Source organism: Zalophus californianus, chromosome 16 (assembly GCF_009762305.2).
Source record: "Zalophus californianus isolate mZalCal1 chromosome 16, mZalCal1.pri.v2, whole genome shotgun sequence".
Lineage (NCBI taxonomy): Eukaryota > Metazoa > Chordata > Mammalia > Carnivora > Otariidae > Zalophus > Zalophus californianus.
In genome coordinates, this window is record NC_045610.1 from 33,669,315 (window position 1) to 33,813,493 (window position 144,179).

The following is a 144,179-nucleotide window of genomic DNA, read 5'->3' on the forward strand; positions in this document are numbered from 1 at the left end:
ATTAAAGAAGGGGCACCTGGGTGGCTCAGTGGGTTAAGTGTCTGCCTTTGGCTCAGGTTATGATCCCAGGGTCTTGGGATCCAGCCCTGCACAGGACTCCCTGCTCAGTAGGGAGTCTGTTTCTCTCTCTCCCTCTGCCCCCCCCCCACTTGTATGCAAGTACTCTCTCTCTCGCTCTCAAATAAATAAAATCTTCAAGGAATTAAAGAGCTAAATAAATGGAATAACATCCTATGTCACTGACTGGAAAACTTAATATTGTTAGGTTGGCAATACTCCCTAAATCATCTACAAATTCAACATAATGCCTATTAAAATACCAGCTGCCTTTCTTTCTTTTTTTCTTTCTTTTAGAAATTATCAAGCTGATCATACAAATTATTGTATGAAATATAAGGGACTCAGAATAGCCAAACAATGTTAAAAAATTATAATAAAGAAGGACCCACACATCCTGATTTCAAAAATTACTACAAAGCTACACTAATCAAGACAGTGTGGTTCTAACATAAAGAGAGATATATAGATCAATGAAATAAAAATTAAGGTCCAGAAATGAACCTTTACATTTATGGGCAATTAATTTTGACAAGGGTGTCAAAAAATTCACTGGAGAACAAATATCTAACCTGTAAAACTCTTCTAAGGAAACATAGGAATAAATAATCTTTGCTTCACATTTGGAAATGGTTAGGTAGATACGTTACCCAAAACACAAGAAACAAAGGTATACATAGATAGACTTCATTAAAATTAAAAAAAAAACTGTTCAGAAATAATAGCATCAGGACAGTGAAAATACCATCCATAGAATAAGAGAAAATACTTGCCAATCATATGCAATAAGGGAATTGTATCCATAATACATAAACCACTCTTACTATTCAATAATATAAAGACAAGTAACTGAATTTTAAATGAGCAAAGAATAGTATAGACATTTCTCAAAGGAAGATGTACAAAGACAACGAGCACATGAAGTAATGTTCAAGGTCATTAGTCATTTGGGAAATGTAAACAAAAATCATAGTAATTCACACCCACTAGGACAGCTGTAATAAAAAAAGCGCAATAATAAGTGTTGGTGAACATGTGGAGAAATTGGAACCTACATATATTGCTGGTGAGGAAGTATAATGGTGCAGCCAGTTTGGAACAGTTTGATACGTTCTTCAAAAGGTTTTTAACCTTTTTTTTTTTTTACGATTTTATTTATTTATTTGAGTGGGGTGAGGGATAGGGAGAAACAGACTCCCTGCTGAGCAGGGAGCCCAGTGCAGGCAGAAACAACTGACTGAGCCACCCAGGCACCCCTTAACCTTTTTTTTTTTTTTAACAGCATTGCCATACTATCCATTTTTACTCTTAATTGTACATCCAAGAAAAATGAGAATATCAGTCCACACAAAAATGCACTCATGAATATTCACAGCAGCATTATTTCTAATAGCCAAAAAATGAAAACAACCCAAATGTCCATCAAATGGTGAATGAATAAGCCAAATGTGATCTATCCATACAATGAGACATTATTTGATTTGTAAAAAAAAAAAAAAGGAAGTACGGATACTTGATAAACAGGGATGAGCCTTAAGAACATTATACTAAGTTAAAATAACACAAAGACAAAATATTATAATTCCTCTGGTATAAAATGTACAGAATAGATAAATCTATACTGAAAAATACTAGGTGAGTTTTTGCCTCTGGCTGGAGGGTAGAAGTAAAATGAGGAGTGACTAAATGTCTTAGGTTTCTTTTGGGAGTGATGGAAATGTTCTAAAATTATGGTGGTGATTCTAGAACAACTCAGCAAACACACTAAAAAGCACTGAATTGTACATTTTAAATTAGTGAATTTATGGTATTTGAATATATCTCAAAGTTGATTAAAAAAATCAAGTCACTAACTTATAGAAATACGTACATATAACAAAATGATATCTAAAATTTGAGTCAGATCTACAGATGGGTATGTAATTGGTTAAACAAGGTTAGCCATAGATTGATAATTGTTGAAGCTGGTCGAGAGTATCTGGGAGTTCATCATTCTGTTCTTTCTAGTTTTGTCTATATTCAAAATTTTTAATAAAACCAATTAAAAATACACTTTTTCCAACCATTATTTGAAGATCATGCCCCATGTGCTCAGAAACATTGATTGCACTGTAAGGATGATACTTATATCTTGTGAAATATACCATTGATTGTGTCAAATTAACAATCGGCAGAGATTAAGCACGTTGGATATATTAAATAAAAGTCCTAGAGAAATAAAATGGGACAATTTATTCCTTTGGTAGCAGAATGATCATTGGGTGGTCTCTCTGGAAATTGGTCACTTCTTATTAGAATGTAGTACTGAGATTTTAAATTCCAACTCTTTGTTGGAATTTTCATTTTTAGGGAATGAAGAACTCATTCTGACAAACTGTAAAATAAATTTTTTTTTTTAAATCTATGTTCCTCAAAATTAAAAACAAAAACCTATTATTTTCCTCCCTAAAGGATTCCTGCAGTCCCCTCTAGGAAAAAAACCCTTAGGAAGGAACTCAAGCCCCATCTCTTTATTATAATTAAGATAAAAGCAGGGAACTCTTCTTTTGTCCCTTAGGATCAGCCAGCCATGCAGATCTGGCCATCCTTCCTTCAGGGAGCTAAGGCCAGACCAGGGCAAGAGTTAGTATTACCAGGCATGGTAAATGCTTGGCATCCACATTGCAATTCCTGCCTCACAGATCAGGGCAGACATTACTAATAAATTTCAGAACTCTTTCCTCCTGAGCTTTGAAATTGTTCTCAATGAACTGACCCAGAGAACACACCAGCAGTCTGAATTTATGTGAGTTGAAACTTACTTCTTTTCTGGGTTTTGTGATGATGCTAGTATTAAGATAAAGTTAAGAGAAGGTTAAGATTTAGCTTTATCATGAGAGTAAATGTTAATCTAGTATGAGAGGCTTTAACGAGGCTTAGCATTAATATTAGGGTTTTAGATATGATTAGCACTAGCACTAAGGTTCCTTTTAGATGGTATAATTATAAATCTGAGACTAGAGTTGTCTTACAACTTTTTGCTTAATATTAGAAAGGATGAAGTTAGAATTGGGTATATTTTACTGTAAGAGCCAGAGTCAGATGAATATCTTGAAAATATTGTAAGACCTCTCAAAGCTGACCTATTTCTTCTCTTAGGATTTGTCTTCAGTCTGTTTTTTGAAAGAATAGTAATGAAAGAGCTAAAACAACTCTTAAATGATTCCAATAACTGAGCTCCTAAATTAGTAGGGTTTTATTTTATAGATTATCCTATACAACTCAGATTTTATGAGTTAATTTTAACATTTGCTTAATAACATTTGTTAGGCTACTTACAAAAGTCACTGCAAAATGTTTCAAATATCTTTTAATCACCATTTCAAAAGAAAACCCAAATCAAGGTGATCAAAAGCCACTAATAAAATGAGAAACATAAGAGAACTGATCAGCATATGCAGTGAAATACTAAGTCAAACTGAATAGCCACATCTGCATTAGAGTACATATGTTGGTTTCAACCACAATGTAAAATTTATACTCTGTGAACATGACAGCAACATATCACACATACATTGTTGCTCAGTTCCACCAACCTAACCCGATTTATCATTCTTGTTTTAAAACAGAAAGCGGGTGGTGCTTTATAAGTATTAGGAGCCATGCCGAACAGGACGAAATTTTAAATCCCTTTAAGAAATTTCTCCTTTTAAACTGTAAAAAAAGAAACTATCTCTTAAGGGGAACCCTCTTACACTGTTGGTGGGAATGCAAGCTGGTGCAGCCACTCTGGAAAACAGTATGGAGTTTTCTCAAAAAGTTGAAAATAGAGCTACCCTACAACCCAGCAATTGCACTACTGGGTATTTACCCCAAAGATACAAATGTAGGGATCCGAAGGGGTACATGCACCCCGATGTTTATAGCAGCAATGTCCACAATAGCCAAACTATGGAAAAAGCCCAGATGTCCACTGACAGATGAATGGATAAAGAAGATGTGGTGTATATATAAAATAGAATACTACTCAGCCATCAAAAAAAAATGAAATCTTGCTATTTGCAATGATGTGGATGGAACTAGAGGGTATTATGCTAAGCAAAATAAGTCATTCAGAGAAAGACAATTATCATATGATCTCATTCATATGTGGAACTTAAGAAACAAAACAGAGGATCATAGGGGAAGGGAGGAAAAAATAAAAGATGAAACCAGAGAGGAAGACAGACCATAAAAGATTCTTAATCATAGGAAACAAACTGAGGGTTGCTGGAGGGGAAGGGAGTGAAGTGATGGGGTGGCTAGGTGATGGGCATTAAGGAGGGCATGTGAGGTAATGAGCACTGGGTATTATTTAAGACTGATGAATCACTGACCTCTACCTCTGAAACTGATAATACATCATATGTTAACAATTGAATTTAAATAAAAAATAAAAATTAAAAGTCTCTTATTGAAATGATGCCATCGAGTAAGTGTAGCTTGCTTGCTTGCTAACTAGTTCTCTACCTGTAGCCCTCCTTTTTTTTTAAGGTTTTATTTATTTATTTGAGAGAGAGAATGAGATAGAGAGAGAGCATGGGGGGGAGGGTCAGAGGGAGAAGCAGACTCCCTGCTGAGCAGGTAGCCCGACGAGGGACTCGATCCCGGGACTCCAGGATCATGACCTGAGCCGAAGGCAGTCGCTTAACCAACGGAGCCACCCAGGCGCCCTATAGCCCTCCATTTTTTGAAAGGATTTGAAAAAAGGGAAATAAATGTAATTAATTTTAAAAAATAACAAAAATATTTTTTAAAACAGAGGATGAGAAAGTAAGGGTAAAATATGTAAGTCAAGACCAGAGGAACAAATAAGTAATAAAGAATGCAGGTCATTAGATTATTACATTTACCCAAGAAGACTGCAAATTAATCTCAGACTTTCCTAATTACAAACATAAAGAGAAAACAAGATGTTATGAGATTTGAGTTGTCCATAAGGCAAAATATTACCAGTTACTAAATGAATCAGTTCATTAAGAAACAATCATTTCAAATCTTTGTCCTCTTAAAACACTCTTTGCTCATATATGCTTCCATATGCTAAAAGATGGAAAGATAAAATAGCATTATCTTTTATTATCTATGTATCCCTTAAAAAAAATCTCCAGTCTCAAGAGCAAAGTTACAGTGTATTCATGCAGATTTCTTCAAGTAAGGTAAGGAGGTATGGCATGATAAATCTATTTCCAGTCTTGTAGGCTTTCACGAGAATCCAAAATAGCATCGTTTCATCAGGGGCCAAGTTTCATGTCAAATAGTGTGTAAAATCTAATAATACCCAACAGGTGATAGAAGGAATGCATGGGAAAAAATAAAAGCTACATAAAAACATTACCAGGGACATTACAGTTGTGACTGAAGATTCTTGAAGTTCTTTTGCTTAGATTATGTAACTATGTAGAGGGAAGAAAAAAAAAGGAGTCACAATCTTGGATACTTGAGGCAAGTGCAATTTTCTTATTTTCTTAATTTTTCCCCTTCTTATTTCTCTTCCATACTTGCCTACTTTCAGTTTTCCTAGGCATTTAACAGTGTCAAGGGAGACTGGGCTGGAAAGAACACTTGCTGGGAGTGAGAAAATCCAAGTTCTAGTTTTGGTTTTGCATTCAGCTCGCCTTTCCCTTCATCCCCTTCCAGCTCATTTTGCCCATCTTTAAAGAGAAGGCACTGCTCTGCTAGTTCACATCCCAAATCTACCTTCCAGTAATTATGTGACTTAAGGCAAATCACTTACCATCTCCTATGCCTTAACTCTTTGTTCGTAAATAAGACCCAACCCTAAATCTTACAGAAATTTGCGAGTATTGAATACACGAACATCTCTAGAAAGCTTACCAGAGTACCTAGGACACAGAATATGCTCAATAAATGTTATTTTCTTTCCCTTCATCTTTGCATTCTTCCCTTCAAAGTCTCCTCAAGCTCTAAAATGTGTTTATATTAAGAAACAATAGATGAAAATCACCAGTGAGGGATACAAAATAGGATCATGCTTTTTTTTAGTGTTCAGGTTAAATTACACTGTGACTCCATCAAGCTATTTATAGGAATACTGTTTTTCCCTCCTTCAGTTGCCCCAGTCCCAAGATAAGTCCATGAACCCTAGGGAGCTAACTTGGTCCTAGTTCCTCAAAGAAAAGAAAGAAAGGAATATAAAACTCCAAATTCACCAAATCCTGTGTTCTTTCTTGTATACGTGTAACTGCCATATGGTAACCGATACACTGCTTGTTAGACAGGGTTGCCCAAAGTGTTTCATTTCCTTCTCTGGCCTAGCAAAAGTTCCCTTGATATCTGTTACAGTTGTGTGTGTGTGTGTGTGTGTGTGTGTGTGTGTGTGTGTGTGTGTGGTGTGTGTGTGTGTGAGTGACAGCGAGGGAAGGTAAGGGGGCAGGAAAGACGTCCCTCTTCCTCAGTGTTGTGCTAAACAATGATTATACTATTCTACGTCTAGGTCTTGGATGTCTCCATCATAAGTGTCTTGAGTGAATCTACTTTTTAAGTACACTCATACACACATGCACAACATTTTTCCAAGATATGGCAGGGCTGCCAGAGTGGCTGAGTTAGAGAAAAATCTAGTAGTACGAATACACTGTGCCTGGAACTTACCTTTCTTTAAATCAAAGGGTCACTGTTTTTTCCCCTCACTGTTTGCTTGGTGGGACTGGGTCTCAGGCATATGCCTCTGAAGTTGGAGCCCCATGTGCCCTACCCATACCAGCAGTAATACAGGGGGGGTGATCATGTTCTTCTCCATCATCAGTTAGGAATCCTTCCTGACCCATCTGGTCCTTGAGGTCAGGCTATCTCTGGCCTCATCCATGCTACCCTAACATGGATAGCCATAGAAGATTCCTTTGCCCTGTCCCCATGGCTCCCAAAGGATAATCACAAAAGAAGATCAAGCTGACTTTGGTGTCTCTCTTCAAAGAGCTGGGCTATTAATTTATCATTTGGTTACACACATAGGAAGCAATCTCAGTATTTTCAAGTGACTATCTCTATCATAATGGTCAAAAACAAAACAAAACAAAACAAAAAACAACCTGGATCAAAATGGGGCTCTTTCATACCCAAAGACACAATCGAAACAAAACTCTTTTTCTTGCTTTCTCATCCCTCTGAACTCCCCCTGCTTTTCTGCTCTGTCAGATTCTACTTCAGTGTTCCCATTTCAGAAATCCCTTTGGAAAAGGGGGAACTCTTTTGGCTCTAATGAGTATACTGAAATTGTTTTTCCAAGAATGATTAAGGCAGTCAGACTTTATATGGGTAGTGGTAATTGCTCCCCTCACTGCCTTAGCAAGGAACAGAGCTGTTGGGAACAGCAAATACTGCAGTGTTATGTAAAGGACTCATTACTATCCTTTGCTTCTTGGTTTGCTGGCTCCCAAGGCAGTGATGGGCTACAGTAGGCAGCTATGAGAAAACCTTGATACCATTTAAGGATATGCCACAAGACAAGCTGCAGGAAAGAAAGAAAACATAGCTTAGCAGTGTAAAGACAGAAATAAAGCAAGAGATATCACGGGTGTGGGTCCATAGCAGTTGCCTCAGGTGCCAAAAATTACCCCCTTATCGTCAGCTGATTTATATTCCTAAATCATTTGATTTCTTTCATTAAAATTCTCTCTGCCACCCCATCTCCCTCAGCTCCTGCTTAGCAGGGTTCTTTTCTTTTTTCTTTCTTTCTTTCTTTCTCTTTCTTTCTTTCTTTCTTTCTTTCTTTCTTCATTTTTTCTTTCTTTCTTCTTTCTTTCTTTCTTTCTTTCTTTCTTTCTTTCTTTCTTTCTTCGTTCTTTCTTTCTTTCTTTTTTTTCTTTCTTTCTTTCTTTTCTTTCTTCTTTCTTTCTTTCTTTCTTTTCTTTCTTTCTTCTTTCTTTCTTTCTCTTCTTCTTCTCTTTCCTCTCTTTCCTCTCTTTCCTCTCTCCCCTCTCTCCCCTCTCTTTCCTCTCTTTCCTTCTTTCTTTCTTTCTTGATAGATGGGATTGAGAGCCAAGAACAAGAAGCCTTCTCTCTGAACTTTTGATATGATGGAGTAGAGGCATCTACTCCAACCACATGTACTGAAATAATGACTATGAAGTACAAGGCTCTATGATAGGATGTCAGTAGACTCATTAACATCAGTGGTAGGTGGCTTAAATGCTGGAGTATTACAAAGTCAAAAACATAGGGCATTTTTCTTAGAGAAATCCTGAATTTGGTTGAAAGATCAAACTGCTGTGGAGATTTAAGGGGATTTGAGAGGTTTAGAATCTTGCCAAAGCAATGCTTTATTCCTACCTTTATTATTTAAAACACTAGTAAGATTTTGGAGTCAGACAAAGCGTGACTGGCGGGGGAGTGGGGCATTTACTGAACATTTAGTATGTGCTGGGCACTTTTGAACAAACAATCTCATTGGCCCTCAGAACAATCACTTGGAATGTTTATGACTCTCATTATTGAGAGATGAGGAATTTAAGGCTTCACAGTCTAAAGAATTTGCCGAAGATGGCACAAGCATGAGCAAAGGCAGGATTGAAACCCTGTGCTGATTTCAGAGCCCACACAATTTGCATTACACCATGCTGCTGCTACCTTAGCAGGCCAGACTAGTGAAAGAAGGAAAGGCTTGCTTCCATGGGTAGCTTTTGATTTAAAGCCCATATCCTCAGTGCCACTCATTCGGCACCTAGAACTCACACTTCATATCCTTCCCTGTGCTTATAGGTGTCCGTCTTGGGTTGCCAGCTCAAGAATGGCTGAGTCCAATGTCCAGTGACCACTAAGTACCTTTATGATCTTCACCTCTTCATGGCTCAGTGTACTGCCCTTTAAAATAGGTAACAATAGCACCTACCTTGTGTGGCTATTAATGAGTTAATATCACAAACCACTTAGAACAACGTTTAGCATGGATTTAACTCTCCATAAATTTAGCTACCAATTTACACCTTTATCTTCTATCCTAGTCACATGGGGTACCTTCAAGTGGCAAATAATAATAATTATATTTATAACACTATCTAAGATAAGACTTCCTCTGTTACTAGAGGTGTGCCCTTGAAAAGTCACACAACTTTTTTGAAGTTTAGTTTTCAGATAAATAAATGGTCATAGTCACAGTCCTCATCTTGGATAGTTAATTATGAGTTCATATATGCGAGGAAACCAATGCATAGCAAGAAGCTTATACATGGTTGCAGCTCAAAATGATTTTGCTTGTTCTTTGGTTTGACTTTTTAAAGATACTTTATACTTTAGAAGCCATTCTGTTTGCTTTTCTGTGTTCTCATGGTACCTTGCAATGCAACTATTTTAACTATTTTACTGTACAAGATAGTTGTTTTTTGGTCTGTCTACCCTCATGAAACTTGGAGTTCCCTGAGTGTAAGGGCTAGAACTTCTTTATCTTTGACTTACTGGCGCTTAGCATAGTGATGGCATATAGTGTTGTGAGAAATAATTCAGTAAAAAAAAATGTATGAATGTTTTTCACATTTATAGAAAGAATAACAGAATGAGGGATATTAAAAAGGAAGAGAAGGGAAGTAAGGAAAGAAGAAAGAAGGAAGATGGGAGGAAGGAAAAAAATATGTGAGTGGGAAGAGAGAAAAACAATAAGAACAATAACAGAATCATGTTGATCTATGTAGTCTAGTGGCAGTTCTTTATGGTGGAAAACTTTTATGTCTTGTGATAAAGTTCCAAGCAGAGTAACTAATACTTAATTAGAATTTCAAAGGATTTTTAATGGGTAACCAAATTTGAAGTCTGCATAGCTATATTAACCCCTATTTGGAATTTCTCCTATTCTTTAAAAGTCTTTCCATTGCATATATAGAAATCTTGTAACTGAGGAGTGTCTCGTTAAAAGCAAGAGAATGTACTTGCCTTTGCCTTGTCTCTGTCCCCGACACAATGTTCATTTCAAGATACTTACCTTTGAAGTGAATGAAGAGAATGTGAGTAGGTTAAAAGCAAAAGAAAGGCCTTGGATTTTTTGCAATAGGTTCAATTTGTGCCACACGAAGAATGGAGAGTTTAGGTAGCAGGAGGCACCAATCTGTTGAATAGTGCCTTTTTATTTCTTTATAATAAAATTGGGGAGAAAAGGAATGGAGCACATTTCACATATATAGATCGAGTACCTACTATGTATGCACACATTCATGCATGGATACAGACAAAAGGACCTTCGTCTTCCTAACTTCAAGGGACTTACAACCTAGGATAGTTGCAGAACCAAATAAATTACATCAAAGGATATATATAACTCTAAAACTGCATAAGGTTTAAAGTTACTGAGGAGGGTGTGCCATAGGAAGCATCATGAAAAGCCTTCCATCAAGGGGACATCTGAAGTGTGATTTGATGGAATAAATATGAGAAACAAGAGGGTAGGAAGACAAAGAGTATTTTAGGTGGGGAAAGGCATGGAAGCATGACTTACAAGAATATAATTGGGAATCTACCAACAGTTCTGTATGCCTGGAATATAAATCAAATGGAGCAAGCTATCAGGTAGCGAGGCTGGAGAAATAATTTGAACTTGAACTTCATCCTCAGGGAAGAGCCAGGGATGTGGAGATACACAATTAGACGTATGGTTTGTTTAGAAAGATTGCTGTGTGCTAGCTACCATAAAAGGTATTTTCAAATTTGCCAGATAACTTACTCTACTACAGTGTTTCTCAAGCTTGATCATACACCAAAATCACCTGGGTGGCTTTTAAAAAATAGCAGGGCAAAATATAACATCGAATTAGAATCTCCAGGCATGGAGCCCAGTCACCAACATTTCTCATGTGCAGCCAGGTTTGAGAATCACTGTGCTAAAATAATAATGGCAGCTCTCCATGTCAGGACAAAGATGTGAAGTGCTGGGGCCCAGGTGATGGTTTGTTAGGACTGACCTGGTCCACTGATGTCTTTACTAAGAGTAAAGGCAATGGAAGAAACAGAAGCTGACTTGACAGTGCTTTCTCACCTTGGTAAACCCAGCCAGTTACTATGGGATTTTAAAACAGCAAAAGGACTCCACTTAATTGAGCAATAGTGGCTAATATTAAGAAAGATTATGAGAGGGATGCCTGGCTGGCTCAGTCAGAGGAGCTTGAGACTCTTGATCAAGTGGTCATGAGTTTGAGCCCCTCGTTGGGTATAGAGATTACTTAAATAAATAAAATATTAAAAAAAATACAAGACTAGGAACTGAATCCCAAAAGAGAAGGAATCTGCAGGGAGTATAGAAAGCCTTGGTGAAAATACACATAACTGGGAGATAATAGAGAGTTCCTGGATTAGGCAAAGATATTAACACCTGTGCTGAGCTTGATACTCTGCCTGTATCTCTCATTCCCTTTCTCCCTTCCCCTTTCCTTCCTGTGAACTGCCTTCAGTGGACTTTGAAAGCTGTTTACCCTGTAACTGGTTGACTCCTGCTAGCAGAACTATCCCCCATTAAAAAGTCTTTAAGTTTCTTCCACATAAACATTAACCCTTAATATAATTCGTTACATTTCTTCACCAACTTCTTCACTGTAGAACACAGCAAGACAAAAAAAAAAATTTTTTTTAAATTCAGAGTAAGATAAGGGCTTTGTTAAAGTGACCCCCAACATACTGTTTTCTGAAATTGTCTGTGTCGTTCCAACAAAGATTCAGATTTTTAAATGTTGATGTAATATTTTAAAGTGAAAGTAAAACAACATTTTTAGGAAACTATGCATTGTGAACAGCCATCCCCCACTGATTTTTTTTTAAGATTTTATTTATTTATTTATTACAGAGAGAGCGTGTGTGCGAGAGAGAGCATGAGCAGGGAGGAGAGGGAGAAGCAGGCTCCCCACTAAACAGGGAGCCCGATGTGGGGCTCAATCCCAGGATGCCAGGATCATGACCTGAGCCAAAGGCAGACTCTTAACCAAATGAGCCACCCAGGTGCCACTCCCCTACTGATTATTTTTATAAAATGATACAGCCTTTTCATTGTCCAACAGTGCTTACAAGAATATCTAATTGTTTAAAAAATGATCTATAATGATGACAACATAAAGCTAAAAGGAGCACCATAATATTGAACGAGTAGCTAAATGAGAAGTCAAGGTTATAAAAAAGAAAAACCTATAGGTTACAAAAAGACTGCAGCAGCAGTGAGTCCTAAGACGGACACCCAAATATCTTCTAGGAAAGTTAATACAGTTTAAAGACAAAGAGTATCACCTTTGACAAACATCTTAATTTTGTACAGCAACAGCCCCTTTGGAAGGCTTTCACATATTTCTGTTCTCTCTCCCTTTTCATTCCTAATATATACTGGTATTTTTAAAAGATTTTATTATATTAGAGTAGTTTTAGATTCACAGCAAATCTGAGAGGAAGGTACAGAGATTTCCCAGATGCCCCTTCCCCTCACACATGCACAGCCTCCCTCATTATCAATATCTTCATCAGCATGGAACATTCGTTACAACTGCTGAACCATCAGTGATTCATCATCAACACCCAACATCCACAGGTTACATTAAGCTTCACTCTTGGTGGTGTACATTCTGTGGGTCTAGACAAATGTAGGATGAAATATAGCTGCCCTTAGAGTATCATACAGCCTAGTTTTACTTCCCAAAAACTCCTTCATGCTTCACCTATTCATCCTTCCAACCCTCCAGTCGGCCACTAATCTTTTTGTCTCCATGGCTTTGCCAGTCATCTAGTTGTCACTACGAAACTTAGTAACATGCATTTAAGTGTCCACCATGTCTTTGCATGGCTCAATACCTTATTTCTTTTTAGTGCTGAATAAAATTCACATCTTCTAGATATAGCAGTTTATCCATTCACCTACTAAAGGATATCTTGGCTACTTCCCAGTTTTGGCAAGTATGAATAAAGCTATTATAAACATCGCAGATTTCTCTGTGGACATACATTTTCAATTCCCTCACAGAAATACCAAGGAACACTGTTGCTGGAGTATATGGTAAGAGTGTGTTTAGTTTTGTAAGAAACTGCCAAATTATCTTCCAAAGTGGCTGTACTATTTTACCTTCCCATCAGCAATAAGATTTCCTATTCCTCTACATTGAGTATTTTAAAATATTTTTTAGCACAATAAGTAGTAAGAAATACATTTTTTATCACAACAGATTTAAAATTCCTCTCTCTATATACTTGTGTGTGTGTGTGTGCACATGTCCCTACATGTGAGTATATGTGAATCCACTGTCACATAAAAAAATACTTCAAAACTAAATAGCTTAAAACAGTAATGAACATTCATTATCTCTCACAATTTCTGTGGGTCAGGTATTTGGGAAGAGCTTAGCTGGGTGGTTTTGGCATCAGGTTTCCCACCAGGTTTTAGTCAAGATCTAGGCTGGGGCTGTGGTCACTTGAAGGCTTGAATGCAGTTGGAGGATCTACTTCCAAGGTGGTCCATGAACATGGCTGGCAAGTTGGTGCCAGCTTTGGATGGGAATCTCCATTCAAACTCACAGGGGTTTCTCTATACAGCTGCCTGAGCATCCTCATGATATGGCAATGGTTTCACACAGAGAAAACAATCCAAATCCTTAGCAGACCCTGCAAGGTTCTTTATGACCTAGCCTCAGAAGTCATGCACGATTATTTTTGTAATATCCTATTGATGACACAAACCAGCCATGAGTGAGTATGGGAGGAAACTCTAACAGGGATATGAATACCAGGAAGCAGTGATAATGGGGGATCATTATGGAGACTAGCTACCCCTCCTTCCCATACCTACACAACACACACACACACACACACACCACACACACACACTCACACACACACAATTAAGACTAAACTCTCTCAAAGTAACATGTAGCCTTATATGTGCAACATACTCTAATATTCTCTATTCTACCTCACTTTTAAATGCTGCTTTTGAACCATTAAATAGATTTCACAATCCACTAATTGGCTGCCACCCTTATCTGAAAGATAATTATGTACATGCTGTTGAACACAAACTCATTAAGTTTCTATATCCTTGATACCATATGGGGGTATTTATTGGTTTTACACAGGTAATATGAAATCAAATAAAAGGAACTACTTTTGAGGTTTAGATTCTAAAGAAAAAGTAACTGTCCCACAACACAAACTGTTGGAAAAAAACCTTTCACCATCTCATTGCTCTGTATTACTCCTGAGGTCTGGTTAAGGTAGAAGATATTTGCCAAAGCAAAGAAGGTTTCTGGCAGGACAGAGTGGGCCTAGGAGGAAGCTACCTTTAGGTCCTCAAGAAGGTAGGGCATGGCAAACTGGAGAAAAATACAGATCCCATAAGCAGGGGATGACATAATTTATTGTTGAGACTGGAGAGTCAAAAGAAGAAGCATGACTAATTACACTGAAACAGTAAGTACAAGCTCAGGATCATCCCAAGCACTCCTTCTTGTAACTGTTGCATTAGAGAAGAATACTGAGAAATAGAAGTTGAAGACACTAAGTTCTTCTCAACAAACAGTAATCTGTCCCTTTTCCTTAGAAGGAAATATCTCCTAGTTGTTCACGTGTGATAATTGAATGAAGGGTGAATATAAAACACTTAGAAAGTGCCTGTATGTAGTGAGCACTATGTAAGGTCATGCTAACTGTGCTTGGAGATTGCCTTCTTAGAAAGAAGGGCTTGAAGATGTCCATCGACAGATGAATGGATAAAGAAGATGTGGTATATATACACAATGGAATATTATGCAGCCATCAAAAGGAATGAGATCTTGCCATTTGCAACGACATGGATGGAACTGGAGGGTGTTATGCTGAGTGAAATAAGTCAATCAGAGAAAGACATGTATCATATGACCTCACTGATATGAGGAATTCTTAATCTCAGGAAACAAACTGAGGGTTGCTGGAGTGGTGGGGGTGGGAGGGATGGGGTGGCTGGGTGATAGACATTGGGTAGGGTAAGTGCTATGGTGAGCGCTGTGAATTGTGCAAGACTGTCGAATCACAGATCTGTACTTCTGAAACAAATAATGCAACATATGTTAAGAAAAAAGAAAAAGAAGAAGATAGCAGGAGGGGAAGAATGAAGGGAGTAAGTCAGAGGGGGAGATGAACCATGAGAGACGATGGACTCTGAAAAACAAACTGAGGGTTCTAGAGGGGAGGAGGGTAGGGGGATGGGTTAGCCTGGTGATGGGTATTAAAGAGGGCACATTCTGCATGGAGCACTGGGTGTTATGCAGAAACAATGAATCATGGAACACTACATCAAAAACTAATGATGTAATATATGGTGATTAACATAACAATAAAAAATTAAAATAAAAAAGAAAGAATGGCCTGATTGTTACTTTCAGATTAGTGCCTAGAACCAAGCATGATGGACTCCTGTTTGAGTCCTAGTAGAGAACACTTATTATCATTTCCTCAAGGAAGATTTAGGAATCACCATTTGATTCCAATGTATACACAATAGGGTCAACCGTGTTTTTGTTTTATTGTTTGTTTGGTTTGAGAGAGAGTGGGGAAAAGAGAGAATCTTGGGCACGGAGCCTGATGTGAGACTACATCTCAGACCCCTGAGATCATGACCTGAGCAAAATCAAGAGTCAGACTCTTAACCAACTAGCCACCCGGGTACCCCTAGGGCCAACTGTTGAGTTTTCGTTACCAACTATGGGTTTAATTATTCCCAACAAAACATCTGTCTCCTCAAGCAAACATATACATATATACAGCCCTTGGCCATGTAGAACCCAACTGATGGCTACTACAAGACCATGCATTTCTATTGAGTAAATTCTGTTAAATAATATGCTTTACCTAGCTTGCTTTAACATATTCATGTTTTCTACATGGTGAACAATCTCAGCTTATCTTGATCCTTAAAATTTCAGGGTACTCAAATGAAAAATTAGTGGCCATTCTGACCAATCAGCATAATTACAGAGGTAAAATTAATGTGTGCCACTCTTCTAGGTGCAAAGCTGATCCCGAGAGATAGATAAATTCAAAGTGAATTTACTATTATTTATTGAGAATCGTCTTTGAGATAGGCACTATACTAGGCTGTTCATCTATCTTAAATCATTTACTTTTAGATTGAATAATCTCAATTTCAGTTCCTATAGAAAGATGGTAGAGATTATAAAAAAGGAAAATAATTTACTTAAGTTCAGTAATAAGTGATAATGGTGTGGTCTCCTGTCTATGTAAGGTGGGCTTTCTTCACTACTTTGTGTCTCAGGGAAATTCTTTCCAGTTTGTTTATTTCCACAAAACACAGTCCCTAGGATGTTGGGTGCCAGTAGTACTTACTGGCAATGTAATGAGTATGGGGAATTATCCTCCCTAGGATGTCAGGTTGCAATTCCTCTGGAGTAAATAATCTATAAGAGACATGCTTGCAGTCAATAGCCACCATACCTGAAGATCGTACTCAGTGCAAAACTGACACAAAAATTGTTGCTTTGTGGTATCTGCATATAAAAGTGCCCAAAGGAAGTATGTTCCTTTCTTTCCCCCCACCTTCTCTAGAGGTGAGCAAATATGGGACCCAAAGATAGAAAAGGACAATATAAGCATTCTTTAAGTTCACCAGGCACCTCTGTCAGTGCTATAATGGATGCAGATGCAAATATGAAATTTTACTCTGTTTTTCTTCCTTGGTGCATTCTAAATACTGTACTTGTAGATGGTTCCCAGTTAAGATTGTGCTCAGTATTCAGATTCTCCTTCTCCTCACTAATGCATATAATCTGTTGGCACATCGTTTTGGAGAAGCATAATAACCTCTAAATGCAAGGAGCTTTACAACAAAGTGGAAGGTGTTCATATAATGGGTACAGTAATTCTGGAGGAGAAAAAAAAACCTGTAGCTTACAATTTGGAGTCATTTGGCACATCCGGGTCTATTCTGGAAAAGATTGTTTAAATGAGACAATAAGAGGAAACCAATTTACAACTTGAAATAAGTGGAGTTCATGTTTCCATGTTGCTAAAAGGCAAGGTTAGACGAACACTCTACAGTTATCATAAAATTTTTATCAAGAAGCTGCAGTACTTTTAATAATTCATTATTTTACCTTCTTGCAAGAACTACTCTATGTGCTTTTGAAATGTTGTTTTTATTAGCCTGGAAGAATTGGTTTTGAAGAGGAATCTTTCTCTAACTACATGGAGACAAGTCTATTATCAAGGAGTCATGATTAGTATAAACTAATTCTGTCCCCCCTCTTTATACATCTTTCAATTGATTGTGTTAACAAAGGCATCCTCCTAACCTACATCAGCTTAATGGCATATTGTGGAAAATACAAAATTGTATATTCAAATCACCTTGAGAAGTTTAAAGAAATTATAATGCATGTGCTGATTTTTCCCATGAAGAGCTAACATTAACAAGGATGTATCTTGTTTTGCTAAATAGAGAATTCCATCTAACACCTTAATGAATGAAATTCTGTAGATTGCTAAATATATAATCTGTCAAGAACCTGACAATCCACCTTAGAAAGCATTTCATTAAAGAATGGTAAAAGTTACATGATATCACATTGATCAGGCTGAGCCAGTCATCCCAACTTCAGCAGAGATGAATGATCAAACATAATCATGGTTGTCCAATCATTCTTAGATGTAGAGAATCCACTGGTCCTTTGTTAGATATAGTTTAATTGCACAACACATCTACCTAACTGTCATCCTGATTTCAGTGCATCTTGTCAAGATAATTCTTGAAGGCATTATCCAGTGACTGAGTTAGCTGGTGTCAAAAATGAAAATATGGCTCACAGTGGGGAAGAACCCAAACCCAACAATTTATTAAATTAAAAAAAAAAAATACAAAGCAGGAAGCTTGAAGCCATAACAAAATGTGCTGGCCTGAGCTTAACTTTCCCAAATTAATCAAACGTGTATTTTAAAAATATGTTGGAGGATTCCAGCATCCATGCCATGGCTTGATAATTTCCAAATTATGGATTTTAAAACTGAATTAACCCAGGGAATAAGAAAAGACAAAATAACACAACAAAAACAGTTTCTGCAGCTTCCTCATTTGGCGATTCTCCTAATTAGCAAATGTTTATTAAAAATAAACATTTTTTCGGGCGCCTGGGTGGCTCAGTTGGTTAAGCGACTGCCTTCGGCTCAGGTCATGATCCTGGAGTCCCTGGATCGAGTCCCGCATTGGGCTCCCTGCTCAGCAGGGAGTCTGCTTCTCCCTCTGACCCTCCCCCCTCTCATGTGCGTGCTCTCTCTCTCTCTCTCTCTCATTCTCGCTCTCTCAAATGAATAAATAAAATCTTTAAAAAAATAAACATTTTTTCTTTCAAATGCTGTATTTATCAACTAAATTCTGAACGTTTTCACTTATGATAGATATGTTTTTAATTTTCATTGAAAAATCCTAAGAACCAAGTGTTTTAATTTTTCATATAAAATCCTGAATTCATCAATAGAGAAATATTTTGCAAGTATAGGCCCAAATCCTGCCCTCTTCAGCTCAGTCACACAGCACGCCACACATACTTTGATCATTTAATGAGCTAATCCCACACAGAACATCCAGCACACCAAAGAACATCCACTCGAAGGGCCTAAGGGAGAGGTAGGAAGTCACTTGACAAATCTCCAAATGGAACTTGTTGAAAATAAAGGGGATTTTTGCCTCCAGAGAAAAACAAAAGCCCATTTTTGTTTCCTCCCTCCATGTCCTTCTGTTGGCCACCCCCACACCCACAGCTCATCCTGCAGGAGAATAAGTGAAGCACATGGATAAGAGAGACCTTTTCTTAGGAGCACAAAAGAGTGAAGTCCTCTTTGAACATACTTCTTTTCTTATCCTCAGCCCAATCCTGATGTTGGCCATAGAATCAGGTACCATAAATCAAGGTACAAGTTGGGAATACAGTAGATGTGTGTTAAGTGTGATAGAGCTAGGAATGGAGAGGCCTGCAATTATAAGGAAAGAAACCTGTTTGTAGGGCCTACATTTCTGATAATACACTTGGTAGGTGGGTCTCTCTCTCTCTCTCTCCCTCTCTCCCTCTCTCTCTCGTGTATATGTGTGTGCACATGCACATGTGTGTATATATGTGTGTGCATATGTACAGAGTAAATATACACATACAAATAGCTTTTTGCTCTTGTGTGTGTACATATATATACATACTTACATAGATTATATAATATATACATAGAGATTTGGTCTTTCAGTTAAAAGTCTTAGTTTACTCATCTGTAAAATGAGGTTAATATCAGAAGCTACCTTATAAGGTTGTTGTGACTACAAAATGAGATAAAATATTTAAGTCCATGACAAGGTTTAACATATAGTAGGGGCCCAATAAATGCTATCTTTTAGGAAGCCTCCCAATCTGCTAACAGCTGCAAGTTCCCTGTGGCAATTTGTTCATTAGTTCATTCATTCATTCATTATCTAATATATGCTGTGGGAACATAGTGCTCTGTATAAACCTGAGAACATAGCTGTGAACTAAACAAATCTGGCTTTAATGCTATTGTGTCCTATCATGTGGTAACAAATTACAACTGATAAGTATCTGGCACATAGGACATGCACAATGTATATTAAGCACCCAGAAGGGAGGTGCTAGGAGAGTTTATAAAAAGAGGCTTGATCTGATCTGCAAGAACAGGGGAGAATGCTATAGGGAAGAAAATTGTAAGCAAAGACCTGAAGGATGAGGTGGTGATTTATGTGGGGACAAGAGGAAGACGGCTCCAAGCAGAAGGATTTTGTGCAAAAATCCTATAGTAGGAGAAAGCATGGCAAATGGAGAGAGTGCACTGAGGACCAGCACCAGGTAAAGGTGAGGTCCTGTCAGGCAAAGCCTCATAAGCTGCATCGGGGTTAGGGCTTGATCCCAAGAGTAATGGGTAGCTATAAAGATGTTAGTCATGAAAATGACCAGGTTTTCATAGTCAACAGATTTCCCTGGTTGAGCATGGAAAATGGGTTGGAGAGGCCAAGACTTTAAGCTCAGCCCCTATTACATTCATCTGGCAGGAGAAGATGGTGGCCCAGACAAGCATGTGAAAGCAGTAGAATGAAGTAACATGGATAATTCAAGGGAAATACTGCCAAATTAAATACAAAGAGGCAAGGTGTCTGGGGCGGCTGGGTGGCTCAGTCATTAAGCGTCTGCCTTCGGCTCAGGTCATGGTCCCAGGGTCCTGGGATCGAGCCCCACATCAGGCTCCCTGATCAGCAGGAAACTTGCTTCTCCCTCTCCCACTCCCCCTGCTTGTGTTCCCTCTCTTGCTGTGTCTCTCCCTGTCAAATAAATAAAATCTTTAGAAAAATAGAGGCAAGGTGTCATCTGATTAGAAGGAGATCCAGGTCAGCCACTGAGAAACAGTTGGGTATCTCTGGAACCCCCTTGCCTGAAGAAGGACTGGTGAGAACCAGAAATAGGTTCTAAAGAACTATCAAGTGGCTGAGATTCAGGGCCCAAGGCAAGACCTCTAGTTCCCATGAAGAGCTGGAGAACAAAGTAAAACACTGATAGAAAAGTTGGCTCCACCCAGGAGTTTTAATTCAAGAAATGCTAAGACCTGGGCAGGAGAGTGACCAAGGCAAATTGTAGCCTTGCCTAGATCTCCGTGCCTCTGGCTAAGGGGACAAGGAATGGAAAATAAAGGTTCAGAGGCTCAGATCCTGAATCTATTATTTACTTTAGGCAAGTTGTTTAACCTCTCTGTACCTCAGTCTCCTCCTCTGTAAAATCAGAATAATAATAATAATGCTTCATAGGGTTGCTGAAAGCATCAAATGATTGACATAGAGTATCACCTGGCACATACCAAGAGAAGAGTAAATGTTAGCTGTTATTAATATTTTGACCCATCAACTAATCTGAAATTGCTCTGCCCAAGTCAGAATGAGTTTATGGGCTCAGTGGAGTTGAGCCTGGAGATGGACAGCATCGAGGTCTGTCGCTGAGCAGGGAGGGTCAAGCAACACAGACAAAAAGGAAAAGTAAAAAAAAAAAAAAAAAAAAAAAGAGGAACCCAAGTTCAAGAGAGACACCAGCTGTGAAGAGCTAGAAGAAGGATCAGAGCACTCTGCCTTCTGTGACTAAGCATTGTTTCTGTTTGGGAGACAGCAAGGGATAACGGATCAATGTGTGAGTTAAGTCAGTGGTTCAGAGACTATGGGGTTGGGGAGACAGATGAAGGGAAGTCCCTGGGATGGTCCCTGCATTCTTTTGCATGAAAAGAACATTTAATCTCTTGTAGAAATTGGTTTTATTCCTTCATGTTCCAGGTTCCAAAGCACCTCCAATTACCTTGTATTTTTGCAGCCCATAAAGCTCAAGATCTCAAGCTCATTTTAAAAAATACAATTTTAATCCATTGTAAGAATTTTTGCAAAGGTACTCCATGTCAAGGGGCAAATTAGCCAAGGAAGAATGATTTCAGAATAAGTCACACAGTTTTTATTTAAAAAGAGATAAAGAATGCTTTGATCTGATATTCCCAATCTAGAAACAGAAAACCAAATTTTCTCTCCATTTCCCAGAAGAGCATTTTTCTGCTTGAAAATACTCAGAAATTTAGCATTTGGTGTGTGGCTGGCTTTGTAGCACTAAATAATGACTATTATTGTTTGGAAACGTTAATTAAAATGACAACATTTTCTACAAATCTCAGCAAGAGACTTTTATATCTGCTTTGTAGCTGCAGTTTATCTTTTGCTTAAGATTCAGAGATAATATCTGGGTGGCATTAAGCTGGATCCATCAACACCCTTGTCACAGTAGATGGCTCTGGGGGCTGGTAATGGGCCTCTGAGCCATCCACCCCTGGGTCACTAGTTCAGATGGGGCTAAGGCTAAGAGTGAATGAGACTAATGAGTCTCTTCATGCTCTCTCTTCATGGCACTTCTCCAAGTGCCATGAAGAACTTTCTCTTGGATAAATCTGCAGTGTCTGGCCAAATTCTAAGACAAAGAGGATCTAATTACAGTGATGCATTGCATTAATTAGCTCTATTTTCAAACAGTAACAACAGCTCTTTGGAAGTGATGCAAAGGAAATGATACCTATCTGTTTTTTAAGTAATGTAACCGAATCTGTTGATGTTTACTTTCCAGGTTAGCATAAGGCAGAAAATCTGAGAGAAAAGACATTGGCATTATTCTCAGTAAACTACTTCATTTCCTCCACTGCTACTGACAATATTACTGGGGAGAAAGGACATAGACTGAAACCAGCCCAAGTAGGATTGGTTAAGAATCATCATTCCCTACCTGGCCAGGATAACTGTGTTGAATGGGAATCATGGTGGGAAGGAAGGAAGTTGTATCCTATGTAATTACTATAGGTCTTTGACATTCGCCTCATTCTGCTCATTTACAAAATGAGCATAATAACAATGGCACCAGCTCCTAGGCTTGTTATGAGTACTGAATAAATTAATGACTGCCAAATCTTAGCATATTGCCTGGCTCAATAAGTAGATGATGAGGATGGTGTTATTGCTGCTCATGGTGAGGAGGAGGAAGAGGAGGAAGATGACGATGACAATTGAGCGTATTTGACCTATTAGGTCACTTTGTGAATGTGTGGTAGAGAAATTGGTCAAACTAACTACATGGTTGAAGCAGATGTAAAACATCAGGGCACTAAACAATCATAGATATTTTAAAGGAAAGTATGTGAAGGCCTACTTCCCAACTTGAACCACAGTCATCTCGAAACCACCTACTTCTCACGTTTCCAGTGCACAATCTCCATTCACAGAACACACACATTGTTGTCCATTACAGATGCACACACAGTATGCTAGATTTGGCATACCCCTTGAGTTCTAAGGTGAGTGCGTTGTATAGAAGGAGCACTGAGTTCTTGGTCAAAAGAGCCAGCCATGAATTCCAAATGTGCCACTTGTTTGAGATATGGTCTTACAATTGTTACAACCATGTTGGGGTTTAATTCTCTAACCCTTAAAATAAGGATCTCCATAGTTATTTGTTATTGATCACCTGCTATAAATCAGCACAAATGTGTTAAAATTATAAATATTGTTCCTTCAAAATAATGTCGAGGAAAGTGCTTTGTAAACTGCAAATGCAGTAGTCGATAGTTCCACATTTAACGACCAAGGGGGAATACCATGAAGGAATGAAGATTTAAAACATCAGTAGTAATGAAAGTCAATTTTGGCATTTAGCATTCAGAGATAGAAATAAAAAGAACTGAAATTTCTTCTGGTGGACTTCTCTAGAGTTTTAGCCAGAATTCCCCTGAAACAGGGCTTGCGTGCGGAAGTGTTATTATGAAGGAGATCTGCCAAGGAGACAGCAGTAAGGGAGTAGGAGAAGTGGCACAGGGTAAGGGAAGCGGCCAAACCAGGGTTCAGTTGTAGGGGAAATCTCAAACTCAGCTTGTTCCTTAAGGGAGCTCCAGAGGAGTCCTGACCAACAGAACTTTGTATAATGTTGAACAAGTTCTCTATCTGCACTGTATGAGCTTGAAATGTGGCTAGTACGACTGAAGATTTTTTTTTTTTTATTTCCTAGGGACTCGTGAGGTTGTAATCAGGGGCTTGGCCAAACCATGTTCTCATCTGGGTGATTAATTCTCAACGGAAAGAATCTGCTTCCAAACTCACTGAGGTTGTTAGCTTAATTAAGTTCCTTGTGGCTGACCGTCCCAAGGCCCCAGTTTCTTAATTGGCTCTCAGCTGGAGGCCACCTTAGTCCTAGATACTACCCACAGTTCTCTGCCACATGGCCTTCACCACAGGCCATCCACAATAGGGCTGTTTGCTTCTTCGATGCCAGTAGTCTGCTAAGACTTATATTACCAAACCTAATCAAGGGAATATCATCCCAACACCTTTGGCATTTATATTCTATTGGCAGAAGTAAGTTAGAGGTTCTGGTCATACTCAGATGAGACTACAACACTTCCCATTATAACACTGGGAATTTTTTTAGAGACTATCAAATACACTATTCCATTGAATCTTCACCAAAAAAATACTGTAAATTAGCTAAATTGGGAATTATTACCAATATTAAAAAAATGAAGTTAAGCAAGATTAAACCACTTGTCCAAAATGCACAGATAATTATTAGCAAAGGTGAGCATCCAAAATTTTGATTCTCTGTCCTGTCTTCTTTTTGCCCCATCCATGTTTTCTTACACTGATTCCCAAATGTCAGTCACTTGAGAGCCACCTTCACAAATTTTGCCTATCTGCTGGCTGACCTAATACTAAATAGATAATTATTTTTTAAGTAAATAGTTCACTTTCTTCATATAAATACATTGACCTTAATAACAATATTTATATTGGTACTGAAAATGGAAGACAAGGATCAGTGGCCATAAATAGAAGAAAGCAAAAGTTGAATGTCCAGATGTTAAAATTAATAGTATTTGTTTGTGTCCTCCCTAAATCCATATTGCAGGTCTAGTGTAGGTCACGCAGAGGAACAATCCCTAACAGCTATGTTGAAAAATATCTCAAAGGGCATCTGCCCTCCTGTTCCTAATTATAGCTTACAAGGAGGAATTTGGGGTATATGGCAAGTGGACCTGCCTTCCAAGGAAGATGTGTTCTCTGTAAGTGGCAAGAAATCCAGCATGTGCTCTGGACATTCCTCCTCTGGCTGCCTCAAAAAAGCAACAGCGGTGTCTGTCCTTAGGCGCTGCTGTGACTTGGGTGAGAGAGCATCAATAGAAGAAAATGCAATTAGCAAATATAATTAGCTCCAACACATTTAGGCATGTCTCTTCTCCTACTATCTCCACAGTTATACAGAATTTTTGCCTATCAAGCAATGCTTACATTTTGTAGCTTTCCCCTCCCTGTTTTCTTTAGCTTCTTTCTCATGACTCCTTCAAGGTGCTGGCATTCACAAATTTGGGAAAGTGGCAGGGAGAAGCCTCCTCCTTGTTCGAATTTTTCCCACTCCCTTCCCACAAACAATTTGTCCCAATGCTCCGCCTCTCTAGAGATGGCTCTATTTCTGTTTAAATTCTCTTTAAAAAGCTTCCATAACAGTCTTTCATGTCATTTGGTTTTAGTGCTGCTTTTTAATGCAGATTCCCACAAGTGTATTTATTACTGAAATTTTATTCCATTAGACTCACCATGTACTCCTAGGAATATGCCTCCTAAATCAGCATACAGATCTTAAGTTCATATTTTGTCACAATAAATGGTACAGATGTGCTAATCCTATTCTCTTATCTTCACTGATGGGAAGTAAGGTTCATAAAAAATAAATATATATGCACAAATAGGGACAGAACAAATATGATGCTTTTGTATAATAAGCACATTTGAATAATTAACCAACCCCAGCCAGCTTCTGCATAATTCTCTTACCCACTGAAGAAACAAGGAAAGAAACATTCGCTGGGTTTAAAGAGAAAGGAGGGACCCCACAATATCAGTGCTTCCTATAATGTCAAGAGGGGTCATTTAAATCAAGAATAGTAGTAACAATTGACATTTTCATTGGAAAGCTCCTCTGCATCCATGACATGCTTGTATTTGATCTTTGGAATAACGCTGATAGCATTTGCTCAACACATGACTCTTGAAAAAATCAAATCCTCCATGGAAACCAGCCGAGATAGTGACCTCTGGATGATTATTTGCCACTACTATGAATCTCCCTGTTTGCCTATCAGATCTATCACTCTTTGCCTTATCATTTTGGATTGCTGATTCCCCAATCCCAAACCCTGATGTCTACTCTGGAGCATCTATTTATTTCAATGACCCATGTAGATTTTCTTTTCTGGTTTCCTGCCCCACCTCAATCACAACTCTGCAGACTCCTTTAATTTCGATGCTTCCAGGCTCCAGCAAGAATCGTATCCTTCATTAGTCTTAGCTCCATGGAACTGGCAGACTAGAAAAACTATCATAATTGCCCTCTGGAAGGATGGGAGCTTGTAGCTATACATGAGCATGTTATAATTTATCATTTGACTATGGATGAAAAGATCAAACCTGAACTTATAGGAGTTGGTGGCTGAAGTGGGGTAGAGGAAAAGAAAATCAGAAGTAAGGAAGTCTAGGGCTAGCTTACAAGAGCTTGACAAATAATCTGTTTGGATCTTGAAGTCACTGAAGTTGGAAAGGAGCTAGTGACAGAGAGCAAGGCAATGAGTCAAATGTAAACCTATAAATTAAAAAGGTTACTAGACAAAAGCAAAAGGGAGGCTACCAAATGTTAAGTGGTAATGGCCAAGAACTGTGAGTTTTGGTGGAGACAGAAAAATATGTAGCTTGAAAACAGCAAACAGAAGAAACTATAGACCATAAGGTATGTGCAGTGTGAAATAAAAATCAGCTTTGACTCATGAGAACTGCAGGAAACATCTATACATCTGTTGGGGTCATTCTGAGAGGTGGTTGAGAACACAGGAAAGATTGTTGAATTTAGGCCAACATTTTTTGGAATACTTTAAGAGGACTGGAAGACTGAATATGATTATAGTGATATAGGGTTAAGACGTGGTAACCAATGGGTCTTGGGCTTCCGGAGATGATTGAAGCTAAATTGTATGAGTCATGAAGAAAGGCAAGGAGAAAGGAAATATTGCATAGGCTTTCACTTTTAAAGAGGAAAGCAAAACATCATGACTTCAAAACTCACATTGGCATGGAATTCCTGTTCTGAGCAGTTGACAGTGTCAGAGCCTAAGTTCAGGAGGACCACCCAACTCTGTGTGAAGCAGTAATGACCATCAGATGGGTGTGGAAGACAGGTATTACAGAACTGTGTATTTCATTGGTTCTCAAACTGAAGTGTGCAACCAGGAGGGCTTATTAAAAGTCTAGAGTTCTGTACTCCACATCCAGAGTTTCTGATTCAATAGGTCTGGGAAAGGCTTGAGAATGTGTAGTTTTAACTAGTTCCCAGAAGCCGCTGCTGCTGTTGCTGCTGCTGGTCATGGCATCACCCTTTGAGAACCTCTAGTGTATAGTCAAAGGAGGAAGAGTTATGATGGTGTCTACCATCCTCCTGACAAGTAGGAGGCGAATTTATTTTCCTTCTGTGTGCTTGAGCATGGCTGGGTGCTCAAACCATGTTTGAGCATGAAGTGCAGAACATTTAGAAGGTTACACAGAAATTGTTCACTAAGGTAACCTTTAGGGAGTGGGAATGGAGGGCAGGGGAATGGGAAGTAGGACACAGATCTTGTAAACTCTTCAAAATTCCTCAAATAATCCCTCCAACTCCAAAGGCATTAGTACACTATGTTAAATCCAGCTCTCTAAAATCCTCACTGGGGCTCCTGGGTGGCTCAGTCAGTTAAGCATCTGCCTTCGGCTCAGGTCATGATCCCAGGGTCCTGGGATCGAGCCCCACATTGGGCTCCCTGCTCAGCGGGAAGCCTGCTTCTCCCTCTCCCACTCCCCCTGCTTGTGTTCCCTCTCTCGCTGTGTTTCTCTCTGTCAAATAAATAAGTAAAATCTTAAAAAATAAATAAATAAATAAAATCCTCATCAAACATGCCTTCCTTCAGAAGTCCTCATTCTCTGGCTCTCAGCTACCAGGCTTCTCTTCTTTCACTATATTAAGTCAGGGTCCCAGATGCACACAGAATTTAACCCAGATGTTTCAAATGGAGACACTTTAATGAAGGGACTCCTTCTAGAAATATGGGTATAGTTAAGGGAGAAAAAAGCAGTGTTGAAACACCCAGATCTGAGAGCTAGGGGAAGCCCTGTAGCTGAAGGGACAGGAGAAGAGATTGTGGTTGTGAATCCCAGCTAAGAGTTAGCCCTGGAAGTTGTAACCTTTGAGAGTTCCAGCTCCTGCCATGGAAACAGAAGAAAATAACCTAAGCTCTCTCCCCTCCTGACAGATAACTTCTATTGGTCAAACTCAACTGAAAACTAGTCAGCAAGGGGTATAGGTGATACATCCACTGAGGTCAGCCTCCCTTCTTGCAAAGAGTAAGACAGAAATTGGTGGAGAATAGATTTGGGGTGGCAAGCTAAGAATGACCAGCACCACCACCCTTTTCCCACGAGAGCATTCACTCCAGCAGCTCTTCTCCCTCTACTTCATTATCTAGAGTAAGCCTGAATCAAGCTCCCAGAAAAACTTATGCCATGAACAAAATATTTATGGTCCATATAGTGGAAGTTAGCCCACTGAGTTTCAGATAAAGTTGTCTTATCTCTATTTCTGCCCCCGCCACAATTCTGAAATCTTTGAGAGTATTCTGTTATAAATTCTGCAATACCCATATCAGTAGCTGAAGTTGAATGACTGTTACTTGCAAGAATAAATGAACAAACAAATAAATGAAAGCTAGGCAAGGTCTCCAAGTTTCATCTCTTAGTGCCTTACTAGCTCATTGTGATTTTTATGAAATACAGATGAATATGGGTATCTCAATCCATGATTTTTGCTTGGGTTCCCTCTCATAATTCATTCATCTACCAATAGGTCTCGATGCTGAACTTGAAAAATTATCCTTTCTAAATAGAGGAGATTAATAAGCAAGATCCCAAAGACCTTTGTTTGACACAACAGCTGTTTGGAGAATATACGCCATTGGCAAATAAGACATTGTAACCCTCTGCAAGTTTTTAATATCAACTAATGTTCTCCAACAGAACTTTCTGCAACAATGGAAAGGTTCTGCACCTGCACTGTCCAATATGGTAACCATTAGCCACATCTGGCTTTTCAGGATGTGAAATGTGATGGGCACATCTAGGAAACTGAATTTTTAACTTTATTTAGTTTAACTTAATTTTAATAGCCACACGTGCCAGTGGCTACTATATTAGACTGATCAGATATAGACAAAGCATAACCTGGATAACGGTGAATGTCAAATTCTTATTTGCTCAGCAACAGAGGAAATGTTATAAATATATGATCTGAGTTTAAGTCTTTTTGCTGGCGTTTAAAAGCAGAGCAGCACAACTTGTTAAAAATAAAATGTGCATTAGCTTTACTCCCATGCTGGAGATATGGAACTGTCTCTTATCTCTATGAGTCAAAAGAAATTCATTGAGTTGGAGACAGGAATAGTATAATTAATATTAATTAATAGTATATATTAATAATAGTATACTATTATAATAATGTATAATATACAGGGTCCATTATACTTCTCACAGTTTTTCTACTTGAGGGCACTCTCTTAGTGATTTCCAAAAAGTCCCTATTTAGATTTCTTCCAACTCAGATAAAAATGGATTTAAATCTCAGCTCTATTAGTTAAAATTGTGCTCATTCTACTTTTTCTGCCATGTAAGATAGCAATGCTAATTCCTACCTGTTAGCAATACTGGGCATATCAAACAAGACTATATATGCAAAATAACTGTCAGATCTGCAATAAATATTTCTTCTTCTTCTTGGAAACTATTCTTGGAAGGATTCTAGGAACTTTCTCTAAGATGACTGCCTACTCCAAAGACATTTCCCTGTGACCTCAGAGAAGCTAGTTAACCTTTTGGAATCGGTTTATCTAATATTGATACTACTATTTTCAGGGATGATTTCTGGATTAGGAATATTATATGAGCAAAGTACCCTGGATTTAGTAGGTGCTCAAAAAGTAGCTAGAAAGATATATCAATGTCTTAAAATAATGACATTTTCAAGGAAAAATTCAGTGGATAGAAGAGGTTTAGCCTTGATTCCAAACCTCCAAAGGATTCCTGCCCTTTTCAGAAAAATAGACCAATTTACTTCTGCCGAGTGACTAAAATGAGGCAGGAAGTATTTATTGATGCCTGCTGTCATACTTGATTTCTTCCTCTTTTCCAGCTCCCCTCCCCTCTCTCCAAATAGACAAGGAAACCCATTTTTTGACCTTCTACTCTCCCTAAACTCTATTCTAGTCCACAGTTTAGATCAATAGTCTTTTATATGAAATGCTTTTTATTGAGCTCTAAGTATCTTTGACCCATCCTTTGGACAATGACTGTGTGTGTTGTGTGTGAAACTAAGTGGTAGTGGAGGAAAAGAGAATATAAAGAGGTACGGGAGGAGAGGGGTTGCTGATGGAAAGTTCGAGTAAAAACTAAGCAGCACTAGTAAGAAGCCAAAAGAACAGCAGGTTGAATTTTTCCTTATGTTGTAGGGAAGTCTCAACTTAGCATCCATAAATGATGCTTTGAAAGAGGTGATGCAAACCCTCAGAATGTTCACCATAGCTACAGAGTAAACTGTTCTATAATAGTAGAGTGCAGACCAAACACATTATAAATCAGTACCACCTAAATACCATTCCACAGACATTTGGGGGAGTCTAATATGTGCCACCTGCAACAGTAGGCAGAGGTATTACAAAGTTTATTTGAACAAAGTCTTTGCCCTCTAAGGGCTCACAGCCAACTAATGGAGACACACACATAAATAAGCTACTTACAAACGTGTGATCCAGACCCGCTTACTCAGCAAGAAGAAAGAGGGGGAAAAAATGTACCTATCTCTGAGGAAACAGTGTCTGTACTCAGGGCTTAGCCTCATGGTAAAAATGCTAGAGACTACATAAACATATATAAAAAAGGAAATAAAAAACACTTAAAAGTCTACCTCCCAGAGGAACTGTATTAGTTAGCTAGGGCTGCCATACCAAAGTACCACAGTCTAGGCAACTTAAACAACAGGAATTTATTTTCTTACAATGCTAGGAGCTGGATGTCCAAGATTAAGGTATTAGCAGAGTTGGTTTCTTTTGAGGCCTCTCTCCTTGACTTGAAGATGACATGACCTTCTTCCTGTGCCTTCACATGGTCTTTCTTTTTTTTGTGTCTGTGTGTGCTTCTCTTCCTCTTATAAGGACACCAGTCACATTGGATAGGGCCCACTCTAATGACCTCATTTAACTTTACCTCTTTAAAGACCTTATCTTCAAATACAGTTACATTCTAAGGTACTAGGGTTTAGAACTTCAACATATGAATTTTAGAAGGATACAATTTAGCCCGTAACAGGAACACACATTAATATTTTGGTGTATTTCTTTCTTTAATATTACATAAATACAAATTTAAAGTGCATATGCACATAAATAGAACTTGGATTAAAATACTTAAAATATCTATTTTCTTGTAATATCTATGGCAATTATTTCCACATATCTTCAAATATTCTGTGAAAATATAATTTTTGATGGCTGCATAACATGCTTTCATTTATCTGTACTATTCTATTTAAAATTTAAATTGTATCTACCTTATCACATTATAAATAATGCTATAATAAAAATACTGGTGTAGAAATCCTTGATCACAACTGTTACTAGGTCAAATTCCTACAAGTAGAATTATTGGGTCAAAATTATGCATACTTTAAAGTTTGGGGGGTTTTTGTTTTTTTGTTTTTTTGTTTTTAACCTATTGACTAATTATTTTCTGGAAAGGACATGCCATTTCACATTCTTATTAGCTGAACATATCGGTGCTGGTTTTAAATGTTTCATTTAGAAATACAATATGAAAACAGAGCCGTAAAAAAAAAATCTATGGGGTTTTCAGAGAAGGAATATAGTAAGTCACCAGGAAAGAGTACAGTTGATCGACTGCCAGAGAGCCTCTACCCTAAGGAATTCACTGAGGTTCAAATACTGGTTCTCAGGGTGGCTAAATAATTTCTTAAATATAATATAGGTTATATGGGGTGCCTGGGTGGCTCAGTCAGTTAAGCCTCTGCCTTTGGTTCAGGTTGTGATCTCAGGGTCCTGGGATGAAGCCCTGCATCAGGCTCCCTGCTCAGCAGGGAGCCTGTTTCTCCCTCTCCCTCCGCTCTTCCCCCTGCTCGTGCTGTCTCTTTCACTCTATCTCAAATAAATAAAATCTTTAAAAAAAAATAAATATAATATGGGTTATAAATGGTTGAGCTAGGTTAAGAACCTGGATCTCTATACTGTGAGATCTTTGCTGATATATTCATCTCTTGTCCTCAAGCAGCCAATTTTGATCTCCTATTCCAATTCCTTTGAATTTAATATCCACATTTGCTTCCTCCAGTTGCCCTTGATAGGAATTTGTCTCAGCTATCTCTCTGTAGAACCTAAATCCCACTCCTACCTAACCTGGCTCTTATCCCCACAGTGGTTGGTTATGGTGTCTCAGGGGAAGGGATGTTTATACAGACAGCATCCTTGCCTATTTGTTGAATGCAATGCATATTCAAGAGAAAAAATTATTAATGTATCTGGGCAAGGCCAATGTTTTGCAATTTAATTTAAAAGTGAGAATGAACATTCAGAGTAGGTTTTCCTTACCTTACTTACATTATTTGCAACACAAAATTTGTGAAATCATTTGACTCTCTATAAGACAGACATCGACTCCCTGCACCTGCATAAAATCAAGAAACATAATATAAAAAATAAAATTGAATCTATTTCAGACTAAGGAAATCAAATATTATTTAAGTTTTAAAAGCATTATGTATGCAAATTTCAACCCAATCTCAGAACTCATCAAAGGTTAAAACAAGTCGTGTATTTATATATAAAATTGGGGCTATAAATACATAGGCTATTCTGGGGCTAATTTAATTTCATTCATTAATTCATTCAGTTTTAATCAAATAAGAGTATATTTTTAGCACTTGTTATCAAGATGAGTAAGGCATTGTCACTGCCCTCAAGTGAGAGGTAGCTATTGCTATCATGGGGGTCAAAGAAATTAGGGCAGAGCAAGGTGATAAGAACAGTAATATGTATAGGCGAATCATGAGTGATTCATTTGTTCTGGAGCTTTTGGTTGTGAATTGCATGAAGGCCAAGATTGGTGTCCGTTCTTTTTACCGATGTATCCCCAGCACATTGCATAGTGTTCACCCACTAGGTTAAGATAAGATGACTAAGGTAATCAGTGAAGTACTTGCATAACAAATGAGATATTATGTTTAATAAATAACAATCATTTATAATTAGCCATAGTAGCCGTCTCAGAACATTACCTTTACCCTGTGACTATTGAAAGATTTCTTGAAATCTTAGAAAGGTCAGCATTCAACTTTCAGTTTCCATGTTATTAATTTCATTATCTCTCCTCATAAGAATGGAAATTGAAAGTGTATCTGCTTGTTGAGTGTGTACTGAGGGATCAGAAAACTAGCTTAGAGTGCTTCCAAACCTTCTTAAACAACACTAACAAATTCATATTCTCAGCCTACCAATTTCATCCCTATAGTTTTCCAGACTTTCAAGGCCCCCTTCGCATTGGCCCCCATATCCAACCATGGTAATGATGATGATGGTGATGGTGATCGTACCTACCAGGCCGTAGGTATGATCATGCAACCTATGAAGTAGAAACGATCGTCCTTCCCGTTTTACACACAGGAAACAGTATTAGAGATGTTCAGAGCCTTGCTTCAAAACTAGTGGATGGAATGGGATTCATATGAACAATCTGATCGAAGAGACCTAATGCTTCTCTCATTCTAGGGTAGATACACACCCATGGCTGAATCTTAATTTTCTAGCCACGGACTCTTTCTGTTTCACCTGCTTGAGGCTTTTGTTTGTTTTCTTTCCTTTCATTTTGTTTTGTTTTATAATTTGCTTTAAAGTTATGAGCTTTCAAGTTCACTAGAATTTGACACCAATTCAATAGTTTTATGCCCAGCTGCTTCAAGAATTTGTGTTATCTTTCTGACCTTTCTCTGAAATGCAATTGATTTTTTGGAGGCATTCCTATGGCTCATTTGATGAATTTTTTTACCATGTTCATCCAATAAGCAATGGTAGGGCTGGCAGGGGAGGGAGTGAGGAGAAAAACTAACTGGCATTTGTGTAGTCCTTGCACTGATTCCTTTGTATAAAATATATTTAATCCTTATAACAACCTGAGGTAGGTTTCATTACCCCCACTTTACATGTGAGGATATTAGGCCTAAAGAGTTTAAATAACAAGTTCAAGGTCATAGAATTATTGAGATACATGAACAGATTCAAATCAGGTCTACTGGATTCCATATTTGAGGCTCTTTCCCACATCATTTTCACTAGTGATGAACTCCCTCTCTACTATTGAAACTCCCTGGTTTCATGCCCACATTTTTCTATTCATTAGAAATTATATTCCACATATCTTCTTGTATTAGGTTAAGTTAGATTATGTGGCAGTAACAAATTAACTCCAAAATCTCAGTTTAACTCAATGAATCTTTCTTTTTCATGTTACACAGGCAATGTGGTTATATGGGCGTAGAGGTAGAGAACTGCTTCACATGCTCCCTCAGGATACTAGGCTGATGGAGATTTCCACCGCTGGTTATGCCACTGGCCACTATAGCAGAGGAAGAGTACTGGAAAGTTTTAAACTTGGTATTATATTCTTTAACACATAATTAGTCATATGACAGTTTATCTTTCCGGTAGTCAAAAATCTCTCTACTTTCTTCTTCCCACACCTAGAACATGCCCCTTTCCTCCCAATATAGAGAACCCAAAAGCCCCGGGGTTTCTAGCAATGCATAATAGCCTTGGCATCAAATTTAGTGGTAATTCTTCATGGTCTAGGTTCCTGTTAGTTACATAGATAGGAAATCCACAGTCCTCCAGTACACCACCTAATACAAAGTGCCAAGTAGCCACAGTGACTGGTTAAAGTTGGAGTCATGCAATGCAGCAGTCAGGTCTGGGCTGCAACACCACTGAGCAGATGTTATAAAGAACAGCACCCCCCAAGGTGAGGAAGAATTTTCCCAATTTGGCTCTGATTCTGCTTTCTGGTTGGAGTACTCTGATTCACTGTTTTCTATGATCCCTGTTCCCTGGTCCGGGAGGTCCTCTATTGTGCCTTATCCTCCATACCACATACAAAAATGATTGTTGGAGTAATGTAGTCCTTATCCATTAGAAGGTTGTGGCCCAAGATGTGCTAGCCCAAGTTCTTAGTTTCTCTGTCACTCAAAGATGTAGTAGACTTCCTACTTGTTTCCTCTCATTTCCAAATGCAAGGGATACTGCCTTCCCCATTACAAACAGGCCTTTTTGGAAACTTGGTCCTCATATTTGTTAAATTTCTTTATCTTCTTGACACCAAAACTTCTGTCTCCTGACAGTTAAAGGTGGGCATGAAGTAGTAGGTAGAAAGGACTTGCTTAATATGAGCTTTGCCCTGATCTATTTAATCAATTGATAAGCTTTCCTGGATATCATATCCTTAATCTGATACTTCTCCTGTGGTACATTAATCCATTGAAGGACTGTGACAGCTGTTTTGAAGGTCATGGCTTTCAACTAATCTTTCCTAAAGGTTGGAATTGTCATTCAAATTTGTCTTTCTCAATATTGGCAGATCATGCATTTCTGGAATTTTTCTATTTGCTTCTCTTTCTATTTGCAACCAGCCAGTTCTTTTGTGGGTTTATCTCTTTCTCTAATCCCAAGCCAAATGCAGAAAAAAGCCACAAATACACACTACAATCATTTTGTTTTCCATCGCCTTTCCCCCAGAGATATAGTTCATCAGGTGTACCATCTCCCTTGCAAGTTACTGCAGAGCAGTTTTATCAAATGTTTGGCCAGTGCAGAGCAAGGATGGCTATTACTCCAGCCTGTTTGCTTAGTGACCTTGCCCTTTACCATTTTTAGTTTTTCAGGGGCCACATCCCATCACTGGTACTAATTTTATCAGTAATTAGGACAGGCTAGATATACTGCATTACAAATTAACCTCTAAATGCTAGCGCCTTCCCACAACAAGTGCCTGTTTCCTTTCCGTGCTGCACAGCCAACACAGTTTGGCAGGGGCATGCTGCATGTGGTCTCTCAGGAATCCGAATTGAGTGAAGTCTGCAATCCAGCCTGTCACTGCTACAGGGGAAGAGAGAAGCCTGGAGAATTCATATGGCTCATCTGTGCTTCAGCCTGGAAGGAATACATATCAAGTTAGCTCAGAACAGGTTATATATGGATCTGCTTAACTGCACAAGTGCTGGAAAGCCAAGAGCACCTGAAATATTTGGTGAACCTTTCTGTTTCTGCAAAGTGTGCCTTCTAAAAATCCAATGTCCGGTCTATGACTTGAAGTCCTGGCTTCAGAACTAATTTAGTGCCCACAAGGAAAACAATATCCATAAAGACTCTTTTTTTTCCCCCTGGTCCGACCCTGCAAATGGAGCATCGTCTCATGCAACCTGAAAGTTTGCTTAAAATTCTATAGGAAAATGGAGTTGATTCCTCTCACAGTGAAACGTGCCTCAATAAAAATGAATGGTTTTGCCTATACTGTAACTGTAGTGTAGGTCCATTTGACTAAAACTTGAGTACATCCTTAGACATTTTGAAGAATTTCTTCCTTTTAAAGCTGCTATATTTACTGACATTTCCATCCCCTGGGAATCTGCTTCTCTTGTTTATTAGAGCTGCTAAAATGAAAGTTTGCCACCTGATTAATTTTAATAGTTTAGCCAGAAACCTGTGGATAATGTATATTGGCTGCCAAGCCTGAGATAAATTCTGTTGGCTCTGTTGCAAAGATTTTGGCAGAAATAAAGTCTGCCCTTTGCAAGAAAGAAGCACAGAGGAGCTGGAGGGGTGGAATTTCAAAAGCAAGTATGAAGCAAAAGACTGTTTTGTCTTTCTTTGTGACTTCCCACTGCAGCCAGGATCTGATAAACCCATTCAGCAATTCCTTTTTAGACCTCATATGTTTTATTTTAGCATTATAGTTAAGGAAGAGATGTAAGCCTTTTGTGTATAGCTGGACCCAATTCAAAGCAGAGACTTCAGAAGTGGCTTGGTGAAGCCAGCTGTAGGTTGTTGTGATGTTTAAAGAGATTTGGACAACTAAACAGCATCTTAAGGCACCAGGAGTTTACAGTGGGAGATTTGTATTGGAAGAGATCTCACTGTTGTGTGATTTATTAACCTCTTAGTTTTGTTTTTTGTTTTTGTTTTTGTTTTCCAATGCTGGTTCTTTCTCAAGACCTGCTATATAATTTGCAGGACTCAGTGCAAAATAACAAGGCTGATCCCATTATTCAAAAATCAAGGGAAAAGTATCATTAGAAGTATTAAAATATATAAAGTTTTTTCCTTCCCTTTGTGGGTTTTTTTTTTTTACTTTATTTGGTATTCAATTCTAAGGAAAGTTACAATTTTAAATGATTAGCATGGATCTTACCATCCATCTTTATATCATGAAATGCCACTTCTATATGCAAGTATCAGAGCACTTAACTTGTATGCAGAATCACTGAAATTACACAATTCTTATTTGTGGCTTATCCCCAAGAATGCCTGGAACTGGCAGAAATGAAAATTACAAGCCAGACTCTGGAAAGCTGTCATGAGGGTTAGGGGATGCTCAGGCATGGAGCAATCCAGGAAAGCACCCCTCAGGCATGGGGATTTTTGTGGGGTGAGCCAGAGTCTCTCAGGCACCCAGGTTCTGCCAGGTAATATAGACCATGTGCAGGCGCCTGGGTGGCTCAGTTGGTTGGGCAGCTGCCTTTGGCTCGGGTCATGATCCTGGAGTTCCGGGATCGAGTCCCGCATCGGGCTCCCTGCTCAGCGGGGAGTCTGCTTCTCCCTCTGACCCTCCCCCCATCTCATGTGCTCTCTCTCTCTCATTCTCTGTCTCAAATGAAATAAATAAAATCTTTAAAAAAATATATATAGACCATGTGCACACTTGTTCTGCCTAAGAGCTACCTGAACTACTTACCAGGCACTGGCCAGGACAGCATCTTGAGAAGTGGAGCCAGGTATCTCCTCTCTCACAGGCCCACCTTCCCAGCCCGATGTATGGATAACCCCCAAGGGTATTATAACCTGCATACCTGGATGCCCTTGGTACCTAGGCTGGAGACAGGTACTCACCACTGAGCTATCAGGGCAGGGACAGTAACCACTAAGCCCTGCCCCTACCCCTAGAAGCCATGGACTATCTGTGTCTAACTCCCATCTATGCCGGGGCCAGAATGTAGCAAGGAAACCAGCATGGGGAAGCAGAGGCCAGGCAAGGCAGGGGACAAGATAAGGGGAGCTGAGAATTTTTCCTGGAGAGGCAGTTAGAGGCAGGACCATGTGAGCTAAGAGGGTCAGGCTCATGCTCCATTATTCTCTTGGGCTCTGTTTATAAAACAAAAATTCAAAAGTAAAATTATTAAGAATTTCAAGACTGCAACAACAGAGAACTAAACTCTAAGCATAGGTCCTGCTGAGGCCAGGCTCTGTCCAACTGCAGTAGACCCCCACAGAGCCAACCCTGTCCTTCATTTTTTAGGACGTGGTCTTCCTGCCATCATTCAGCAGTGCTAGAGTGGTGACCAGCAACTGAGGTTGTAATATGGTGTATGTCAGAATTTAAAGATGAAGAGATGTCATTAAACAAATTGTCTTTAAGAAAATCTACTTTAACATATATACAATGGAATATTAGGCATCAAAAAGAATGAAATCTTGCCATTTGCAATGATGTGGATGGAACCAGAGGGTATTATGCTAAGTGAAGTCAGTCAGTCAGAGAAAGACAAATATTATATGATTTTACTCATATGTGGAATTTAAGGAACAAAAGAAATGAACATAGGGGAAAGGAAGGAAAAATAAAGATGAAAATAGAGGGAGGCAAACCATGAGAGATGCTGAACTCTAGGAAACAAACTGAGGGTTGCTGGAGGGGAGAGGGGTGGGGATATTGAGTAACTGGGTGATGAATGAGCACTGGGTGTTATATGCAACTGATGAATCACCAAACTCTGCCTCTGAAACTAATAATACACTATATGTTAACTGATTTGAAAGAAGGAAGGAGGAAGGAAGGAAATCTACTTTAGGAGAGTAACACACTCTATAAATCTTCAGGTAAAGGAGAGTAGAACTTTTCCTGCTCATTTGGAATTATATTTGTTCAGTTCTGTGCTATATTTAGGATAGGTAAGTTTATTCAGCAATAAAATTTAACTCTGAAATTTCAGTGCTGTGACATCAAAAAGTTGATTTCTTACTCATAGTGTATACTTATCAGGAGTGAGCAGGGAGCCTTGATCCACACTGTCCTCGGGGATCCAGGCTGACAGAGGCCCTACTTCTCTGTGGCTGTGCCTTCTGAAACCAGGGCCTCTGAAGTCACTGTGGCAGAAGAGAGCAATGAAGGTTTGGGCACCAGGGTTAGGATGATTCAGCCCAGAGGTGGGAAGGCCACTTCTGTTTACAGGGAATTACGGTAGCTCCATATGACCAAAAGGGGCCTGAGCAATGTGGAAAGGCCCATATTTGGTAAACAAAAGGTCCCTTTGCCATGATTTTCGTAACACTAAATGTTATGTCATTTCAGAGGTGATGCACTATTGTGTTCATGGCTGGGAGTTAGACCCAGCTCTCTTGTGGTCAATCTCTTTTCCCTGACAGTTGTGACTATTAGATCTTCTAACTATACTGAGCCAAAGTTTCTTCAGTGTAAAATAGAGATAATAAAGTCCAGGTCGCAATATTATTATAGATGTCTGTGAAAGCCCTATGAAAATTATCACTAGCTATTCAAATAATGGAATACTATTGTAGATCAGACTGAAAGAAAACCAAAGAGATACATTTATCTTGTCTTAAGCATCAAAATTCTCCAAAGGATATTTAATATATTATTTCTTGGAGGCATTGAGGGAGAAGAAAATGAGACACTGTATTAGTCATCAATTATTACATACCAAATTACTCCAAAAGTTAGTTGCTTAAACCAACAAAATTTATCATCTCATAGTTTCTGTGGGTCAGGAATCCAGTCCTAGCTGAGCGGTGCCTTCTGGTTCTGCATCTCTCACAAGGCTGCAACAAGGATGTCAGTTAGCACTACAGTGATCAGACTAGGGAAGGGTTTGTTTCCAAGCTCACTCATGTGGTCCTTGGCAGAATTCACTTCTTCCTAGGCAACTAAACTGAGGGTCTCAGTTCTTGGAGCAATTCATATCATGGCATCTTGCTCCATCGGAATGGGTGAAGGAGAAGTTCCAGATAGATAGACAGATAGACAGATACAATAAGAAAAAGAAGGATCAAGAATGAAGTCAGTCTTTTGTAACAATCTCTATGTGACACGCCATCACTGTTGCCATTCTTTAGAGCAAGTCTCTTCTATTCCATTCTTTAGAAACAAGTCACTAGGTCCAGCCCATACTCAAGGAGAGGGGATTACACAAGAATTTAAATGCTGACGGACTGGGATCATTGGGAGACATTTTAGAAACTATTTACCACAGAGATTTTAGTCTACCTTTTCCTTCTTTATAAGAAAGAGAAGAGCTTATAAACATCCCCTCCCAACCCCCCATCTATCACTGTCTTTGTTCAGTTCTGATCCACTCAAGCTTAGCTATTACAACTGTCTCTTAACTAATGTGTGTGGCTGATTTGCACCTTCTCCTATCACCTTCCCGTATTTACCATGATCAGAAGGAGCCTTCCAGAAGCATTTATAATTTATTATTTTATTTATTTTTATTATTTTATTCTACTCAAAATTATATGGCAAAGAAGTATTCTAAATGTATTGCAAAGCAGTTCCTACATACTAGAGACTTTTCCACCTCCATTTTCTTAGCAATTATAATTTTTTCTTTGCTAATGAGTAATACAGATAGGATTTGTTTTATCCTTAAAGTATATTTGATTTTTTAAATTTTAATTCCCATATACTTAACACACAGTGCTATATTCGTTTCAGGTGTACAATATAGTGATTCAACAATTCCATCTATTATTCAGTGCTCTTAATAAGTGTACTCTTAATCCCTCTTACCTATTTCACCCATCTCCCCACCCACCCCTCCTATGGTAACCATCAGTTTGTTCTCTATACATAAGAGTCTGTTTTTTGGTTTGTCTCTTTTTTTCCCTTTGTTCATTTGCTTTATTTCTTAAATTCCACATATGAATGAAATCATGGTATTTGTCTTTCTCTGACTGGCTTATTTTGCTTAGCATTATACTCTCTAGATCCACCCATGTTGTTGCAAACGGCAAGATTTTATGCCTGTTTATGGTTGGATAATATTCCTTTTTATGTATATATACCAGATCTTCTTTATCCATTCATCTATGGATGAACACTTAGGTTGCTTCAATATCTTGGCTATTGTATATAATGCTGCAAGAAACATACAGGTACATGTATCCCTTAATTAGTGTTTTGCATTCTTTGGGTAAATGCACAGAAGTTTGATTACTAGATTGTGGGGTAGATATATTAATTTTTTGTGGAAGCTCCATACTGTCTTCCACAATGACTGTACCAGTTTTCATTCCCACCAACAGTGCAAGAGGGTTCCTATTTCTCCACATCCTCACCAACACTTGTTTCTTGTGGTTTTGATTTTAGCCATTCTGACAGGTGTGAGGTGATATCTCATTGTGGTATTGATTTGCATTTCCCTGACGATGAGTGATGTTGAGTATCTTTTCATGTGTCTGTTGGCCATCTGGATGTCTTCTTTGGAGAAATGTGGGTTCATGTCTTCTGCCCATTTATAATCAGATTATTTTTGGGAGACATTAATTTTTATGAGTTCTTTATATATTTTGGATTCTAACACTTTATTGGATATGTCAGTGTTGTGTTTTCGTTTTGTTGGTTGTTTTCTTCACTGTGCAGAAGCTTTTTATTTTGACGTAGTCCCAACAGTTTATTTTTGCTTTTGTTTCCTTTGCCTAAGGAGACATATCTAGAAAGATGTTGTTATGGCTGATGCCAGAGAAATTACTGTCTGTGCTTTCTTCTAGGATTTTTATGGTGTCAGATTTCACATTTAGGTCCTTAATCCATTTTATTTTTGTATATGGTGTAATAATGTGATCCAGTTTCTTTCCTTTGCATGTAGCTGGTCCAGTTTTCCCAATACCATGTGTTGAAGAGACTTTCTCCCATTGTATATTCTTTTTTGCTTTGTCAAGGATTAATTGGCCATGTAACTGAGGTTTTACTTTGGGGCATTCTATACTTTTCCATTGATCTAGTTGTCTATTTTTGTGCTAGTAGCATGCTGTTTTGATTACTTACTTGAAGTCTGGAATTGTGATACGTCCAGTTTTTTCTTTTTCAAGATTGCTTTGGCTACTTGGTGTCTTTTGTGGTTACCTACAAATTTTAGGATTATTTGTTCTAGTTCTGTGAAAAATGCTATTGGCATTTTTGATAGGGATTGTATTAAATCTGCAGATTGCTTTGGGTAGTATAGACATTTTAACAATAGTTGTTCTTCCAATCTATGAGCATCTAGTGTCTGCATTTCTTTGTGTTGTCTTCAGTTTCTTTCATCAATGTTTTCTTTCATCAATATTTGAAAGAGTACAGGTCTTTCACCTCTTTGGTTAAGTTGATTCCTAGGTATTTTATTATTTTTGGTGCAATTGTAAATGGGATTGTTTTCTTAATTTCTCCTTCTGCTGCTTCATTGTAGTATATAGAGATTCAATGGATTTCTCTACATTGATTTTGTATCCTGTGACCTTACTGAATTCTTTATCACTTCTAGGAGTTTTTTGGTAGTCTTTAGGCTTTCTACATATCATATCATGTCATCTGCAAATAGTAAAAGTTTTACTACTTCCTTATCAATTTGGATGCCTTTTATTCCTTTTTCTTGTGTGATTGCTATGGCTACCATGTTGAATAAAAGTGGTGAGAGGGGGCATCATTGTCTTGTTCTTGACCTTAGGGGAAAAGCTCTCAGGTTTTCACCACTGAGTATGATGTTGGCTGTGGGTTTTTCATATATGGCCTTTACTATGTTAAAGTATGTTCTAAACCTACTTTCTTGGGGTTTTTTATCATGAATGATGTTGTACTTTGTCAAATGCTTTTTCTGTATCTAATGAAATGGTATGTTTTTTATCCTTTCACTTATTGATGTGTGCTATATCACATTGATTGATTTGCAAATATTGAAACACACTTGCTTTGCAGGAATAAATCCCCCTTGATCGTGGTGAATGATTTTTTTAATGTATTGTTGGATTTTGTTTGCTAATATTTTGTTGAGGATTTCTGCATCTATGTTCATCGGAGATATTGGCCTGTAGTTCTCTTTTTGAGTAGTATCATTGGTATTGGAATCAGGATAATGTAGGCCTCATAGAATAAATTTGGAAGTTCTACTTCCTCTTCTATTTTTGGGAAAAGATTGAGAAGAATCTTTTCTTCTATCGCTGCAGGTGGTAGAATTCACCACCTATAAAGCCTTCTCATCCTGGACTTCTGTTTATTGATAGTTTTTTGATTACTGATTCAATTTCATTGATGGTAGTCTGTTCAAATTTTGTTTCTTCCTGCTTCAATTTTTGTAGCTTATATGTTGGTAGGGATATATCCATTTCTCCTAGGTTGTCCAATTTTTGGCATATAATTTTTCATAGTATTCTCTTAAAAGCCTTTGTATTTCTGTGGTGTCAGTTGTCATTTCTCCTCTTTCGTTTCTGATTGTTTGAGTTCTCTCTCTTTTTGATGAGTCTTGCTTGAGGTTTATCAGTTTTCTTGGTGTTTTCAAAGAACCAGCTCCTGGTTTCATTGATCTGTTGTATTGTGTTTTTATTGTTTGTTTCTATGTCATTTATTTCTGTTCTAATCTTTATTATTTCCTTCCTTCTGTTGGATTTGGATTTTGTTTATTCCTTTTTATTTTTTCTAGCTCCTTGAGGTGTAATGTTAGTTTGTTTATTTGCATTTTTCTTGCTTCTTGAGGTAGGCCTGCATTGCTATAAACTTCCCTCTTAGAACTGCTTTTGCTGCATCCCAAAGATATTGGATCATTTTGTTTTCATTTTCATTTGACTCCATTTGTTTTTAAAATTTCCTCTTTATTGGTTGACCCATTCTTTGTTTTGTAGCATGTTACTTAACCTCCATGTATTTGTGCTCTTTCCAGATTTTTTCTTGTGGTTGATTTCTAGTTTCATTGTGTTGTAGTCAAAAAAGATGGTATAACTTCACTCTTCTTGAAATTGTTTAGACTTGTTTCGTGATCTACCATTTGATCTATTCTGGAGAATATTGCATATGCACTTCAATGTGTATTCTGCTGTTTTGAATGGAATATTCTGACTGTATCTGTTTAATCCAACTGATTCAATGTGTCATTCAAAATCAGTTTCCTTGTTGATTTTCTGTTTAGATCATCTGTCCATTGGTGTGAGTGCAGTGGTAAAGACCCTGCTATTATTGTATTACTATTGATCAGTTCCTTTAAGTTTTTTTTTTTTTTTTAACTGTTTTAGGTATTTGAATGTTCCCAAGTTGGGTGCATAAATATTTACAATTTTTATGTCCTCTTGTTTAATTGTCCCCTTAATGATTATATAATGTCCTTCTTTGTCTGTCAAATAAATAAATCTTCAAAAAAATAATAAAATAAATAATAAAAATTTTAAAAAGAAGTACAAAATACATGAAAGAAAAAGAACTTAAATGGAGAAATTTAAAGAGCCATAATTTTAATTGGATATTTTAACACCCTTCTCTCAGTAATTGAGAGTCTTATAATTGACATTTTAGAACATTCCACCCAATAGTAGCAGAACACACCTTTTAAAGTTTACACAGAGGTTCATGAAAATAAACCACATTTGGGACAATTTAAGACAGCTGAAATGATACAAAATATGTTCTCTGACTACAACCATACTAAGCCAGAAATCAATACAGAATGATATCAGAAAAATCCCCCCAAATAATTTGGAAATTTAAACATCTGTAAGTAATCCATAGATAAAATAATCACAAAGGAAACTAGAAAACATACTGAATTGAAAGGAAATTAAAACAAAACATCACATTTGTGGAATGAAGCTAAAAGCACTGTTTAGAGGAAAATCTATAATATTAATTGTATATATTAGAAAAGAAAAAATTTTTTAAGTAAATGACCTCAGGTTCCACCTTAAGAAACCAAGGAAAAATGATCATATAAACTCCAGAGCATAAAGAAGAAAGGAAATAATAAAGATTCATCTTAAGAAATTAATAAAGTGAAGAACCAAATAGCAATAGAGAAAATAAACTAAAACCTGGTTCTCTGAGTAACAATCAGTAAAATTTATTATCTTCTAGCCAAACTTACAAAGAAATTTTAAAAGATTTTGACACAAATTAAAAATATTAGGAATAAAAGAGACATTACTACAAATCCTACAAACATTAAAAGATCAGGAAATATCAAATAAAACTTTTTATGCCAATAAATTTGAAAACAGATAAAAGGGACATATTCCTTTGAAGACACTAAGTCTAGAAGAAATAAGTTGGCTGAATAACCTCATATCTATTAAAGAAATTAAATTTAAAGTTAAAATTCTTCCTATAAGGAAAATTTCAGTCTGGAATGGTTTCAATGGTGAATTCTACTAAACATATAAGGAAGAAATGTACCAGTTCTTCACAATCTGTTTCAGAAAACAGAATAAACACTTCCCAAATCATTTCATGAAGGCAGGATTGCCCTGATATCAAAATCAGCAAAGAAATTACAGTACTTCAAGCCTCACCTTCTCCATGAACCTTTCTCTGCATCCCACTTCACTGTGACTCCATGTGATCCTTAGCATGTAACTCTACCACTGAACTTATTAACTATGTTTACTTGTTTGTCTTGCTTAATAAACTAAAATCAACTTTAGGATAATTACTGTATCTCACTGTTATGGACTGAATATCTGTATCCTCTGGAAATTCATATGCTGAAACCTAATCCCCAATGTGATGGTATTTGGACACAGGGCTTTGGGGAGGCAATTTAGTCAGGAGTGTTGACCTATGAATGGAATTGATGCCCTTGTGAAAGAGGCCCCAGAAAGCTCCCTTATCCATTTTGTCATGCAGGGATAGAGTGAGAAGATCCCCATCTATGAACCAGGAGCTGGGTCTTCACCAGATATTGAATCTGCTGGCACTTTGACCTTGAACTTATCAACCTGCAGAACAGTGAAAAATAAGTTTCTGTTGTTTATAAGATGCCTAGTGTGCAGTATTTCATTATAGCAGCCTGAACTGACATTCATATTTCTATCCTCAGCATCTAACACACAGTGCATGTTTGAATTAACAAATAAGTGGATCAAGGGTATGCCAGTACTTAAGAGGCAGGTAATTCCATTTTCATTGAATTGTAATACCATGTTAGCTCCACCTTTGATCTACAAGCTTTTTCAAAAATCCATTGTGTTCCTCCAAAGTTTCCTAATTAGTTGAATGTTTTGACAAGTTACTATTTACACTTTCCAATCAGTGCTGATTGTCAAATAGATGCTTTGTTTTCCAAATCTAATAAAAGATTCTCTTCACTCTGAGAAAGAAGAACATGATCACTTATGGTACCATGTGTAGCAAATTTGTTATTTTCTTATACAGCCTCACCTACATCAAGATCATTTTGTAATAATCAATGGTCAAATTCATTTTCTCCCTGTTCTCACTATATCCTTCCAGATATATATTCAAGTCTATTAAAATAGATCTCCTGTTTTGTCACTGTTGTGTTATGATTCAACATGTGCCAGCTATTAATTTCAAAAGCACTGGGGAAACACATAAGACTTCTTCACTCTCCTTTTTGTCCCTGCAGGGTTCTTACAAATGAGCTGGCTTTGTGCAGTGCAGGCTAACAGCCTCATTTGGAGTTGAATACTTCATTATGGAATGATGCAAGTTCCCCAAAATTGTACTGGGGTGGAAAATAATTTCAATGGAAAATCCCTTTAGCTGTTTTAATGTAAGGTAATGCCAACTGTATGTCAAAAACATAATAAAATTTAAAATAAAGTAGGTTGCTCACTAACACAACTAATACAATATGTAAATAGGCAGAGATAAAAGGATTAGTTACTAAGACTTGAAATATCAAATTTAAGTAGTTTTCATTGATTCTCTCTCAAAGACAAAACATTGCTTCCTTTTTTATTCCCTAGAAAATAAAGTAGCCTTTTTGTACCTGTGTTTATCTTTCATATGTGACATTTTAGTAAGTGCTTAAATGTTAATTCAACAATCATTCAGCATCTAGTCTATGCCAAACACCATGCCACACATACGCATACATACATACAGATCACACAGTTTTTGCCATAATGGAATTTACTGTCTTGGTTTTGACCTATATTGACCATCATTAGTTCAATATAAATTAAAAAAAAAAAGATATCAGAGTATGTTCTCAAACAATTTCTGAAACATTGGACAAAAAATGTACTAAGTAGTAAGTAAGAAATAGCATCCTAATAGCAGTTTTGTCATCAAATAACGGAAGTCCTAGGAATGCCTTGTATTAGAGTAATTATGGCATTAGTAAAAGTATTAGAAAGATAGGAGTAATAGTAGCAATAGCAGAAGTAGTAACCACTTCCATGTCTTCACCAATTACCAGATAATAGACCTTATAAACAAGGACTTGTATGTGAATCAACACATTTGATTTTCATAGTCACACTAACAGGTAGGTACGACTATTATCCCCACTTTACTGTTGAGGACACTGAACATTAGAGAGTATCAGTGCTCACAGAGTCCATAGATCCATAGCTAACACCTAGTCAAATTGGAATTAAGAATCTAAGCCTGGTATTTCCAAACCACACCTATCCTAGTGGGATTTAGAAATAGGCAGAACCAGATTAAACTGTTTTTATGACTTCTTAGTGACTTTGAAAGTTATTTTGGGGGTTAGAAATATTATTCTATAAACGGCCAGCTAATAAATATTTTAGGCTTTGTGGACAATATGGCCTTTGTTGCCCTCAATTTTGCTATTGTAAACAGAAACCAGCCATAGACCATAAGTAAAAATTTAGTTCCGAAAATAGGCCAAACATTCACTTATATAATTTTCATATTTTTTGTGTGTATAAAATGGAGATGGTCCTACTTTTGTGGGATTGTTGTAATTATTTTAAATAAACACGCAAAGAATGTAGTATGACAAATTTTAGGTGTTTAATGATGCTATTATTTTTTAAATTATTGTTTAGCTCTTTCTCTTCATCCTAAACCACAAAAGGAAGATGACAAGTATATTTTTGCCTTTCAATAAAGAGTTCACCAAAAACAAACAAAAAAATCCCTTTAAAAATATAATCCTGAGGGTGTATGGGTGTGATATGCTGTTATGAAGAGATGTATTAATTTATTCATATCTGAGAACTTGCAATGCATGGAATCTATTAGGGGCTGGAAATGCAAATATCTGATAAACATGTACTGTTATTACCACATATAGCAATTCTATTAGGGAGTATCACTTGTGCGCAAGTAGCTAACCAAAATTGGAAGATATATTTTCTATTAATACTACTGTAAAACTTACTTGGTATTGTAAAAACTGATTTTCTTATCTCATTTTTCCATTATCAGCCTACAATTTTTTTGAGACCTGGAATGACTTTTTTTTCATAATTTTTTATTGTTATGTTAATCACCATACATTACATCATTAGTTTTTGATGTAGTGTTCCATGATTCATTCTTTCTGCCTAACACCCAGTGCTCGACGCAGAATGTGCCCTCTTTAATACCCATCACCAGGCTAACCCATCCCCACACCTCCTCCCCTCTAGAATCCTCAGTTTGTTTTTCAGAGTCCATCGTCTCTAATGGTTCATCTCCCCCTCCAACTTATTCCCCTTCATTCTTCCCCTCCTGCTATCTTCTTCTTTTTTTTTCTTAACATATATTGCATTATTTGTTTCAGAAGTACAGATCCGTGACTCATCAGTCTTGCACAATTGACAGTGCTCACAATAGAACATACCCTCCCCAAGTTCTATCACCCAACCACACCATCCCTCCCACCACCCACCACGCCAGCAACCCACAGTTTGTTTCCTGAGATTAAGAATTCCTTTGATCAGTGAGGTCATATGATACCTGTCTTTCCCTGATTGACTTATTTCACGCAGCATAACACCCTCCAGTTCCATCCATGTCGTTGCAAATGGCAAGATCTCATTCCTTTTGATGGCTGCATAATATTCCATTGTGTGTATATACCACATCTTCTTTAGCCATTCATCTGTCCATGGACATCCTGGCTCTCTCCACAGTTTGGCTATTGTGGACATTGCTGCTATAAACATCGGGGTGCATGTACCCCTTCGGATCCCTACATTTGTATCTTTGTGGTAAACACCCAGTAGTGCAATTGCTGGATCGTATAGTAGCTCTATTTTCAACTGTTTGAAGAACCTCCATACTGTTTTCCAGAGGGGTTGCACCAGCTTGCATTCCCACCAACAGTGTACGAGGGTTCCCCATTCTCCAGATCCCCGCCAACATCTGTCGTTTCCTGACTTGTTAATTTTAGCCATTCTGACGGGTGTGAGGTGGTATCTCATGGAGGTTTTGATTTGGATTTCCCTGATGCCGAGCGACGTGGAGCACTTTTTCATGTGTCTGTTGGCCATTTGGATGTCTTCTTTGGAAAAATGTCTGTTCATGTCATCTGCCCATCTCTTGATTGGATTATTTGTTCTTTGGGTGTTGAGTTTGATAAGTTCTTTATAGATTTTGGATACTAGCCCTTTATCTGATATGTCATTTGCAAATATTTTCTCCCATTCTGTCAGTTGTCTTTTGGTTTTGTGGACTGTTTCATTTGCTGTGCAAAAGCTTTTGATCTTGATGAAGTCCCAAAAGTTCATTTTTGCCCTTGCTTCCTTTGCCATTGGCGATGTTTCTAGGAAGAAGTTGCTGCGGCTGAGGTCGAAGAGGTTGCTGCCTGTGTTCTCCTTTAGGATTTTGATGGACTCCTGTCTCACGTTTAGGTCTTTCAACCATTTGGAGTCTATTTTTGTGTGTGGTGTAAGGAAATGGTCCAGTTTCATTCTTCTGCATGTGGCTGTCCAATTTTCCCAACACCATTTGTTGAACAGACTGTCTTTTTTCCGACGGACATTCGTTCTTGCTTTGTTGAAGATAAGTTGACCATAGAGTTGAGGGGCCATTACTGGGCTCTCTATTCTGTTCCATTGCTCTATAGGTCTGTTTTTGTGCCAGTAACATACTGTCTTGATGATTATGGCTTTGTAATAGAGCTTGAAGTCCGGAATTGTGATGCCACCAGCTCTGCTATTCTTTTTCAACATTCCTCTGTCTATTTGGAATCTTTTTTGGTTCCATACGATTTTAGGATTATTTGCTCCATTTCTTTGAAATAACTTGATGGTATTTTGATAGGGGTTGCATTGAATGTGTAGATTGCTCTAGGTAGCATTGACATCTTCACAATATTTGTTCTTCCAATCCATGAGCATGGAATGTTTTTCCATTTGTTTCTTCCACACTTTCTTTCGTGAGTATTTTATAGTTTTTGAGTACAGATCCTTTGCCTCTTTGGTTAGATTTATTCCTAGGTATCTTATGATTTTGGATGCAATTGTAAATGGGATCGACTCCTTGATTTCTATTTCTTCTGTCTTGTTGGTGTATAGGAATGCCACTGATTTCTGTGCATTGATTTTATATCCTGCCACTTGACTGAATTCCTGTATGAGTTCTAGCAGTTTTGGGGTGGAGTCTTTTGGGTTTTCCACATACAGTATCATATCTGCAAACAGTGAAAGTTTGACTTCTTCTTTGCTGATTTGGATGCTTTTGATTTCTTTTTGTTGTCTGATTGCTATGGCTAGGGCTTCTAATACTCTGTTGAATAGCAGTGGTGATAGTGGACATCCCTGCCACGTTCCTGACCTTAGGGGGAAAGCTCTCTGTTTTTCCCCACTGAGAATGATATTTGTTGTGGGTTTTTCATAGGTGGCTTTTATGATATTGAGGTATGTACCCTCTATCCCTATACTCTGAAGAGTTCTGATCAAGAAAGGATGATGTACTTTGTCAAATGCTTTTTCTGAATCTATTGAGAGGATCATATGGATCTTGTTCTTTTATTAATGTATTGTATCACACTGATTTGCAGATGTTGAACCATCTTGACCATTGCAAGATGTTGAACTTGCAGCCCAGGGATAAATCCCACTTCGTCGTGGTGAATAATCATTTTAATGTACTGTTGGATCCTATTGGCTAGTATTTTGGTGAGAATTTTTGCATCCATGTTCATCAAGGATATTGGTCTGTAATTCTCCTTTTGGATGGGGTCTTTGGTTTGGGGATCAAGGTAATGGTGGCCTCATAAAACGAGTTTGGAAGTTTTCCTTCCATTTCTATTTTTTGGAACAGTTTCAGAAGAATAGGTATTAATTCTTCTTGAAATGTTTGGTAGAATTCCCCTGGGAAGCCATCTGGCCCTGGGCTTTTGTTGGTAGGGAGATTTTTGGTGACTGCTTCAATTTCCTTAGTGGTTATAGGTCTGTTCAGGTTTTCTATTTCTTCCTGGTCCAGTTTTGGTAGTTGATACATCGCTAGGAATGCATCCATTTCTTCCAGGTTATCTAATTTGCTGGCATAGAGTTGCTCATAATATGTTCTTATATTTGTTTGTATTTCTTTGGTGTTGGTTGTGATCCCTCTTTCATTCATGATTTTTTAGATTTGGGTCATTTCTCTTTTCTTTTTGATCAGTCTGGCCAGGGGTTTATCAATCTTGTTAATTCTTTCAAAGAACCAGCTCCTAGTTTCGTTGATCTATTCTACTGTTCTTTTGGTTTCTATTTCATTGATTTCTGCTCTGATCTTTATTATTTCTCTTCTGCTGGGTATAGGCCTTATTTACTGTTTTTTCTCTAGCTCCTTTAGGTGTAGGGTTAGGTTGTGTATTTGAGACCTTTCTTGTTTCTTGAGAAAGGCTTGTATTGCTATATACTTGCCTCCTATACCTGCCTTTGCTGTATCCCAAAGATTTTGAACAGTTGTGTTTTCATTTTCATTGGTTTCCATGAATTTTTTTAATTCTTCTTTAATTTCCTGGTTGACCCATTCATTTTTTAGTAGGATGTTCTTTAGCCTCCATGTATTTGAGTTCTTTCCAACTTTCCTCTTGTGATTGAGTTCCAGTTTCAAATCATTGTGGTCTGAAAATATGCAGGGAAAAATCCCAATCTTTTGGTACCGGTTGAGACCTGATTTGTGACCTAGGATGTGATCCATTCTGGAGAATGTTCCATGGGCACTAGAGAAGAATGTGTATTCCGTTGCTTTGGGATGGAATGTTCTGAATATGTCTGTGAGGTCCATTTGGTCCAGTGTGTCATTTAAAGTCTTTATTTCCTTGTTGATCTTTTGCTTAGATGATCTGTCCATTTCAGTCAGGGGGGGTGTTAAAGTCCCCCACTATTATTGTATTGCTGTCAATGTGTTTCTTTGCTTTTGTTATTAATTGCCTTATATAATTGGCTGCTCCCATGTTCGGGGCATAGATATATACAGTTGTTAGATCTTCTTTTTGGATAGACCCTTTACATATCATATAGTATCCTTCCCCATCTCTTATTATAGTCTTTCGTTTAAAATCTAGTTTGTCTGATATAAGGATTGCCACCCCAGCTTTCTTTTGGTGTCCATTAGCATGGTAAGTGGTTTTTCACCCCTTCTCTTTCAATCTGGAGGTGTCTTTGGGTCTAAAATGAGTCTCTTGCAGACAGCATATCGATGGGTCTTGTTTTTTAATCCAATCTGACAGCCTGTGTCCTTTGATTGGGGCATTGAGCCCATTTACATGCAGGGTAACTATTGAAAGATATGAATTTAGTGCCACTGTATTTCCTGTAAGGTGACTGTTACTGTATACTGTGTGTGTTCCTTTCTGGTTTATGTTGCTTTTAGGCTCTGTCTTTGATTAGAGGACCCGTTTCAAGATTTCTTGTAGGGTTGGTTTCATGTTTGCAAATTCCTTTAGCTTTTGTTTGTCCTGGAAGCTTTTTATCTCTCCTTCTATTCTCAATGACAGCCTAGCTGGATATAGTATTCTTGGCTGCATATTTTCTCGTTTAGTGCTCTGAAGATATCATGCCTGTGGTTTCTGGCCTGCAAGGTGTCTGTGGATAGTCTGTTGCCAATCTAATGTTTCTACCATATTACATTACATATCTCTTCTCCCGAGGTGCTTTCAGGATTTTCTCTTTGTCTCTGAGACTCGTAAATTTTACTATTAGATGTCGGGGTCTTGACCTATTTTTATTGATTTTGAGAGGGGTTCTCTGTGCCTCCTGGATTTTGATGCCTGTTTCCTTCCCCAAATTTGGGAAGTTCTCTGCTATAATTTGCTCCAATATACCTTCTGCCCCTTTCTCTTTCTTCTTCTTCTGGGATCCCAATTATCATAATACTGGTTCATCTTATGGTATCCCTTATCTCTTGAATTCCTCCCTCGTGATTCAGTAGTTATTTCTCTTTTTCTCAGCCTCCTTATTTTCCATCCTTTGGTCTTCCATATCACTAATTCTGTCTTCTGCCTCATTTATCCTAGCAGTTGGAGCCTCTGTTTTTGACTGCACCTCATTAATAGCCTTTTTGATTTTGACTTGGTTAGATTTTAGTTCTTTTTTTTCTCCAGGAAGGGTTTCTCTAATAACTTCCATGCTTTTTTCAAGCCCAGCTAGTATCTTTAAAATCATTCTGAACTCTAGTTCTGACATATTATTAATATCTGTATTGATTACGTCCCTGGAACTTTGTACTGCCTCTTGTTCTTTTTGCTGAGGTGATTTTTTCCATCTTGCCATTTTGTCCGGAGGAGAATAGATGAATGAGAGAACAAAATACTACAGGGTAACAAGGACCCCAGAAAAATATACGCTGAACAAATCAGAAGAGACCTGAAACCAGGGGAGAAGAAAGGGGAAGAAAGAAAAAAGAAAAAAAAAAAAGATCAAATATGATCAGGCTGGACTAGATCAGTGCCACACACTAGATTTTGGGCATAGTTTGATCTTTTAGAAGAAAGTGTCTCCCAAAATTTTAAAGAATGAAAAGCATATATGTACAAATATAAGGGTAAATACAATGAAGGGATCGAATATAACTGTAAAGATGAAATTATAAAAGATTTTATAAAAGGAATTGATAAGAAGTTGTTTGAAAAAAGAAAGAAGAGAAATTAAAAAAAAATGATCAGGCATGAGACTAGAACAAAGCCACATACTATACATTTAGGGTATATTTTGGTCTGTTAGAAGAAACTGTATCCCAAAATTTTAAAGAGAGAACTTTATATATATATATATATATATATATATATATACCAAAAGGAATGTTAACTACTATGAAGGGATAGAATATGACTCTAAAAATGAAAAATAAAAAGGATTTTTTAAAAAGGGATTGATAAGATGTTCATTAATAAAGGGAAAAGAAAATTTTTTAAAAAATAGAAAAAGAAAAAAAATTAAAAAAATTAACTTTGAAAGACTAAAAAAATCAGGGGAATAAAAGCCATGAATTCTATGTGCAGTATTCCCCTAGCGCTGGAGTTTTGCCATTCTCATTGATCAGTAAACTTGGTCTTGGGGGCTGTTCTTGCTGATCTTCTGGGGGAGGGGCCTGTTGCCATGGTTCCCAAATGTCTTTGCCGGAGGCAGACTTGCCCCTCCCTTGCTGGTCCAGGCTAAGTAATCTGCTTGAGTTTGCTCTTGGGAGCTTTTGTTCCCTGCAAGCTTTCTGTACAGTTTTGGAGGACAAGAATGAAAATGGCAGCCTCCCAATCTCCACCCGGCAGAGCTGAGAACGGGGCCCCTCTCCTCAGTGTGCCCCCAGAGAAAAGCAGTCAATCACTCCCGTCTCCTGGTCTCCGTCTGCACTCCGTGCTCACCCGGCCTGTGACCGAGTGTTTCTATCTCTGGCACCTGACCCCGTGTGGAGTCTCCAAACCCAGCAGATCCCTGCGATGCGCTCCCGTGCCACTCCTCCTGGGGGAGGAAGGGGAGTCTCCCTCGATCTGCCGCTTGTTGGGTCCCTGCTAGAGGAGCAGTGGCCCGAATGTGCCCCGGATCAGTTATATGGCAACCCCAAGCTGACAGCCCACCCCTCGGCTCCATCTCGGCAGCGGGCTTCCCCACTCTGGTACCTAGGAGCTCTGCCGCACTCAGGCACCTGCGGTCTTTCTGTGACCCCGAGGGTCCTGAGACCACACTGTCCCACGACAGTTCCACCCCCAACTTAGCCACTAGAGCGACGTCCCTCAGTGGAGCTGACTTTAAAAAGTTTCAATTTTTTGCTCCGCTGCTCTATCACTTGCCAGAAGCGGCCAACGGAGCCCCCCTCCCCCGCCGTCTATCCTCCTGAATATCGCCTCGGATTCACTTCTCCACACGTCCTACCTACCAGAAAGTGGTCACTTCTCTGTTCAGAGAGTTGTTGCTACTCTTTTCTTAGATCTCCTGTTGAGTTCGTAGGTGTTCAGAATGGTTTGATCCCTATCTGGCTGAATTCCTGGGACCAGACAAAATTTAGGTCTCCTACTCCTCCACCATCTTGCTGGGAGAGGGCTTCTTACATTCTTTTTAAAGTCAGTAATTACCCATTGGAGGAAATTGGCCTTAAATTTAAGTCTCACCTCTTTGGGTCTCTCTCTCTTGGATTCTAACTTGTCACTACTTTTTTGATTTTCTCATGTCCCCAAGGCATATTTTTATAATATATTTTGTCTATCAGTATTTTTTAGATGGCAAGATGATTGACACAAATTACTTGGTCTGTTAATATTCTGTATATAATCCTAATGTTTAAATATTCACTATCAAATATATGTTATCTCAAAATAATGATCTAGTGTGTTTTACATGTTAACATTTTGTCACATTTCAAGGAAAAAAAATATTACAGGAACAAAATGTTGCCCTAATTAACAAGGAGAGTAAAAGTTTTTAATTTTATGACTGAAAAATTATTAAAAACTTTTAGATAGTTCAAAAATAGAGAAATAATTTGACATTTAATACAAACAGTAAGAGAATTAGATATTAGGGAAAACTATATATTATTTTGAACTAACAGAGGTCTTCAAGGTACAATTAATATTATAAGAAAAAGAAATTAGAATATATCCTAACTTAATTTTTAATGTATTAGCCTTCAAAAATTAAATTCCACAAGTATATATATTTTAAATTATTTAATTGAATTAAGGCCAGGAGTCATGAAAAATCCCTTTTTGGGAATTCTTAACATCTGGTGAATATGAATTAATAGCAGAATGTCAAGTTTGCTACCTTCAAGTTTCAAAGGGAGAAATAGTTCCAACTGCATGGGCAACTAGATCCTTGATAAATTATCTTTGATCCATGTATCTTAAAGACTATAAAGAATATGAAATAAGAGTGTTAAAGAAAATTATCTTTCCTAAAAATTCATGTTCCTAATGAATCCAAAGCTGAAAAGTGAACATCTATTTAGAATCACAAATGTGCCATATAATGATTATAGAAACAATCTAGCACTTGCCAGCTGAGAAATTGTTGTCCTTACACTGTAACACCAAAGCAACAACATTTGACTACAATTTTAATACTAAAAGTTCAATAATAGTTAAATTTGTGGTAATACTTAAGATTTGTTCCTGTAGCCTAAAAGTTCATTCTATGATGGAAATAGTGATTTTCAGCTGATTATTGTTTTTAAAATTTAGCCATCTGGCATTTGGCTAAAAAGCACATTCAGTTGTATGTCAAAATATACATTCACATGTTAAACCAATTTCCCTTACATCTTCTATTTATATAGTATATGTTGGTAGCACTTAACTTTAGATTGTGGTTTGCTGCTGTTAAAATATTGATTCAGGATCATAAAGACCTAGAGGATGAGGAATCCAATAATCTGGGCCTTAATCTGAGTATACTAACTAGTAGGAACTGAATGTGTACCCCTAAAATTCATATGTTGAAATCTTAACTCCCAGTGTGATCATATTAGGATGCAGGGCTTTTGGGAGGTGATTTGGTCATGAGGGTAGAGTTCCCAGGAATATGATTAGTGGCCTTAAAAAGAGAACCCAGAGAGCTTTCTCATTCTTTCTATGTTATGTTTTCACCAGGCACCAAATCTGCCAGTGCCTTCATCTTGGACTTACCAGCTTCCAGAACTGTGAGAAGTCAGTTTCTTGATAAGCAACCCAGTCTCTGGTATTTTTTATAGCAGTCCAACAGTCTAAGACACTAGCTAATGAGAATCAGAGTCATCTATTTTTTAATATGGGAAAGTGAGGCATGTGTGTGTGACATATGCATGCTTTCGGGTGTTTAGTGCAGTCTCAACACTTAGGGCCAGATGTTTCATCTCAGTGCCCATTCATAGGTAAACATGAGCATAGCCCATAGGCCAGGTAATTAGAGGCTCTAGGACAGGATTATGAAGCCTGAGAAAGTGACACAAATATTCAGGAGTGCTTGAAAAAGTATTACTGGTAGCAGCATTTGCATTAAGAATGCAGCTATTGAGGGGTTGTGAACATGGTAGATGGTGGCAGCCTAGTTTATGTTGATATTCAGAGAGACTGAAAAACAGACAGGGCAACTAGATAACAAAACTAAAATCCTACAGGCAATCTATTAAAAAAAGAAAAATAGGTGGGCACCTGGGTGGCTCAGTCAGTTAAGCGTCTGCCTTTGGCTTAGGTCATGATCCCTGACTCCTGGGATCGAGTCCTGCATCAGGCTCCCTGCTCAGCAGGGCATCTGCTTCTCCTTCTATCCTCCACCCCTGCTTGTGATCTCTCTCTCAAGTGCTCTCTCTCTCTCTCAAAAAAAAAAAAAAAAAAAAGGTGATGAGACATCCCCTAAACTCCAAATTACAACGGGTAAAAAACTACCAATAACCATTTGATCTGCACAGTGACCAACTCTGCAGATGAGAAAGAAAGGTAAGTAACAAGGCATCTAATGGACCTGAGAACAGTAGAATCTCAAAAAGAACAAGGACTAGAAAGCATAGAGGGCCAATTTAAGAACAGCATCTGGCAGGGTTTTGTCCAGTCTAATAGCAGATGAATACAATGATTATACAGCAAATACTAAAGGAATTAGAAGAGTCTACATCCTCTAAACATTAAGAACTAACCCATTAGGACTCCCTTTCAGATAAGAGCCTTGCACTTTGAAGAAACTGTTAGGAGTCGAATCAAAATTGAGTGGAAATGTAACAAAGAGAGGTCCAGATAAAAGCTGGGGGGAGAACAAAGCCACTATCTTAGAAAGCAAGCCATCATATTTTTGAATACTCCAGGAAAACAAGAGAAATTTCTGCGAGTTATAATAGCTACCCTGAACCACATCTTCTAAAACCTCAGGAACACTAATTTCATGTAAAATGAGCAATAGAAAAGTACCAAAGCCAAATTTTATTTTAAAATGGTCATAAAAGAGAATAAACAGAATATCATTTTTACAGATAATGAAAGCACCTCAGAAAGTCTTGCTCAAAGAACACATCAAAACAGTAAATATCTATATTGAAAAGCACTACTAGACATTAAGAAACAGATATAAGACATTAGCAACAACATAAATCAGAATTAGAAAAACTCATAAAGCAGGTAACAGAACTCAAGAAGTATTTCCAAAATTTTAAAAATTACTTTAGAGGGCGCCTGGGTGGCTCAGATGGTTAAGCGTCTGCCTTCGGCTCAGGTCATGATCCCAGGGTCCTGGGATCGAGTCCCGCATCAGGCTCCCTGTTCCTTGGGAGCCTGCTTCTCCCTCTGCTTCTCTCTCTCTCTGTCTCTCTCTCTCTGTCTCTCATGAATAAATAAATAAAATCTCATGAATAAATAAATAAAATCTTTAAAAAAAAATTACTTTAGACATCAAGTATGATAGCCAGCCTCCAGTGACCTTGTCTCCTAATATTTAAACCTTTTTATATTTTTTTACATTGACACAGGACTGATCAGTAGAGTACCATGGAAGTGACGGCATGTGATCTTTGAGGCTAGGTCATAAAAGGCATTGCATGTTCCATTTGCCTTCTCGGATCTCCCGATCTGGGAGAAGCCATCTTCCATATGGTGAGTTCATTCAGCCCTCTGGAAAAGCCAAAAAGGAGAGGAGCTAAGACCTCCTACCAATAGCTAGCACCAACTCTCCAGCCACAAGTGTTACTTACCTCAAAAGTGAATCTTTTAGCCTTCAGTCAAGTCTTCAGATGACCAGAACATTTTAAAGTCTCTGAGTAAGAAATGGTAAGAGTGTTTATTGTTGTTCTAAGTCATTCAGTTTTGTTGTAGTTTGTTATGCAGCAGCAGCAGAGAACAAATACAAAGACTAAATTATAAAGAACATAAGACAAATAAACAAAATGAAAGGAAATTTTTGAAAAATCAGTAATAGATAAAAATATTCCAAAAAGTAACATATATGGAAAATAGGCACACATACAAAGATACAACGTGATACAACTTATAGGTGATAGGAGACTCTGAAAAAGTAAACCAAAATAAGAGAATAGAAACAAATATTAAATAATTTTAAAAATGCATTACATTAAAAAAGATTTGATTGCATATCAAAATTGTACCATATACCTGAGGATATTTGAATAACCAATACCAAATTATAAAATAGTAAAATTTTAGACATTAAAGAAATATAAAACCCCCAGGTATCTAAGCAAGACATGACTTATAAAGGAAATAAAATTATATAGTAATGTTCTATACCTGAAGAAAATGGAGTAACATTTTATTTTAATATAAGAGATATTAAGTAGAGAAAATATGAGCCAAAGATTTTATAACCAGCTAAACTGATTTTCAAGTGTAAAGGTGTAAACTACATCATGCAAGTACTCAGGGAGATTTACTCCCATGAGCCATTCCTTAGGAACTTACTAGAATACATGCTTCAATCAACCAAAAAGAAAGACAAGTTGAGTATGAATTGTAAGCATTAAACATGGTTACCTTCAAGTTAAGATTAAAGGACAAAAATATAGTAAGGAAGGGCTATAGGCTCAGTTAAATAGATACAATATAATTATCTTTAAAAAATATAAATTGGTGAATAGAACATATGCAAAAATATTCATATTTTTCAGTATTTAAAATAGCAGTAGTATTGTTACTGTGGACTGTGTATATGTAATTTGGGTAAGTAAATGATAGTTATGTGATATTCTAATGTCACTGTCCCTTGTGTCCCTTGAGAAACAGGAGTTTTTGTTGTGGAAGAAAAGAGAGAATGTAGTATAGAAGGGATTAATTTAAACAACAACAACAGCATGTTGCACTATATTGAAAGTATGCAAGCAGCAAAATCCAGACACTGAAAAACTCTACAGGTCAAATGGACCCACTTCTTCAAGAAAGAAATCTTAAGGAAAATAGAGATGAAGAGGGAACCTGTAAATAGAAACTCATACATACATATTTTATTTATTTTTATTTTTTTCAACTAAATTTTTTTTTTAAAGATTTTATTTATTTATTTGAGAGACAGAGAATGAGAGAGAGAGAGCACGAGAGGGAAGAGGGTCAGAGGGAGAAGCAGACTCCCTGCTGAGCAGGGAGCCCGATGCGGGACTCGATCCCGGGACTCCAGGATCATGACCTGAGCCGAAGGCAGTCGCTTAACGAACTGAGCCACCTAGGCGCCCTCAACTAAAATTTTTTTAAATTTAAATTCAATTAGCCAACATATAGTACATCATTAGTTTTTGGGGCAGTGTTAAATGATTCATTAGTTGTGTATAACACCCAGTGCTCATCACATTATGTACGTATTTTAAAATGAGAAAAACCAAACTATAGTGTCTAGAAATGCACATTTAGATGAAATTTCAAAGAAATTCATGGAAATGATTAATATAAAGGGAAATAGTGATGACATCTGAAAAGGTGAGTGGATTGAGACACAGAGGGAAGGAGGAACACTGGGGGGATTTCTAGGAATGGTGAGGTATTCACCTTATAATTCTTTATGCTATACATGTGTTTTGTGTCACTTTCCCTGTGTTTTAATTTAAAATTAAATGGGAGTAAATAAGAATTCTGTGGCCATAGCACTGAGAATTCCCAAGTTAGAATGCCCAATGTACTATCTATCACCTTAGAATCTTAATTGCTTTCTTTTGCCCAGTCTAGTTTCTCAGATTTTCTGCAGTTCTTTGAACTATCTGATCTTGCTCCAATTAAACATGTATTGAAAAAGCTAGACAGGGTGCCTGGGTGGCTCAGTCGTTAAGCGTCTGCCTTCGGCTCAGGTCATGATCCCAGGGTCCTGGGATCGAGCCCCACATCGGGCTCCCTGCTCAGCGGGAAGCCTGCTTCTCCCTCTCCCACTCCCCCTGCTTGTGTTCCTGCTCTCGCTGTCTCTCTCTGTCAAATAAATAAATAAAACTTTAAAAAAAAAAAATGAAAAAGCTAGACAGTTTGACCTTTCAAGTTTCCCACACTCTGGATTTTGCTTATAACACAACATGTTTTTCTGCCCTGTGTGTGTATAATATGTATATGTATATGTGTGTATATGTATGCATAAGTATATATGCATAAATACATATTTTCAATAGAAATTACTTCCTGTTAAATGTTGATTGATAAAATTGGGGAAGCACGGGCAAGTCACTTAATCTTCATCAATCTTATTGTCCTCATTTATGTAATGGACTAATAATACTTACCTGGATTTTTGTCAGGATAAATTTAGTAATTAAGTAAATGAGACAGTAAAATCCACAATACTCAGTTCTCAGTAAATAATTGTTAACATCCTTGCCTTTCATTACTGACTTGTAAAGGGAAGAGTAAAAGATGATGTGCTGAGCTTCAAGTCTAGGTGATTGGGAGATCGACAGAATGGTTGATTACACCAGAGTACCAATGAAGAGAAGTCGGGTTGTGGACAAAATGAATTATGTGTTGCTCATATGAAATCCACATCTTGACAACTATTCAATGGTTGATTATCTTAAGAAAATTCTAACCTCGAATAGAGTGCAGATTGTAGTTCTTCTGAGGTGTCATCTCTGTGCTGTTATCAAGATTTCGAACATCTCCAATGCAAATGCTCAGATTCCTATCTCTCTTGTCAGCACAAGGGGAATTAATTAAAGTGCTTTCTGTGGATTCATTAACCCACCAATTAACCATAAAAGTTTGATCTGGGTATTTACTATTCCATAATTAGTCAAACATAACAGGCAAGAAGTGGACTGGATAAAGAGAAATTCAGCTCGTGAGTATTTTTTTGCCAATTGGACCTGTATCAGTGACAACAGAAAGGATCAATGATAGTTAGCCCATCAGGGCTATCTGCCTCTGCCACTCTTGTCACCATACATGACTCAATCACTGCATAATATTCTATCCAACCACTTTTCAGGTGTGGCTGGGTGAAAAATAATAGTTAATAGTGAATGAGCCAGGCCCCAAATCTCCTGAGATTTAAAAGAACAATTGAATAAATGATAATAAATAGCAAGTACTTAGATAAGAATACATATTACTGTTATGCTAATTTTCCCCTAAAGTTTTAGCATCCATTTAGTATCCTTGCCTGAGTCCATTATTATATTGGGATATACAAAGTGTTGATTTCCTAGGCTAATATTCCTTCCACATGTATTAGCCACGTCTTGGTTATCTATTGCTGTATTACAAACCATACCAAAACGGAATGGCTTAAAACAACTACTTTATTATCTGTCATGATTTTGTTCATTGACAGGGATCAACTGGGTGGTTCTTTAGCTTCACATGATATTGAGTATAGTCATGTAGGAGTTGGATTTAACTGGGACTTCCAAGATGGCTGACTTACATGGCTGGCCGTTAAAGTTAGCTATTGGCTGGGAACTCAGTGGAGGCTATTGATCAGTGTCCCAAAATTTAACATCTCCTTGTGGTTTTGGATTCTCACTGCATGGTGACTGGGTTCTGAGAGGGAACATGATCATGCCAGATCCAATGTTCTAAGAATAAAGAAACAGAAGCTTTCCTACCTTCTTAAAAGTTTAGACCCAGAATTGTCACTATATACCTTCTACCACATGTATCCCGCCCGGATTCACTATCCCATCTCTAAGTGGAGAAAGTAACAAATAATTTAATCTTTAATCCATCAAAACTGGCAACTTCTATTAAAAAAAATTAAAACCTGTCCTTCTTTATCCTTTAGGTGGTGGTGGGAGAACATTACTGTATATTCATACATATATTTTTATTCATTATGTTATAATCTGTTGCCATCATGATTGAGACTTTAATTATCCCAAATTTGGCCAGCTAAATTCCCTTCACACCAACTTCTGTAAGCACATGTTCTTTTGACATGACTTCATTAATATGTGAGCCCTTTCTTGCTCTGGCATAAAAGGATGCTTTTATTCTAGGCTCAACCTATATTTTTCCTGAAATTAGCAATTTCTCCAAGGAATTCTGATACTAAAAGTGAGAAATGATATTTAGAAACCAGTAACTAAGAAACAGGTGTACTAACTGGTTTTACAGTATCATCCTTCCTACTTTCTTATTTGTTTGTGTGAGAGAGAGACAGCATGAAGCCGGGGTGGGGGGGGGGGGGGCGGAGCAGAGGGTGAGGGAGAAGACTCCCTGCTGACCAGGGAACTTACACAGGGATAGATCCCAGGGAACTTGACACAGGGATAGATCCCAGACCCTGGGACTATGACCTGAGCCAAAGGCAGACACTTAACTAACTGAGCTACTCAGCCTTCCCTTTTCCTACTTTCTTTTAATCATGAGTCCCTATTAATACTTCTAATCCAAATTCAAAACCTTCTACCATTCCTTATTTGTATTTCATTTCTCGAATAGTGAGAAAATGGGTTCAAAAATATGTTTCTACAAATATATTTTCTCATTTGCTTTGTCCTACAATAATACAAAACAATTTAACAATTACCAAGCCAAAACCACTAACAAGAAAACCCACAAAATGGAGTCCAAAATTTTTCAGTAGTTATTTTTGTCCTGGGAACATATTCCACTAAGGGAGTACAATCAGAACACTGTGTTTAATTATGTATTTGAATAAATTATTTTATCTGCATGGTTATATATCTTTTTGTTGGATGGCCTGACATTATGTATTTCCCGATATGATGCTATAGAAAGTAGGTAACATCACCTTTGTGGAACTTCAGAATTTTTTTTAAATTTGAACTTAATCATGAGAAAATAAAAAAATCCAGAATATGGAAGCTTTCAAGTGAACTCCTCAAATTATTCTATCTCATAAAGAACAGAAGGAGGCAGTAAGAAGGCTCTTAATACCCTGAGATGGGGAATGCAGTGCATAATCCTTGACTGGAGCATGGGTTTAAAAAATAGTTATAAAATATATTTGGAGAGTAACTGTAGGAGTTTAATAATGAATTATACCTTTAGTGATAGTATTAAATTACTGTTATTTTCTTATATATAGCAATGATGTTTTGTGTAGGAGAATGCTCTTACTCTTGGGATCCACAAACAAATGAAATTTCACAATGTCTGCTACATTTTTAGATGCTCTGAGCAAAGGGGAAGTGTTTGTGTCTACAAGTATCATACACATACACACACACATATACATATATTTGCAGACTAGGAATATAAATCATGACTCCCAAACTAAAATATTAAATTATAGAAGCTCTACTAGAGAGCATAAGCCTAAAAAGACTTCTACAGCTTTGTACACTATAAATCAGTATTTCACCAAAATGGGTCAGCGCACCAACTGCCCATGGAATCATTCATAGGCTCGTGTTCAGTGTGGATGGCTGGATCCCATGCCAGATAATGTCTGGACATTGGCCCTGGAATTTGTATTTTGTCAAATGGTCTAAATGTTCTTTATTAATATCAAAATATCCAGAATAGTAGTAGTGAGGACAGCTTGGCTAAATTACAATTGGATTAATGAAACTAAAGCTGTGAATCAAGTAAGGCACTCCCTTGACAATTTTAATGGCTCCTCTTGGAATAAAGAAAAGCACTAGGATGTTAAGCCTAGAAATTTAAGATTCTGTGTCAACAGTCCTCAGCTCTTTCAAATTTTATGTCATTTGTCTCTCTATCTGCACACTACATACAGCCTCCCTAGTACTCCACTTTGGGCTGAGCACATTACCTTTCAGTCATATTGACTATTCATTGCTACTATAGCATATTTGGAAGTTTTTTCTTTTGTGATTTTGTTCCTACTTTCACCTCCCTATGCAATACTTTTGTTCACACCAACTCCCACCCTCTACCCCAGTCTGTCTAAATCTCCCCCAAATTTCAGAACTCTTTAAGATTTTATTTATTTGAGAGTGAGCGAGAGCACGAGTGGGGTGAGGAGCAGAGGGAGAAACAGACTCCCTGCTGAGCAAGTACCCCCCCCCCCCCCCGCCAATTGTGGGGCTTGATCCCGGGACTCTGGGATCATGACCCGAGCCGAAGGCAGAGGCTTAACCGACTGAGCCACCCATGCTTTAACTCTGTTTAAATCTCAGCTCATTCTAATATTCCTACTCTATATTCCATCAGCCCTTTGTACTTCTACTAAAGCATGTATGCCTTGTATGAGAATCACTTAATGGCATGCACCTGTATGAATATGTATCTGTAAGAGTCCCTAGAGGATTAGTCTAAGATTTTTAATCCCCAGCTTATCTAACATGTCATTTTATTTATGGCAAATATTAATTTATGGCAAAAAATATACTTGCTTGTTGGCTATAATAAAAATGTTTGTTTCCCTACCTTTGATGTACCATTCTAAGCCTTGCAGTTCACTACAAAAATTTAAAGGGCTTAAGAGATACCTATTCTTTTACTTTCCATAATAAGTAAATGATTAATTTGTAACAGAAATAGTATTTATTGTGACACAGTCATTACTTCTACTATAAGCTACTAGGATCTTGATTTTTCACCAAGAATGAAGTAGGGTACTTTTGTAGACCTTAGGATAGAAGAAGGCCATGATTTATGTTTTAAAAGGATCACTCTGGCTGTTCTGTTGAGAACAGACTGAAGACTGTTTCTTATAAGAGGAAACAAGGCACTAAGCAAAGACAGCAAAGACTAAAACACAAAGCAAGTGCTGAAGTAGGAAAACCAGTTAGGGAACTACTGAAATAACCCGAGATTAAGATGATGGTGTCTTGAACCTGGGGTGTTGTAGGCAGAATGTTAAAAGTGTTGTTTGGGTTCTGAATATACTCTGAAGGTAGCACAAGTAGGATTTCCTGGTGAACTGGATGTGGTGTATGTAACAAAGAAAGCGGTCAATTTAAAGATTTTGAACTAGGGGCGCCTGGGTGGCTCAGTCAGTTAAGCATCTGCCTTTGACTCAGGTCATGATCCCAGGATCCTGGGATGGAGCCTCATGTCAGGTTTCTTGCTCAGCAGGGAGTGTGCTTCTCCCTCTGCCCCGCCCCCGTGCTTGTGCTCTCTTTCTCTGTCTGAAATAATAAAATCTTTTTTAAAAAAAATAAGGATTTTGGGGGCGCCTGGGTGGCTCAGTTGTTAGGCGTCTGCCTTTGGCTCAGGTCATGACCCTGGGATCAAGCCCCGCGTCCGGCTCCCTGCTCAGCAGGAAGCCTGCTTCTCCCTCTCCCACTCCCCCTGCTTGTGTTTCCCTCTCTCCTGCCTCTTTCTCTGTCTGTCAAATGAATAAATAAACTCTTTAAAAAAAATAAATAAATAAGGATTTTTGAACTAGATAACTGAGTGATGGACTAGCCCTCAATCGAAATAGGAAAAACAGTAGATGGAACAGGTTTGTGTATGAGGGAGGAGATAACCTCAGAGTTCAGTTTTGACATGTTAAATTAGACATGTTAAATGTTATATCTAAGTAGGACCTTGAATATACAGGTACAGAGTTTAAGAGAGAGGCCTTGGCTGGAGATAAATTTGGGGAGGGAGGGTGGGCACAGAGGAAGAACTGCAAAAGGGACTAAGAAGGAGCAATCATGAGTGATGTAGGGGGAGAAAAAGAAGAGTATGGCATCTGGAAGCCAAGTGAGAACAGTACAGTAAGGAAGAAGTGGTCTATCATGATGACTTCTGCTGGAAATAAAAGCCTGATAGAAGAGTGTTTAGAAGGGGCACGTGGATGGCTCAGTCGGTTAAGCGTCTGTCTTTGCCTCAGGTCATGATCCCAGGGTGTTGGGATCGAGTCCTGAGTGGGGCTCTTTGCCCAGTGGGGAGTCTGCTTCTCCTTCTGCCCACCCCTCTCATGCTCGTTCTAAAATAAAATCTTTTTTAAGAACCCCCCCCAAAAAAGGTGTCCTATTCTGTTAGGCCACCCTTAAAAAAAAAGTGTTTAAAAGAAAACAGAAGAGAGGCACCTGGGTGGCTCAGTCGTTAAGCGTCTGCCTTCAGCTCAGGTCATGATCCCAGGTTCCTGGGATCGAGCCCCACATCGGGCTCCCTGCTCCGCGGGAAGCCTGCTTCTCCCTCTCCCACTCCCCAGGCTTGTGTTCCTGCTCTCGTTATGTCTCTCTCTGTCAAATAAATAAAATCTTTACAAAAAATAAATAAAACAGAAGAGGAAATTGAGATACTGGATCCTTTGAAGAATTTTGCTATACAAGGGAACACAGAAATGAGGTAGTAGATGGCAGGGGAAGTGAAAATAAGAAGTTTTCACTTGGGGATTTTTTTAAAAGTGGGAGAATTATATACCAAAAGGAATGCCACTTTCTAGTAAAGAGAAACAATGTAGGAGAAATGGAGACTTCTAGAAACAAGTTCCTGAGGAGTGTGAAGAGCTGGGCTCCAGGGCATAGGTGGGAGGCTGGTGTTAGGGGGAGCAGGTATTGCTCCTCTTGGTTAACAGACAGTACCACAGATTAAATGTCTGTGTCCTCTCAGAATTCCTATGTTGAAGCCCTAATCTCTGATGTGATGGTATTTGGAGGTGGGGTCTTTGGGAAGTAATTAGATCATGAGTGTAGAACCCCCAGGATGGGATGAGTGCCAAGATTAGAAGAGATGCAAGGGAGCTAATCTCTCTCTGCCATGGGAGGATACAGTTAAGACTGCCCCCTGCAAACTAGAAGAAAAAGTTTTCACCGGGAACAAAATCCCCCAACACCTTGATCTTGGACTTCCCAGCCTCCAGAAGGGTGAGAAATAAGTTTCTGCTGTTTAAACCTCCCAGTCGGGGGGCTCCTGGGTGGCTCAGTCCCTAAGCGTCTGTCTTCGGCTCAGGTCATGATCCCAGGTTCCTGGGATCGAGCCCCGCATTGGGCTCCCTGCTCCACGGGAAGCCTGCTTCCCCTTCTCCCTCTCCCGTTCCCCCTGCTTGTGTTCCCTCTCTCTCTGTCAAATAAACAAATAAATCTTTTTAAATAAATAAATAAACAAACCTCCCAGTCGGTGGGGTTTTATTAAGCAGCCCCAGCTATGAGAGCAGGAAGACAAGGTGATGCAACCGCTGGAGAACAGGTGAAAGGAGAGTCACCAAGGGTAGGAGAGCCACACTGAGGTCTGGAATAGTAAGGGACTTAGCCAAAGGACCTGAGTCAGTCTTGGGAAAATTCTGTTCCAGGGACTGAATTTAGGAGTTAAAGCTTCAGAGTTCTCTAGAGTCTTCAATCTGGAAAGTTCTATAGCTGTGTGGTTCTAATAGCTTCCAGAGTGTTTCTGATACCTTAAATGTGAAAGAAAGATGTTCTACTTCCCCTTAGAGCTTTAAAGGACATCTGTTGGTATCTCTTGTTTTCCAAGAAACTATTTAATAGAACCTGGAAACCTGTAGGATTAGATACTAGGCTCCAGGTCTTTTTTTTCTCTAAAACTCATTTGCACCCTTCAGTAGGGGGGAGAACCTTCACCCCTGAAGCACCAACTGTGATATAAATAGCAAGATGAACAATGAACCAGAGCAATCCCCAAAGAAGACATAGTCCAGCTATTAACTAGGGGAGGCAGAACTCAGCAGAACTCAGTTACACTCTTTAAGATAATGAATGATCTCAGAGCTCATCTCTCTCACTGATCAAGTATTGGACAAAGATTCAATTACAAATTGGATTTCATATAACAAATGGGTAAATGATAGTATGGATTGAGAGAGACCAAAGAGTAAGCAATTTCTGTTGAGGCATGAGTTGAGATTCAGCCAGAAGGCAGGTTCAACGAGTAAGAAACATGTTTCAGGGCTTCTGGGGGGGTGTCATTTGAAGTTCTTTAAGTTTACCAAGCTCAGCAGCATTAGTTAAACTTAATTAAAGTTAGCACATTAAAAATTAAATGCTTGCAGTTTGTAGGGCTATTTTGTTTTTTATAAAATTAAATATCCCTATACAGAGTGATCTTCTACTATAACTTACCCTGAAGAACTTTCTCTGCAGTTACCGCCATGGTAAACACTACTGGGAGGCAATGCCCATTGAGAACACCTGCACTGATGCACTTTTCTTAGGTCATATTAAGAAATGCTTGACCAATTTAAGTTCTTAAACAAAAAGAAAAGGGAAATAAATAAATTTGGGCCTAAAGACCAGAGCTGAAATCCCTAGCTCCGAGATTTATTTGGGCTATCATTTGGAATAAGTAATTTAATTTTTCTAACCTTAGTTTCTGCTCCACAAGGATAATAATTCCAGCCCTTGAATTGTTATTTTCAAGGATTTAGTAAGATAAAGTATAGAAATCACCTAACCTTGTCTGGGAAGCTATAGATATTTAACAGATATTTGTTGAACCTGAGAATGACAGCATGAAAATATCCCAATGGAAAAGCTAAGAGGTATACTATTATGTAAGAAATTGACAAGCAAGAAGGTTGTGGGGAGTTTCCTGATTTTATGTATTTAAATGTGTGTACTTCTGGTAGCTGCCTCCATTCCAGAACCTAATATTTTCTTCAAGTTTGGGTCAAACCCAACCTTCCCTAGTCCTTTGCCAAAATTCTCCTATTTCAAAGCCTCCAGCTATTAAGAAAAAAAAAAAAAAAAAGCCGTTCACCATCATTAAGAGTTGTGGGCACTTATGCAAACATGTTGTTTGGAGGATGGTTTGTTTAGGAACATGTGTGAAGAAGTCATGTGGGAGAGAAAGAACAGACATTATTTTATGGTTCCATCCCTGAATTTACTCAAAAGGAAATCACTTTGCCTGGGTAATTGCAATGCTTGCTAAGAAACAGGATTGGCTATTACAGTAGATACTATTTCTCTTTTATGGCACAACATACAAAGTCATGTCATATTAACTAATAACTCCATGTTAGCTGGAGTAAAACTGGTAGCCAAAAAAAGAGGGGCAATATTGATAAAGGTGTCACTTCCAGATGATAAAAGATCCACCCAAATGTGAAATACAAACCAGTGGCCCACTCTGTTCTTGCTACTCTCATCCCCAGGAATATTAACATCAGTTTTTTGACACAGGGTACTTTGACTGCCAAGTCAGAAAGCATGCTGGAAAAGTGAGCCCAGGGCCTGCCCTGCCCTTCCCAACTATGTTCAAATCCTCATTGGTCAAATCCATTGTTGGAATTGAGAATTTCCAGGAGAAATGCTAAAGTATGAATTCACCTCAGTTCATGCATAATGCTCTTGCATGTCGTTTGGGAGAAGGATCAGAAGCAAGAAATAAAAACATTTGAGCAGGAGAGATTTCCATTTAGACATTGCATTACTCTCCTAGGGCTGCTGCTGTACACATTACCACAGACTGGGTGACTTAAAAATAGCACAGATTTGGGGTGCCTGAGTGGCTCAGTCAGTTAAGCATCCAACTCTTGGTTTTGGCTCAGGTCATGATCTCAGGGTCCTGGGATAGAGCCCCATGTCAGTTCCATGCTCAGCATGGAGTCTGCTTGTCCCTCTCTATCTCTCTCTAATAAATAAATCTTAAAAACCCACAAATTTATTCTCTCACAGTTGTGTGGCCAGAAATCTATAGTCAAGGTGCTAGTAGGGTTCCTTCCAAAGGTTCTAGTGGAGAACCCTTCCTTGGCTCTTCCAGCTCCTGGTGACTATAGTCACTGTGGCTCTGTCTTCACATGGCCTCTCCCTCCCCACATGTGTCTCTTCTTTTATAAGGCCACATTTCATTGAATTTAGGCCCCATCTAATTAATCCAGGATGATCTCAAGATCTTTAATCATATCTGCAAAGATCCTGTTTCCAAATAAGGTTGTGTTCATAGTACCAGGGGTTAGAATTTGGACATATCTTTTTGGAGCCACTATTCAACCCACTGCAGACATTAAAATTTTCCTTGGCTGGGGTGCAACAGAAGTGAGTTCAGTCACTGACCAGAAGGATCTGTGGATAGATTTTAGATACCTCAGAACTAGGATGCCTCAAAACGAACCACTTCCTCCTCCACCCACATAGACAGTGGTGTAGTCAAAAACCTCTACATTCCCTTTGAATACCGCAAAACCACTACAGCATAAGCTGGTAGCAGCTTCTGAGCAACCTTTGCCACCTATTTGTCCCTTTATCCTTTTCTCCACCATCCAAAAAAAAAAAAAAAAGTATCTTTTAAATTGATACACTCTCACTTGCTTCCCTATTTTCAAAATCACATCAGTTGTATATCCTCGTTCTTATTAGTGATAGTGCTATGCTTGCAGCCCAGCTCAAGTGAAATAGTTTTCCCCAAATCACCATATAAATAACAGCCTATTTGGAAACAAAATGTTGTATATATTATGTAATGCCTAGCTGATAAAAGTCATTGCCTACGTTGAAATCAGAAGCAACCTCTAAAGTTGCTGTTTGTCTGGAATAAAGAAACAGCAAGGTGTTTTGAAAATACCATAGACCCAGAGTCAGGCATTTCTGAAATCCAGTGCTTTTCTATGTATTACCTGCATAATCCCAGATATGGTTCTTCTCCCTACTAATTCATTTATTTTCTCATTTATCAAATGAAGTTGTTTAATACTTCATAGTGTTGTTGTGAGGGTTGTAAAAAAGGCAGTGTCTGGCATATAGCAGATTATATAGCTATAATTTTCCTAAAGGATTCTTCTGGAGTTCTATATAATAACTGCCATGGGAATTATCATTCTATCTGAAAATCTAAATTTTAAGCTGTTCTCAAAAATCAATAGAATTATTTGTAAAGGCCACTTTTCTTCTTAGCATTTCTATAGTTTTGCCAATTTGGAGACATATGTACTGGTCTGCCATTTTCACTTGCTAGCAGTGGATTCTTAGGCTACCACCCAGGACATTCTAGATGTGAGGGAGGTCTCCTTATAATGTGCTCAAGGTCAATCTCAACTCTCAGATTCTCTATCATTATGATTGGTGATCTGGCAAGTGATCAGACCTCTTCAATGCCTCACACACAGTGTGAAGCAACTTCTCCACTGTGACATCTTCTCTTTGCTCTGCATTTGAGCAGAAGCAACCTTGTTTAATCCACACAGATAATACTTGGCCTAACTACTTGAGAAATCTTTGATTATTGCCTTTATTGATGTTTTAAGATAAATAAATGAAAAGATCTTTCAAATACTTGGGCATCTGGTGTCAGTGAGGGAATTGGGTCAAAAAATGGACAATATGGCTTACTTTGAAAAATCAGAAATGGCCAGCAAGCTCATATCTATAGTTGTAGACTTTTCATAATAATTTAAGTTATCACAGGGGCTGGACCTAGGGCTTGCCCTGGGAGGAGCCAGAATTGAAGGTAGAATCAACCACCTGGAAGGCAGACCCTTGACCGAGCAGAGTCAAAACCAGTGAATCAGGACAAAGGGCAATTATATGCCCAGACACTCAAGGAGTACGGTAGCTCATGTACAACTTGCTATGGGAGGTCTACTGCAAAGAAAAGAGCCTAAGATTGTCACTCAGACATGTCTACAGGATAGGGCAGATATTAAGGAGGAAAAAGGCAAAATATACCACTGATTAGGGGAGGCTATCCAGTCCAAAAGAAAGAGTACTCTGCTCAGAGACTCTAGAGATGAGCAACAAGAGACAGCTTCGCCAATGGATGGCACCAAATATGGTTAGAAGGGGTACTGAAATCACAGCAGGCAAAAACATAGATGGGGGCATTTCGCTAGGTCAGGAAAAATAGGGGAGGATGGATATGGATCAGAATCTAGTACAGGTTAAGAATACTGTTTTCAAGAAATAATTAGCCAACTATTCAATGTAATTCTGCCATTTACTGTGCTCCCACTATCCACCTACCTTGGATGGCTCAGCAGCTAGGATGATCCCTCAGGCAGATAGAGGCTGGAAGCTACTTCCATATGTTGATATAGAAGCAAAATGTGAAGAGGGCCTACCTCTATCCAGAGTCCGGCATTCATAAAAGTGTCTAAGGTATCATAAGCCTTTAACAAATACTTATGTAAAGATGGGCATTCTCCACAATGTACTCAGACATTCTCCTTAGCTCTTCTAGTCTACTGTTAAGGAAAAACATACAAGGATAAAGGCGAGAAAATAGCATCTAATCCCATGGGGTTAGAAACTGAGCTTCTCTTACCACATTCTCTATTCCATATTTTGGTAATTTCTTATATATATAATAACATCACCACTGTCAGGTGACCACAGAATTATTTACCCCCTAATGCCATGTGAAACTACCTTCCACTGTAGCTAAATCAATACTGCCTTGCCTCACTTCTTAGAACCAGATGCCCAATACCAGGTGAAAACCGGTTCAAGAAGAGGTAGAGAAATTTAACCAGGGGAAAGACAGTTGCTCAAAAATACCCAGGATGACTCTTTAATGTGTGTGGATCAAGAATAGGAAAAAGGGGGCGCCTGGGTGACTTAATCAGTTAAGTGTTTGACTTGTAATTCCGGCTCAGGTCATGATTTCATGGGTCATGAGATCGAGACCTGCGTCCACTCTCTCTCTCCCTCTGCCTCCTCCCCCCCCCATCATGCACTCTCTAAAATAAATTAAAAAATCTTTTTCTAAAATCTTCTATGGAATATGTATAGGAAAGGTAAGCACACTTGTTATGCTTCAGAATTTTTTTCTTACAAATTTAATTCACAGAGAAAGGGAGAGAGAAAGGGTGTGTGTGTCGGCGGGGGGAGACTGACTGATTATAGATGGGATAGGCAACATGCATCCCGAGAAGCAGGTAGTTATAGGAGCCTATCAGCAAGTACCGGTGCATATCCAAAGAGGTCTGGGCAGCAAAAGATTTTTGCACTGCAATCACTAGTTTTGCTCTAGCAGCAAATTATCTCAACTCTCTAGGACTCAGTTTCCTCATCTGTAAAGCAAAAAGGCTGAACTAGATAATCTTTAGGTTACAGCATTGATTTGCTGGCACTCAGTGGGTATCCTTTCAAGATGTGGCCCCCTCCCTGCTCAACTCTTAGTTTCATTTATTCAGCTCTAGTCTGATCATGCTCTGCTCTTTCCATGGGGAGTCTGTCTTCAGAAGGATGATTATTCTACGTGCATCCATCTGAAGCTTATTTCTGCAGTGAGCATCTGTTTCCACTCAGGTAAGAGACTGCGATGGATCTGCTCTCAGAGATGTGTGGGTCCACGTACCATGTGTGCCAGGCAGGGGAGAATCAACTGGAAAGACTGAAATGCTTGAAAAATCATTAAATAGCCCTCAGAAACCTCCAGAAATAGAAAAAGAGAAGGCAGACTTGAGTACTTGTCAATCGAGCAAAATGTGAACCTAAAGAGACTGCTGAAAAGAAGAAGAAAAATAGCCCTGGTCTCTGTGTTCTCTCTCCCCCAGAAGGAGATCAACAGCTGAAGGGGAGAATCAAGAGGCAGTTTGCACAGAGTTCAGGCTGAGCGTTAGGGAGAAAATTGGATTCCGTAGTGGCAGAAACAGTGTCTTTGAAGGGTCAACATCAACATTTAGTGATGGATACAGCTTGGTGCAACTTAGAATTTTAAAAGTACTCAAGAAAAGCAAGAGTTAAGGATTCAAGTAAACACTGTTTCAGGGCCTCAGAAGAATTGGCCAGGCTGGAGTAAGCATTTGACTCCTAGAAGATGGGGGGAAGAAACTCAAATAACCAAAAATTGTCATAAGTATAGAAAGCATTGTATTAATAATAATGTACTAAAGAAGTATAATCAAGAGTTACAGACTGGAAATTAGAGGATTCAAAGATGACTCATGGGGCACCTGGGTGGCTCAGTTGGTTAAGCATCTGCCTTCGGCTCAGGTCATGGTCCCAGGGTCCTGGGATCGAGCCCTGCATCGGTCTCCCTGCTTGGCAGGGAGTCTGCTTCTCCCTCTCCCTTTGCCTGCCGCTCTGCCTGCTTGTGCTCTCTATCTCTCTGTCAGATAAATAAATAAAACCTTAAAAAAAAAAAAAAGATGACTCGTGAATGTGTGATGGGGACCATACCCAGATGGAGGAAGCCCCCATTCCCTGAGATAGAGGACCCGGGAAGATGATTTGTTAGGCAACTCAGAGGGCAGGTGGGGAAAATAACGGGTTCACTTTGGGACATGTTAATTTTGATGGACCCCTGAAACATCCTAGAGTATCAGTCAAGTAGACTATTGACGGCTCAAAGACAATGTCTAACTTGAATATAATAATAAAGAAAATCTTAGGGTGCAAAACACCATCTACAAGGACAACACTGAGTAAAAGAGGAGAGGGTGTAGGAGAAAAGCCTAAGGAATTCTGTTAATTGCTGCACAGATGAGGATGAATCGGCAAAGAAGATGGATATGCAGCCAGAGAAGCAGAATAATGAAATAGAGCAGCATAGCATCATGGAAGTCAAGGAAATTAGTGGTTTTTGTTTTCTTATTTTTTATTAAAAAATTTATTTATTTATTTATTTGACAGAGCGAGAGAGAGTACAAGCAGGGGGAGTGGCGGAGAGGGAGGAAGCAGGCTTCCTGTTGAGCCACCCAGGTGCTCCAAGGAAATAAGTGTTTTAAGAAGACAGCGTCTAACACTGTCAGAAGCTTTGGAGAGATCAAGTAAGGTGAGGCCTGAAATTAATTGGTTAAAGGAGATTAATGGTGTGGAGGTTATGAGTGGCAGAGTGAAAGCTGTTTCTGATGGACTGATGAGGGTGGATGACAGGCTACATAGGGCTGAGGATTAAATCAGAGGTGAAGGAAAGGTGTTATAAAATATAATAGAGGAGGGGAGAGATGGGGTGGCAACTGAAAAGGAATGTGAATTTGAGAGTTTTATTACTATAATTTTAATTTTAAAGCTTCATGGGTATTTTTTAATTTTTATTTGTTTGAACTACATTTGACATACAATGTGTAAATTTCAGGTGTGTAACATGCTAATTTGATGCATTCATATACTTAATATGATTGCCCTTACGGTGACACAGTCATTAGTACCTCTGTCATGTTACATAGTGATCCTTTCTTTTTAGTACTTGGAACCATTCAAGGGTATTTAGAAGCTGATAGGGAAGATTGAGATTATAGGGAGTGACTGAATACACTAGAGACAATAACTTAAGGGATATGTTAGCATTTAAAAATTTAGATTTAAGGGGCGCCTGGGTGGCTAAGTCGGTTAAGCATCTGCCTTTGGCTCACGTCATGATCCCAGGGTCCTGGGATCAAGTCCCAACGTCGGGCTCCCTGCTCAGTGGGGAGTCTGCTTCTCCCCCTGCCCCTGCTCATGCTCTCTCTCTCACGCTTCCTCTTTCAAATAAATAAAATCTTTTTAAAAAATTTAGATTTAAGTTGGTTATGAGCATACCCTGAGATATTACCAGTAAAAATAAACAACAAACAAGCAAAAAAAAAAAAAAAAAAAAGTGGGCGGGGGAGGAAAGGTACTTTTACAGGTGTTTAGGGTAAGTATGATAGCTCTACTTGGCTTCCAAACTCCTCAGGCCATCTGTGGTAGGCAGGCTTGTGCGGCAGTTTTTATGGGAGTGATTTCTGGACTCAAACTGCTTGGTTTAAATCCGAGCTTTGCCACTTACCAGCTCTGTGATTTAAGCCAAACTATAGAGACTCTCCAAGCCAGGGGTCACCTCACCAGTAAAATGGGAAGTTATAATAGCATGTGCTATAAACACACACACACTTATTTTCACTTTTGAAAAGTAACCAGTAATATAATAAGCTCTATAAAGGAGCATTAGAAATTATGATAGGAGTAATATTTTCCCAAATTTTTAGTAAGACAATTCTCTGTGAATATGTAAGAAGTCAGGTTGTTACCTGATGTTTATTTTAGTCTGTGTTCTTTTCAGTCAGGTTTTTCCTGACCACATTTGGGAAATGGAGGCAGCTATGTATACCCTCCACATTCCATACTTGAATGCCTCACTGAATAATTTTAAGGAGATCTTCCGGGAGCCCACCAAGCACACTGCATTGATTCGTTTCATTTATTCTGTGCATCTGTGCAGTTTGTGTACCCTATCCTAGGGCCTAGTAAAATAGATACGAGACAGCCCTTGTCTGTGAGTAGCTGAATGGGGGAGACACATAAACAAATTGTGGTAAAATAAAATAATAAAGATGCTGTGAGAGTATCAAGAACTGAGGACACCAAATGAAGAGAGTGGGCCATCTACTGTAGTTTCTCTGCTGGACAAGTCAGGACTACAGCATAGGGCTCAGATCCTGGGGTCAGCAGGATGGGGTAATTGGTCTGCATGCTGTGAAGTACAGAGTCAAGAGAGACCTGAAAGTAGTGTCAAAGTGTGAAGCTGTGATCAAGCCAAATAAACCAAAGTCAGACTTCTCAGTCTTGATTATGCCCTAGAATGACCTGAGGAGCTTTAAAAAAAAAAAAAAGAAAGAAAGTATGTCTGGGCCTTCCACCAGAATAATTAAATCAGAATTTTGGGGACATGGAGTCAGACATCAATATCTTTTTAAAATACTCTCTAGTCGGAATTCAGATGCAGGGAATCCAGTAAAGAACCACTGCCCTGAAGGGTCAAGTCAAAGGAGAGAGCATAGAAGTAGCAACAGGGTCTGAACCCACCCTAGATTCTTGCTGTTCGATGATGGTCCACAAACCAACAGTGTCCGCGCTGCCTGGGAGTTCACAGAAATGCAGAACCCTGAGCCTCACCCCATTAAAATCTGCATTTTGACAAGTTTCTTTATAATTCTTTTATACACTAAAATTTGAGAAGATTCTTGGGAAACCAGAGTCACTCCCCCTAACTAGTCTTCTTGCTTCTACTCTTGCTCCCCCCAAGAATTTATACCGCTAAGGTTGCACTGATGAGGACTAAGCCAATGCCATGTCTAAACTTGCCTTAATTGCCCTGAAAAGTACAAAACCATATACTTAGGAGGACAGATGTCAACAACCGTTGAAACACCCTCAGGAAGCAGACCGACCATGGGAACTGGAAATCAAGGTGGGAAAATGACTCTGTACAAGCCCACCATACTCAGGAAAAATTGCCACATTTTGGCAGCCTAAGACCAGGACTTACATCTGCTTTAAAATCAGGGCAGCAGTCTTGGCAATATGTACATTTGCAAATAAAGTTCTATCCCCCACTCCTGCCTCCTAGGCCTTCTATCAAGATGACAAACTGTAATCCACACTAGGGCAATCAAGAATATATCTGATAGTTTTCTGACTCATTATCAGATGAGTCAAATTCCAATAATGAACTTGGGTGCTAAATTCCAGTGATGTACTTGGCTGGGTGTTACAGGGGCAACACTTTCATCAGAGGACCTGAAACTGAAATGGAAACCCTCGTGAAATATTGGGTCTCTGTCAATCAAACAAGAAACAACTATTTTGGAGATTGGTGTTTAACACTGATCAAATTTTTCTAAATTTAAGAGCATAACAAATCTATAATTTATTGAATTTTAAATCTGAAGTCATAGCAATAGAAATATCTATTTATTCTAAACCACAGAATTCAAATCTCTACTTCTCTGTGTCTAAAATTGGAATTGGAATAGGACAATCAGAAAAGTCTAAAAAGCAAATTGGCTAACACTGTGTTACGCATCAAATATGTATAGAAACACATTATTTTAAGACAATGTTTCTTTGTTGTTTAACTCAATCATCTATAAAACACTCAAATATATTTTCTCATTTAATTCTTACAATGCCATGCAGAGCTTGAATTATTTATCATCGCATTCTGCCGCAGAAGAATCTGAGAAAAGAATCTTCACAAAGACATGGGGCTGCCCAAATTCACATAGTGGTTTCGGTTATATCCATACCCTTGCCAAATTTACACCAAAGCCAAATCCTTTGACTCCAAATCCCAAACCCATTTCATTCCATTAAGCTATCTCTCCTATGCTTTGATCGATCACATTCTTGACAATATGCAACTTTTTTCTTATTGTCCAAAGAGTTTGAAGGAAAGCATCTGAGGCCCTGAACCACTGGTTCCTCCATTTGCCGCTGGGAAAGGCGTGTCCAGCTTGGTTCTCCCAATTTCCTTACAAAGAAGAAAAGAAAGCTCTTCAAGGCGTGAACTCAGTTCCATTCAAAGGAAACTGTTTGTGGCTTATTGATAGAGCCCCAGTGCCTTCTCAAGTCAAATTTATTCTAAAACAAATCAGAGTAGCTTTTGTTTACAGTGATGAACGCTCTGTGAAGAGGGTGTCTGTTGGTCCTGTGATAGACGTGAAGCAATTAGTCACAGTCGTGATGTATGGTACTATTTTAGTCACAAGCTATAAATACATGAGTTCTGTTTTTCTTGTTGTTATTGTTTATTAGTTTGTTCTGGATTGAATTGAGCACTGATTAGCATAGCAAAATCAGCTCATAAAATGAATGCCAACATTTAAACAACAATTATGGAGATGCAATTTAAAACTTAATGTTGGGAGATTTGTGTGCCCTACAGGAGAACATCTGCCCAATAGCCAGGTGGGCACAAGGGAATACCTAGAAGAGGAAGACCTCCTGCTGACATTATCTTCATGAGAAAAACTGATGCTGAGTGAAGGTGACACCAGAAGGCAGTTTTGTCCTAAAAGGAGAAATTGAGGCAAGGGCCAAATAATATGGATATATTTTAATTCTAAATCTATACAAAGCATTAAAGGCCTTTTCAGATTTAGAAAAGACAGATTAACATAATTATTCCATTTCTATCCAATTAGAGAGCATCTGCTCTGTATTTGTATTTGAATTTTTTTTTCCTACCTCTGGCCAAATCTTCACAACTTACACGAGGTATTCAGCCCCTATTCTGAAGTCATCTTATTTTTCTTTTCCCTAATTTCTGTCCTTAATTATATTAACTCTGTATTCTGTATCTTTGCAAACTTCCTCAAATTCTTTTTGTAATGAGGGAGAAAATTAATCATTCAATCACCCTTTTCTTTGGGGGAAAAAAAAAAAGTTTTCTGTCACTAGTTGTCTGACTTCCTTCTCTGTTGCCAAAACGCAAGGCCTTAGGATAGCTGTGTTCTGGGCATAGATAACGTGAGGACCTCAAAGAACCCAACTGAATTCTATTGACAGAAATAACCTAGATAAGGCATGATCCACCCTGAATCTGCTTCTTACTTTGAACATTTGGGGACAGAAACTTTATCTTGTTCATCTATATGTGCCCACCAACTACATTGGTTCAATGTAGAGTAAAATGTTGTGGGGTTTTTTGTTTGTTTTAATTCAATGGAGAAATTACAGACAAAAATGGTAAAAAGCCGACTGCACGGTACATGCTCAAGGAACCTGTCCTTAGGACGATTTCTGTGAAATAATGACTTTTAGGCTCAGTTTCTGGGCACAGATTACAGAAATAACCTACATCCTGTAACTCTGGGATTAATATTAACCAAAACTCTGAGATGTCAAACTATTATTGAAGCATCTGGAAATTTTAATAAAAATTCCACGCAGCAATAAGGAGTAATAAATACATTATCATCCTTGATTATCTACAGCTATTCCTCACTGAGCTAGACAGAAGTCCTAGTTCCTTTCCTTAACATTACAGTACAGGAATTAAGTGCACAAGCCAGTGGACCCAGGTCTGAAACGAGAGTCTACCACTTACTAATAGTGTGACCTTGGGGCAAGTCAGTGGGACACTAACTAAGACACATTTTCCACATCTATAAATTAGAAGAAATGATAGTGCCTACACCATAGAGTTGTACTGTGTTATATGGGGAAAAGCTTTGTGGAATGCCTCCATATAGTATGTATGCAATAAATACTAGCTAATTCTGGTTCTCTTCTCAGTATGGTTGCTTACAAGTCTATCTAGTTATGCCAACATGAATTCGTCTGACTTTCCCTGCCCACACTCCCTAACAGTGTAATTTCCCCTTTCTAGGATCATTCTCATTATCACACAAAAGGTCTATAATATCTCTCATTTAAAACTGCCCCCCCAGCACCCTATTATCTCCTCTAGCTACCATCCTATTGCCCAGCTCCCCCATTTGATAAACTCCCAGACAAGGTATGAGTTACCAGTGTTCACTCATGGATTTCCCTTTTTCTTTTAACCCACTTCTTTTTGGCCTCCAACCCCATCACTCTGCCAAACCCCCGTTTGTCTAGGTCATTAATATCTTTCATTTTCCCAGACCCATTGGTCCAACACTCAGTCGTCCTTTTACTTGACATCTTGGAGGCATCTGACAGAGTTCACTATTTCCTCTTTCTTAAAACCCTTCTGTCACTGGGCTGCTGGGAAATCACTTTATTCTGGTATTTCTCATTCCTCGTCAGCTGCTTCTCTGTTTTCATTGCCAAAATATAAATTTTGTAGTAAATTTTGTAAAATCTGGTCTTTCCCCTTCTTTTCTCTACATAAGATCATCTAGGGAAGGAGTCTATCTAAAATTGTTCTCTGTTCCTGAGTTCTCCATTACTATCAAGTGGCTCATCTCTACTTGGGTTTTTAGGTTTCTCACCCTTCTCCTGTCTTGATTTTACCCTTGGAAGCTTCATCCGTGCCCTTTTTAGTAGATAGCATCACTATTTACTGTCCCTCAGGAAAAAGAAAACAAACACTGAGCTAAAATGTAAACTTTTTTCCTGCCCCTCTCCACCTTCTTTCTCAATCATCATCTTACTCTCTCAGTGACTGATCTTTCTCTCTGACTGATCTCTAACCACACAACATAGTTTATTTCAGGGCCTTTATCTGTGATGGTCTTTCTGCCTCCTTGAAATGAACTTTTCTTACAGATTTCACAAGTCTTGCTTCTTTGTTTCAAAACAAATGTCACTTCCTCAGGGAGGTCTTTCCTGATCACTTATTTCATTATTTATTTATTTATTTATTTATTTATTTATTTATTTATTTATTTATTTATTAAAGATTCTGTTTATTTATTTGACAGAGAGAGAGAAAACGAGAGCAGGAACACAAGCAGGGGAAGTGGTAGAGGGAGAAGCAGGCTTCCTGCCAAGCAGGCAGCCCGATGCAGGGCTCCATCCCAAGACCCTGGGATCATGACCTGAGCCGAAGGCGGACACTTAAGGACTGAGCCACCCAGGCACCCCTGATCTCTTATTTTAATATAGACCTCCCATTATCTTCTGTCCCCTAATCTTCTATTAATTTGTCACATAGTTTTATTTTACCATTGCTTATAATCATAGGATCCATTTATTCAACTTGCTTATTGATTGTCTCACATCCAGAAGAATTTAAGCTCACATACAGCAAGGTCTTTGTTCCTTTCTTCCCTGTGTCCCCAGTTTCTGCTTATAATAAATTCTCCAAAAGTACTTGTGGAATAGTTGAACTATAGAGATGGGACTTGGTTAAGGAAGGGTCTGATTCATACTTGGATCCTTGAAGGCCATATACACAAAATGCATATTCTATTTATCTAAAGACTTGCTATCTTCATTTGCATCCTCAAAGCTCTTAGATACCACAAGAGTGCTGAATCTGAAAGCAAAAACACAAAAGTATTAGCTCTGGTCTGTAGATTTATAATCTAAATGCCCCAGAGAAAGTCACTGGAACTAGCAACTCAATTCACCAAGTTGTAAAATGGTGATCATAACAGCTGCTATCACTAACCTAGAGAATTGTCAAACGAGAAGGGAAGGCATCACTTACTGTACACCCACTATATTCAGGCATTGCACACTCAGATATGTCTTTCATACGTATTTCTCTTCTGAATTATTACAATGACTTTCTAACTCATTTCCCTGACTTCACCCATGAAATCCATTTAAGATGGCCCTGGAGTAATTCTAAAAAATATAAATCAGACCCTATCACCCTCTTAATGACTAGGAGACTGACCCCCTTGCAGCTCTCTATTGACTAGATAATAAAGTCCAAATTCCGTGGGGTTACAAAAACAAACCTTTAAATTCTGGCCCCTACCTCTTTCTCTTGTCTCATTTCCTAGAGCTCAATTTCCCTCCATTCCACCATCTGAATTTCTTAAAGTATCACTCATTCATTTGTACTTAAATAAAACAGATTATTTCTTACCATTTGATTCTGTATTTGTTCTGTCTTCTGCCTGGATCTCCTCCCAACCTTTGACTGTCAAACTCCCATTTATTCTATAAAGTTCCATAGACATGTAATTGCCTGTATGAAGCCTTTACTAGAATATGCCCAAACGTCCAGAAGAGTCAACCACCCTGTATTATTTCTACACTTTTTACATGCAGTCATCACCCTTAATATATCATACTAATTTTTTTTGGTTGTCTTATATACTGCAAGTTTCTTGAGGGCTATAACCGGTTCTTAATCACCTTCGTATCTACAGATAGTAAACATATAGTAAATTCTCTAAGTGTCTGTTGAAAGAATGAATGAATCACCTCATACAATCTTACAACTCTCCCTGTAAGTAGGTGTTGTTTTCCTCACACTCACCAAAGAACACCAGACAATGTAAGTACCATCCAAACCAGGACGTATTGGAGCACAGAAAAGGAATCATTAAAAATTTCTCTGGGAAGACAAGCATAGATTAGGAGTGTTGGAAGACTTAGGGTCACCATATATAAAAAGCCCTACCTGAGCCAGTGTCCCTTTATCTCACTCACTGCTCTCCCCCCCTTGCGGCCTCCTATGTGCTCCTAGAGCACACCAAGCATGCTTCCACTTCAGAGCTCTTATTAAACGTTACCTTATCCAAGTAACCTTCCCTAACCACTCTCTAAAACAGCATACATACTCCAACCTACCTCATTCTCCATCACCTAAACTTCCTTCATCTTTCTTCATAGACCCAATCACCATTTGGCATACTTGATTATTTTTATTTATTTTCTGTAGTAGGTGCTGGAAGTTATCCAAGGTTCAATTGGCAGAGTGTGAACAGTTAGCCAGAAAAGGGATGTTGGTACTAAAATAATGGAGAACTTTAAAAGCCTGACAGAAAGGTTTGAATACCATTTTGTTGAAAATGTGAAGCCTAGGGGCGCCTGGGTGGCTCAGTCGGTTGGGTGTCTGACTTTGGCTCAGGTCACGATCCCAGGGTCCTGGGTTCAAGCCCTGCATCGGGCTCCCTGCTCTGCGGGAAGCCTGCTTCTCCCTCTCCCACTCCCCCTGCTTGTGTTCCTTCTCTCTCTCTGTGTCAAGTAAATAAATAAAATCCTTAAAAAAAAAAAAAAAAGCCTGAGTTTATCACATCCTATAGCAACACCTAATAAGGACCATAGAGAGGGTCCATAAGACTCTTTCCAAAGAAGGCAGCCCTGTAGAGCTGGATCAGATTCTCCAACACTGGCTCTACTTAATCCCACCTTCCCTATCTTCCATATTCCACAATAAAGTGGTCTCAGAATGCCTTGCAGCACAACTGGGCTGAATGAAGAATTAAGCCAGAAGTAACAGAACTTGACAACTTTTTGAAATAAAAGGACAAAGAAGAGTCCAGAGTGACAGTAAGTTTTCAAACCCAAATGATGGAAAGAGCAATGATTCCATTTACATGAGTGGGAGCACCAGAGAAACACTGACCATTTCAGTTTAAAACATGTTGATTTTGAAGACATGACAGAAACTTCAGGTAAAATATCTAGTACATATCTGGAAATGTAGGATTCGAAATTAGGAAATAAATCTGCACCTAGGACTCAGATTTGGGAATCGTTTGCATCGATGTGTTATTTGAAGCTGAGAAAGCCAGTGAGATGAGCAAAAAATAAATTGAGAAAAAAATATTTTAGCAAGATCTTAGAGCCAATTTAAGCAGGATGAGGAGGTAAACTAGTGAGGGAAGACGTGTAAGTAGAAAAAGGAAGATCGCTTTAATAACATGAGTGGTGGGTATTTCTGGGAAGAGGGTGGGGTAGGACCACCCTAAGCTCACCTCACCCCAGTGTTAGCTACAACTAGATAACACTAACATCAGTGTAAATAACCCCAACCCAAAGACTGGCAGAACAAACTCCACAGCTAAATGTAGAGAAAAGGCCCCATCAAAGAGGGTAGGAAGAACGGAGATGTGGTGGGGAGCTAAAAGGAGCTGCAGGACTGTCCACAGGATGGAAGGACCTGAGGGTGCAGAGAAGGAAAAGAAACAGACCCTCACACTGGGGAGTCCACACAGGAAAGATGAATCCCCATAACACTTGTCTTTGAAAACCAGAGGGGCTGAATTTCATGAGTTCTTACAACCAACACGACTTAAAACCAGAATTTTAAAATATCAGTGGCTCCACTCAAGGACAGCTTGTTGGACAAGAGGAAACTGAGTCCCTGCCCTTAAAGAGACAGCACAACAAACAGCCCACAGAGAAACAGTATAGAAGCAACAGTTTGAAAAAGTGCCTGGGGTACCAGGAGAGAGAGTTATTTACTCATCTCAGGGGTGTTCTATAGGGACAGAGATCACTGGAAGACTGGTCCAGGAACAAAGGAGCTGGCAGGAGCCATTCCCCTCCTCTACCCCGCAGCATAAACAGATGGCCACCCTGGGAACCAGCACAGCACAGACACCTGCTACCTAACTTGCTACCACCACTGCTCCACCCCCTGCCCCCTCAGCCAGGCCTGCCTCAGTCCCTGTGCTGTAGGTCCTGTCCTCCAGCGGACTGGCTGTGCACAGATCTTGCAAACACTGCATGTCCTGCCTCCGCACACACTGGGGGAACCACCTCCTCAAATATGCTTTTGGCTGGAATCCATCCAAAGCAGAACCACAAGCCTGGCAGTGTACAGGCAGCCCTGACAGGAGCCAGCACCCACTCCAAAGAGACTCCTTTCCTGCGGAAAGGGAAAGATAACCACACACTCCAGGCCGACTTCTGTCCCAGCAGTGGGCTAGGGGCAGACAACTGGGCTAACTGCAGGCCCGTCCACCAATGAAAGCTTCTTAGAGGACAACACAGGGAAAGCACCCTGCAGTTTGGTGCTACTGCACCTCGCAGACACATGATCTGACTCCACTCAAGCCCAAGGCAGTCCCACACTGGCCCACTAACAGTCCAAGGACCAAACACTGCCTAGAGCAGGTGAAGAGAGCTACTGCAGATGACTGGACTGAAGGAAAGGGCAGTCCAGCCACCAACAGCAGGGCATAACGTGACACACATAGGAGACACCTCTGGAGTGCCAGGTTCCAGTGAAAAGGGGACACTGCACCTCAGGACACCATAGGACCTCTTCTTCATAAGGACACTACTTTTAGAAGCAGGCCATAGAGCTGACTTTCCTAACACACAGAAACAAAGAGGGCTACACAAAATGAAGAGACAGAGGAATATATCCCAAGTAAAAGAACAGGACCAAACCACAGCAGGAGACCTAAGCAAAACAGAGATGAGTAATAGGTCTGATGAAGAAACTAATGATCACAGAGATGCTGGAGTTGAGAAGAGAGTGGAGGACATCAGCAAGACCCCTAACAAAGAGAAAAAGAACCAGTAAGAGATGAAGAACACAATGAATGAAATTAAAAATATACTAGATGGAATAAATAGTTGACTAGAAGAAGCAGAAAAATGAATCTGTAACCTGGAAGACAGAGTAATGGAAAGTAATCAAGCTGAGCCAGTGAGAGAGGAAAAAATATGTAAAGGGGTGCCTGGGTGGCTCAGTTGGTTAAGTGTGTGGCTCTTGCAAACTATGGGTCTCAGGGTCCTGAGACTGAGCCCCGCGTAGGGCTGTGCACTTAGCAGGGGGGGAAATGGGGGTGTGGACGGTGGTGTTTGCTTCCTCCTTCTCCCTTTCCCTCTACCCTTCCCCCCACTTGCACTCTATCACTTAAATAAATAAATAAATCTTAAAAAAAAAGGGGGGGGGGACCCATAGCCAACATCATACTCAATGGTGAAAAACAGAACTTTTTCCCTAAGGTGAGGATCAAGACAAGGATGCCCACTCTCACCACTTTTATTCAACATACTGTCAGAAGTCCTAACCACAGCAATCAGAAAAGAAAAAGGAATAAAAGGCATCCAAATTGATAAGGAGGTACTAAAGCTTTTACTGTTTGCAGATTACATGATACTATATGTAGAAAACCCTAAAGACTACCAAAAAATTACTAAAACTGACAAATGAATTCAGTAAAGTCACAGGATGCAAAGTCAACGTACAGAAATCCATTGCATTTGTATACACTAATAATGAAGCAGCAGAAAGAGAAAGTGGTGGTGAGGATGTGGAGAAAAAGGAACCCTCTTGCAATGTTGGAAATGCAAACTGGTGCAGCCACTGTGGAAAACAGTATAGAGGTTCCCAAAAAATTAAAAATAGAACTACCCTATGATCCAGGAATCACACTACTGGGTATTTACCTAAAGAATATGAAAACACTAATTCAAAATGATATATGCACCTCTATGTTTATTGCAGCATTATTTACCATAGCCAAATTATGGAAGCAGCCCGAGTGTCCATTGATAGATGAATGGGTAAAGAAGATGTGATGTGTATATATATATATATATATATATATATATACACAATGAAATATTATTCTGCCATAAAAAAGAATGAAATCTTGCCATTTCCAACAACATATAGAGATCTAGAGAGTAAAATGCTAGATGAAATAAGTCAGAGAAAGACAAATACCATATGACTTTGACTTCACTCACATGTGGAATTTAAGAAACAAAACAAACCGACAAAGGGAAAAAAAAAAAGACAAACCAAAAACCAAACTCTTAACTCAAGAACACCACCCTGATGGTTACCAGAGGGGAGGTTGGGGGGTGGGGAGGATGGGTGAAAAAAGCGATGGGGATTAAGGAGGGCACTTGTTGTGATGAGCACGGGGCAATGTATGGAAATGCTGAGTCACTACACTATGCTGAGTGTATACGAGTATACACTCGTATACTATATACGAGTATATACACTATACTCGTATACGAATATGAGTCACAATATTCGTATACCTGAAACGAATATAATACTGTATGCTAACTCTACTGGAATTAAATTAAAAAAATAATAACGTGTGAGTGGTAGATGCATATAGATATTAGAGTAGAATCTTTACAGGGCAACATGATTAGCAAGCAGCTAAGAGGACTCAGTGGACAGCAGTCTGTGAAGAGCTGAGGTGGCATGGTTTTATAACTTTATAGAACAATCTAAGAGTAGGAATTGAAAAGGCAAGTAGTAGGAGCTTCTGCACATTGGCATTTTACCCAATAATTGTAGAACTGACCTGATATCTAGGGAGTGCCACAGTATACACAATCCAGCAAAATATAAGGAATTCTAGGATGCAAAGTAGCACTGAGTGGATAGCTCCAGTTGAGAAACCCTGCCTTTTGCTCAAGTACTGGAAAAAAATCACGAAGGTCAATGAAAATCTAACTATACGATCAGACAGAGGAGGTAATAGAATCGGAGTATCAAAGCTGGGCAAAAATTAATTCTAATCCTTCCGTGCATTTTTGAGCAATTTATTGGGTGACTGAATGATTCAACAGGTCTGAAGCACAGACAACATATCGGGCACTTTCCTTAATTCTGGAGATGGAAAAAATCTCAGATAAGCAAAGAGATAAGGCACAGAAATCTGAAGCAACTTAATGAGGGTCCCACAAGAAATTTATGGTAAAACCTCCTGAGTCCCAGTCTATGCTTTTTGCTTTCTGCCCAATTTCTTACATTTCTCTCCAACCAAGTGCTGTTTTATTTTTTTCCAAATCTGGATTAATTTCTTTGAAAGTCCTTGGATCTTTTGGCATTTTCTAATTTGTTCTGATTTTATAGGTTGCTTCATTTAATCAAAATCCTGTTTCTCCAACTATAAAATGATAATATAGCTGTAAACTGCACTTGCTTATACATGATAATAAGCATTACAGAGATAGAGTCACCTGAGTTCCTTGGAGAAAGGCACTATGGAGACAAAGGCAGATATTCAATATTGCAAATAATCTCATCTTCTCTTACTATCAGATGTTCATTTAAATTGCATGAAATAGAAAAAAAGTGGCTTCTTTAAAATTCCATTGTAGAAAGATATCCATTCTAATCTAGCTGTGTCATAAAAGTAAGAGTGGGAAACACCATTCTTTGTACTTGGAACAAACAAAATGGCTAGTTTTATTTCACTAAAAGGGGGATTGGCTCTATTAGCAGTACAGGAAGAAGACCACTTCATCTGAAAACAGTAACACTATTTTGTAGTCATCAGAGAGGGAGAAAACCATGAGAGACTCTTAACTATAAGAAACAAACTGAGGGTTGCTGAAGGGGAGGTCGGTGGGGGAATGGGGTAACTGGGTGTCAGGCATTAAGGAGGGCACGTGATGTGATGAGCACTGGGTGTCATATGCAACTGATAAATTATTGAACACTACATCTGAAACTAATGAGGTACTATAAGTTGGCTAATTGAATTTAAATAAATGAAAAGAAAAAACAGTAACACTGTTTGTTATACATGATGGATTCTCTGGAAAGTAGGTGTGCCCTGCTCAGTGCAAGTTAATCCATTTTTTCCACCCTGATGGTGCTGAACTGTTTGGTGGACAGCTTGGTTGCACTGGGAATTGCATTTTCCAGAACTCGCTTTCCTGTAGGTTCTGGGTCAGTCAGATGAAGTTGCATGATTTGGGTGAGGAAGAAATAAAGCTGCAGGATTGTTACCCTTTGAGGCTGGTCCCTGGCTGCAGGTAATGAGAGACAGATACAGATGTGCTGACAGATTCCGGTCTGCCCAGATTATTTTCTCAGCTACCACCCCTGCTGTGGTAGGCAGAGTTCTAAGAAAGCCCCAAGGTTCTTGCTCCCTGGTGTACCTGCTTTGTGTAATGCCCTGCCCTTGACTGTGGGGGCAGGGGGGGACTGTGAATATGATGGGCTATCACTCCCACCACTAGGTTACTAATCAGCTGACTTTGAGTTAATCAAAAGCAAGCTTATCTGGGGTGGGCTTGACCTAATCATCAGAGCCTTTAAAAGAAGGTAAAGTGTCAGAGAGGTTCATTCCTACCGGCCTTGACAACATAGCTTCCCTGAGATCTAAAGCAGTGAAGAAGAAAAGAATTCTGCCAACAACCATATGAACTTGGAAGAGACCCCAAGCCTCAGATGAGACCCCAGCTTCTGAGACCCTAAGAAGAGGAGCAGGCTAACCAGTGTCCAGACTCCTGACTCACGAAAACTGTGAGATAGTAATTATGTGTTGTTTTAAACGGGTAAATTTGTGGTAATTTGTTACATACTAACAGATAACTGTATATCCATTGTGGTAATTTGTTACATACTAATATACACAGATAACTAATATATCTGTTCACCAAAAGAACCCCCAGGCGCACCCTATCAGATGCCTTGCTGAAAATTCAAAGGCAGGGGCCATGAAGGGCAAAGACATTCATAGACTTCACCAGCCTCTCTTGATGGTCTTACTCTAACAGCTAGACATGTCCGCTTCAATACTTCCCTGCAAGTTCTAACTCCCCAGCTCCTTTTGTAACTGTGTAGCATCTAATTTGTTTAACAACTTTCTCACTTTCTAACACTCATAGTGGCTCTGCTTCCCTGAATGAACAAGTACCAGAAGTGGCACTGGGACAACAGAATCTTTAGAATGGAGATCTGGAATTGGTTTTAACATCTAATTAGACTTATGGACGTTAATGACCTTGTCACCAGTGTTAGAGAGCACACTGGTAGTCCAAGGAATTCAGTGACAATACAGAGAACTAAATTGTCACCTCTAGACATCTATATTCAAGCACCCATGGAGGGCAGTGCTTTGGGGGACCAAGTGGTTGCTGCTATAAACATTTTTAGTTAAAATAAGGCATATTGAGGTTACTTAGCCAATTACAAATGCATTAGAGCACTTAGAGAAATAAACGTATGATCCTGTGGCTTTAAATTCCCACTGCAAGGTCCAGTAAAAAATCAGAAAGCTTTGTAACTACCCTAAAAAACCTGTATCTCCTATAACCATAGGCACAAGATTTCCGAAAATCAAACCAAAAGTCTAATCCTGTTGAATCCACAACGGCCTAGGGTTTTTTTTGTTTTTTTTTTTTTTTTAATGTTAAATTTAGGGTATTGCCTGAGAAGGAGCAGGATGTTGGAAATTTGGATGGAGGGATCTAATGGGCAGAGTCTAAATGAAACAGCACATCACACCCTGAAAATTCTGCTGAGCTTCCTTCAACAATAGAAGCAGACCTTGCTCCCTTGTTATCAGTTGTGTCTCCCTATGGCTGAAGAGCCTGCATTTAATTCCCATGAGGTAGTCACCTACAGGGGACTGCTGGTTCTCCTCAGGACCTTCTCCCACCACCTGTCATTGTTTCCAGGCTCAAGTCCTGGCATGACCTATAGGGTCAGATGCAAAATACAACCCATGAAAAGGAGCCATAGGCCCATAAAAAGAATGTGAGGTTTTTCTAATTTACATTGAATGGTTAGAGCCAAAGCAGTAATCAGAATGGTGGAAAGCACAAAGATCGTTGATGTTGGCTAATTGACCATACTGTCCTTGGGACTAAAATAAAAGGGCAGAAAATTAGAGTTCTGACTTTTATAAGTGAAAAAAGATTCTAGATCAAAATGAACTGTCTTGAATTGTCAAAAATACAGCCCCCAACTTGACTTGAGCCAGCTTACAGACCCAGTCACTTGAGTAAAGAGGAATCCAAGTCCCCTTGAGAAAGGAATCCATGAAGTGCTAAAAACGTATGCCTCCTGCCTCTCCTGCTCTTCTCCAGTGTGACCAGTGACCATTTACCAAGATGACTTGGACAGAAGAGGTGGGGGAAGGTTATGCTGGCCTTTCAGGAATTATTGGACAACAGCTTTGAACTAACACTAATTTCTGGTGACTTAAAATGTTAACTTGATCTACCAGTCAGAGTAGGGGCTTATGGAGGCCCTGTGATTATGAAGTTTTGGCCCAGGTCTATCTCACAGCAGGCACAGTGGGCCCCTAAACCCAATCTGTGCTTATCTCCGCTGTTCCAGAATATAAAGTTAGTAGACATATCAGAAACTGGCAGAGTTCCCACATTGGTTTCCAGACACATAATGTGATGGCTATTCTTGTAGGAAAGGTCACATAGAAGCCACCAGAATTGACTCTACTTACTAAAATAATAAACCAAAATGACACTGCATTCTTGGAGAGATTGCAAATATTATGGCCACCCTCAAGGCCTCAGAAAATACAAGAGTGGTGATTCTTACCACCTACCTGTTCCACCTTCCACAGAAGACAGAGGATGGATGTTCTAAAAATGTCAGGGGATTACTGTAAACTTAAAACTATTATTGTAGCTGATGCAGTAAGTCAACATATCCATGGGCACCTGGTATCCAGCTATCGTTCTGGTGAATGATTTTCCTCTATATACCTAATAGTGTGGACCATCAAAAAACAATTTACATTCATCTGGCAAGGTCAGTCCCACTCACTGTCTTACCCCAGGGTTATATTCAACTCTTAATTGCTAAATCAGAGTCTAGTCTGCAGAGTCCATGATTGCTTCTTTTCTTACACTGATCCATGATATTAATGATATCATATAACATTGCTTCTAACAGAAATCTGACCAGTGCAGCAATACCTTTGCACTCACAGAGTCTACTGGTGTTATCATGTCCCCTAACACCCTGAAATAGCTGAACTGTTGAATGCACTTGAAGACTCAGTGTACTAGTTGGGTAGCAACACTTTGCAAGGTTGTGTTGATCGCCTCAAAGACGTGGTAAATACCCTTTATCTGCAACCAACATACAATGCTATCTTTCCTTCACAGATCAGGGATTCAAGAGGTGGAAATGGGAGTGGCCACATTCATTATTTCTCCTAGTGGTCATCTAGCTAAATTTTCCCCCACCTTATAACATTGCACTCTGTTTACTTACAGGTCTTCATTCCCAAGAAAAAAAGGCTTCCACTGGGGACACAGTAATTATGCCATTAAAATAAAAGTTGAAACTGCCACGTGGTCACTTTGATCTACTTGAGCCAGTGAAACAATAGGTAAAGACAGGATTGCTCTACATCTGGGTGATTAATCCTATTTTTTTTTTCCTGACAGAAGGAAATTAAATTGCATTTATACAATAGGAGCAGGGAGGGGCATGTCTATAGAATGCAGGAGATCCTCTGGTGTATCTCTTAGTTGTCCCATGGCCTGTGATCAAAGTTAATGGAAAACTACAACAACCCCACACAGAAATGAAGGTTTTGATCACCTTTGTAAACAAGGAAACATGACCAGCTGAAATGCTTGCTGAGGGCAAAAGGAATGTCAAACATGTATCAGAAAGAAGTTCTAAATGCCAGCTTTGATCCCATGAAGAGTTGCAGAAAAGCAAACCGTAGTAGCGAGGAGATGAGTACTTCTTCCTTATTTTGATCTGAATGTATTTGCATAGGGATGTTAATTCTTTTTGTTTTTTCTTCCTTTGTTCTCTTTTCCCCATTCCATAAGTCAACTTTACAATTCAGTATTTAAGTAACAGGATGTCAAGGGGGAGTGTGACTTCACCAGAAGAGGAATAAATATCATCCAAAAATGGTTGAAGTGGGAGTTTGTGTGTTCTCCCTTGGGGGGAATGTTAGCATGTCTGAGGTACAAAGAAATGATTACATCATGTTAGGCAGAAGCCTCATGTTGCTATTGTCCTCATTTGAAGTTAAATATAGGTAAAAAAGGTGAGTATGTATGCCAATTTGACAAGGGGCTGACTGGTGGGTTGTTCTATTGTCAACTTAGTTATGCTGAGAACTACATTTTCCAGAATCTCCTTGTCTATGTAATTCTGGGTTGGAGTTTGTAAAAAATTAAGTCATATGAGATTTGGGACACAGAAGCAGCAATCATCATTCTGCAAAGTTAGAGATGTTGAAGATAGATACAGAGGTCCCAGCAAATCCCAGCTGGTCCAAGCTCTCCCACTCAGCACCCAGCTCTCCCTCCCAGCTGCTGGTCCTGCTGACTAACAACACCCTATGCCCGCCCCCAGATGCTTTGCTGCAAAGTCACAGAGCTGATAGCCATGAGCAATCTCTGCCTTCCAGAGACATCTACAAGACACACGGGAACCTCCAGATTTCCCTTTAAGTTCTCACTCACTCCCTTGCTCCCAGGATGGTTAGTGACCTTAATCTCTGAGCACTTAACTCTCCTTTTCAATCTTTTAATTCTCTAGTTCCTCCCTCCAATATATAAGGTCTAATTCCTGTAACAAATTCCTTACCAGGATACTCAGAATGGCTGTGTTTTTGACTGAACTCTGACTGATACAGCAGCCTAAAAATAGAGAAATCTTCATTTCTTTTGAAAATCACCAATCATTTTTATAATAAACTGAATACAGAATATCTCTAAATATCAGTGCCAACGCTAAAAACAGAGAGGACTCTAAGGAGCATACTGCCTTTAATTCTATGAACTTGCTAACCTGGCCTGCACAGAATACATCATTCTCTGAAAAATGTTCCCATGTCTTCCTGTGAGTTTTCACCAGCAGACTGATGAGATCCTTTTCTCGGGGTAGTGGCTGTCTGGCCAACTCAGCCACTGTGATCAATAGTATTGATTCTATCCAGGAGGCCAGGACGGGAGAGTATGAAAATCTATTCCAGCTTATCTGAGCTAGCCTCACCCCATGTGCAACTTCTCACTAAGATTGACCACAGAGGTTCGGAAGACAGAGGCAAAAACGGAAGAACCTAAGCACTGATATCTAGGGGGGAAATTCAAGAGGAATCTGCATGTCTATAAAATATAATAGAACTGATTTAACATGTAAATTATTAAAATAGTTGACCCTGGCACAGAGACCTCCAGTAGGTGCCACTGACAAGTGCTTACCAGGCTCTCAGTAAAATGTAATCAGCACGTTGAACAAGCGTGAGTCATGAAATGAAATTATAAAGCCATTTTATGTTGTGTCTCATTGTTTTTACCATTTAGTGAGGCTTTGTCTTTTCCCACCCCTATAGAAAATTCAGGCACACCTCAAGACATTCTTAGTAATTCTTGTTATAAAATACTGTTTCATTAGGAATTGAAATGTCCACTTCTATGTGTGTTCAAAATTCCAACCCTCTTTGGGGGGAATGAAGAGGAATGAGGAATAAAGAGAGAAAAGGGATTAAAGATGGTCCTTACTGGAAGGATGGCTTTTCTCCAGAACTGGCAGATGTCTGGACTGACCATTTCTCCCCTGGTGTTCTCATGGAATCCGTGGGGGCCATTCTTGGAAGTTTCCACCTGCAGTTCCCTTGACCTCTGTTTTGTTATTCTGGTCACTTATTCTATCTTCCCCCTCTGAAAACTGGGTGATGCCTTCAGTTTCTCTCTGCGGATAGCTCTATGCCCCTCCAGGCAACCCTCTGACTCTTCCCCAGCTTTATTTTATCCATCACTGCTCCATGAGAAATAGTCACGCGTCCTTCCCCCGATATATGTTGGGAGTGCAGGCGACTCAGTGTAATCATTTCTAGGTATCTTGTCTACAACAGTCAGGCCATGTCTTACACTATCCATTGCTCAGGCAAAAATCAGACCCCAGGCCAGTGTGTGTGTTAACTCTCTGTAGGGTCCTGGTGAAGCCCCTTTCATGGGCACACGGTGAAGGACAGGCATAACCTACCCCTTTCCTTTGAGATGGGCAGAAGAGCTCAGTGTCTACCAGCAATCTTTTCCAAAACCCTCTTTACAACTTTTTATTTTAATCCTCAGTTCATTTATATCTGCTTGATGTGGATGAGGCGTTTAGAACTGTCATAAACCATCTAACCACTTTTCAACCACGCCTTCCTGTGAATCCTCTACTAAAAATTGTTATGCTTACTCTGGTGTTTGATACCTATTTGCTTATGTCCTACGAGAAAACTCCATTGTAAAATACCACCACCTAAAGCAATTCATTTCTGGAATAACTAATCTTTACCCATTCTATATCTCAATTCTTTTTTTTTAAAGATTTTATTTATTTATCTGAGAGAGAGAATGGGGGAGAGAGAGAGCACGAGAGGGAAGAGGGTCAGAGGGAGAAGCAGACTCCCTGCTGAGCAGGGAGCCCAATGTGGGACTCAATCCCAGGACTCCAGGATCATGACCTGAGCCGAAGGCAGTCGCTTAACCAACTGAGCCACCCAGGCACCCTATATCTCAATTCTTGATCTGCCCTCTCAACTTCTCTAGTTACCAACTTCACTGTTTAAAGTACAATTATATTCTCAACCATATATTTATATAAATATATATATATTTATTTATTTGAGAGAGAGAGAGAGAGCACATGCAAATCAGAGGGGCAGAGGGGGAGAGAGAGAGAGAATCTCAAGCAGACTCCTGCTGAGCTCAGAGCCCAACACAGGGCTTGATTATCATACCCCTGAGATCATGACCTGAGCCAAAACCAAGAGTCAGACACCCAGCTGACTGAGCCACCTAGGCGCCCCATAAATGTATATTTTTCAGATAGTTCATGATATGATAACTAAGATTTCCATGTCTTAGCTTCTTTCTTTATTCATTCATCTAAAATATGTCCCCCCTCAGGTCATCCTATGTGCAAGCCACAGTGCGAAACATCAGGACATCAAGGATCATTAAACTAGAACCTGGCCACAAAGACATCACCCAATTGTTAGAATTATGAGAAGAGTATTCGGTAGATATTCAAGTCACACAGAAGAAACAGGAGTTACCAGAGCAGAGGACGCATAAGCAGAATCTTCAAAGAGGAATAGAAGTTGAGGAGTAAGGAGCCATTCCGAAGAAAACAGGAAAAATACAGGTCAAAGTAGAGAGGCAAGAGAGGGGATGGAATAACAATTAGCCGAGGACGGTTCAGTATGCAGTGAACACATGGGGTACAAGGTAGGCCACGTTGATTGATGAGCTGAACAAGTATACCAAGGGTACATTTTGCATGCTTGTTAAAGTTTAAAATTTATGTTGAAGGCAACTGGAAACACCACATTTTAAGCAAGACTGTGCTGCAGTAAGATTTAAATTTTAGAAAAATTTTTCTAACTGAAGGGCTACTAATAATGGGGGGGGTGGGTAATGAAACATATTATGACAAAGCATTGACATTCTCTAAAAACTAAGATCTCATACACATAATTTAAAAGCCAAATAGTACCACAGGAGAAAGGAGGAAAAATGAAAAGATACTCATTTTTGAAAAAAAAAAAAACGAGAGACAAATTAAAAATGAGATAATACTTTTCATCGATAAGAGAAAAAAGCCTGTAATATAAATACGATGAAGGTTTAGGGAAATAATCTCTTACAGTGCTGTGGGGGTTTAAGTCAGTAGAGTCATTTTAAAAGAAAATTTGGTGGTATCTATTAAAACTGAAAATTGTGCATGTCCTGTGACTCATCAGGCCCTCTTCTAGAAGTCTTGTATCACAAGTACTTATGTGTGTGTACAAGAAGGTTAGTTAGCAAAGGATGTTCAGAAATGCATTATGGAGGACAGTGAAACCTTGAAAACTATTGTAAAAAAGACGCCATGAGGTACAAACAGGATATTTCCTTTTTTCCTAGAACTAAAATACACAGCTGAGAATAAAAGACATCAAATGCCTCTCACTGTCTAAGTACAGAGAACTGCCCAATGTGGGGTCCAGCCCTCTCCCCCTGGAGCCTACACAGAGACAACAGGTCAGTAGAACCGACATGTGACCCCCCCACCCCCACCCCGTGGTCCTATCAGGAGAACTGGGAGGAAGAGGTTCTTCCAGTTCCCATACCCAGGAAAGGAAAAGCCCAGAGAATCTCTGGGGACAGGATGGGGAGGTCTACAGGAATGGGAGACTGACATTTTATCTCTGGTTAGATTTCTGCGTAGTCACCAGAGAGCCCCTGCTCCAGATGAAAGGAACACAAGGGAGGGACAGCACAGAGGGGCAGCCATCGGGGGGCACTGACAATCCACTCAGGTCCCCCACTCCCATAAATCTAGAAAGCAGATCCTGCTTTGGCTCCCTAGACTCAGTCAGGGGCCAGAGAAGGTAATGAGACTGAGGCCCGCTCTCCTGCTGGGGACCACTGCCAGGTAAAGCCACGGAGGTGGCCTTGAGCCAGGCTGTGGAAAGGGGCTGCCACTCTTCTACTCTGAAATCAGCAAGCTGGGACAGTGCTTACGACCAACCCAAGGGAGGATCTCCAGGGTGGGCTCTTAAACAGATGATGTGTTTTATTCTCCTCTCTCCTTGGGGCTAACACCACCGAGAGAGAAGAGGGGAGAGGAAAAGTGGGGGCAAGGTGGAGGAGGAGGGTTCATGGTCAAGTCTATTCTGCCTACCCCCCACCCCCCCGGCCCCCAGTTTAAACCCCTGGAGCCACATGAGGGTGTGAGTGCAGCGGTGAGGGATATTGCTTTGAATCAAATATGAGATTACAGTGATAAATTTATCAGGTACATCACAGAGTCTTAAAGAAGTGAAGTGAAACTGGTTTAATAACAGAAAAGGACTTCACGGTGCTCAACATCACTCGGCATCAGGGAAATCCAAATCAAAACCTCAATGAGATACCACACCACACCAGTCAGAATGGCTAAAATTAACAAGTCAGGAAACGACAGATGTTGGCGGGGATGTGGAGAAAGGGGAACGCTCCTACGCTGTTGGTGGGAATGCAAGCTGGTGCAACCCCTCTGGAAAACAGTATGGAGGTTCCTCAAACAGTTGAAAATAGAGCTACCATACGATCCAGCAATTGCACTACTGGGTATTTACCCCAAAGATACAAATGTAGGGATCCGAAGGGGTACGTGCACCCCAGTGTTTATAGCAGCAATGTCCACAATAGCCAAACTGTGGAAAGAGCCAAGATGTCCATCGACAGATGAATGGATAAAGAAGATGTGGTATATATACACAATGGAATATTATGCAGCCATCAAAAAAATGAGATCTTCCCATTTGCAACGACGTGGATGGAACTGGAGGGTGTTATGCTGAGCGAAATAAGTCAATCAGAGAAAGACATGTATCATATGGCCTCACTGATATGAGGAATTCTTAATCTCAGGAAACAAACTGAGGGTTGCTGGAGTGGTGGGGGGTGGGAGGGAGGGGGTGGCTGGGTGATAGACATTAGGGAGGTATGTGCTATGGTGAGTACTGTGAATTGTGCAAGATTGTTGAATCACAGATCTGTACCTCTGAAACAAATAATGCAATATATGTTAAGGAAAAAAAAAAGATAGCAGGAGGGGAAGAATGAAGAGGAGTAAATCGGAGGGGGAGACGAACCATGAGAGACTATGGACTCTGAAAAACAAACTGAGGGTTCTAGAGGGGAGGGGGATGGGTTAGCCTGGTGATGGGTATTAAAGAGGGCACATTCTGCGTGGAGCACTGGGTGTTATGCACAAACAATGAATCATGGAACACTACATCAAAAACTAATGATGTAATGTACAGTGATTAACATAACAATAAAAAATTAAAAGAAAGAAAGAAAGGGACTTCACGGGCTCAAATGAGCTGTCATTAAGGGATCCCACGACCCAGCAGGAGGGGGCAGGAGGAAGCTTGACATAGCATGGCTATTGTAGTTAGTGAAAAAAATAAAACATTCTCATATACCCGGGGAGAACTGAGACTTCTTTTTAAGTAATTATACAAACTAAATGTCTAACACCAGGAGAAAGGATAAATCTATATGTACATACACTGTGAATTCCAACAGCGTGTGAGGTAGTTCAAAGGAATGAAGTGGTTCAAAATTATCCATATGGATATTTCAGAAACATGTTGGCTGAAAAAAGAGGTGAAGAACAGCATAGGCACAAGACCATATTATATGTTTTTCACGGAGATGCAGAAATATAGCGATGTACATAGCATAATAAAATAAAATTTAAAAAAAGAAAAAAAGAAATATAGAGATGTAATTTTTAGAAGATGACTCCTTAATGCATGTTAGTTCTTAGGGAATAAAAATATGTAAATATTGAAAGGTCAAAGTTAAGGGGATTTTAGTTTGATGTACGAGGTGCTTTCATTACCAGAAAGAGACAGTGTATTCAGACACTACTTGTGTAACATAAACAACTGATAAAAAAGAGAAATTTTATAACAAGTCAGGAAACGACAGATGTTGGCGGGGATGTGGACAAAGGGGAACCTCCTACACTGTTGGTGGGAATGCAAGCTGGTGCAGCCACTCTGGAAAACAGTATGGAGGTTCCTCAAACAGTTGAAAATAGAGCTACCATACAATCCAGCAACTGCACAACTAGGTATTTACCCCAAAGATAAAAATGTAGGGATCCGAAAGTGTAGGTGTGCCCCAATGTTTATAGCAGCAATGTCCACAATAGCCAAACTATGGAAAGAGCCAAAATGTCCATCAACAGATGACTGGATAAAGATGTGGTATATATACACAATGGAATATTATGCAGCCATCAAACAACAACAACAAAACCCCAAAATCTTGCCACCTGCAAAGACGCGGATGGAACTAGAAGGTATTATGCTAAGCGAAATAAGTCAGTCAGAGAAAGATAAGTATCATATGATCTCACTGATATGAGGAATTTGAGAAACAGAACAGAGGATCATAGGGGAAGGGAGGGAAAAATGAAACAAATGAAACCAGAGAGGGAAACAAACCACAAGAGACTCTTAATCTCAGGAAACAAACTGAGGGTTGCTGGAATGGTGGGGGGTGGAAGGGATGGGGGACCTGGGTGATGGACACTGGGGAGGGTGTGTGCTACGGTGAGCACTGTGAATTGTGCAAGACTGTTGAATCACAGACCTGTACCTCTGAAACAAATAATACATTATATGTTTAAAAAAAAAAGATAGTAAGAAGGGAAAAATGAAGGGGGGGAATCAGAGGGGGAGATGAACCATGAGAGACTATGGACTCTAAGAAACAAACTGAGGGTTTTAGAGGGGAAGGGGGTGGGGGTATGGGTTAGCCCGGTGATGGGTATTAAGGAGGGCACGTATTGCATGGAGCACTGGGTGTTATACACAAACAATGAATCATGGAACACTACACCAAAAACTAATGATGTAATGTATGGTGACTAACATAATAAAATTAATAAAAAAAGAAATTTTTACTAAGGACAAATAATGGTTAATTCTGTGTGATGGAGATTTGAATGACTGTCATTTTCTTCCTTGTACTTTTATATTTTAAAATAACATTACCCTCCATAAAAAGGGAACAAAATAAGGGAAAAGAACAGAAAAATCAACGTGCAAAATGATCAACCTCATTAGAGTTACATAAATTATAATAAAAATGAGACATTTCCCAACATATTTATTTAATTATAATAATGGAAGTGCTCATATACAGCAGGGAGGAGTTTATATTGTCACATTCCTCTGGAAGGAATTTGGCAAGATGTATAAGGAGCCTTTTTTTTTTTTTGCAAAGTTCATGACAAAGTATGCATAAAGCATTTCCAAAAGATTATTTAGTAAAATGTTAACTGTGTTAATCTCAGAGTCTTGGGATTATAGATGATAGTTGCTTATCTGTATGTATCTTCTATAATAAATGTGTTATTTAGATCATAAACATATACACATGTACACATTTAAATTTTCTACTCTCTCACTTAGTAATTCTACAAGTAGGAATCTATTGTAAAGAAATAATAAGAGATTTCTTCAAGATTTAGTACAAAGATATCCATGACAACGTTATTCATAAGTAAAAATTGGAAACAACCTGCATGTTCAACAATAAGAGAATGTTTAAATACGTTATAAAACAACCATATGATGGAATAGAAAGTAGCCTTTTATAAAAATGGTGTTTTCAAAACATGCTGAATTGCATGTGGGGAATTCTTAGGATACAGTATTGTGAGGAATAGAGAAAGGAAGACAAATAGGGATGAATAACCAGGTAGTCCCAGGGGCCTAACCAAGCTTGAAATCCACACATTTGTGGAGGCACAATCAGCCTGGTTGCAAGATTTTTCTCTGTTAGGACTCAGCACCCCAATCACACAAGCACAGAAGACACAACCTCTGGAAAGCTAATTCGGTGCCAAATGTAATGAACTCTATGTCTTCCAGGGCTCTGAGTTTCAGTTTATAATCGCCCTTGTCTTCCAAGTGCCATATTCCCAGTCACCAGAAGGTCCAAAAGACCCTCTGCCCTGGAAGATCCTTTATCAGCAAACTGTAGTCCCATTGTCACATGCAGAAGCAGCAAGCCAGTGGTGTCTGCAGCGGGACAAAACTTGTTTGAGGGTCCATGGAAGAACTTTGAGAGTGCTCTGACTAAACCCCTTGCATTCTGCTTGGCAGAGTTCTCACAGGATCACTACTATCTGTGTATTCTAGAACACGAGATCCAAGACCAAACTCCTCATGTGCTCCTCCATGCCAGTGTGCAAGCAGACCATCAAAGTCCCTGCAACCTCACAGTCTTATTTGTTGTTTTTGTCACTGTTTTGGTAGGCTTGTGTCTGGAATTATGCCCCCAAAGAAATAGATGTGTACACTAAAGATACGTTAAGTTAAACGGAAGATTTTTTGGGAAACATTTGAATTTCATGCATCCATGAGGCTATGAAGTATAAATCGGGCACAAATAAATGTCTCCAGACAAATCTTTTAAAAGCATATTATGCTCAGATCTCACCCTCAAGGATTCTGATTCCAAATTCTGTGAGGCAAATACTTGTTTTTGTCCAGTTGTGTTAATAATGGCTAATCTACTCTCCTCACAGAATTTCTCCCTTAGAAAGAGATGCACAGCCATTTTCCAGAAGATGTTCCACTGTCATAGCTCTTTTAACACGTTTAGTCTCACATCAAGGCTCCCAACTAGGTCCTAGTTTTGTATGAACCATTTTAAGGACCTCTAGATTTTGGTCTACCTCTCATACCTCAGGGTTTAAACACAGTGTTAACAGAGCACCTCAGGTGCTTAAAAATCAACTCATATGCCATAAGCTCTGACATGACCCTACTAATAACAACTTGTTCCCCATATAAGTAAACATCACCATCAGTGGCACCCATGGCTCTCTGCAGTTGGTGCCCTTTCTTGACTTTGTATTTTAGATATCAAAGTTACAAAACATTATGGAGAGTATGCACCAGGCTCTGTTTACAAAGAATATTCTAACTCATGCTTATTCACTCATGTAGTTTCTTAAATACCCATGTCTCATCCTCACTTCATTCTCTTGACTCCCCAAGTTGCCAGGCATCCTGAACTGCCATGTCCACATGAGTGACATTAGCTTAATGCACATTCCAGTATTACCCAGTTCACATCACTGGCCTTGTTGTTGTCACTCTTTTAGGACAAGTACTTGAACATGTCTAGAGGCTAAAGTGAAGAAGCTAGTGGAGGAAGAGAGAATGGAGATTCAGACAATAGAGGAAATATTGATGAGTCCAAATTCCTCTAGGGTTGGGATAGGAGTAGACCTAGAATAAAAGATGATAGAACTGGTGTCAGACAGTCTTTAAAATAGAACACACCGAGAAAAAGATTGTTTGAACACAGAATCTTGTATCTCCAAATTATGTTCTTAGATATTCAATCAACACCAGCCCTTTCCACCACTTCTCAAGAAAAATAAAGGCACCTATCTTCAAATTCCCTCTATTTTCTGATTCTGTACCCTCTTTCTCCACCAGTGCCTTCACCTAAGCCAAAATTCATGTTCAAGTTATTATCATAAGATGACAAAAAAGCAAGAACAAAGATGCTACTTGACTAATATGCAGGCAAATGCACTTACTCGATTACTGTGAGGTTCTGATTTGAAAGCGCAGCACAGTGGCCTGTTGGACTAGACTTGCACTTGTGTAATATTTTTGCTCAGCTAAAGACATGTCTGGAATCTTCAAGCCAAACAGACCGAACCCCCACTTTGTTCCTGTCTCCATCCACTCATGCCTGAATTTCAAGCCTCCTTGTCATAACAATGATGAAAAGAGTGATTCAAGGGGAACTTGTAGCCAAAGAGAAAAGACAAGCATGGGGGTAGAAGAGATTGTGTACCAATGCCTAGAGCAGAGATGATTTGGGCTTCATGTCACAGGATTTTGTAATAGGAAAGGCAGCTTCCAAAGTTTCAGGGCTCCAGGCTTTGCAGGAAAAATCCAGAGGGAGCAAAGGAGAGCCCAAGAGAAACAGAGATAGATGCCAGGATCTTTATCCAAGAATTTCTGCCAGAGGAAAGTAGACACACAGAGAAACAAAGACCTAAAGCTGGATTTTCTTTTGAGGACTCTTAGATACAAGAGATACAGTTATTTATATTCTTCCTACAAAGACTCTATCCTTTAAAAAACAAAAACACAACTTGATGAGTTTCTTGGAATTGATAACTGAAAGCATCATTTTTTCTCTCCAAAGGAGTTGTCAGCTAACTAGCAGTTTATAAGTGGCTGTTAAACTTTTCTTTTGACATAATAGAGAAGTAAGTTTAGGTGAGACTATTAGTAAAAGTTGAGGCCATTGGTACAGTTCTTAGAATGAGTTCAGAAATATGTCTTAACTCTAAATGCCATGTTACTTGCAATAACATCACAAGTATTTTTAAATAATTTACTTATTTTTTTGAGGTCTAAAGACACATTATTTTTAGTCACAAATAACTGAACCTGATGAGCACCAAAGCAATCACCAGTAGAGACTGTGTTCCAAACCTGGCCTAACTCCCCACTACCAAGGACACTGCTGCTATGAGAGTAGGTGGCAGTTGCAAGTGCGAAAAAGCAGCAGTCTTTAAAATTCAAAATCAAGGGCAAATTAAGAACTGGGGCCACAGTGACCTCAGCCAGAGCAGCCCCTGTAGCCACAGTGAGGATCCAAAATGATCACCCCCACATCCAGCTTTCTTCCATATACCCAACAAATGAAATGAGTTCCAGAGTTGGTATTCCAAGTCTGAATACATCACCGGCAGCACACATTCTCACAACCCTCTTTCCCATTTGACAATCAGGCTTTTATCTGCATAGCATTCAACAGGTAGCATTCACACGGTTCTTAGCTTATGGCTTTCTGCTCATAAAGAGGCTGAAGGTTTAGCAAGTTTTTTTATAATAAATTCTGAAGGTGAGCCCCAGGGTTTCACTTTATTCTTTCCCTTCTGAGGTTCTAATCCAACTCATCCAGTGTTGGCTCAACCAACTCCAAGCCATCTGAAAGAGATTTCCAGCTTCTTTAGACTTTAAGCATTTTCTTTCACAGGATAATTTGCCAAGATTCTAGGTCTTTGGGGAAGTCACATTGCAGCTCTGGTCCTCCATCTCCTCAGTGGATATCTATCTTCCTTATCCGTCACTTCACACTCAAAACATACACTTTTAAAATTAAAGTACATTCAAGTTCAGCTGTATAATAATACCCATCTCTCCCACTGACACTTGGATGGCTTTCTGGAGTAGAAAAACAAATGCTAAAGGTGATGTGGTTTTCTGCTCACGGAAGAGGTTTTCTTCTCATAAAATCAGTGCTGGGCTTTCTCTGAATCTGAGGCCCAGCACAAAAAAGAAAAAGGAAAAAAGGGGCGGTGGGATTTGTGCAAAGCTGTGATCATTATTTGTGTGTAGCTTAGTATAAAAAAAAAAAATGCAGCTCTTACCCAATAGTTGGAAGTTGACAAATGAGAACCAGAGAAATAAAGTGGCTTACCACATATGTAGGGGTAAATCAGGAAATAAGGTATCAGATTCTCACGAACTCCAGTTGAAGCCATGTCCACTACACAAAGCCGCCCTCTGCGTAAGGAGCTGAGGCACAAAAATGGTGGAGGGCAGCAACACAAGAGGCAAGAGTTGCCTTTGCAAAGGTTTGTCACAACCTCTCATTTCTCCATGTGTCCAACACAAGTGCCATAAAGAAAGCTTGGGTCTGTAACCTAAATTGGCTAATTATTTTTTGGACTCCTAGAATTCGAGAACATTTAGTATGTCTTCTGAGTAGTGAGAAAGAGCTTCTCTAATTCTTGCTTTGACCTGCCATTCATTTTAATTTGACAAAGCCACTCTTAACACACAATTCAGATAATGCTGAAACGTCAATACATTTCCCTATTCAGACAGCTCCTTAATGTGCAGTTCATTCATTCTCTACATTACCATAAGAAAAGCCATTCAATTTACCAAAGGGATGACAACCAATGGAAGCTCCAGTCTTCCTACCAGTGAGAAAATCATTAGCTTTTCCTACCAAGTAATTATGGCCAATGCCTCTAGAGAGTAGCAAATTCCCCCTTCATGAAGCTATTATCAGTGTCCTTCTGAGGTCAGAGGCATGAAGATTGAGGAGTAAGGATGACATATTTCAATGTAACCTTTAAAATCCCTCTTTGAAAGACTGTGTAAAATGAAAATCTCCAAAGACCTGAACTTTTACAACTCGGTAAACAGCCACCAGTTGTTCCCATTAAAGTCATCCCTTAGGGAGATTTTTTTTTTTTTTTAAGATTTTATTTATTTATTTGACAGAGAGAGACACAGCGAGAGAGGGAACACAAGCAGGGGGAGTGGGAGAGGGAGAAGCAGGCTTCCCGCTGAGCAGGGAGCCCGATGTGGGGCTCGATCCCAGGACTCTGGAATCATGACCTGAGCCGAAGGCAGACGCTTAACAACTGAGCCACCCAGGCGCCCCCCTTAGGGAGATTTAATGAGCGAGTATTTGTCAGGATTTCCTACATGATCTTTGATCTCTCCATAAGCAGGTTCATGGCAAAACTGTCTCCAAAACAAAGGGTTCAGGAAAAGCCCTATTACTGGTTAGTTAGTACTTACATAAGAGTCAACAACATTAATAACTATAATCTGTATTGTACTTTTTCATTTACGAAAAAAAATTAGACAATTTTCCCCATTAGGCATTGACAAAAACCCGGGGAACAAAGCTAGTGCTATTATCACCATCCACAGATAAGGACTCAAGAGAGATGGAGACTGAAAATAGTTTACATGCTAATAATTACGTATCAAATTCTGTTTGCAACAATCTCTGGGACTGATGGGTAGCTCTTGACCTAGAACAGTATTTCAGTATGACATCAGACCCTACACCTTCAGGCTACAAACTTTTGCTCCTTTGTCTTATAAAATATTTTGAAACTATGTGGCCTGGCATACAATTTTCTATGTTTACCTAAAAGTTTCTATCATAAGATCAAATAACTGTAAAGTATATCATTCCTAGCATGTTGTAAATATTAATATTTGAAAATAAGTTTTTTATATTTTCAATATATTCAAAGGAATTTAATACCACTCACGATCTGACACATGCCTTTATCCATTTACAGATGACATGAAATAGGCCTTTAACATTTAAAAATTTTGTATCGTTTCATTTTGCTTTTGAATTCATAGATCTATTTCACATCCCAATAGAATTGTATCCTTGTGTAGCCTATTTTTATATTTGAAGGACTGCCACATTGTCATTCTATCACACATGAAAAATTATATGCTGTACAGTTTGCTTACTGCATTTTTCTGTAACCGTAAGATTCTAATTGTTAAAATTCAGGTCTTTGGGTTGAGATATTCACACTATTATAATTCATACAGAATTGATTTTAGAGAACAGATGTTATTAAGACATTTTTCATGTAAGTATTAAAACTTCACTTAAAATGCATCTCTTAATGAGTTGGAAGGGGGCTGTGGTAGACAGAATAATTCTTCCTCCAAAATGCCCATGTTCTAATCCTGAGAATCTGCAAATATGTTACTTTACAGGATAAAAGGATTTTCCAGATGTGATTAAATTAAGGATCTTGACATGGGGAGATTATCCTGGGTGGACCCGGGGTCATCACAAGGGTTCTTAGAAGAAGGAAGCAAAAGTCAAAGTGAGAAAAGAAGAGGAGATGACAGAGCAGAAGATGACCAGGAATACAGATGCCTTCAGGAGCTGGAAAAGGCAAGAAAATGGGTTGGTTCTCCTGGAGCCTTCAGAGGGAACATGGCCCCGAGGACACCCCAATTTTAGCCCTGTGAGACTCTGGGCTTCTGACCTCTAGAACTAAAAGATGTTGAGTCTGTACTGTTTTAAACCCCTAAACTTGAGGTAATTTGTTATAGCGTATAGGGAACTAATACACAGCTTTTGTTTACAAATGTGTCTGGGGCACCTGGGTGGCTCAGTTGGTTAAGCGACTGCCTTCAGCTCAGGTCATGATCCTGGAGTCCCGGGATCGAGTCCCACATCGGGCTCCCTGCTCGGGGGGGAGTCTGCTTCTCCCTCTGACCCTCTTCCCTCTCGTGCTCTCTATCTCTCATTCTCTCTCTCTCAAATAAATAAATAAAATCTTTAAAAAATAAATAAATAAATAAATAAAAATGTGTCTGTTTATCCCCGGAGAATTATGACTTATCACTGGAATGAGAAAGGATTCAGCATTCATTTTATACTGGTTTTTCACTTTATATAAGCATGAAGAAGCCTATTCTCAAAGACAGAAGTTTCATTATAGCAATGGCAATCATTTCTTTGAGGCCCTTCTGAGTTCTGCAACAAAAATTGTGCAGTGTTCTAATCTAAAAATGGTCTTTAATTTTAATTGAGGTATCATCAATTTCAAGTAGGTTTTACTGGCGCCCGGATTATGGAGGAGAATGAAGGCCAGGGTGAGACACAAGGAAGGAGGCACCCACTGTCAGGGTCATGAAGGCATAGAGTGGATAGTTGCATGACTTCAATGGTGAGTGCTTTCTTAAATTTTGCTCCCTAGGTGCCTTGATTTCACCGTGGTCCTGGCCTTGGGTGCTACTTTAGTTCTGAAAAAGCAAAGGAAAACAAATAGTCTGACTGGCTTAAAAAAAAAAAAATTAACTTTAGTATACATTAAAGGAATTCATTGCTTCAATTTTAGAGAAGTATATATATAAAAAAAAGACTAACAGCTATGTGTTAATTTTTCTGTTAACTTTGCATTTAAAGGCATCTGTTCAATTAGTCTCAGAAGCTCAGGGAAAATGAGATAATGTTAATTTCAATATGTGTTTTTAAACACTACATTTTGTGTAACAAACTTTTAGCTTATTCTGTGCCTGAAATGTACTTCTTTCAAAATGTTGAAGATGAACGTACAGCTCATTTTGGTAATTAAAAATGTGACTAGACAGAGTTCAGTGTATCTTGTCAGGAGGACTCACAAAATTCTAGATGGTATCCCCCCCCAAATTTCTGGTTATTATGTGACCTCAAGCAATCTGAGAATTCAATTACCAAAAATCTTTATTAGAAATTAATCCTATTATGAGCAACTCTATGCCAGCAAATTAGATAACCTGGAAGAAATGGGTGCATTCCTAGAGAAGTATCAACTACCAAAATTGAACCAGGAAGAAATAGAAAACCTGAACAGACCTATAACCACTAAGGAAATTGAAACAGTCATAAAAAATCTCCCAAGAAACAAAAGCCCAGGGCCAGATGGCTTCCCAGGGGAATTCTATGAGACATTTCAAGAAGAATTAATACCTATTCTCCTGAAACTGTTCCAAAAAATAGAAATGGAAGGGAAACTTCCAAACTCATGTTATGAGGCCAGCATTACCTTGATCCCAAAACCAGACAAAGACCCCATCAAAAAAGAGAATTACAGACCAATATCCTTGATGAACATGGATGCAAAAATTCTCACCAAAATACTAGCCAATAGGATCCAACAGTACATTAAAAGGATTATTCACCACGACCAAGTGGGATTTATCCCTGGGCTGCAAGGCTGGTTCAACATCCACAAATCAATCAACGTGATACAATACATTAACAAAAGAAAGAACAAGAATCATATGATCCTCTCAATAGATGCAGAAAAAGCATTTGACAAAGTACAACATCCTTTCTTGATCAAAACTCTTCAGAGTATAGGGATAGAGGGTACATACCTCAATATCATAAAAGCCATCTACGAAAAACCTACAGCGAATATCATTCTCAATGGGGAAAGGCTGAGAGCTTTTCCCCTAAGGTCAGGAACGCGACAGGGATGTCCACTCTCACCACTGCTATTCAACATAGTATTAGAAGTCCTAGCCACAGCAATCAGACAACAAAAAGAAATCAAAGGCATCCAAATCGGCAAAGAGGAAGTCAAACTCTCACTCTTTGCAGATGATATGATACTGTATGTGGAAAACCCAAAAGACTCCACCCCAAAACTGCTAGAACTCATACAGGAATTCAGTAAAGTAGCAGGATATAAAATCAATGCACAGAAATCAGTGGCATTCCTATACACCAACAACAAGACAGAAGAGAGACAAATCAAGGAGTCGATCCCATTTACAATTGCACCCAAAACCATTAGATACCTAGGAATAAATCTAACCAAAGAGGCAAAGGATCTGTACTCAGAAAACTATAAAATACTCATGAAAGAAATTGAAGAAGACACAAAGAAATGGAAAAACGTTCCATGCTCATGGATTGGGAGAATCAACATTGTGAAGATGTCAATGCTACCTAGAGCAATCTACACATTCAATGCAATCCCCATCAAAATACCATCCACTTTTTTCAAAGAAATGGAACAAATAATCCTAAAATTTGTATGGAACCAGAAGAGACCCAGAATAGCCAGAGGAATACTGAAAAAGAAAAGCAAAGCTGGCGGCATCACAATTCCGGACTTCCAGCTCTATTACAAAGCTGTCATCATCAAGACAGTATGGTACTGGCACAAAAACAGACACATAGATCAATGGAACAGAATTGAGAGCCCAGAAATGGACCCTCAACTCTATGGTCAACTTATTTTTGACAAAGCAGGAAAGAATGTCCAATGGCAAAAAGACAGTCTCTTCAACAAATGGTGTTGGGAAAATTGGACAGCCACATGCAGAAGAATGAAACTGGACCATTTCCTTACACCACACACAAAAATAGACTCCAAATGGTTGAAAGACCTAAACGTGAGACAGGAGTCCATCCAAATCCTAAAGGAGAACACAGGTAGCAACCTTTTCGACCTTAGCCGCAGCAACTTCTTCCTAGAAACATCGCCAAAGGCACGGGAAGCCAGGGCAAAAATGAACTATTGGGATTTCATCAAGATAAAAAGCTTCTGCACAGCAAAAGAAACAGTCCACAAAACCAAAAGACAACCGACAGAATGGGAGAAAATATTTGCAAATGACATATCAGATAAAGGGCTAGTATCCAAAATCTATAAAGAACTTACCAAACTCAACACCCAAAGAACAAATAATCCAATCAAGAAATGGGCAGAAGACATGAACAGACATTTCTCCAAAGAAGACATCCAAATGGCCAACAGGCACATGAAAAAGTGCTCAACATCGCTTGGCATCAGGGAAATCCAAATCAAAACCTCAATGAGATACCACCTCACACCCGTCAGAATGGCTAAAATTAACAAGTCAGGGAACGACAGATGTTGGCGGGGATGTGGAGAAAGGGGAACCCTCCTACACTGTTGGTGGGAATGCAAGCTGGTGCAACCCCTCTGGAAAACAGTATGGAGGTTCCTCAAACAGTTGAAATTAGAGCTACCGTTCGATCCAGCAATTGCACTACTGGGTATTTACCACAAAGATACAAATGTAGGGACCCGAAGGGGTACGTGTACCCCAATGTTTATAGCAGCAATGTCCACCATAGCCAAACTGTGGAAAGAGCCAAGATGTCCATCGACAGATGAATGGATAAAGAAGAAGTGGTATATATACACAATGGAATATTATGCAGCCATCAAAAGGAATGAGATCTTGCCATTTGCAACGACGTGGATGGAACTGGAGGGTGTTATGCTGAGTGAAATAAGTCAATCAGAGAAAGACATGTATCACATGACCTCACTGATATGAGGAATTCTTAATCTCAGGAAACAAACTGAGTGTTACTGGAATGGTCGGGGGTGGGAGGGATGGGGTGGCTGGGTGATAGATATTGGGGAGGGTATGTGCTACGGTGAGCGCTGTGAATTGTGCAAGACTGTTGAATCACAGATCTGTACTTCTGAAACAAATAATGCAACATATTTTAAGAAAAAAGAAAAAGAAGAAGATAACAGAAGAGGAAGAAAAGGGGAGTATGTCAGAGGGGGAGACGAACCATGAGAGATGATGGACTCTGAAAAACAAACTGAGGGTTCTAGAGGGGAGGGGGGTAGGGGGATGGGTTAGCCTGGTGATGAGTATTGAGGAGGGCACGTTCTGCATGGAGCACTGGGTGTTATGAACAAACAATGAATCATGGAACACTGCACCAAAAACTAATGATGTAATATATGGTGATTAACATAACAATAAAAAATTAAAAAAAAAAAAAAAAGAAATTAATCCTAAAATTGTATGACAAAAACCATGTGCTCGACAAAGATGAAACAACTTGACCAACGTCATACAGCTCCTGAGTGGCAGAGCTGGGAACTCTGAATCTGGGCAGGAAGCCCATGTACTCACTCAACCATTTCTGAGAATGTGTAGCTTTACAAGGAGGAGAGCTGCAAACTGCTCTTTACGGAGAACAGTACGCAGAGTAGGCTCAAAGGTGTCCCTGAAACCATGCGGTTCAGAAGGAAAAGCATATATGCTGGAAATACACAGATCTGAGTTTAAAACCTACCTCAGTTCCTTACCAGTTGTGCCCTATTGGGGGCAGTTTCCCAATGGCTCTGAAAAAAAGAATCCGATAAGTAAAATGGGAAAAATACCTATATAATAAGATTACTGTCATTATTTCAAATCCCATCTTAAATATGAACTCTTTATCATCTTGGACAAGTTATTTACCCTTTGTTGTCTCAGTATTCCCACCTGTCAAGTGGGGATTTAAAAAAGTATCCACTGCGGCACCTGGGTGGCTCAGTCGGTTGAGCATCGACTCTTGGTTTCAGCTCAGGTCATGATCTCTGGGTCATGAAATCCAGCCCTGTGTCAGGACTCCATGCTCAGCGGGGAGTCTGCTTGAGATTCTCTCTCCCTCTCCCTCTGCCCCTCCCCCAACTCACACACCCATGCTCTCTCTCAAATAAATAAAGTATCTACCACTTAGTGTTATAGGGTGGATTAAGATAATCCATAAAAGTGCTGAGCACCAGTTGAAGAGGACAGCAGTCCCACAACAGGCTGACACATAAAGTGCTAGATAAACGAACACTAGTCTCAACAAATGTAGATTCACTTTGTTTTAAACTCCCTGAGCAACTACCATTACCTTTTTATAAACTGCCTTCAGCACTGTTTACAATGCTTCTGCTGTTATGTTTGTATTATCTTCCCACAACCAATCTGCCTGATGAGTCAGTGTACCTTAAAAAATAAATACACTGACATTTCCACATCCCAACTCTTGTTATGAAGTCAGCCTAATTTTCATTTAAAAAGATGACAAGGATATTAAATGAAAATTATAAGCCTCTTCTCTAGTGAAATTACCTGCAAATCTTCTGGAAAAGGGAAGAATGGAAGGAAGGCAGGTCAAATCTAGTGACAATATGACAGATAATAAAAAAGTAAAAAATTTTTAGGGGTGCCTGGGTGGCTCAGTCGTTAAGCACCTGCCTTTGGCTCAGGTCATGAGGATCGAGCACCACATCAGGCTCCCTGCTCAGCAGGAAGGCTGCTTCTCCCTCTCCCACTCCCCCTGCTTGTGTTCCCTCTCTCGCTGTGTCTCTATCAAATAAATAAATAAAATATTTAAAAAAAATTTTTTTAAAGATAATAGACCTTGAGAGCAGATAATATACCATGATTAAAGTTTGGTTTCTTTTAGAAATACAAAGCTTGGTTAAGATTCTAAGTCAATATAACTCACCACGTGAACAGATTAAAAAAGGATGAAAAGTACGATAATCTCAATAGATACAGAAAAAATCACCTGATAAAAACCAACACTCATTCATGATTCAACCTCTAAGAAAACTGAATAAATGTATATAATTAACAAAACCCACTCCCCCCTCAAATATGCATAGCAAACATCATACTGAATGGTGAAATGCAAACACTTTCTCCCTGAGATTGTGAGGAGACAAAAAATACTGATTATCACCATTTATAGTAAACATTTTTTAAAAGTACTCGATAGGATGAAATAAAACTATCTTAGTCATAGATGATAGGATTACATAAAAAATCCAAAATAATATAAAGAGAAAGTATTACAACTATTAAGTACATATGATGAAGGGATTGGAGGCAGAGTCAGTATATTTTAAAAATCATCTGTATCTCTTTTTTTTTTTTTTTTTTTTTCTTAAGTAAGCTCCATGCCCAGCATGGAGCCCAATGCAGGGCCTGAACTCAGGCTCCTGAGATTAAGTCCTGAGCTGAGGTTAACAGTTGGATGCTTACTTGACCGAGCCACCCGGGCACCCCAAAATCATCTGTATTTTTTTTTTATAAGATTTATTTTAGAGGGTGGGGGAAGGGTACACGGAGAGAGAGGCTTAAGCAGACTCCATGATGAGCACGGAGCCCAACACAGGGCTCAATCTCACCACCCTGAGATCACGACCTGAGCCAAAACCAAGAGTTGGAAGCTTAACTGACTCTGCCACCCAGGTGCCCCCACCTGTATTTCTAAATATTCACAAAAAGTAGAACATGGGTATTTTAAAAGATACATTTACAGCACTATCAAAAAAAGGAAAAATCTATGAACAATGTGTAAATTTTATGCAGAAAATTACAGGACATGATTAAGGGAAATTAAAGCAGAGCTAACTCATGAGAATGTACTATATTCTTGGATTACAAAATATTATAAAGATTTTAATTCTCTCTTCATAGATTTATGTATTCAATGCAATCCCAGATAAGCCACTTGAAGGAGCTAAAGGGAACTAAACTGCGGAGGGACAGCTGAAAAGCTACTTTTCATTTAGTTCTACCCACTCTCCACCTCCACCCAACACTGATGCTACCTTCAGAAGTGTTTAACTGTGTGGCAGTAAAAAGACCAGCTGTCATGGACGTCAAATGGCTCTGGCTCTAGCTTTGGCCCAATCACAAAGTAGCTGTGTGTCTCCAGCTGAGTCCCAGCTTCCGCATCCATAAAAGGAGTTAGTAATTACTAGCCAGCTTTTCTAACAGGGTTTTGAGTGATTTAAATTAAACTAATATTTACTGAGCTCGTTATGAGATAATGAGATAATCTATGGTAAAGTGCATTGTAACTTTAAAGTGCCATACAAACGTTAAGAGATAGTCACTGCTCCTAAATATGGGAATTTACACGAACCGTTCACCATTTAGGTCAAATTACAACGCAGTCAAATAATGATGACACATATCATTGACTATGTGTTGGACGACTTCCTGTATATAGGTTTTGAATGCAACACTAACCAGATTACATCTGTTAAGCATCCTTTGCTTGTTGCCGGGAGAGCACGGTTGTCTGCTCACAGCCTTAAACATCAGGAGTGTTATTTCTCTTAGCTCATCTCAGTGAGTGAGCAAGCCAGGTTTTAGCAAATCCTGCAGTGAGTCAGTAGTGGAGACGGGCTGTAGAAAGAGTCTCAGAATTCTGGGACTATTACTTAGCACAGCAGACTGGTGTGCCTCTGGGGATAATTGAAACTCTCTACACTGGCGATGGGGGGTGGGGAAGAGGCCAACTGTACATTTGATGTTTCACTGAGGTTGGGTAATCGGTAATTTTAGGACTAGCATCTCAACCTCTATTGTCTTGAAGCCTCCAGTTGCATTTTTTTTTTTTGAATCAGGACATTATTTTAGGCAATCATGGGATTCTGAATTGTTCATTCTTTTAGAGAAGGGCTCCTAATTTTGCCTCTGTGAGGTATGTGTTTATGAACTTCTGTCTGTGAGAAGGAGGGAGAATAAACCTCATCATTAGTGTTTGATTTATCATTTAGGGGAAAATGTGCATACCTTTAAATGGTTCAGGTCAAATGATATATTGGCACAGAATACCTGCTGTAAAAATACCAATACAATAAAGATTTAGATGAAATCACTTTTCTGCTCAATGAGAGCAAGCAGTTTCTACCAGGCACTTGGTCTCCAGTTTCCTAGTAATAACCTTTGACTCTACACTCAGTCAAGCTGGGTTTGAATCCTGGATTTGCTATTTCTTTGCTGTGGCACCTCATTCTCCTCTCAACCTTTCTTTCTTCATCTATACAATGAAAATGGTAATAATACCTACTACACAGGGTTGTTTGGGGGAATTAAATGATATCACACATCAAAAGTGGGTGACACATAAGTGCTCCAAGATGGTGAACTCTTATTTTCGTCATCCCAGAAGCTGCTTCATCCTCTAAGTCTCAAACAGTAATTTAGAGTAATAAAACAGAGATGGGGTCTCCGTCCCCTGTAGAGAATGTCAATCTGACTGCAAAGTTACAGTGCAATAGATACTGCAGAGGAAGTATAACACTTGACCATTTAGGGGCTCGGGTTCTAGTCCCACCACTACCATTAGCTGGCTTGATCTTAAGATGCTGATTCCACTTTGATCTTCCCATCTTTTCTCCCATGCTTTCTCAGATGTGGTGAATACAACGAAGAAAGCAATGCGGTGGTGGTGAGTGAATAGTTCTAGAGGATGTGTCAGCCCCTTCTTCCAGCTGAAGTGACTAATGATATATACGCATAGCTGCAAACCCATCCCAGGTGTACAGTCACTCCTGATCCCCCAAATTCTGTATGAGTAGCCCCCGCCTCACCAGTGTGGGGAGAGTTGTGCCTCAGCAAAGTCTCACAACCTTCTGTGAAGACTTCTTATTACCTGTTGAAAGAGTCCCAGCTTCCTGGATTGGGTCGGACATTCTTTGTAGATCTCGGCCATTTTCATATAGGACCGAGGACCCATTGGATCCCGGCCCTGCTGGTACCCTGATCTTGGATTTTCAGTCCCCAGAATGAGGAGAAAACACATTTCTGTTGTTGAAGCCACCCAGTCTATGATATTTTATGATGGTAGTCTGGGAACACTAAGACAACTGGCCTGAACCCTTTGGTACCGGTAGTCATCTGAACTATGGTTCCATTAATATGTAAACATCAGAGGGCCAAGCTGAGGGTGAATCAAAATTAAACTCCTTAGTCCCAGTTTTATCCCATGTCAATTTCCTTCCTCATCTCAGCATCCCAGATGATAAGATAAGATGCGTTGCTTTTGAGACTTCTTGAATCAGGAGCTAAAAGTTCAAGATCTTAAGATAAAGAGTGTCATGAATGTGGAAGCTACAAGGAATGTGATCACTAATGCTTTATTAATGCATATGCAGAAAAGAAGCTACATTATGGTATTTTAGTAACAGACCTAATTTTCTTCCTCCATCTTAGTCAAGATATAAAAGTTATCTGCAAATCAGCATTTGGAAGAAGACAAAAAACAGGGAAAGGGTTAAGGGTTTGTCCATTTGCCCATCAGGCCTATCAAACTGGATGGTTTGGCAGATTAGGGCAAACAAATTGGTCTTCCAAAAGAGTTGCATAAAGAATGGTGGGCCCAAAGGAATTGTAGAAAACCCATACAGGCTTTGGGAGAGTGGAGGCTGAAGGGTATAGCCTTAAATGAACGATCTGTTCTGAAGATATAGGACATAATATAACTGCTCTCTTGGTTGGGCCTTGGATGTCTCCTCCTGCCCTTTACCATGAGCCTTCTAAACCTTTTCCAGTTTATCAAGCCATCAACTCTCCTCTCACCCCTAATTCACTTTCATTGGAAGACCTTGCCTCCTACTTCTTCAGGAAAATAACTGTAGAACTTGAGTTTCAGAATCATATTCCCTCTGGCATGAAATGGCTGCATCCTTTAAAGTTTTCATTCTTTTTGCCTCTCCGAAAGAAAATACTGACATTTTCTTTCTAAAGCTGACACCTCTACCTATGTTTGCAACTTTTCCTCCTCTAAAGCATTGCTCCATCAATTATTCTGTCTGTTGGATATTTCAAACCTCCTCCATTGCTCCTTCCCTTGATCCTACAGACATGTTCAAATATCTTCTACCCTTTAAAAATTCAAAATAAAACCTTGTCTTCAACCCTGTTCTCCCTAAAGTCACTCTCTCTCTCTCTCTCTCTCACTTTTCCTTTTTATCCAGGTTTCTTGGAAGAGTCAGTCCTTTATTTTTATATAGTTCTCTCATTCTTTTTTTTTGAATCACAGCATTCTAGCCTCTACTCCAACAGTTTAATTGAAGCTGCTTTTTCATAGGCCATTAAAAACCTCTAACATTGGCTTGTCCTTTTCCTATCCAGATTTTGTATTGCATTTTATGCTGTTGAATAAATCTTTCTCTGAAACCATTTCTTCCCTTGGCTTTGGTGACATTGCTCTTAGTTTTCTTCCTACTTTTCTGACAACCATTGCCCTCTTTCGATTCATGTTAATTTGTTCAATTATTTAAGTAAGAAATTTTTAGGTAGATCTTTTGTTCTCTGCTTGACTTACACACTATCCCTGGTCAGATAATTAATTCTTGTGATTTTAACTATCTTACTTTTGTTTGGCTAATTCTCAAAGATTTAACAATAACTTTCAGTGCTTCCAAGCTCCAGGCATACCCTCCATTCATATTCCTTTGCCAAAACCATCTCAAACTCAATGTATACAATTTTAAACTTGCTTTATTCCTCCAAGCTTGCTCCCTTAGTATTCTCCATCCAAGTGAGAATCTAGATAAGTCCTTTCCCTTCTTGAAGACCCACCACTTTGAAATTTTTGCATTGCTGGGGCAGAGACTTTTATCCTGGGCACACACCTCCATGATGTTCCCCAGGATCCCTTTCTGGTAGACTTTTGCCTTGTCCTTTAGTTCTAGCCAATAGCATATGGATAAAAGTAGGGGCACCTGGGTGACTCTGTCGGTTAAACGTCTGACTCTTGGTTTCGGCCCAGGTCATGATCTCAGGGTCATGAGATGGAGCCCCGGATGGGGCCCTGTGCTCAGCAGGGAGTCTGCTTGAGATTCTCTCTCTGCCCCTCTTGCACTTGCTTGTGCGTGCACATGCTCACTCTCGCTCTCTTTCGCTCTAAAATAAATAAATAAATCCTTAAAAATAATGAAGTACCCTACATCCAAGACTGACTTATAAAAACCTCCTGTACTACCCTCTATGGTCTCTCTGCCTCCTTTTCTGCTGGATAGATACTGATATCCAGGGAACTGAATCTTTGCCTCCCCTTCTGCTGGATACATATTGATATCCAGAGAACGGAAGATGGCAGAGTCTGCTTCAGTGGGGTCACCAACACAATCATGCAGAGCAAAAGAACCTTGCCTGCTGCTAAACAAGAACACTCAGCTATTTGAATATAATAATCCCAACAAAGAGACTTCTATATGTTAACCTAGCATGTTTCCAGGGTTTATCTGCATTCACTTTTGACTATAGCCCAAAGTCTGGCAAAAGAGATCCACATAATCTATTCCTACTATACTCGGCCCACTAGATTTCTATCTCCCCTCCTCACATAATCTAAACTTGATTTAAGCCATACTAGTTTCCCTTCCCTAACTGTGCCCTGTTCTTTTATACCTTTTACCTCTACATATAACGTATGTTTCCACAACATGGACATCTCTTTCACAGCCTTTCCATATTGTGTATGCTTATTCACTTTTTTCATACACAATTCAAAGATATGCTCCCCTATGAAGCTGTCTCTAATTCCCTAGATGAATTTCTTTCTCCTCTATGTTCCCATAACTCTTATCACATAGCTTTATTTACCACATGAATCAAAATTATTTATACTCCAATATCTCCATGAAATTTTGAGTACATTTTAAGCAGGAAATTTATTTGTTTTCCTAAAACATAGCATACTATCTGGAATACTTAGGTACTCAAATAAGAATAACCAAAGTAACATTTTTTAAAAAAATCAAATTCCTGGGATTAAATAGTTTATACTGGCTTTGTAGTATTTATAGAAAAAAACCATAATTATGAAATGTTATTTTTAAGTTTCCTTAAAAGACAATGACTATTCCTAGAATTAAGAAACCACATGCTCTCATTGTGATATGAAAAAAGGTGATACTGGGGCACCTGGGTCGGTTAAGAGTCTGCCTTCGGCTCAGGTCATGATTCCATGGTCCTGTGATCGAGCCCAGCATCAGGGCTCTCTGCTCAGTGGGAAGCCTGCCTCTCCCTCTCCCTACAGCTCTGCCTACTTGTGCTCTCTTGCTCTCTCAAATAAATAAAATCTTAAAAAAAAAATCTAAAAGAAAAAAGGTGATATGAAAAAGAACACAGCTGTGCCCTGACAAAAAGGGACTAGTTGTGTCACCCTTGTAAAAAAAGAGGGATAAACATTGAAACAATTCAGGAAAAATTTACAGAAAGCAGCAAGGAAAACTGGGAGGCCAAGACTCGTGAAGTAAGTCTTAACATCTCCAAAATATACAAGAAATATTTCTGGAACTGAAGGAGAGGAGAATGGAAGTGTCTTGCTGATAAAAATAGAAGAAAGAAAAATAGAAGAAATAAAGGTAAATTTCAGGAAGCAGTGAAGAGAAATATAATAGCGACTCTTGAACAAAGAGTACAATATGAAAACAGCAGAAACAAGTCTCTTTCTGATGCAGAAAGATAAGGGAAGATTTACTTTACAAAACAGCCTTGGCTATAGTTCACAAAGAGAGAGAGAGGGAAAAAAAAAAAAGGTAGGGCAATGAACCTGAGAGGGAATAACAGGTAATTTGAAGAGGCAGTCCATGCTTGAGAAACTTGAGTCTTAGATTAACTGGGTCTGTAGGAACTGATAAGCAGAAAAGAACAAAGAGAAATCCTGGAGGGGCAGTAAAGAGGGATGCCAAGGGGGCTAGATGCTTTTGAGGACTGATTCCCTAGCAAACTATTGCACAGGCAACAGAAGACTATAGAAGTTTAGAGTTGTAACCTACAGAGCTCCAGGGACAACATGAGGTCTATACAAATCAGTGGGAGTGCTTTTTATTTTGTTCTATTTTTTTTTCCCCCACAATAGGACTAACTTGATGATACTTGCAATGGTCAATGAGAGAAGAAAGAGCAATACATCTAAGTGTATTGTTTAAAAGGATATAGGGCATTTGAGAGACAGGAGTTCAGAGTTGGAAAATATATATTAGATAATAGAAGCAACAGAATTATAAATGTGCATAAAAGGAAAATAACATTTAAAGATGGAGCACCTTCTCTGAATTTGGTCTAGAGGGCAGTGTTAAGAGGGGATTATGAACTAAGTCTCTGGCCAAAGAAATATGTATGTAAGAAGTTAAGGAGCCAAAACTCTAGAAAATAAGTCCAAAATGAAAGGACTGCACCAGACAAATGGACTACATTTATGTTGTACGCTATTTTACAAGAAGTTAAAGATGCTTCCTTTTATGGCAAAAATAAACAAAACAAAACAAAACAAAACCCACAACTGATTAGAGCTGGGATATTTGTTGAACTCTAAGAATAGTACCTTAATTGCTTTTGGAATAATGATAAATGCTAAAATAGCAAAAGAATGATGTGGGGAGTGAGGATAAAAGCAATGTTTTCAAGAGGCCAAAAAAGGTTGGGTCACCTCACAAACTGATAGGGGTGCTCTCAGGGAAGGAGTAATGCCCAAGGGTTATATTAGGCTGAATGTGATCATCAGAGAAAATGTATTTATTTTGGAGCCCGTTATTAGGGAGACTTGCATAGAGCAGCAGGCTGTAAAAGGTCAGAGACAAGGAGACCTAAAGTTAAAGGCTGGTTCTGTAATTTCCAAGCTCTGAGATTTTGGGGGTCTAATGGATACCCCACTAGATTGTGAGCTCCATGAAAACAAGAACCTGGACTTGGTTGGTATTACTCACTGCCATATTCCCAGAGCCTAGAACAGTGCCTGTCACATAGTAAATATTCAATACATATGTATGGAATTAGTAAATATAATTGGCCATTTAATTTCATTTTAAAGGTAGACAGGTGATGGACTCAGTTTCTCTGCAGTTCATAGTCTGATACTGAGACACTGACTCCCATTAACCCAATGCATCTTAATTGTAAAATAGAAATAATTCCAGCAACTTCAGGAGTCTGGGTTAGGATTAAGTTAAAAAACTTTTGCACGCACACATACACAGCAAGGAATATAGATATTGAATAAATACTAGTTTTTGTCTTAATTCAGAACATGTTAAACACTCATTATATGCCAGAAATTCTGTTCATAAAAGAGTAATAATATTGAGGAAAACAGACAGGACCTCTCTCCTGCTTGAGCTTCCAGAATAGTGGGGGGAGTGACCGTGTTCATAAATACCCACCAAGACAAGAGTTACCTGGGAAGAGTGTTGCCAACAGAGAAGATGCAAGATAGAGACAGATCTCATGTGAAGGGTCAGTGAGGTCTTCCTTGAGAAAACAGAACTGGAGGCCAGATCTGAAGAAACAGTCATCATCATCACCTGGATAAGAAAGCATGCATGAAAGAAACTCCCAGGCAATGTGTACAGGTCCATAGGTAGGGGGAAGCATGAGAGATTTAGGAGAATGATCTAAGGCCAGTGGGGCTAGAACACAGATAACAAGGAGGAAGTGGTAAAATAAAGCTGAAGAGATAGGCACAGGTCAACTTGGTTGGTCAGTTTCTTAGCAATTCATGATCGGACCTTGGTCAACCTCTCAGATAATTTCTGAATTGTCTCAAATAAGCAATCCCACACTGAAGGATTCTTGTTCTTTGGAAATCTTTGCTCTGTTTATACCTCCCATCTTCCTAGATACTACCTCCACTTAAAATTGCTTTAGCCAATTCCCCCTATTTTTTCCCCAGCTTGATTGAAATATTGATATATAACAAATGGAAGTTTAAGGTGTATGTGGCCACACTGCTTATACTAAAAGTACTCTGCCTTCGAAACTCAGTTAAGTGTGTCCACCTGATGCCCCAGCCACGTTTAAATACTAATTTTTCCCTCAGGAGACCCACGCATAATTTACTTGAGGCTGACATCACATTGCACTGAGATTATTAGTTGTATTCCTTGCTAGACTCTAACTCCTTTGAGGAAAGACAATGTTGCATGACTTCTTTTCCCACACTACCTGAAACAAAGAAGGCACAGAGTAAAGGGAGGCTGGATGAATTTACAGACAGATGAATGTTATGCCTTCTACTTAGACAACTTTATCTTGTGTTGAATAAAGAATATTGTAAGGAGGTTCATGGCAGCTTTCAAATGAGAGGGAAGCGTCCAGTATGGGCAGGAATGGTGCCTAGAGTAACTCTGTTCCCCAATTCCAATGCAGGGAAATGATATAGGTGACAAAAATCATTTTGAAAATTTTTCATCATTTGAATCAGGCAGAAATAATTAGCAAACTTTAAAGATGTTTTGCAATGAACGCCTCCCTTCCACCCCCATATTGCATGCAGCCAAGGGACCACAACAAAAGCTGACTTAAAAGTCATACTCAGGCTTCCAACCTAGCACGTGAAAAGCTTAAGTTGCCCCTCTATCCTAACAAGTTAAAAGCTAAACAAACTGGGAAATCAACAACTCTTTTTAGATCTGTAAGAGAAGATCACGAATCGAACCGCTTTACCCTGCAAACTGGATGGACAAACACGTGAGTATAGAGAATCCCACTTACTGGAGCAGAAATCTCCACAGGAACCAGTACTGGGAAAGGAAAACTTGCGTCGTAACGGATGAATTGCAGGAGGCTCAGTGTGAACACGTCTGAGAGGTAAAAACTCCTCGGAGAGAAACCCCACACTTTTGTGATCGGTACTTACAGACGCTCCACCAGGTTCTTATTAGTGAATATCAGAGGAAGAATCCCCTCCTGCTTCCAGAAGGGGGAGGGTCAAAGGAACCATTTTGAGATAGGCCAGAGTGTTTGGTTCTTCCTAATAAGCTCTGCCCTCAGGAAAAACGAGTTAACTAAAGCCTAATCGGCTAGAGTTTTATCAGAGCCTAACTGACCTGGGGGAAGGGAAAAACCCAACACCAGCCATCCTTCCAGTGAAGGAAGGGGTGGGGGGAGGGAACGTGCAACTCCAGTCCACTCTAGCCATCCTGTCCCACCAAAAGGGAGGGGGAAGCTGAGAAACACGAGTGAAGTTCACAATCCACTAAAAGACTGAGACCTACCCATTGGATTACAAAACATGTCCCCTCCCCCTACACCTCACCATCACTTTCCCAAAGGCCTATTTACTACAATTCCTTTTTTTAATTTTTTATTGTTATGTTAATCACCATACATACATCATTAGTTCTTGATGTAGTGTTCCATGATTCATTGTTTGTGCATAACACCCAGTGCTCCACGCAGAACATGCCCTCCTTAATACCCATCACCAGGCTAACCCATCCCCCCACCCCCCTCCCCTCTAGAAACCTCAGTTTGTTTTTCAGAGTCCATCATCTCTCCTGGTTCGTCTCCCCCTCTGACTAACTCCCCTTCATTCTTCCCCTCCTGCTATCTTCTTCTTTTTCTTTTTTCTTAACATATGTTGCATTATTTGTTTCAGAAGTACAGATCGGTGATTCGACAGTCTTGCACAATTGACAGCGCTCACCATAGCACATACCCTACCCAATGTCCATCACCCAGGCACCCCATCCCTCCCACCCCCCACCACTCCAGCAACCCTCAGTTTGTTTCCTGAGATTAAGAATTCCTCATATCAGTGAGGTCATATGATACATGTCTTTCTCTGATTGACTTATTTCACTCAGCATAACACCCTCCAGTTCCATCCACGTCGTTGCAAATGGCAAGATCCCATTCCTTTTGATGGCTGCATAATATTCCATTGTGTATATATACCACCTCTTCTTTAACCATTCATCTGTCAATGGACATCTTGGCTCTTTCCACAGTTTGGCTATTGTGGACATTGCTGCTATAAACATTGGGGTGCACGTACCCCTTCAGATCCCTACATTAGTATCTTTGTGGTAAATACCCAGTAGTGCAATTTTACCCGGTATATCACGTCCAGCCATCAACAAAATATGACAAGGCAGCTAGACTTCATTCAAATTAAAAATGTCTACTTTGAGAAAGATACTCTTGAGAGAACAAAACACACACACCCACACAAACTGGGAGGAATATTTGGAAGACACATCTGATAAAGGATTGTTACCCAAAATATACAAAGAACTCTTAAAACACAGCAAGACAAAAATCCACTTAAAAAATAGGCCAAAACCTTAGTAGACACCTCACCAAAAGATGATACAGAGATGGTACATAAGCATCTAAAAAGATGTCCCACATCACTTGTCATCTGGGAATTGCAAATTAAAACCACAATGAGATAGCACAATATAGATAGCATGACAGGCAACATGGCCCCAATTCAGCACGCACCCAACTCCAAATGCTGGCGAGGATGTGGAGCAATAGAAACTCATTCATTGCTGGTGGGAAGGCAAAATGTACAGCCACTTCAAAAGACAGTTTGGTGGTTTCTTATAAAACTAAACATACTCTGGTCATACAACCCAGGAATCGTGCCCCTTGGTATTTACCCAAAGGAGTTAAAGACTTATGTGTACACAGAAATCTGCACATAGGGGCGCCTGGGTGGCTCAGTCATTAAGCGTCTGCCTTTGGCCCAGGTCATGATCCCAGGGTCCTGGGATCAAGCCCCGCATCAGGCTCCCTGCTCAGCGGGAAGACTGCTTCTCCCTCTCCCACTCACCCTGCTTGTGTTCCCTCTCTCACTGTGTCTTTCTCCGTCAAATAAATGAAGAAAATCTTTAAAAAATTTTTAAAAAGAAATCTGCACATATATGCTTAGAGCAGCTTTATTCAAACTTGCCAAAATTTGGAAGCAACCAAGATGTTGTTCAGTAGGTGAATGGATAAACTGTGGGACACTCAGAAAATGGAATAATATTCAGTGCTAAAAAGAAATGATATATCAAGCCATGCAAAGACACGAAGGAACCTTAAATGTATATTAGTAAGTGAAAGGAGCCAATCTAAAAAGACTACATATGGCATGATTCCTACTAGAGGATAGTTTGTAAAAGGCAAAACTGTCAATACAGAAGATCAATGATTAACAGGGGTTGGGGGTAAAGGGTGAATAAGGTGGAGCACATAGGATTTTAGGGCAGTGAATATATTCTTCTTGATACTGTAAGGGTGAATAATGTCATTATGCATTTGTCCAAACCCATACAATGTACAACACCAAGGGTGAACCATGATGTAAACTATGGACTTTGCGTGATATCAGCGTAGGTTTATCAGCAATAACAAATGTACCACTCTGGGGGCGGATGTTGATAGGGAAGGCTATGCACGTGTGGGAGCTGAGAATAATTGAGAAACCTCCATACCTTCTCAATTTTGCTGTGAACCAATAATTGCTCTAAAAAAATAAAGTTTTTTTTTTTTTTTTTTAACAAGTCACACTCAACTCAAAGCCATTCTTTTTGCATCCTTTATCTGAAGAGTTCAGAGCTGGGCCAAGCAATTCCTTTAGTGAAAATGGGTGCCTTCAGTCATTTAGAACCAGGTGTTTCCAAAGTTTGGGTAATGCATACTGATGGTTCAAGACACATTCTGTGGTCTCACCGCTCACCTTCACACCTGTGCATTAAAACTCACACAAACGGGGAGGCGGAGCAAGATGGCGGAGGAGTAGGAGACCTGGATTTCGTCTGGTCTCAGGACTTCAGCTGAATAGGGATCAAACCATTCTGAACACCTACGAACTCAACAGGCAATCGATGATAAGTATAGTAACAAAACTCTGAACAGAAAAGCGACCACTTTCTGGAAGGTAGGACGTGAGGAGAAGTGAATCCGAGGCGATATTCGGGAGGATAGATGGCGGGGGAGGGGGACTCCGTCGGCCGCTTCTGGCAAGTGCTAGAGCCGCTGAGCACAAAATCGGAACTTTTAGAAGTCGGCTCCGCGGAGGGACGTCGCTACAGTGGCTAAGCGGGGGGTGGGACAGTGTGGTCTCAGGACCCTGGGGTCACAGAAAGACCAGGGGTGCCTGAGAGCGGCAGAGCTCCCAGGTATCGGAGCGGGGAAGCCGGCTGCAGAGACGGAGCCGAGGTGCGGACTCTCAGCTCGGGGTTGCCATAAACCGTGATCCACGGCCCAGTCGGGCCACTGCTCCTCCAGCAGGGACCCAACAAGCAGCAGAGCCGGGGAGACTCCCCTTCCTCCCCTGGGAGGAGCGGCGCGGGAGCGCACAGCAGGGATCTGCTGGGTTTGGAGACTCCACACGGGGTCGGGCGCCAGACATAGAAACGCTCGATCACAGGCCAGGTGAGCACGGACTGCGGCCGGAGACCGGGGACACGGAAGTGACTGCTTTTCTCTGGGGGCGCACTGAGGAGCGGGGCCCCGAGTTCTCAGCTCCTCCGGGTGGAGATTGGGAGGCTACCATTTTCACCGTGGTCCTCCAAAGCTGTACCGAGAGCTTGCAGGGAACAAAAGCTCCTGAGAGCAAACCGGAGCAGCTTCCTTAGCCTGGACCGACAAGGGCAGGGCAATTCCACCTCTGGCAAAGACATTTGGGCACCACGGCAACAGGCCCCTGCCCCAGAAGATCCGCACGAACAGCCAGCAAGCCAAGACCAAGTTTACCGATCAAGGAGAACGGGAGAACTCCAGCCCTAGGGGAATACTGCACATAGAATTCATGACTTTTTTTACCATAATTCATTAGTTTTTCAAAGGAAATTCTTTAACTGTTTTTTTTTGAATTTTTCTTTTTCCCTTTTTCAAACAACATCTTATCCCTTTTTAAAAAAAAACATTTTTTATTTTTCATTTTTAGAGTCATATTTTTATCCCTTCATAGTAGTTACCCTTAATTTTGGCATATATACATAAGTTGTTCTCTCTTTAAAATTTTGAGATACAATTTCTTCTAACAGATCAAAATATACCCTAAATCACTAGTGTATGGCTTTGTTCTATTCTCCTGCCTGATCACATTCTCTCCCTTTCTTTTACTTTTTAAATCTTCTTCTTTCTTTTTAAAAACAACTTATCTTATTATGTCCTCTTATAAAATCTTTTATGATTTACATATTTACAGTCATCTGCCAACCCTTCATTGTATCAACACTTATTCTGTACATATATAAGTCTTTCTTCCTTTAAAATTTTATCAGGCACTTTCTTCTAACAGACTAAAATATGCCCAAACGCTAGTATGTGGCACTGATCTATGCACTAGTCTGATCATATTTCATCATAATCTGGTTTTTTTTGTTTTGTTCAGTTTTTGTTTGTTTTTCTTTTCCCTTTTTTTCTCTTCTTTCTTTCCCTATCTTGTCCCCTGGTTTCAGGTCTTTTCTGATTTGTATAGAGTATATTTGCAGGAGATGTTCTTAACCTGTTAGCATTCTGTTCTCTCATTCATCTGTTCTCCTCTGGAAAAATGACAAGACGAAAAAAATCACCTCAGCAAAAAGAACAAGAGGTAGTACCGGCTGCAGGGACCTACTCAATACTGACATTAGTATGATGTCGGACCTAGAGTTCAGAATCATGACTTTAAAGATACTACCTGGGCTTGAAAAAAGCGTGGAAGTTATTAGAGAAACCCTTTCTGGAGGAATAAAAGAACTAAAATCTAACCAAGTTGAAATCAAGGCTATTAATGAGGTGCAATAAAAAATGGGGGCACTAACTGCTAGGATAAATGAGGCAGAAGAAAGAATCAGCGATATAGAAGACCAAATGATGGAAATAAAGAGGCTGAGAAAAAGAGAGAGAAACAACTACAGGATCACGAGGGCAGAATTCGAGAGATAAGCGATACGATAAGACAAAACGACATTAGAATAATTGGGATCCCAGAAGAAGAAGAAAGAGAGAGGGGGGCAGAAGGTATATTGGAGGAAATAATAGCAGAGAACTTCCCTAATGTGGGGAAGGAAACAGGCATCAAAATCCAGAGGCACAGAGAACCCCTCTCAAAATCAATAAAAATAGGTCAACACCCCGACATCTAATAGTAAAATTTATGAGTCTCAGAGACAAAGAGAAAATCCTGAAAGCAGCTCGGGAGAAGAGATATGAAACCTACAATGGTAGAAACATTAGATTGGCAACAGACCTATCCACAGAGACCTGGCAGGCCAGAAAGGACTGGCAAGATATCTTCAGAGCACTAAACGAGAAAAATATACAGCCAAGAATACTATATCCAGCTAGGCTATCATTGAAAATAGAAGGAGAGATAAAAAGCTTCCAGGACAAACAAAAACTAAAGGAATTTGCAAACACAAAACCAACCCTACAAGAAATATTGAAAGAGGTCCTCTAAGCAAAGAGAGAGCCTAAAAACAGCATAGATCAGAAAGGAACACAGACAATATACAGTCACAGTCACCTTACAGGCAAACAATGTCACTAAAATCATACCTTTCAATAGTTACCTGAATGTAAATGGGCTAAATGCCCCAATCAAAAGACAGAGGCTATCAGATTGGATTAAAAAACAAGACCAATCCATATGCTGTCTGCAACAGACTCATTTTAGACCCAAAGACATCCCCAGATTGAAAGTGAGGGGATGGAAAACCATTTACCATGCTAATGGACACCAAAGAAAGCTGGGGTGGCAATCCTTATATCAGACAAACTAGATTTTAAAACAAAGACTGTAATAAGAGATGAGGAAGGACACTATATCCTACTTAAAGGGTCTATCCAACAAGAAGATCTAACAATTGTAAATATCTATGCCCCAAACATGGGAGCAGCCAATTATATAAGGCAATTAATAACAAAACCAAAGAAACACATTGACAACAATACAATAATAGTGGGGGACTTTAACACCCCCCTGACTGAAATGGACAGATCATCTAAGCAAAAGATCAACAAGGAAATAAAGGCTTTAAATGACACACTGGACCAAATGGACTTCACAGATATATTCAGAACATTCCATCCCAAAGCAACGGAATACACATTCTTCTCTAGTGTCCATGGAACATTCTCCAGAATGGATCACATCCTAGGTCACAAATCAGGTCTCAACCGGTACCAAAAGATTGGGATCATTCCCTGCATATTTTCAGACCACAATGCTTTGAAATTAGAACTCAATCACAAGAGGAAAGTCGGAAAGAACTCAAATACATGGAGGCTAAAGAGCATCCTACTAAAGAATGAATGGGTCAACCAGGAAATTAAAGAAAAATTAAAAAAATTCATGGAAACCAATGAAAATGAAAACACAACTGTCCAAAATCTTTGGAATACAGCAAAGGCAGTCCTGAGGGGAAAGTATATAGCAATACAAGCCTTTCTCAAGAAACAAGAAAGGTCTCAAATACACAACCTAACCCTACACCTAAAGGAGCTGGAGAAAGAACAGCAAATAAAGCCTAAACCCAGCAGGAGAAGAGAAATCATAAAGATCAGAGCAGAAATCAATGAAATAGAAACCAAAAGAACAGTAGAACAGATCAACGAAAATAGGAGCTGGTTCTTTGAAAGAATTAACAAGATTGATAAACCCCTGGCCAGACTGATCAAAAAGAAAAGAGAAATGACCCAAATCAACAAAATCATGAATGAAAGAGGAGAGATCACAAGCAACACCAAAGAAATACAAACAATTATAAGAACATATTATGAGCAACTCTATGCCAGCAAATTAGATAACCTGGAAGAAATGGGTGCATTCCTGGAGATGTATCAACTACCAAAACTGAACCAGGAAGAAATAGAAAACCTGAACAGACCTATAACCACTAAGGAAATTGAAGCAGTCATCAAAAATCTCCCAAGAAACAAAAGCCCAGGGCCAAATGGCTTCCCAGGGGAATTCTACCAGACATTTAAAGAAGAATTAATACTTATTCTCCTGAAACTGTTCCAAAAAATAGAAAGGGAAGGAAAACTTCCAAATTCATTTTATGAGGCATCCATTACCTTGATCCCAAAACCAGACAAAGATCCCATCAAAAAGGAGAATTACAGACCAATATCCTTGATGAACATGGATGCAAAAATTCTCACCAAAATACTAGCCAATAGGATCCAACAGTACATTAAAAGGATTATTCACCACGACCAAGTGGGATTTATCCCTGGGCTGCAAGTCTGGTTCAACATCCGCAAATCAATCAACGTGATACAATACATTAACAAAAGAAAGAACAAGAATCATATGATCCTCTCAATAGATGCAGAAAAAGCATTTGACAAAGTACAGCATCCTTTCTTGATCAAAACTCTTCAAAGTATAGGGATAGAGGGTACATACCTCAATATCCTAAAAGCCATCTACGAAAAACCTACAGCGAATATCATTCTCAATGGGGAAAGGCTGAGAGCTTTTCCCTTAAGGTCAGGAACGCGGCAGGGATGCCCACTCTTACCACTGCTATTCAACATAGTATTAGAAGTCCTAGACACAGCAATCAGACAACAAAAAGAAACCAAAGGCATCCAAATCGGCAAAGAGGAAGTCAAACTCTCACTCTTTGCAGATGATATGATACTTTATGTGGAAAACCCAAAAGACTCCACCCCAAAACTGCTAGAACTCATACAGGAATTCAGTCAAGTAGCAGGCTATAAAATCAATGCACAGAAATCAGTGGCATTCCTATACACCAACAACCAGAAAGAAGAGAGACAAATCAAGGAGTCGATCCCATTCACAATTACACCCAAAAGCATAAGATACCTAGGAATAAATTTAACCAAAGAGGCAAAGGATCTGTACTCAGAAAACTATAAAATACTCAGGAAAGAAATTGAAGAAGACACAAAGAAATGGAAAAACGTTCCATGCTCATGGATTGAGAGAACCAACATTGTGAAGATGTCAATGCTACCTAGAGCAATCTACACATTCAATGCAATCCCCATCAAAATACCATCCACTTTTTTCAAAGAAATGGAGCAAATAATCCTAAAATTTGTATGGAACCAGAAGAGACCACGAATAGCCAGAGGAATATTGAAAAAGAAAAGCAAAGCTGGCGGCATCACAATTCCGGACTTCCAGCTCTATTACAAAGTTGTCATCATCAAGACAGTATGGTACTGGCACAAAAACAGACACATAGATCAATGGAACAGAATAGAGAGCCCAGAAATGGACCCTCAACTCTATGGTCAACTTATCTTTGACAAAGCAGGAAAGAATGTCCAGTGGAAAAAAGACAGTCTCTTCAACAAATGGTGTTGGGAAAATTGGACAGCCACATGCAGAAGAATGAAACTGGACCATTTCCTTACACCACACACAAAAATAGACTCCAAATGGTTGAAAGACCTAAACGTGAGACAGGAGTCCATCCAAATCCTAAAGGAGAACACAGGCAGCAACCTCTTCGACCTCAGCCGCAGCAACTTCTTCCTAGAAACATCACCAAAGGCACAGGAAGCCAGGGCAAAAATGAACTATTGGGATTTCATCAAGATAAAAAGCTTTTGCACAGCAAAAGAAACAGTCCACAAAACCAAAAGACAACCGACAGAATGGGAGAAAATATTTGCAAATGACATATCAGATAAAGGGCTAGTATCCAAAATCTATAAAGAACTTATCAAACTCAACACCCAAAGAACAAATAATCCAATCAAGAAATGGGCAGAAGACATGAACAGACATTTCTCCAAGAAGACATCCAAATGGCCAACAGGCACATGAAAAAGTGCTCCACATCGCTCGGCATCAGGGAAATCCAAATCAAAACCTCCATGAGATACCACCTCACACCCGTCAGAATGGCTAAAATTAACAAGTCAGGGAACGACAGATGTTGGCGGGGATGTGGAGAAAGGGGAACCCTCCTACACTGTTGGTGGGAATGCAAGCTGGTGCAACCCCTCTGGAAAACAGTATGGAGGTTCCTCAAACAGTTGTAATTAGAGCTACCATTCGATCCAGCAATTGCACTACTGGGTATTTACCACAAAGATACAAATGTAGGGACCCGAAGGGGTACGTGCACCCCAATGTTTATAGCAGCAATGTCCACAATAGCCAAACTGTGGAAAGAGCCAAGATGCCCATCGACAGATGAATGGATAAAGAAGAGGTGGTATATATACACAATGGAATATTATGCAGCCATCAAAAGGAATGAGATCTTGCCATTTGCAACGACGTGGATGGAACTGGAGGGTGTTATGCTGAGTGAAATAAGTCAATCAGAGAAAGACATGTATCATATGACCTCACTGCTATGAGGAATTCTTAATCTCAGGAACAAACTTAGGGCTGCTGGAGTGGTCGGGGGTGGGAGGGATGGGGTGGCTGGGTGATAGACATCGGGGAGGGTATGTGCTACGGTGAGCGCTGTGAATTGTGTAAGACTGTTGAATCACAGATCTGTACTTCTGAAACAAATAACGCAACATATGTTAAGAAAAAAGAAAAAGAAGAAGATAGCAGGAGAGGAAGAATGAAGGGGAGTAAGTCAGAGGGGGAGATGAACCAGGAAAGATGATGGACTCTGAAAAACAAATTGAAGTTTCTGGAGGGGAGGAGGGTGGGGGGATGGTTTAGCCTGGTGATGGGTATTGAGGAGTGCACGTTCTGCATGGAGCACTGGGTGTTATGAACAAACAATGAATCATGGAACAGTACACCAAAACAAATTATGTAATATATGGTGATTAACATAACAATAAAAAAATTAAAAAAAAATCAATGCACAGAAATCCATGGCATTCCTATACACCAACAACAAGACAGAAGAGATACAAATCAAGTAGTCGATCCCATTGACAATTGCACCCAAAATCATAAGATATCTAGGAAAAATTTAACCGAAGAGGCAAAGGATCTGTACTCAGAAAACTGTAAAATACTTATGAAAGAAATTGAAGAAGACACAAACAAATGGAAAAACGTTCCATGCTCATGGATTGGAAGAACAAACATTGTGAAGATGTCAATGCTACCTAGAGCAATCTACACATTCAATGCAATCCCCATCAAAATACCATCCACTTTTGCAAAGAAATGGAAGAAATAATCCTAAAATTTGAATGGAACCAGAAGAGGTCCCGAATAGCCAGAGGAATATTGAAAAAGAAAAGCAAAGCTGGCAGCATCACAATTCCGGACTTCCAGCTCTATTACAAAGCTGTCATCCTCAAGACAGTATGGTACTGGCACAAAAACAGACACATAGATCAGTGGAACAGAATAGAGAGCCCAGAAATGGACCCTCAACTCTATGGTCAACTCATCTTTACAAAGCAGGAAAGAATGTCCAGTGGAAAAAAGACAGTCTCTTCAACAAATGGTGTTGGGAAAATTGGACAGCCACATGCAGAAGAATGAAACTCGACCATTTCCTTACACCACACACAAAAATAGACTCCAAATCGTTGAAAGACCTAAACGTGAGACAGGAGTCCATCCAAATCCTAAAAGAGAACACAGGCAGCAACCTCTTCGACCTCAGCCGCAGCAACTTCTTCCTAGAAACATCGCCAAAGGCAAGAGAAGCCAGGGCAAAAATGAACTATTGGGATTTCATCAAGATAAAAAGCTTTTGCACAGCAAAAGAAACAGTCCACAAAACCAAAAGACAACCGACAGAATGGGAGAAATATTTGCAAATGACATATCCAATAAAGGGCTAGTATCCAAAATCTATAAAAAACTATCAAACTCAACACCCAAAGAACAAATAATCCAATCAAGAAATGGGCAGAAGACATGAACAGACATTTTTCCAAAGAAGACATCCAAATGGCCAACAGGCAGATGAAGAAGTGCTCCACATCGCTCAGCATCAGGGAAATCCAAATCAAAACCTCAATGAGATACCACCTCACACCAGTCAGAATGGCTAGAATTAGCAAATCAGGAAACGACAGATGTTGGCAGGGATGTGGAGAAAGGGGAACCCTCCTACACTGTTGGTGGGAATGCAAGCTGGTGCAACCCCCCTGGAAAACAGTATGGAGGTTCCTCAAACAGTTGAAAATAGAGCGTCCATCTGATCCAGCAATTTCACTACTCGGTATTTACCCCAAAGATACAAAGTTAGGGACCCGAAGGGGTACGTGCACCCCAATGTTTATAGCAGCAATGTCCACAATAGCCAAACTGTGGAAAGAGCCAAGATGTCCATCGAGAGATGAATGGATAAAGAAGAGGTGGTATATATACACAATGGAATATTATGCAGCCTTCAAAAGGAATGAGATCTTGCCATTTGCAACGACGTGGATGGAACTGGAGGGTGTTATGCTGAGTGTAATAAGTCAATCAGAGAAAGACATGTATCATATGACCTCACTGATATGAGGAATTCTTAATCTCAGGAAACAAACTGAGGGTTGCTGGAGTGGTGGGGGGTGGGAGGGATGGGGTGGCTGCGTGATAGACAGTGGGGAAGGTATGTGCTATGGTGAGCACTGTGAATTGTACAAGACTGATGAATCACAGGTGTGTACTTCTGAAACAAATAATGCGATATATGTTAAGAAAAAAAAAGAAGAAGAAGATAGCAGGAGGGGAAGAATGAAGGGGAGTAAGTCGGAGGGGGAGACGAACCACGAGAGACGATGGATTCTGAAAAACACACTGAGGGTTCTATAGGGGAAGGGGGTGGGGGGATGGGTTAGCGTGTGATGGGTATTAAAGAGGGCACATTCTGCATGGAGCACTGGGTGTTATGCACAAACAATGAATCATGGAACACTACATCAAAAAGTAATGATGTGATGTATGGTGATTAACATAACAATAAAAAATTATTTAAAAAATAAATAAAGCAATAGAAATCTCAAAAAAAAAAACTCCCACAAACATTACCTTGTTTGCAGTTAGTCAAAGTATATTTAGGGTTTTTGTTTTTGTTTGTTTCTTCTTTTTTTTTTTTTTTTTGCTTCTTCCCTTGAGAAATGTGCTTTTTGAAGTCATAATTCCTACCTCATTTAAGTGGGAAATGATACGCTCATTTTACCATGCCTGAGATCATAAGAAAAATACATAAAATCAGAAAATATACTTCGTCCTTTGTTGGTGAAAATTTTTTTTCTGATATTAAGGAACCCCTGTAAAAATCAAAAATCTCTTTGGGAAAGAATTATAATCAATATGGGGCGTCTGGGTTGCTCAGTTGGTTAAGCGACTGCCTTTGGCTCAGGTCATGATCTTGGAGTCCCTGGATCGAGTCCCGCATTGGGCTCCCTGCTCAGCAGGAAGTCTGCTTCTCCCTTTGACCCTTCCCCCCCTCTTGTGTTCTCTCTCTCTCTCAAATAAATTAATAAAATCTTAAAAAAAAGAATTATAATCAATATAACAGAATATAATTAGGAACAATATTACTATCTAAGAACAGGGGAAAATAAGTAAACAGGATATGCTGACTGATTAAGCTATTTATTGACAATGGTTATGAGGAACTCTTATGATACAGTAAATGAAAAGCATATATGAATATATGCATATGCTTTTCATTTACTTTGTATATATATTCACTATATATTTATTCATTTATTCACTGTATATATATATATAGTTATTCATTTACTATCTATCTATCTATCTATCTATCTATCTATCTATCTATCCATCTATCTATCTATTCACTCAGCAAATCCATACCACATCCTGAGTGCCCACTTTGTTCCTGTGATAGCTGATGGGAATCAGCAATAAATAATAAAACAGACCTGATCTCTGAATCTATGGTGCTTACAATCAAGCTCAATGGTTCTCAAAGTGTTGTCTGTGGATCCTCAGTATCAGCATCACCTGGAACTTGTGAGAAATGCAAATTTTGGAACCCCCAACCAAGACCAGCTCTATCGGAAATTTCGGAGATGGGGCTCAGTAACCTGTGCTTTAGCAAGCCTCTCAGGTGATTCTGATGCAAGCTCAATTGGAGAAATCACTGGTCCAGCAGAGAAGACAAACATTAAATGAAGCTATTCATGGTAATTAAATCAAGTATCGTAAGAGAAGAATAAGAAATTGTAACAGAGGATACCGAACTGGATGTAAGGTGTTTGCCTCTTTGGGGATTCAAAGACAGCTTCCCTAAAGAATTGATGGAATAAAAGTGGGCCATTGTATAGAAGGATGGATAATGGATAGATATGTGATAAAACAAGCATAATAAATTGTTAAGGGTAGAATCTTGGTGGTAGGTATACAGATGTTTACTGTAAAATTTTTCAACTTTTGAAAATTTTCATTGTAAAATGTTGAAGAAAATGGAGTGTGCTTTCAGGAGTATTAGAGATGGTGACACAGGAACATATTCCGTGCCACTCCATCCTCATTCATCTGTCAAGTAATTGACGGGAACTGAAGAAAAGACACTGAGGCTGGAGAATAGTGACTACAGAGGGAAATAGGCATGACAAGGTCAAGACTAGAGGTCGGCAGTTTTGATGATATAGGGTTGGATCACAAAGGCCATATCAAGGTTAATTTTTACAATGTATCACTAGTTCACACTGTTTATTGCTGAGTAGTATTGAATTATATGAACACACCAGTTTGCTTATTCAGTCTTCTATGGATAAACATTTGGATTGCTTCCAGTCTCTGATTATTATAAATAAAGCTGCTATGAACTCTTATATCCAAGACTTTAGAGGATGTGTGATTTCGTTTCCCTTGGACTATAATTGCTGAGTCATAGAATAGGTACATTTAAAAGACTGCTGAACACTTTAGCAGCTTTTGGAAGCAGTTGTGCCATTTTACACCTCCACCAACAATGTTTAAGATTCTAGTTGCTCCATATACATGCCGAAGTTTTCATTTTAATCATGCTAGTGGGTATATATTGGTATCCCATTTGTTTTAATTTGCATTTCCTTGATGACTAAGGATGTTGGACAGTTTTTCATATGCTCATTGACCACTAGAGTATCTTCTTTTGTGAAGTGTCTCTTCAATCTTTTGCTATTTAAAGATTTGTTTATTTTAGAGAGAGAAAGCGAGAGTGAACGTGTGGGGGGGGGTTGGGGGGCAGAGAGAGAGTGCTGAGTCCAACATGGGGCTCCATCCCAAGACCCTGAGATCACAGCTTGAGCAGAAACCAAGAATCGGACACTAAACCAACTGGCCACCCAGGCACCCCTCTTTTGCTCTTTTTAAACGGGTTGTTTTCCTTATTTTTTGTATTATATTCAGTGAATCACCATACAGTACATCATTAGTTTTTGATGTAGTGTTCAATGATTCATTGGTTTCGTATAACACCCAGTGCTCATCACAACACTTGCCTTCCTTAATACCCATCACCCTGTTACCCACTCCCCTCTGAAACCCTCAGTTTGTTTCCTGGAGTCCAGAATCTCTCATGGTTTGTCTCCCTCTCTGATTTCTTCCTATTCAGTTTTCCCTCCCTTCCCCCGCGGTCCTCCATGCTATTGCTTATGTTCCACATAGGAGTGAAACCATATGATAATTGTCTTTCTCTGCTTGACTTACTTCACTTAGCATAATCCCCTCCAGTTCTATCCATGTTGATGCAAATGGCGGGTGTTCATCATTTTTGATGGCTGAATAATATTCCATTGTATATATGTGCCACATCTTCCTTATTAATGAGTTGTAGGATTTCTTTGTATATTCTAGTTATAAGTCCTTTATCAAATATATATATTGTGAATATTTTCACCCAATCTATGCTCTGCCTGTTTGTTTTCTTGATGTGCAGAGGTTTTTAATTTTGATGAAGTTCAATTTATCAATATATTCTTTTTAGTTCCTGTGTTTTCTGTATTATTTCCTAAGGAAAAAAAATTTGGCTTTTTCAAAGTTGTGAAGACACTATTCTATGTCTTATCTGAAAAGTTTTATAGATAATAGCTTCTAAGTTTAAGTATGCATTACATCTCAAATAAATTGTATTATATGACATAAAGTATGTGTTGAGTTTCATTTTTTCCATGCAGATATCCAGTTGCTCCGGCACCATTATGAGAACACTTTCATTACCCATTGAATTGCTATGGCACCTTTGTATTTTTCTATATATATGTGGGCCCATTGCTAGACCTTTTATTCTACTTCATAGATTTGTATTTATATCTTTTTGACACTATCAAATTTCCACCCAGGTGCCCCCAGATGCTTCCAATTTTTTAAAAAATTTCTTCTAATGGCAGCTCTCATACATTGTGCTTTTCAAATAACTTTTTTTTATTTCATCTAAGTTGCTGAATTTATTGCCATAAAACTTTTCTCATACTAACCTTCCCCTTATTATCCTTTCAATGTTTCTAGGATTTGTGATGATGTCTTATCTTTCATTTCTCATATCAGTAGTTTATGTTTCTATCATTTTGTTTTCTTAATCAATCTTGTTATGCTTTATCAATTTTATTAAACTTCTCAAAGAACAATTTTTTTATTTTGATTTTCTCAATTGCTTGTCCATTATCTATTTTATTGATTTCCACACATATTTTATTAAAGACTTTCTTCCATTTACTTCGAATTTAATTAGCTTTCCTTTTCCTAGCTTCTTAAAGTGGGATCACAGATCATTGATTTTATACTTTTTTCATTCCAATATGTTCATTTAAAATTTACATTTCCCTCAGCTTCTTACCATAAATTTTGACATACTGAGTTTTCATTTTTATTCTTTCAAAGTGTATTCTGATTTCCCTAATTGTTTCTTATTTGATCCATAGGTTATTCTATAGTGAGATGTTTAATTTCCATATATTTGAGTATTTTTCAGATATCTTTCTGTTATCGATTCCAATTTAAAACCATTGTGCTAAGAAAATATTCTAAGTATTATGTTGCTCCTTTAAAACATACTGAGATTTTTTTTTTAATGGCCTAGCATACAATATATCTTACTAGGCATTTGATGTACACTTGACCAAGAAGATTAGTTTCTCACTCATTTTATCACTGGTCAGTTAAGGCTCTGTCACACATTATTATCATTCTGAGACCCAGCTTGGTGAGACAGCCTGTATCTAGGGCATTGCTGGTCTCATGCCAAAGGAAATGGAAAATATATCAAAGCATCCTCTAGCTCTTAAAAATTCTACCTAGAAAGAAGGACCTGTGCTACTTTAGTTAACATTCACTGGCTAAAGGAATGTAACAGGGCTATCTCTGATCTCAATCAGAACGGGATGTGTAATCATGCAACGAAGAAGATCTTGACACATACGTAATCTACGCCAAAGATGTATTTGTCTTAAATAACTTGTTGATGCTATCTCCAAGTATTTTTCTAACCACTAACTTCTCTGCGTTCCCACTGCCCACACTGTTTTCCAAACCACTCTCATGGCCCATCTGGACAGCTGCCAAGAAAGCTCGTAATAAATCTGTCTACATCCGCTCTGGTTCCCTGACAGCAGTTAGAATAGTCAACAAAAATCTGAGTACGCCACATATATTCTCTGCCCATCAAACCCATCACTATCCACCAGCTCCTGCTTTTTTAAAACTTCTTAATAACTTCCCCGTCACGCTTAAGTTAAAAGGCAACCTTTCCATGTGGTCCGCAGGAACTTGCAGAGCTCAGCTTCTGTCTCCCACTTCAGGCTTATCTCTAACCACTCCTCCTCTCACACAGCAGCGGCATGGCTCTTGGAGTCTTGAATACACCAAGATCTTCAGAGCACCATGGACTTTGCACCAGCCATCCAGTGAACTGGAATGTCCTTTCCTCCACCCTTCACCCAGCTCACTTTCACATCCATGTTAGGCTCCCCTCCTTCCCTTCTTCTTGAGCATATCTTTATTTTATTCACAGCTATCCTGTTTGTAGTTCTAAACTTATTTGCATGGTGACTTTTTTGTCCCCTTCATGGACCATAGAATTGAACTAATCCTATTCCTCAGTTCAGGAGTACAACTATCAATGGTCCATGCCAGTCGATTATTTTTTTGACTTTTATCCTTCATCATTTTCTCACTCATTCCCCCCCTTCCCCTTACTCCCTAACTTCAGTCCATTTTAAGGGTATATCTTCAATTTTCCCTACATGTATTAATTTATACAAACACACATGTGCACGCACACACGCACATAGCATCTTATGTGTATTCTGATCATTGCCTTCCTCACTCAGTGTTAAATGTCAGAGCTCTGTCTCTTGCTGCAGACTACCAAGCTCTCTATTTGTGGCTCCCCCTTTGTGGTATTATTACCACTTTATGGATGAAGAAAACAAAGTGAAGCTGAGTTAGTGTCTTAAGTCTTTACAAGTAGGGCTTCGTAGATCCGTGAACGGAGTCCAACTTTGTTTCACTTCAGTGTCAGCACTTAAACGTCCCTTTCTATCAAATCACCTTTGCTCTCACTAGATCCTTATTAGAGATATAGAAATGATGCAGAAATGTGGCATCAGAGGTCAGATGGCTTGCCCAAGTGGTAGACGTAGACTTAAAATCAACCTCCTTCTCATTCTTACACAGCTCTCCCTGGTCACCTGCATGTGGCCAGTGCTTCCTCACATCCTGAATTCAAGGTCTCTTTCCTGGTCTGAGGTTAGAATCCAGGCTTCATTTTCCCCTCCAGAAGCCAAGCGCAGAAACTTACTGAAAACCCCAAGCCCTGTGCCAACGCTCAGCTTTGTGCAAAGCTTTCCTGTTTGCCCAGCCTCAAACCAGCTATTTGGAGTTGGCAAAGCTGTTTACTTTCAAGCCTCCATTGTCAATAGCTCAAGTAGAAACATTGATAACTCAATGAAGCTCCAGGCAGCCTGCCCGTCAGGAACATCAATATGATACATTTCTATGTACAGGAAGATTTACCCCTGGAACCTAAGCAAACAGGAATTCCTGATTTTGATCCAGAATGAATATTAGTGTTGTCCACCCCCACATTTGCCAGGGCAGTGAGGAAGCTGTGTAAACATCTATCTTGGCTAAAATAGCCTTTTGGACCTAGTAGGGCACTAATGGGCTTTGGGGCTTAATAGACATGAAAAAACAGCTTACAGGAACTGGAGCTGAGATTCTCAAATGATGGGTGAGGGAAGCTACAACTCTCCCTCCCTTGACAATTATTTATTGAGTGCCTACTATATGGCAGGCACCGTGTTAGAAATGAGGGATGTTTGGGATGGAATACAGAGGCCCTGTGCTCCACATTGTCACAGTCTAGTGGGAGAAATAAGTAAAGCAAGTGAAGGAAGACAAGCAACCACGGCCAGGCTATGAAATTCCCTCCAGTGACTAAGATCCGAGTCCCGCCTGACAAGGTAAACCCCACAGCGGGACACGGAAGAGTTACTATTCCTGAAGGCCACTTCAGTATGTTCTGGATGCTTCAGCAAGCCAAATGGAGGGAGGTCACAAAGCTGGAGCAGATGTGGGACTGACATTGAATGGGGATGCTGCCCGGGTGAGACATTCTGGAAATTAACCCCCAAGGGGTAGCAGAAAACACATTAAACCCTCCTCTTCTTCAGTTGTCTTATCTGTAAAAGCAACACACTCGGGTTACTCCTTTTGCAACTTAGCAAGCCACCTGAGAGGACTCACCAAGGAGTATTACATAGACCTAAGATTGTATGTATGTCTATTTCATTGTTAGTCGGACACCTGGTTTCCGTCAGGTGTTTTCTGGGCATGTTCCCCTTTGCCCTGATCCTCCTCTAAATATTAGTGTCACTCACCACTGCTTCTCTGTCCCCACCCGCTTTTCTTTTTCTTTTTTTTTTTAAAGGATTTTATTTATTTATTTGAGAGAGAGAGACAGAGAGTGAGAGAGAGAACACGAGCAGGGTGAGGGGCAGAGGGAGAAGCAGACTCCCTGCTGAGCAGGGAATCCGATGTGGGACTCCATCCTGGGACTCCAGGATCATGACCTGAGCCAAAGGCAGATGCTTAACTGACTGAGCCACCCAGGCACCCCCGCCTACTTTTTCTATTAGGTTTTAATCATGTCCTCTATAGAGAAGGCTGAGTTTTGAAATTAGGGAGATAATACAAGTTTTTGCTAAATAACTGTTAACTGTTCACTCTAGCAATTTATTTTATAAAGGAACATTGTGTTTTAGAAACACGATACACCTTTCAGGCATCCAGATTTATACTCTTTTGATTATTACATTTTAATTATGATTCTCAGCCTCCTTAGAACACACAGCTACCTCTTCTAGAGGAAACTAAATTAAACAGTGCTATGTCTAACCAGGGCTGTTGTCTACAGTTGCTTAGATTATCACAGGGGATGCTATTCACATCATCATCTGATGAAAGATGCCTTGCAGTTTTGCAGTGCACAACTTGGGCAGCTGTTGACATGACAGCCTATTTACTTTAGCAGAATGCTGCTATAAAATTAGGGGATTGAATATGATAATATCTAATGAAGAGATTGAATGTGATGAGAGCTAAGATTTCTTCCCGTCTCTGATGTTGGGAATTCTGTGCACTTGAAATAAACAGCTTATGACTTTGTCTTATGCCCAGCATTGAATCTAGGAGACTGAGGAACACCCAGACAGAATCAGTCATGAAATGAAGGGCCAGGTATAAGACTGAGCTGCCCCCTTGTATGCCTAAGAGTCTGCATAGGTATTTAGCCAATTCCTGATGTCACCAGCCAGATAAGAAGTGAGTACCAATAGGACAAGATCAGTGGTCTGGTTTTGGCACTGAGAAAATGGAGTGGCATAAATGAAGTGGGTAAGTAATAAAGCAGGATATTCCACTTAGCAGTAGTAGTCACAAGCTATTGCTCTAGTTGGGTTACTTCTCTGTCTCTCTCACTAGACTGGCCACAGTGAGTACAGAACTCTTTATCTCATGCCCACCATCTTGCTCTCTGCTTGGATCTTTCCTCCAGATTCACAATGAACACTGGCTTATTAAGCATCTAGGGATCTGACAATGAATACACTAATCTCATTTTGCTTAAGTCACTGTTTCCAGACAAATATGGCGACAGAATCGCTTTTTCACAGACCATGTATCAATATCTCACAAAACCTCCAAGGAATAGCCTGGCACCATTAATCTAAGCACTAACTTTATACTGCCACTGAGCTGCCAATTCCTACAGCTAGGCCACATAGATGTGCAATAGGATTCATAGATGGAGGAGTATGGTTCTAGAAATGATGGCTTTTGTTTATCCCACGCATGAAAACACTAACTGTTAGAACTCCAGCCA